This window comes from Carcharhinus amblyrhynchos, chromosome 24 (assembly GCF_965287045.1).
Source record: "Carcharhinus amblyrhynchos chromosome 24, sCarAmb.v2.hapA, whole genome shotgun sequence".
NCBI classification, from domain to species: Eukaryota; Metazoa; Chordata; class Chondrichthyes; order Carcharhiniformes; family Carcharhinidae; genus Carcharhinus; species Carcharhinus amblyrhynchos.
This window is the reverse complement of record NC_137347.1, coordinates 5,450,632-5,594,810: the sequence shown is the minus strand read 5'-3', so window position 1 is coordinate 5,594,810 and position 144,179 is coordinate 5,450,632. Positions and strand designations below refer to the sequence as shown.

Sequence of the window (144,179 nt, the reverse complement as noted above, 5' to 3'; positions counted from 1 at the left end):
AAAAGACTAATGAATAATGTTAGAGAGTGCGGCCAAGTAGCAGTAGAAAGGGTTGCTAGCTCGCTTGAAGATGGGAAACAGTGAGTGGGTATACGGATGAGTTGTTGAATGTGGTTGAAGGTGCAGGGACCACTATGTTCACAGGAGAGTAGTAAGAAGTCTCACAACACCCGGTTAAAGTCCAATAGGTTTATTTGTAACAAATGCCACGAGCTTTTGGAACTGGCTGTTCCCTCGTCAGGTGGGTGGGAGTTCAAGAATGGAACACTCGATACTGAGGAAGACAGCAGCAAATGACAGGAGAACACCAATCAACTTGCAGAATGGGCAAATCATTGGCAAATGACTTTCAACGTTGATGAAGATAAGCGCTGGAACCCAATCACCTTGCTGACCTCAGAGTTGGAGCAGATGAGGGGCAGACAACGGAAATATCTGTTGACCTTAGGTGGAAATTTCTGGTCTCGCTTGAGCAAAGCTGTAAAATCCCACTGCTTTGTATTACATTTCGGCAGCAAAAGTAAAAAAAAATTGCACATTTTTTACAAACTAAAAATCTAAAGGGCGCAGGGGAGCAAAGGGATCTGGCAAGACAAATTATAAAGAATAACAGTACAGGAGAACAAGGCCATTTAAAAAAAAATCAAACCAAACACAAGGATTTATTTCCTGGGGTTTCGAACTGGAAAGTTATAAAGACGTGTTACACTAGTATTGAACTTTCATTACACCTGGAGCATCGCACACAAACCTGGTCATCACTTTTATCAAATCGTGCAGAGATGAAAGATTTATAAGGATGGTGTAAGGGTATAACTATGAGGAAAAGATTGACAAGCAGAGGTTCTGTACTCTTGAAAAACAAAGGTTGAGGAGTGACTGTAAGGATGCCTCTAGAATGATGAGCAGTTTTGATAGGGTGGACACAGAGAGAATGTTTCTTCTTGTGGGGAAGAGCACAATGGGAGGTTGTCAATATAAGATAACCAATAAAAATCCAACAGGGAATTCAGCAGAATCGTCTTTACTCAGACAGCGCTGAGGATGTGAAATTCACTACTGCAGGGAGTGGTTGAAGGAAGTAGCATCGATGCATTTAGTTAGATAAACATATGATGGAGAAGGAAATACAAGGTTGTGATGATAGAGGAAGGTGAGGGAAGGTATATGGAGCTTCGAGTGAAGCAGAGCCATTGGGTTTGGGGTAGCTTGTTTGAATGGCCTGTCTCTGTGTGTATCCAATATCAACTGGCAGAATCATAGAAGCCTACAGTGCAGAAAGAGGCCCTTCGGCCCATCGAGTCTGCACCGAACACAATCCCACCCAGGCCCTACCGCCATATCCCTACATATTATACCCACTAATCCCTCTAACCTACACATCCCTAGATACTAAGGGCACTTCTTTAGCACGGCCAATCAACCTAACCCCGCACATCTTTGGACTGTGGGAGGAAACCGGAGCACCCGGAGGAAACCCAAGCAGACACGAGGAGAATGCGCAAACTCCACACACTCAGTGACCCGAGCCGGGAATCGAACCCAGGACCCGGGAGCTGTGAAGCAGCAGTGCGAACCACTGTGCTACCGAGCCGCCCTACAGAGACCAGATCACATGTAGACCAGACCAGGCAAAGGCAACAGATTTCTTATCCTAAAGGACGTTAATGAACAAGATGAGTTTTTAATTGCTAGAGTTTTAATTACAGATTTTTAATTCAATGTAATCTGCTGTGGTGGGATTTGAACTCAGGGTCTCCGGATTACTCGTCCTGTGACAATACCACTATGCCACTGCTTCCCCTGAAGGTGAGCTGCAGAAAGGATTTGTCAAAGTATTTTGCAGTGATCTTCGGGGCTGGTCAGGAACGCTTGTTACTATATATCAATTTACTGGTTGTACTGAGCCCTCATGTCATCTTACACAATATTAGAAGGCAAGAGAATAAAGATTCTAATCATTTGTCAGATTTATTAAACACTAAATAGGCATTGGACAGAAACAATGCCACACAGTAGATTTTCATTACAACTTATCGATCCGTTCCCAGACACCAGAGAAATAACAAACAGCCCTGTCTACAGGCAATAAACTGCAACGTAAAGTGGACCTGATACAAGGGCCTGGGATTTTTCAGTCCCAAGGCCGCTGGTCTGAGTTGTGAAATCTCTGCGCTTGGCACACCTGGGTGGGGGGTGTGGGGGTACATGCTGTAGTTAGGCTGCAGACCCCAGAAACAGTTTGGAGGCAGCGCAGGGTGGGGCTGGTAAAAAAAAAATCAATTTCAGTGCTCTGGGGTTTTGTCCCAGTTGTGATAAAAGCTATAACTCTCACCCCTCATATCCCCTCATCTTCCCATTCAACCCCCCCCCCGCCCCATGCCCGAAGCATGCCAACCTGTGCCCTTCTTTCTATCCCCATGGTCCTTTGAATCCTTCATGCAAATTCATGACCCCATGACTCACCATGTGGCCCCGTTTGGCCCCTGTGCCAATTCACCCATGTGCAGACCTCAGGAGCCATGCTGGGATGAAATAAAGTTCTATGCATCTATTACAGTTTTCACCACATAACATAAACATTCTCGTTGATAAAATCATATTCAATGCATTTAACTCCTTTCAAGTATATAATCCTTATAAAAACAAACATTTGCATTCATAGCCCCATATCAAAGACTGCTAATCCCTTAAGAATTACTTGGAACTTTCAGTCAAACTGCGAACATACTGCCATCCACGTGACAGATTGTGGAAGCAGTCAAGTGGTAATAATATGATTATGATAGCCCCAGGCTCATATCAATAAACAGCTATTGAAATTGCAAGCCCCATTTTTTTAACTCAGTTTTTTTTTTAGAATGGAGTTTAATATTTTTCCCCAAAATTTAAAGAGCAGAGGATTTAATTAACTTGATAGCTTGTCTGTTCAATGGAACTTATCCACCATTTTTGCATATTCAGGTCTCCTCTTAAGTGACACATTGTGTGAAATGGAGCACACTCCAATGAAAATGGAGTCTTTTTGACCTCTGCATTAAAGGACTTCTGGAATTGGGTCTCCCCGTTTGTGATTCACATTCTGCACCAGTCCCCTTGGTGAAAATCGGATCTGTTGGGAATAGGGGTGGAACTGTTGGATCTATAGTCCTGGCACCATTTTGAATGAAGTGTGGAGCCTCCACATCTTTGGTGAATGTCCCGGCTGACTATTTAATGGGTTGTCTACAAATTCCCTGTGATCTACCTGTATCTATCTAATGCTTTCTTTAAAAAATTACCTCTCTTTGGAAAACATAAGCTGAGAAGTAATTTTCAACATTTTGCTGGGAAAAGTCTGAAAGTACCTCTCTGAACATCAGGATGAGGTACGAATTATGCACAAAACCCGATGTTTGTACCTGAATTTAATTTCTTGGTTCCTCTACAGAAATCTAACCCCACATCATGAAGATGATTTTTTTTTAAACCTTGCAACACTTGCAAACAGTGTGGTAGCGAGACAGAAATTGCAACAAAATAGAACCCCTGAGTTGTATCTAGGAGCCCACGTACAGTGAATTTTGGTTGGACTATGATTTGGGAGGTCAATGCTACTTGCTGAGGACATTTGGGCTCCTGGTGGATAGTTGTGGACAGGGGGAAAATGCACAATTTAGTATCCGATATGGGGTTGCCACAGAGCATGCTGGGAGCAGTCAGGATGTGGCCATGTGTGGTGGGCTCATTAGTTTCAGTCAGGGAAGGCTGGGAGTAGGCCTGGCCATCCCTGCTCTTTGATTCCTTCAGGTGTTTTGAGCCTTAAAGACTTCTTAACAAACCTTTTGCTGCTGAGTATACTCTTGGAACTTCTGAGACCCTACAATAAGACCATAAGACGTAGGAGCAGAAATAGGCCATCCAGCCCATTGAGCCTTCTCCACCATTCGATGAGGTCATGACTGATCTGACAATCCTCAACTCCGCTTTCCTGCCTTATCTCCATAGCCCTGGGTTGCCTCACCAGTTAAAAATCTGTCAGTCACAACCTTGAACATATTGAATGACCCAGTGTCTACAGCTCTTTGTGCTAAACAATTCCACAGACTCATCACTCTCCGAGAGAAATTCCTCCCATCTCCTTCTTACATGGGTAACCCCTTCTCTGAGATTATAGACTCATAGAATCACTACAGTGCAGAAGGAGGCCAATCGGCCCATCGAGTCTGCGCTGACCACAATCCCACCCAGGCCCTCTGGTTTTCTGTTGATCTATTTATAAACCCTAATCCTTCCCAGAAGAGGCTGCTGTAGCCCCATCGATGTCTGTCCACATGGAGGTCCCAAACTCGCTAATGGTGCAGATTTAGTCTGAGGACGAAAGCCTCGCATTGATATCACGTCTAACTCAATATCAGGATGGCCCAAAGTGATTTACAGCCACTTTTACAGTGGAAATGGAACAACCAAACAGTGCACAGTAAGCTCCCACAAACAACAATGTGACAAGGAGCAGATTTTTTTTTAGTGATGTTAAGGGATAGATAATGGTTAGGGTATCAAGGAGAGCTCATTTGTTCTTCTTCGAATAGTGCCTTTGGCTCTTCTGTGTTCACCTGAGAGAGCAGAGCCTTTAAGAGTGCAGCATTCCCTCTCTGCCTTTTCTTCATTTGTGGGACATGGGCATCACAGGCTGGGCCAGCATTTATTGCCCATCCCGAGTTGCCCGAGGGCAGTTGCTGTGGCTCTGGAGTCACAGACTAGGTAAGGAGGGAAGATTTCCTTCCCTAAAGGACATTAGTGAACCAGATGGGTTTTTCCAATAATGGTTTCATGGTCATCAGTAGATTCCTAATTCCAGACTCTTTTTTATTGAATTCAAATTCCACCACCTGCCGTGGCGGAATTTGAACCCAGAACGTTAGCTGAGTTTCTGGGTTAATAGTCTAGTGATAATACCACCAGACCATCGCCTCCCCCTGCAGCGAGAGTGCCAGCCTAGATTTTTATGCTCAGGTTGTGAGAGTAGGTCTCGAACTCATGACCAACTGGCTGAGATGAGATCGCTATCACTGAACTAAGACTGTGCAAAGAAACCAAGAACCAAAAGTGACAGTCAGAGCACCTGAGCAGTGTTCCGAAACAATCCTTCAGATCCTCAATTCCCACCAAAATGATGTCTGCCGGATGTTAAATAAAATTCACTTAATTTGGATTAATTTCAAGTTGGCATTATCTGGAATAAATTGCGTTGTCAGTGCCAGGTTGTACTTCATACAGAACATCAAAACTGCATTCTCCAGCTGAGTAGGACGCACAGCTCACAAACAAAGATAAATGACAATTAACTGAGCAAATGATATCATTTAATATCATGGCAGGAGTCCTTGGCAGTTACATCGGAGGAGCTCTCGAATCCTGATTACAGAGGAAGCCCCTCCAGGGCTTTTATACACGATGATCGTTACATCTCAACTAATTGTTTCGTCAGCTCGTTTGGATCCATTCCTGTCCATTTGTCTTAAAGTGGCACAAAGTGTCGGAATTACAGCTGTCCCTGCTGATCCGAACAGAACGAAGAATGTCACGTATCCTTGTGACAGCGTGGAGTTGGATCCATGGGGTAAGCATGCCTTCACCATCTCTTGATTTAATGGATTGGCATTTATTCTGCCAATGTAGCAATTTCCTGTAGCTGCAGGAACAGAGTAGTGACTGATTGGCTGCGGAGGTGCACCTTAATACTTATTCTCCACTACAGCTCCCAGTGGTTTCACATATATCCCACTGGCTCTGATTGTTAATGCTGTGGCCAGGATTTGGATGAAAGGACTCATCGAGTCTGCAACAACTCTCCGAAAAAGCATCCTGCCCAAGTCCACCGCCCTGCCCTATCTCTGTAACCCTGTGCATTTACCATGGCCAATCCACCTAACCTGCTTAGGGACAATTTTACCATGGCCATTCCACCCAACCCGCATTTCTTTGGGCTGTGGGGGGAAACCGGAGCACCCAGAGGAAACCCACGCAGACATGGGGAGAATGTGCAAACTCCACACAGACAGTCACCCAAGGCTGGAATCGAACCCTGGTCCCTGGTGCTGTGAGGCAGCAGTGCTAACCACTGTGCCACCGTGTCACCTCTACCACATGGCCTGCTCCACCATTTAGTGGCCATTCATGGCAGATCTTCAGTTTCAACCCCATTTTCCTGCTTGCTCCCACATCCCTTGATTCCCTGAGAGACCAAACATCTATCCCAGTCTTAAATATATTCAACGATGGAGCAACCACAACCCTCTGGGGCAGAGGATGATGAGAGTAACCTTAAAGCAAAATATCTTAGAGGTTCATTGATGAATCTGTGCTGTGGAGATGAGGTGCTGGATTGGGGTAAGCAACACCAAGTTAAAGTCCAATAGGTTTATTTGGTAACACGAGTTTTTGGAACACTTTCATTAGGTGAGTGGAGAATTGGGTTCACAAACAAGGCATATAAAGACACAAACTCAATTACAAGATAATGGTTGGAATGTGAGACTTAACAGGTAATCAGGTCTTTACAGGTACAGACAATGCTAGTGGTGAGAAGGTTTAGCACAGGTTAAAGAGGTGTGCATTGTCTCCAGCTAGGACAGTTAGTGAGATTTTGCAAGCTCAGGCAAGTTGTGGGGGTTATAAATAGTGTGACATGAACCCAAGTTCCTGGCTGAGGCTGTCCTCATGTGTACAGAACTTGGTTATCAGTTTCTGCTCAGTGATTCTGCGTTGTCATGTGTCATGAAGGCCACCTTGGAGAACGTTTACCCGAAGATCAGAAACTGAAAGCCCTTGACTGTTGAAATGTTCCCCAAAAGGAAGGGAACACTCTTGCCTGGTGTTTGTCGAGTGGTGTTCATTCATCCATTGTCGTAGAGTCTGCGTGGTCTCGCCGGTGTACCATGCCTCAGGACACCCTTTCCTCCAGCGTATCAGGTAGACAACATTGGCCTAGTTGCAAGAGTATGTACTGTGTACCTGGTTGATGGTGCTCTCGTGTGGGATGATGGCACCTGTGTCGATGATCTGGCATGTCTCGCAGAGGTTGCTGTGGCAGAGTTGTGTCGTGCCATGGTCCTGTTCTCCTGAAGGCTGGGTAGTTTGAGGTTGCACAGTTGTTTGAAGGTAAGTAGTGGGTTGGTGGGGATGGCCTTGGTGAAATGTTCGTCTTCTTCGATGAGGTAGATATTAGCACTGATCTAACTGAATTGTGGAACAGCTTCAAGCTCCTGGATAGTCTGTTCCTGTTTCTAATACTTTTGTCTTCCTTACAAAATAGGTGGCCACTTCCAAGGAAACACTATAGTGTAGAACTGGCCCCAGAATTATCATTTTGTACTTGTTATATATTTAAAAGGGTTGCAGATTGCTTTAAAAGCTGATCGCATGATTTGATTATGATATCATTAGGGTGTTGCCACAGGCTGCTGCTCTGTGCAGAGCAGAGAACATCTCTTCCAATAAAACCTGTTGTGTGGTAGCTTGAATCAACACGTGCAAAGCAAGTCTTTTTTTGTGTGTAAAACCCACAACCCCTAAGACAGTTAGGACATTATGGTTCCTGTCATTGTTCAAGCTCTGTGTCTCTGTCTATCCCGGGTGCCACCACCGTTTCTCTAGAACCTAAAGCAATTTTCCTGCTTATCTCAACCGGTCTTCAAACCTCGGTCTTCAACCTTGGTCAAAACAAGTGGTTAAACTGATTTCAGTGAGTAGATTTCAGGAAACCATTTCCACTGCTGGGGGAATCGGGAACAAAGGGACATGGTGTTAAAATTATTGCTCATGTAATCAGGGTGCTAATCAGAATTCAGTTCCAGCCTCGGGTCACTAACTGTGTGGAGTCAGCATGTTCTCCCCATGTCTGTGTGGGTTTCCTCTGGGTGCTCCTGTTTCCTCCCACAGTCAAAGATGTGCAGATTAGATTGATTGACTGTGCTAAATTGCCCCTTAGCGTCAGGGGGTTTCCCAGGGTAAATATATAGGGGTAAGGGGCTGGGTGGGATGGTTGTCAGTGCAGGCTGGATGGGTGGAATGGCCTCCTTCATACTGTAGAGATTCAATGATTTTGCGATAATCTGGAAATCCAAATGTTGAGACTGGGGGCTAATCGTAAATTTCCAAGCTGAGAGTGTGAGGGTATCAAGGGCTACAGAAACAAGCTGGGGGATAGGTTTACAGGATGGATTAGCAATGATTTAACTGAACAGTGAGACAGGTTTGAGAGGTGAATTGGCTCACTGCTGTTCTGATATGCCTGAATCAAACTATTTGTCATGCCAGAGGAGACTTTGTGAAACTACCAGATGGAGAAACAAGTGAACAGAAGGGAATCTTCTCTACCTGGGGCCTGTCTGAACCTTGAGAGTTTTTGCAAAATTAATGCGATTCTATTTATACTGAGTTCAGAAGATTAATTACTTCTGAAGCTCTGAAGTCCTGGAACATCACCAAATATATATTTAATGAGTCTTAAACTTAACAGGTCAAAGAAACAATGTTTGTTTAAAAAAGTACTATTTGAAAATAGTACACCATTAAATGCATGCATAATCTATCGGCACACAGTATCACTTTCCGGAGAGCAGCTACTCAGATTCATGCCCAGACTTTGATAAGGTGGGACAGTCTGGATGACTGATGCAGCCCAACCTTAAAGCGAAATGGGTGTCAAAACATTCCCTGCAACATTGCCAGTTGATGTTGCTGACACTTGGGCACAGTGACATAATTGTTGGCACTCCTGCCTCACAGCGCCAGGGACCTGGGTTCAATTCCGGTCTTGGGCGGCTGTCTGTGAGGAGCCTGCACCTTCTCCCTGTGTCTGCACATTCTCCCCGTGTCTGCACGTTCTCCCCGTGTCTGCACATTCTCCCCGTGTCTGCACGTTCTCCCCGTGTCTGCACATTCTCCCCATGCCGGCCTAGGTTTCCTCCACGTGCTCTGGTTTCTTCCCATTATCTGAAAATGTGCTGGTTAGGCGCATTGGCCATGCTAAATTCTCTCTCAGTGTACCTGAACAGGCGCTGGAGTGTGGATTTTCACAGTAACTTCATTGCAGTGTTAATGTAAACCTAAGCATAAATAAACTTTAAGTGGCAGCGGACAGGCACAGCCCATGTTCATCTCTCATTTTGTCCACCTTCTGTCACAACCTGATCTCTGAGAACGTCACCAATCAATATTTGGTTCTGTGATGGCAATTGCCCCGAATAATGTGCAAATGAAGCCCTTGTGGGTTTCTTGACTGTGGTTCCAAGGAACTTTGCCTGCACAGTGATTCTCAGACAGTTTATGCTCTGGAATTCTCCAAACACTTTTCCTGGCAGGCTGTGTTTCAGAGATACATTCTTGGGCAGGGTGATATGGAATTCCAAATGGGACTGTCGGCAAAGTGAAGAGATGGAAGAGGAGGCTACACAGGAGATGTATAGAAAGCATTCATTTCCAATGTTTCACAGGGTTTACAGAGCTGTAGCTTTATTCAGATTTCTCTGGCTGTCAGTGCCTCAGGAAGTTTTGTGCCCCCGTAGGCTAATTGGAAGCTCTGATAAAAAGATAGGCAGCTGCTTTCCATCAGGAGTCGAGCACTGAATACCTTCACTGCCATGAACTGATCTTGTATTTGTGCAGCACCACCTGGAGGTTCCCCTCCAAATCACTCACCATCCTGACTTGGAAAGATATTGCTGTTCCTTCACTGTTGTCGGGTCAAAATCCTGGAATTCTCTCTCTAACAGCACTGTGGGTGTACCTAAACTTCAGAGACTGTAGCAGTTCAAGAGGGCAGCTTGCTACTATCTTCTTAGGGGCAATTAGGGGCGGGCAGTGAACTCTGGCCTTGCCAGAGAAGCCCACATCCTGTGAATTAATGTGGAAGTAACACTCAGTGGAAGGATGAGGTGGGTGTCAACCTTCTCCTCAAAACCTATGGAACATCTTTTGGGCTCGGAATGATTCTTCCCAGTTTCCTGTGTCTCAGGGAATGAATTTCCTTTGGGAAAGACAGTCCAGTAATTGAATTTAGTGCACCGTACCCCAGCACTGAGCTTACTGTTAAGGAGTGCAGCCAGTATATCATATTGGACACAGCTAGGGGATTGTGGGTAAGATGTGCCTCAGGGGCTAATGTCACGTGTTGAGAAACTATGCCATCTCCTTCAGGGAGATCCTTTTGGAGGAACAGTCATTAGTAGCAGATCATCAATGACTCTGGTGTCAGCTGCTTCTTCCAGACTGACACTGGGGAAATTTGCATTACCAAGGAGTTTGGTTTCCCACAGATGTGCCAATCAGGGATGTGGATATATTAATCAGCTGGTCCTCCAGGATAGCATCGCACAGTGTGATAGGCCTGCTGTCTATCCCTAAGCCCAAGGAGTCATTGAGTTCAGTACAGCCTGCTGCAACTTTTGGCCTGGGATGCTGGTGGCCCTAGGCCTCCTTGGATTTGTGCAATGTCAAGTCAGCCAGGCCTGGTGCTGTGCAGCCTCTGAAGCTGTTCCAGCTTCCTACCTCCTCAGTTCTCACTTGGCCCAGGGAAAAAAATGGCCTTGATGTGATTTTTGTTTGAGATAAAGACATAATTGGCGTGGCAATGCCATTGGTGCTGAACTCAGCTCGTCCATTGATCCACCTGAGAGAAGAACATAGAATATCTATGAGGAGTGTGAGCCTGGCCTCAGGTTAGCTCTGTATGGTTGCCCCCTGTGTAGTGTTTATAGCCTGCACTATTGGACACTATTGAAGGTTCTGCACCAGTTGCCAGAAAATTGCTCATTAACATTTGAATCCAGACCGGGGTCTCCCCAAATTCCTCCATTCTTCGAGCTTGACCCTTGCCTCCAAGTCAAAATTTCATCTTCATACAAGGGATTGTGTGGCACTATTGCAAGATGGGAAGAATGTTCTCCCAGTGTCCTACCCAATATTAATCACACCACCAATACACTGCTTATGTAGCTACTTATGTCATTGGTGTTTTGGGATCTTGCTGTGCGCAAACTGGTAGTCAGAATTTCCTTGTGACTTACTCTTTGCTGTTGACAGTCTCTGGCTAGAATCCGTTGTGCTGGTGGGTGCCGATGGGTTGCTTTTCGCCTCTACCGCCTGGTGGTAATCTGTTGGAGCAGATCGCCTGATCCTGCCCAACTCTCATATAGTTGAGTCTGATAGGATGAGGGGAGAATGGGTTCAGTAAAGGGTGGCTAATCCACTCTGCCATATTACTGCCGATGCCATAATAACAAGCAATGTAACCCAGTGTTGCAGCAAGCAGTGAGGCCCAGGCAATCCCAGCTGGGGCTCAACCTCCATTGTTGAGTCAAGAAGGAAAATGTTTCCACGCCAATTGGCTCCGTTCACAGCTTCAGGACGCCCCAGAGTGCTTTACAGCCAACGCCTTCAGTGTTTTAATGCAGGAAAATGCAGCAATTCATTTTCACACAGCAAGCTGCCACAGTCCGCAGTGTGGCAATGACAGGTAATCTGTTTCAGTGGTATTGGATACGGGAGCAACACTGGTTGGGAGGTGGGGATGCACTCCCCTGCTACTGTTCGAAATAATGACACAGGATCTTTCACATCCACCTGAGAGAGCAGACGGAGCCTCAGTTTAATCTCTTACCTGAACAACAGTCCATCCAACAGTGTAGCACAGTGCTGCTTTGAAATAGGGTAAATAACCCTGCATGATTCTCATCAGTAATCTGTAAACTGTCTGTGCTGTTATATGCTCTGTCTGAGGCCAGAACTCTCCATTCGCCTGACGAAGGGGCAAACCCCGAAAGCTTGTGAGTTTACTATCAAATAAATTAGTTGGAATTTAACCTGGTGTTGTCAGACTTCTTACTGTAAATAACCCTGCACCAGCGCGGTAATATCTGGGATCAATATTGCCTCCCTATTTTCCTGCCTTGCCTATTTTTGCTGGATACCTCATAACCAAGGATCCAAAACCTGCAGCCCATCAACAAGACTAATTGCATTCCACCACCTTCATCTGCCTTTTATTTCTCCCCTGTCTGATTCTTCCTGCATTGGAGCTATTCTTTATCCTGACATTTGTGTCTCCCAGCTCTCCGTCCACCTTGTTTATCTTTCATCCTACATCATGATCTCCCTCTCACTGCCAAACTAGGTTAACCCTCTCACACAGGCAACTACACTTCCTCTGAGAACATTAGTCTCAGTCTAGCTGAGGTGTAACTATCCATTTTGGGCAGGTCTCTGTTGGCTATCATGGACAGGATGTATACGGTCTCTTACTGTCCATAATCAGTATGCTTCAGATGCGATGAGGTGTGTCTTTTCTTTCTCTTGGAGTGTGTATTCCAATTAAACAATTCTTTCATAGCTTTAAACAATGAAGGTTGTTTATTAGCATAAATCATCCAGTGCAGAAGAGGCCCTTCGGCCCATCGAGTCAGCACTGATACATTTAGAATCATAGAATTCCTACAGTGCAGAAGGAGGCCATTTGGTCCATCAAGTCTGCTCCAACCACAATCCCACCCGTAACCCCTCACATTTACTCTGCTAATCCCCTGACACTAGGGTTAATTTAACACGGCCAGTCAACCTAACCTGCACTGTGGGAGGAAATCGGAGCACCCGGAGGAAACCCACGTGGGAGAATGTGCAAACTCCACACAGACAGTTATCTGAGGCTGGAATTGAACCCGGGTCCCTGGCGCTATGAGGCAGCAGTGCTAACCGCTGTGCCACCCCGAATTCTCATACACTTACCCGGATTAACACAATATCAAACATTTGGTCTTCCTCTATGTTTTAGATATATAAAGGGTAAGAGAGAGGCAAGAGCGGACATTGGACTGCTGGAAAATGATGCTGGAGAAGTAGTAATGGGGAACAAAGAAATGGCAGAGGAAATGAATAGGTATTTTGTGTCAGTCTTCATGGTGGAAGATACCAGTAACAAACCAAAAATTCAAGAGAGTCGGGGGCAGAGATGAGTGTGGTGGCCTTTACTAAGGAGAAGGTTCTGGGGAAACCAAAAGGTCTGATGGTGGATAAATGACCTGGACCAGATGGACTACACCCAGGGTTCTGAAGGAGATAGCTGAGGAGATAGAACATAGAACATAGAACCCTACAGTGCAGAAACAGGCCCTTCAGTCCATCCAGTCTGCACCGACTACAATCCTATCCAGGCCCTAACCCCATATCCCTACACATTTACTGGCTACTCCCTCTAACCTACACATCCTAGGACACTAAGGAGCAATTTTAAGCATGGCCAATCAACCTATTCCACACGTTGTGGAGGCATTGGTGGTGATCTTTCAGGAATTGCTGGAGTCGGGGGGGGGGGGTGGTCCCAGAGGACTGGAAAAACACTAATTTTTGCCTCCCTCCCTTCTTAAACAGTGGTGTTAAATTAGCAATTTTCCAGTCCTCTGGAATGATTTTCCACTCATTGTCCTATTCAGTCCTTGGTAAGAAATAATCGGAAATGTTTGTAGATCCTGCCTCCCAGAATACTTTCTGACAACTTACCCATTACAGACATTAGACTCACCGGCCTGTAATTCCCAGGCTTTTCCCTGCAGCCCTTCTTAAACAAAGATACAACATTTGCCACCCTCCAATCTTCAGACATCTCACCTGTGCCTATCGGTGATTCAAATATCTCTGCAAAGGACCCGCAATTTCCTCCCTAGCTTCCCACAACTTCCTCAGACACACTTCATCAGGTTCTGGTATTTATCTCCCTTGACGCACTTTAAGACTTCCAGCACCTCCTTCTCTGTGATATGTACACAGTCCTCAAGACGTCACTATTTATTTGCCCAAGTTCCCTAACCTCCATGCTTTTCTCAACAGCAAATACTGATGAGAAATGTTCATTTACGATCTCACTCACCTCTTGTGGATTTGCTGCTCTCTCTGCTGTAGTATTTCCCCTGTTTTGAGACTACTATTTCTTCACTCAGGGATATGTGGCACTGGGGTGTGCTTTATAACTTTATAAAGCTTTATAACTTCTGCTCTAGCTCCTGAAACCGTCTGTAGGGTGACCGCAACCGTACTTCCGTCTCAGTCAGTTGTTCTAATATTGATATGGGTGGGATTTTACAGCCTGGTTCATCCCGAAACCATAAAATCCCACCTGAGGTCAACAGACCACTCCACGTTCCGCTCCTCGCCCGCCCCGATTCCCGGTAAAATTCCGGCTTGTGGCTTTTTCCTGTCCGTCTTGCAAAGCAATTGCTGAAGGAAGGAAAATTTACTGGTGCTGCTCAGCGTGAGACACTCTTTGTAAATTCAATAATAACCTTGTCTTTGAACAATCCTTTGGAAGCGTGAAGTGAGAGTGAGAAACAAAGGATCAGGGAATGTCACGTGTTAAGGGCAATTAACGTAGCAAAGATGTGAACTGCTGAGGCAGCAGGACAAGCAGATAAGGAAAATGTGTTGAGGCCAGGAACAGATAACAAGATTAACTGTAAACAAAAGATTGAGATTATCGAAAAACGCTCTAAGCGCCATTGGCTGAGGCTGTGTCATCAAAGGGAACACACACCAGGCGACAGCGTAGGCTTGGCTGAATCTCGGGATAAGAGGACAGTTAACAGAGGAAAGAGTCTTTGCGCAAAGTATGAGGAATCTTTGGAATTCTCCACCCCAGAGGGTTGTGAATGCTCAACATTTAAGGCTACAATTAGAACATAGAACAGTACAGCACAGTACAGGCCCTTCAACCCTCAATGTTGTGCCAAGCTTTGTCCAAATCCAAGATCAAGCTATCCCACTCCCTATCATTCTGGAGTGCTCCATGTGCCTATCCAATAACCGCTTGAAAGTTCCTAAAGTGTCTGACTCCACTATCACAGCAGGCAGTGCATTCCACACCCCAACCACTCTCTGAGTGAAGTGCCTACCTCAGACATCCCTCCTATATCTCCCACCATGAGCCTTAAAGTTATGCCCCCTAGTTACAGCTACATCCACCCGAGGAAATAGTCCCTGCACGTCCACTCTATCAATCCCTCTCATCATCTTATAACCCTCTATTAAGTCGCCTCTCATCCTCTTCCGCTCTAAAGAGAAAAGCCCCAGCTCCCTCAATCTTTCCTCATAAGACCTACCCTCCAAACCAGGCAGCATCCTGGTCAATCTCCTCTGCACTCTCTCCAATGCTTCCACATCCTTCTTATAGTGAGGTAACCAGAACTGCACACAATATTCCAAATGTGGTCTCACCAACATCTGGTATAGTTGCAGCATAACCCCACGGCTCTTAAGCTCAAACATGAACATTGTTGGTCTCTCAGGGAATCAAAGGATATGGGGAGTGATGGGGTTTGGATAGGTAGGTGATATTGGAGCTAAAGATCATCCATGATCGTACTGAATGTGGAGCAGGCTCAAGAAGCTGTACAGTCTACTTCTGCTCCTATTTCTTATGCTCTTATGTACAGCACAGTGGTTAGCACTGTTGCCTCACAATGGCAGGGACCCAGGCTCAATTCCCAGCTTGTCTGTGCAGAGTCTGCACGTTCTCCCCGTGTCTGCGTGGGTTTCCTCTGGGTGCTCCAGTTTCCTCCCACAGTCTGAAAGAATTGCTTGTTAGGTACATTGGTCATGCTAAATTCTCCCTCAGCGTACCCAAACAGGTGCCAGAGTGTGGCGACTAGGGGATTTTCACAGTAACTTCATTGCACTGTTAATTTAAGCCTTACTTGTGACACTAATAAATAAACTTAAATTAAACAAAGGAGCTTGGCAGAGACATTATAAAGTCGAAAGAGCACTGAGTATTAAAGAGAGATGAAGTTAGATGGTCAAAAACTTTGTCAAAAGGATGAGTTAAGGAGCTGCTTGAAGGATGAAAGCAGGGCAGGGAGGTGAGAGGAGTTAAGGGAGGAATTCCAGAGTTGAGCATCTAGATAACTGACAGTACGGCTACCAATGGTGGAGTGATTAAAATTGGGAATGCTGAATAGGTCAGAACTAGAAGAGAACGGATTTCTGGAGGGTTGAGAGACTGTCGGAGATTACAGGGATAGAGAGAATCAAGGCAATGAGGCGATTTGAAAGCAAGGATGAAAATTCTAAAACCAAATTGGAGCTTGATCAGGAGCCAGTGTAGGGAAAGGGTGAGCATCGAGAGAGACTGAATGACAGGAGAGTGAGACTGGGACTGGAAGAATAACTCCATCGTCAGTCAGTCTCTCCTGACTTCCACCCTATCACAAGCTTTCCTTCTGGCCTCGCTCCTCCCAATCCCGTTCTCAATACACGTTTAACCTTACCCAATCCTGACAGATCACTGGCCTGAATCATTAGCTCTGTTTCTCTCTACACAAATGCTCCCATAGCCTCAGAGTATTTTCAGCAGAGATTATTGCACTCGTTTGTTTTTCCCTTGTGTATTCCATCACTAAAAGCTTAAACTGGAAGCAGCGAGGATTTATTTTGTACTTTGGGAGGTCCCTGTCATGTGGAGAGATATTGAGGGAGATTTCCCTGAGATTTTTTTGAGGGCCATTATCTTTCCCATTCTCTTTCTGCTCTGCCCCCATCACAACCCAATCCCTGCCCTTTCTCTTCTCAGATACCGAAGAACTGGAGCCTCCTTAGTCAACAGAGGAAGAGGAAGAAGATGATGAATAGGCTCCTTCCCTCGATCTTATGCTGAGTCAACCGCTCAGGTACTGAAATTTCACTTCTATTCGAGGCGAGATCAGAGGAGGGATCTGCGTGCAGTGGGACATTGGGTACACGTCCAGAGGGGCGAGGGGCAGGCGGGGGGGGTGGGGGGGAGGAGAATAGAGGGCCATGTTTATCGGAGGTTGTGGTTGTACATTCATGCTACTGCATCAATGGGTCCAGAGGATGGCTGTATAGAAGCGAATGCTTTGTGCATTGAAATGTCGGCTAGAAAACTGCATCCGTTGTCAAGAAGCATTGGAGGAGTTCAATGCAACCTTCAACACGCAACTGTGCAGAGATCGGAGCCTATCCTTTCCAAGATGGAGTAACTAACCCCCATTTGTACACCTGTGGAACCCATCATGGTGAAGCATCTGATGATTAATGTAACACCTTCTCATTTATTATTGTCACAAGTAGGTTTACATTAACACTGCAATGAAGTTACTGTGAAAATCCCCTAGTCGCCACACTCAGGTGCCTGTTCGGGCGCACCGAGGGAGCCTTTAGCATGGCCAATGCACCTGAATCAGCACGTTTTTCGGACTGTGGGAGGAAACCGGAGCCCCCGGAGGAAACCCACGCAGACACGGGGAGAATGTGCAAACGTCACACAGACAGTGACCCGAGCCGGGAATTGAACCCGGGTCCCTGTGCTGCGAGGCAGCGGCACTAACCACTGTGCGGGCAGCTTCTTCCATAGATCAGAGTGCCTCCTGTGGAAGCTCAAACTGCTGCCCTATAGCTCTCCGTTCAAGGGGCACTCCGGGGTGTCACAGCCGTCCCTCAGCCTGTTCTCCGATACATCAGTAGGATTGCTGATGCGCCGGCAGTGACTCCGTGAAGGCACAAACCTGCTTTCCTCTCTCAGAGTGACAGCGTTTCTGCTCTGATTGCTGCCACTCTGTCAGTGCCATTACTGTTGCTGTCAGGCAGCCCAGACTGCTGTCGCCAATGTTGAGATAGGGTCAGCGAGGGCCACAGCTGCTCCAGGGCTTTCCTGTGAATCCATCTGCAGTCTCCTCAGCTGGAGACCGGCAGCCACTGGGGCAGCTGTAAACCTGAGACCCAACATGGAGGGTAGGCCCTGAGCGAATGCACACACAGATGATTCGCTGATTTTTGTTTGTATTATGCACTGATTGAATTGATAAATATAATTTAAATTTGATTTATTGGTGTGTTATTGGCAAGAGGAGGGGATGAGGTGATGGGCAGTGTTGGGGGAATGGTAAGGAATGTGAGATTGTTGATGGATGGAGGGGGTGGGTGCGGTGGATGAGCTTACTGGACTGGCCTTATTGTGGCCTCCGTTCGAGTTCCTGTTCCTCCACTTCCTATTGCATTTTCTCCTTCTCCACTTACCCCTCAGCCTGTTCCTCATGCTCCTGCTTCTCAGATTCCCACCCCTTTGTGGATGGCAAAAGTCCTTCCTGGTGAAAGATGTGGAAGCATTGGAAAGGGTGCAGAGGAGGTTTACCAGGATGTTGCCTGGTATGGTGGGAAGGTCTTATGAGGAAAGGCTGAGGGGCTTGAGGTTATTTTTGTTAGAGAGAAGGAGGTTACGAGGTAAACTGATTGAGGCATACAAGATGATCAGAGGGTTAGATAGGGTGGACAGTGAGAGCCTTTTTCCTCAGAAGGTGATGGCTAACACGAGGGGACATAGCTTTAAATTAAGGGGTGGTAATTATAGGACGGATGTCAGAGGTAGGTTCTTTACTCAGAGGGTAGTAAGGGCATCGAATGCCCTGCCTGCAGCAGTTGTGGACTCGCCAACTTTAAGGGTGTTCAAATGGTCAGTGGATAGGCATATGGATAACATTGGAATAATTTAGGTTAGAGGGTCATTAGATTGGTTCCACACAACATCAAGGGCCAAAGGGCCTGTACTGCGCTGTATTGTTCTACATTCCCTTGAATCCATTGATATTCCTGCTGCGTGTGGGTTCTGGACTGGAGCTATGATCCATGTTATCACTGGAGTGTTTTGTTAGCTGTGCTGGATCAAATACAAGTGGAACAGGGGACGGAATGACAGAGCGACAGAATCATAGCCTCTGCCAGAAGGTCAGCAATTCACCCGCGTGGTGTGGCGCCCGTGGTCACACACCAGAAGCACATCCTATGGAATCACTCTTGATTTATGGGAATGGTCGGGGAATGTGCTTGTAATCATTACACCCTAGAGAAAGCTGCCACCCGACCAGAATCATTACCCTCATTCCACCTATTTGTCTCTGGCAAGCGGGAATGAGTTGGAGTGTTCGCTCTGCGTACCAAGATCATTAGTGATTTCCCCGGGGCAAAACTGCTGTAAACTGTGAGATGTTGTTTTTATTTTCAGTCGTAACTTGGAAGCTTCCAGACTCTTCAAGGTTCAGAGCCACCGTAACCTTGACAACCAAAGAATGTAGTCCTTGCCCTGCTTTGACTTTGTCTGCGGCATTTGAGAGACTTCAGTCATGATTTCGAATATTTCAAACTTTAAGTCATTGCCCACATTGAGGTAGGATTATTGCCCATTTAAAAACCCTCAGTGGATACGGCCACTAGCGGAGAACCTTCCCCATCCTTTATCCTCCTCCCTCTTCCAGGAGTCCTTCCTGCCCCGGGCGACCTCTCTTCATTCACATTAAACTCCAAGCGAAAGGCCTACCAGGCCACCTTTGTCTGGAAGCAACTTCTTTCAGCAAAGATCTTAAGTCAACAAAAGAATATTCCAGAACTAGCGAAAACACTCTCTGTGAACATTAAGAGAAAACTCCGGAACTAGCGAAACCACCATTTTTTAAAATTTGTTTGTGAGACACGGGCCGGCCAGCGTTTATTGTCCATCCCGAGTTGCTCTTGAGCAGGTGGTGGTGGGCTGCCATCTTGGATCGCTGCAGTCCATGTGCTGTGGGTTGACCCACAATGCCCTTAGGGAGGGAATTCCAGGATTTTGACCCAGCGACTGTGAAGGAACGGTGATGTATTCCCAAGTCAGGAGTGGCTTGGAGGGGAGCTTGCAGGTGGTGGTGTTCCCATGTATCTGCCACCCTTGTCCTTCTAGATGGTTTGGAAGGTGCTGTCTAAGGATCGTTGGTGCGTTGCTGCAGTGTATCTTGTAGATAGTACACACTGCTGCTACTGAGCGTTGGTGATGGAGGGATCGAATGTTTGTGGATGTGATGCCAATCAAGCGGGGCTGCTTTGTTCTGGATGGTGTTGAGCGGCACCCATCCAGGCAAGTGGGGAGTATTCCATCACACTCCTGACTTGTGCCTTGTGGATGTGGATAGTCTTTGGGGAGTCAGGAAGTGAGTTACTTGCCGCAGGATTCCTAGCCTCTGACATGCTCTTGTAGCCACTGTGTTTATGTGGTGAGTCCATTTGAGCTTCTGGTCAATGGTAACCCCAAGGATGTTGACAGTGGGGGACATGATGTAGTGATGCCGACGTTGGACTGGGGTAAACACAGTAAGAAGTCACACAACACCAGGTTAAAGTCCAACCAGTTTAGAACCATAGAACCCATAGAACCATAGAACCCTACAGTGCAGAAAGAGGCCCTTCGGCCCATTGAGTCTGCACCAACCACAATCCCACCCAGGCCCTATCCCCATATCCCTACACATTTACCCGCTAATCTCTCTAACCTACACGTCCCAGGATAAGGGGTAGTTTTAGCATGGCCAATCAATCTAACCCGCACATCTTTGGACTGTGGGAGGAAACCGGAGTACCCGGAGGAAACCCACGCAGACACGAGGAGAATGTGCAAACTCCACACAGACAGTGACCCGAGCCGGGAATCGAACCCAGGACCCTGGAGCTGTGAAGCAGCAGTGCTAACCACTGTGCTACCGTGCCGCCCTATGTGTGATGAAGGAACAGCGATTCCGAAAGCTTGTGGGATTACTATCAAATAAACTGGTTGGACTGTAACCTGGTGTTGTGTGACTTCTGGCAATGGGGGAGTCAGTGATGGTTACACCATTGAATGTCAAGGAGTGTTGGTTAGAATGTCTCTTATTGGTGATGGTCATTGTCTGGCACTTGTGTAGCGTGGGTGTTACTTGCCACTTGTCAGCCTAAGCCTGGATATTGTCCAGAACTTGTTGCATTTGAACGTGGGCTGTTTCAATATCTGAAGATTCGTGAATGGTGCTGAACATTGTGCAATCATTGGCAAACATCCCCACTTCTGACCTTATGGTGGAGGGAAGGTCATTGATGAAGCAGCTGAAGATTGTTGGGCCTGGGACACTGGACTGAGGGACTTCTATAGAGATGTCCTGGAGCTGAGATGACAGACCCTCCACAACCATAACCATTCTCCTATGTACCAGGTATGACTCCAACCAGCGGAGAGTCTGCCCCCTGATACCCACTGATTCCAGTTTTGCTCAGGTTCCTTGATGCCACACTCAGTTGAATGTAGACTTCATGTCAAAGGCTATCACTTTCACCTCACCCCTGAAATTCAGTTCTTTCGTCCATGAACGAAGGCTGTAATAAGGTCAGGAGCTGAGTGACCCTGGCGAAACCTAAACTGGGCCTCACTGATTAGGTTATTGCTGAGCAGGTTCTGCTTGATAGCACTCTCGATGACCCCTTCCATTGCTTTACTGATGATCGAGAGTAGACTGATTGGGTGGTAATTGGCTGGGTTGGATTTGTATACAGCGTATACCTGAGCAATTTTCCACATCCTTGGTTAGATGCCAATGTTGTATCTGTACTGGAAGAGCTTGGTTAGGGGACCTGCAAGTTTGGGGGCAAAATCTTCAGTACTATTGCCGGAATATTATCGGACCCATTGCCTTTGCAATATCCAGTACCTCCAACCTTTTGATATCACATGGAGTGAATCGAATTGGCTGGAGACTGGATTCTGAGATGCTGGGGACCACTGGAGAAGGCTGAGATGAATCATTCACTCGGCACTTCTGGTTGAAGATTGCTGTGAATGATTCAGCCTTATCTTTTGCACAGATGTTCTGGGCTCCTCCATCATTGAGGATGGAATATTTGTGGAGCCTCCTCCTCCAGTGAGTTGTCTAATTGTCCACCACCATTCGTGACTGGATGTGACAGGGCTGTAGAGTTTGGATTTGACCCATTGGTTGTGGGGTCGCTTAGCTCTATCACTTGCTGTTTTTGCCATTTGGCATGCAAGTCATCCTGTTTGGTAGCTTCACCAGGTTGACGCCTCATTTTTAGGGTGCTGCTCCTGGCATGCCCGCCTGCACTCTCCATTGAACCAGGGTTAATCCCCTGGCTTAATGACGATGGTCGAGTGGGGGATTTGCCGGGACATCAGTTTAGAGGTTGCAGTTGAGTACAATTCCATTGCTGTTCATGGTCCACAGCGCCTCATGGATGCCCAGTCTTGGCATCAGATTTGTTCGAAGTCTGTGCCATGTAGCACGGTGATAGTGCCACACAACACGATGAAGGTTATTCTCAATGTGAAAGTGGGACTTTGTATCCACAACGACTGTGCGGTGGTCACTCTTATCGATACTGTCATGGACAGACGCATCTGCACCTGGCAGGTTGGTAAGGATGAGGTCAAGTATGTTTTTCCCTCATGTTGGTTCCTTTACCGCCCCCTGCAGACTCAGCCTAGCTGTTATATCCTTCAGAACCCGACCAGCTCGATCAATAGTGCTGCTGCCAGTCACTCTTGGTGGTGGACATTGAAATCCCCCAACCTAGAGAACATTTTGCTCCCTTCCCCGTTGTAAAGAATAAGGGCATATTCCGGAACTATCAAAACCACTCTCTGTAAACTAATGAAATCTTATGGCAGATGAGGAAATTTTCAAAAATGTGTGGAATTGCAGTAAACAGAAGAGAGGCAATGGCCTTGTGGTATTATCGCTAGATTATTAACCCAGAAACTCAGCTAAATGCTCGGGGACCCGGGTTCGAATCCCACCATGGCAGGTGATGGTATCTGAATTCAATAAAAAATAACTGGAATTCAAAAGCTACTGATGACCATGAAACAATTGTCGATTGTTGTAAAAATCCATCTGGTTCACTAATGACCTTTAGGGATGGAAATCTGCTGTCCTTACCCGGTCTGGCCTACATGTGACTCCAGAGCCATTGCAATGTGGTTGACTCTCAACTGCCCACAGGCAACTAGGGATGGGCAATAAATGCTGGCCAGCCAGCGATGCCCATGTCCCACGAATGAATGAAAACAATCCAGTAATTAACCTGTAATTGGTTCCTCTTCCCTTTAGGTAGGACTAGTTCAGCTGCCCATCAAAGTTTTTGATGCCATGCTCGGTATGGTATTGTGAAAGTGGCGGTGTTGGCACTGAGTCCGCTTTCTGCACTGATCGGTGTCACAACCTGCATATCCACGGACAAATAACTTTCTAATTCCCCTTTCACAGTGTGTGCACACATTGTTAATTTGTTAAGAGGCCGTGTGGATCTAAACAACCAGAGCGAGCTAACAGGAACTGTGCGCTCCGAAATAGAACATAGAACATAGAACACTACAGCACAAACAGGCCCTTCGGCCCACGAGTTGCGCCGATCACATCAACACCTACCAATCTATAGACCTATCTATAACCCCCAATCCCATTAAACCCCATATACTCATCCAGAAGACTTTTAAAAGACCCCAGCGAGTTCACCTCCACCACCACTGACGGCAGCCGATTCCATTCACTCACCACCCTCTGAGTGAAAAACTTACCCCTAACATCACTTCTGTACTTTCCTCCCCGCACCTTAAATCTGTGTCCTCTCGTAGCGACCATTTCAACCCGGGGAAATAGCCTCTGAGAATCCACCCTATCTATTCCTCTCAACATTTTATAAACCTCTATCAGGTCGCCTCTCAACCTTCGTCTCTCCAGGGAGAAGAGTCCCAGCTCCCTCAACCTATCTTCATAAGGCATGCCTCCCAATCCAGGCAACATCCTTGTAAATCTCCTCTGCACCCTTTCAGCAGCTTCTACATCTGGCAATTAGTTCTGGAAAACACTTCAGGATTCACTCTCCACCCTCTTTGCAGCCTAACATTGTGTCCGTGGTTAATCCTTGCACACACATTAATGCTACACTTCAGAACCTTGTACACAAAATAAACAGGATTGGAAAATTACACCTGGGAAAGATTGTTGGGGTTGCTTTTTGCTTACATTGCCGGTGGGGAAAGCAGCCCAGGAATTGTGGATTGATTTTTTTTCTGAGTGTTTTGTTTCTGCGCACTGAGCATGGTACAAAGCAACCCTTGCAATCAGGCTCCACCTCATCTATTATTCATACTTGTGGGTTCAAATCCTAGTCGAGCACAAGATCTGGACTGGCATTTCAGTGCAATGCTGAGAGATTGTCCAAACTGCTGTCTTTCTGATCAAATGTTAAAGGTTTAGTTATTAGTGTCACAAGTGATAAAGTTACTGTGAAAATCCCCTAGTCCACACACTCCAGCATCTGTTTGGGTACACTGAGGGGGAAATTTAGCATGGCCAATGCACTTTTGGACTGCGTGAGGAAACTGGCGCACCCGTAGGAAACCCATGCGGATACGGGGAGAATGTGCAGACTCCGCACAGACAGTGACCCAAGCCGGGAATCGAACTTGATCCCTGCTGCTGTGAGGCAGCAGTGCTAACCACTGTGTCGCCTCTGATTGACTTCCCAGATTGAGGGAAAAGTTTTGATGGAATTATTCTGGAGGAAATCAGGGGAGTTCTCTTTCGTGCCTTGGCCAATATTTACCCCTTAAGCAGCTTCACTAAAACACATGGTCTGCTCATTGTCACATTGCTGTTTGTGGGAGCTTGCTGTGCACAAGATGGTGGCTGCGTTTTGCAACAGTGATTAAACTTCAAGGAGAAGGTGCTTCATTGGCTGTGAAATTCTCTGAGATGTCCCGAGCTCCTGAAATATGTATATGTTCCTTGTTCCTGGATGTAGGGTTGAGGGAAAATTTTCTAAAAATTAGCTTTTAGATAAAAATTAACTCTGACCCTCGCTGAGATCAGAGTTAGACAGTCTTTTAAACCACTTGGACACGCCAATGTGATCAAGCCCAGCCCCAAAACATCCTCTTGTTAGCTGTGTTTCCCATTAGATGTTTCACTAACAGAAAAGGAGATTTGAGAAGATGGAAACAATCTGTCTTTCCATCAATTCCATTGGACCATAAGACATAGGAGCAGAATGAGGCCACTCAGCCCATCGGGTCTGCTCTGCCATTCAATCATGGCTGATATTTTTCTCATCCCCATTCTCCTGCCTCTTCCCCATGACCCCCTTATTAATCAAGAACCTATCTATCTCTGTCTTAAAGACACTCAATGATCTGGCCTCCACAGCCTTCTGCGGCAAAGAGTTCCACACATTCACCATTCTCCGGCTGAAGAAATTCCTCCTTATCTCTGTTATAAAGGACTGTCCCTTTAGCCTGAGGTTGTGCCCTCTGGTTCTAGTTTTTCCTACTAGTGGAAAAATCCTCAGAACGGAAAAAACAAAAGAACACCTTCTGTCATGTGGAAAGAGAGCTGGAGTTAAACATCCAGTCAGTATGCTTACCATTTATCTCCTGCCTTGCAGCTGCTTTAGACCCCCTGTATTGTTGGAGTGACTGGGATTCCTGCTTAACTAAGATGGAAACCATCAAGATACATCCAAATGGAGATCAGTCAACGATTCAGCTTCTGGGCAGTGAGGGGGTGGGGATAGAGGGAGAGGAGGGTGGAGTGAGCAGACGGCAGTCAGTACAACCTGGCGAACACCCAACAGAATCACTGCCACCCCAGGTCCTCTTCTGCTTCTTTTTTCTTTTTATTTGTGGAAGATGGGTGTTGCTGGCTGGCCAGCATCTATTATCCATTCCCAAGGGAGACCAGATGGGTTTTTCCGATAACTGACAATCTTTTCATGGTCATCAGTAGATTCTCAAGTCCAGATTTTTTTTTATTGAATTCAAATTCCATCATCTGCCAATGACGGGGTCCCCAGACCATGAGCTGAGTTTTTGGCTTAGCAATAATGTCACCTCCCTCTTAAACTCAGCTGTCCTGAACCCTGACTCCCTGTGGATTACTGAACACTGAAGTGGTGAGAATCATAGAATCATCGAACCCTACAGTGCAGAAAGAGGCCCTTCGGCCCATCGAGTCTGCACCGATCACAATCCCACCCAAGCCCCATCCCCCTTATCCCTACATTAATCCCCTACACTAATCCCTCTAACTTACGCATCCCTGGACAATAAGGGGCAATTTCTTAGCATGGCCAATCAACCTGCACATCTTTGGACTGTGGGAGGAAACCGGAGTACCCGGAGGAAACCCACGCAGACACGAGGAGAATGTGCAAACTCCACACAGTACCAAGCTGCCCCGAGATATCAGATCTGGGTGGGTGTTGTGGAATGCCTTTAAGGGTCTATTTAACACAAACTGTGCATCATCACCAGACAGGATGTGATGTGAGCATCAGGAAGAAGATAGGAGCAATCCCTGAGACCAGGCAAATTAACCCAGACATTGTTGTAAACAGTTTCATCACTTGAAATAAAATGATCTACCTCACTGAGTTACCAATTCTTTTTGTATAGTTGATGCATTTCAGCTAGAAAACACAGCATGGTGGCAGATGGTTCTTTCTGATGATTTGAATTGAAGATTTTGCAGAACCAGTCAGCAGAATATTATAATGAAATCCAGCCATTGACATAGCCTTGGAGGGAAAGTGGAGGGGGGGAAGGTGGTATGGGGCAAGTAGGTGATGCACATTTCATTAGCCTTCGTCCAGGAGTGACCTGCACGGTAGCGCAGTGGTTAGCACTGCTGCTCCACAGCTCCAGGGACCAGGGTTCGATTCCCGGCTCGGGTCACTGTCTGTGTGGAGTTTGCACATTCTCCTCGTGTCTGCGTGGGTTTCCTCCGGGTGCTCCAGTTTCCTCCCACAGTCCAAAGATGTGCGGGTTAGGTTGATTGGCCGTGATAAAATTGCCCCTTGGAGTCCTGAGATGCGTCAGTTAGTGGGATTAGATATGTAAGGATATGGGGGTAGGGTCTGGGTGGAATTGTGGTCAGTGCAGACTTGATGGGCCGAATGGCCTCTTTCTGTAATGTAGGCTTTCTATGAATTCTGTGATTCTACAGATCGGAATTCTCTTGCTGTTCACGCTGATGGGATTCTTCGGTCCAGCCCACATCGCACTCCCGCCTGCAGGTTTCCCACCAGTGTGGGGGTGACATCAATGGGAATTCCCATTGACAGCAGCGGGATCGGAGAATCCCATCGCTAGCAAAAAACACACCCCCTCCCCTGGCTGGGTGGGAGGGAGGCTGGAGAATCTCGCCCTCTGTGTTTTACACCTGTATAAAGGTGGTCAAGAAATTTAGCAAGGAAGAAAATGAGCTTATTAAAAGTAAATCATGATAAATAAGAGTAAGGTCGCATTGAGTGGGGGAACAGGTGAATATCATTGACAAGATAACTAACTATCTGTTAGTACTCTCGTTACAGATGTACCCTTAGTTGTAGGAAAAATCAGCAGGGTTGGAACAGCAAGTTCAAAATTCAAAGTTGCTTCAGCTAATCCATTTGAAAATCCAAGTTTTGGGAATGAATTCTGATCTTGCTGCATGTTTTATAATGCTTGACACAAACTAAAGTTTGCTTTTTTGAAGTTTATTTATTTGTGTCACAAACAGGTTTACATTAACACTACAATGAAGTTACTGTGAAAATCCCCCAGTCGCCACACTCCGACGCCTGCTTGGTACATTGAGGGAGAATTTAGCATGGCCAGTGCACCCTAACCAGCATGTCTCTTAGACTATGAGAGGAAAGCAGAGCGTCAGGAGGAAACCCACGGGGAGAATGTGCAAACTCCACACAGACAGTGACCCAAGACAGGTATCAAGTCTGGTCCCCTGCCATTGTGAGCAGCAGTGCTAACCACTGTGCCACCATGCTGCTCCACCTATTGAGTAACCCTGTTTTATATTTAAAAGTGTTGCAGGTTGCTTTAAGAGCTGGTCACATGATTTGATGGTAATGTCATTAAGGTCTTTGCAGGCTGCTGTTTTGCTTGCAGTTTTATATTCTGTACAGAGCAGAGAGCAGCTCCGCTGTTATTATTTTGAATTTACAAACCACATCTTTTTGTGCTAAACCCCACACCCCTAATATAGTTAGGACATTACAAACCTCCAAGTTTTTAGCACAATTGTCAGTTTACTGTAACTGAAATCTAACCATGTCTATAACAAAGAAATGCTTTTAATCCTTCAGTTGCTCCATAAAAATGAAACAATTCCAGTGAAAGTGCTGTCATGGCAATGTTTTATTAAGCATGCATTATGATTGTAATGTGTCTGATAAATTGTAAAAGTTCAGTTAACTTGAAGGGAATGCAAAATTGGATCACTGTCGCCAATATATCATTCCAGTTATAAAGTGCAGCCATGGGATTTAACAACAGAATTGACTGAACTAACTGAACAAAATTTCACACTTCAAAATCATTTACATAATAGTTTTATATCCAGTGGTGTCTGTAGACCATCTGCACCTCAACTCCATTATCTCACCTTGGTCCATATCTGTCAACACTACCTACCAATGATATCTCTAGTTATCTCAATATTGAAATGCCCAATTGTCTTTACAGAGGGATCACACACTCAGGCATCTGATCATTGCCACCCAGGACAAAGCAGTCCTCTTGACTGGAACTCCGTTCACACCCTCCGCCAACAGTGCACAGTGGCAGCAGTGTGTTCCATCCACAAAATGCACGTCTGCAAATCACCAAGGCTCCTTTGAAAGCACCTTCCAAACCGCAAGTTCTACTACCTTGAAGGATAAGAGCAGCAGATGCAGAGATCAGACAGAAGATAGCATTGTTGCCTCATAGTGCCAGGGGCGCAGGTTCAATTCCAACCTTGGGTGACTATCTATGTGGAATTTGCACGTCCTCCCCATGTCTGCGTGGCTTTCCTTGGATGCTCTGTTTTCTTCCCACACTCCAAAGACGTGCAGGTTAAGTGGATTGGCCATGCTAAATTGACCTGAGCGTCAGGGGGTTTAGCAGCGTAAATACTTGGGTTCACTGGGATAGAACCTGTGTTGGATTGTTGCAGGCTTGATGGGCCAAATGGCCTTCTTCTGCATTGTAGGGATTCCATAGTGATTCTATTCTATCGACCTGCAAGTTCCCTCAAGGCTTCACACCATCATGACTTAGAAATACATTTTCATTCCTCAATCCTGGGACTCTCTATCTAACAAAGGTGGGATTGCCATCACGGGGCGGGGGGCTACAACCTTCTTGCTTGACTTGTGGCAGGTGATTCATTTCACTAAAGAATTTTGGCTTTGTAAGATACAAAAGTGAGTAGATAATCTCAGTTGTGCTGCAGCTGGAGAACTGTGTGTAATTTTTCACACACAAGAGCAGGAAGAAAAGCGATGGGAAACAAATCAGAGTAAATTCTCTGGACGTGTTATCTGGTGCGCAGGGTTACAATTCTGAATTGTGTAGTATTAGATAGAAACAATACAGAAATACTGTGCTGGTATTTCTAATCCACACAGGCCACCTCTCTCTATCGCTCTTCATCTCATCTGAAGAGAAGGTTTGAGCACTCGGGGTCTTTCTTTTCCTGCAGTTGAGAATGTTAAAGAGTGACTTCACGGAGGTTCTGGAGCTTAGGAATGATTACAAAAGACACGTCAATCTTAGAATCCCTACAGTACAGAAGGACGCCATTCGGCCCATCGAGTCTATACCAAACACAATCCCGCCTAGGCCCTATTCCCTGTAACCTCACACATTTACTCTGCTAATCCTCCTGACGTGGAGTAGTCCTCTGTAATCTGTAAACTGTCTGTGCTGTTATATGCTCTGTCTGAGGCCAGAACTCTCCATTCACCTGACGAAGGGGCAAACCCTGAAAGCTTGCGAGTTTATTATCAAATAAATTGGTTGGACTTTAACCTGGTGTTGTCCGACTTCTTACAGTGTGAATCCCCCTGACACCAGGGTCAATTTAGCATGGCCAATCAACCTAACCCGCACGTCTTTGCATTGTGGGAAGAAACCGGAGCACCCAGAGTAAACTCCATACAGACAGCGACCCAAGGCCAGAATGAACCTGGGACCCTGGCACTGTGAGGCAGCAATGCTAACCACTGTGGCCTAAAGTCTTGATAATGCACAACTTCAGAAACAGAGGGGAGGAAACTGGTGGGGGGGGGGGGGGGGGGTAACACACCGAAGAAACATCAGCCTGAGTGAAGCAAATGCCTCAAATTTGATTAGATTTGATTTATTATTGTTACATGTATTAGTATACAGTGGAAAGGATTGTTTCTTGCATGCTGTCCAAACAAGGCATACCGTTCACAGAGAAGGAAAGGAGAGAATGCAGAATGTAGTGTTCAGTCATAATGAGGTTGTAGAGAAAGATCAACTTAACGTGAGGTAGATCCGTTCAAAAGTCTGATGGCAGCAGGGAAGAAGCTGTCCTTGAGTCGGGTTACCCGCTAATCCCTCTAAGCTACACATCCCAGGACACTAAGGGGCAATTTTACCATGGCTAATCAACTTAATCTGCGCATCTTTGGACTGTGGGAGCACCTGGAGGAAACCCACGCAGACATGAGGAGAATGTGTAAACTCCACACAGACAGTGACCCGAGCCAGGAATCGAACCCAGGACCCTGGAGCTCTGAAGCAGCAGTGCTAACCACTGTGCCACCGTGCCGCCCACGTGGCCTCAGACTTTTGTATGCAAGTTTGGCACATCAGACAGACTCTGCGGAGAAACAGATAGAAACTCTTCCTCAGAACAGGAAAATATTCCAGATAAACAGCACTTAACAAGGAAAGTAAGATAAGTGCACGCGTAGAAAACTGTAGCAAATGACCTGTGAAGTGATATGGTGTGCAGGGAGGAGAGGATGGAAGAGATATTCATCGGAGACATGATGAGAGCAGAAAAGTAAAGGACGTGTGGGAGACGCAGGGTTTGAGATGAGCTGAAGGACAATCATTAAGTGGAATGGGAAGCAAGAAAACTGTCAAAATGGAGCCTGCTGCAGTGGGCCAGGAGTCTGGTGAAAGGTAAGCTTGAATCTGACGGGTGTGGGCTACACTGCCAGCACAGTGTCCCAGTGAGTGGGTTGCGATAGTGCTCCCATTCCCGGCATTAACCCCCTCAACCTCCTCCTTTCCCAAATGCCGAACCCCTCCTGGGCTACCTGCTCGTGGTGCAGGGCCAAGAGAAGGTCGGAGGCCTTGGCATGTGACAGAGGGATGCAATACTCGCACACCGTCTCGGTGACAGGCCGGTGCTGCTGATGACTTTCCCAGGTATTTGTAAAGGACGCTCCAGGCTGTAACACAGCCAGGGCCTAGCCTGTCACTGGCAGCACGTCAACGGAGAGCTGCATTAGTCAAGGTGTTCAGTCAGGAGGGAATTGCAAAGCATGCTGGTAAACCGGTAGACAAGGCCTGAGAACATCTGCTCGCAGTGGCCTTGGGTTTAATTCTCACTGCAGGTTTTTTTTTTAACTTCGGAAATAAAATCTTCATTAATTATTGTAGGTGGCAATCTCCAGGGCAGGTAAGGGAAAGCCCTCTGGTGTCTGACTGACACCTGGATTGATTGACTAAGGCCTATAAGGCAGAAGTGTTGATTTAAATCAGAAATAATAAAGTGCGGTGATTCTCCTCAGGGCTGCTATCTGCCACTGAGGCAGATGCTATCGCAGCACAGGCCTACCGGCGGTTATTAAAACTTCAAAGTCAGTCGTGCGATGCAGGTCACAAATCATAAAACATCTCCCTGTGGCTCTGACTTCACTGAGCAAAACTCACCTGGAACTGCCGCATAAACAACACAATTAAAAGCTTCTGAAGGAGAGGTGATAGTTGTGGGGAATTTATTCTTCTCGTTTACCCCTGCAGTTTAGTGTGTGTTTCAGTGTCAGCTCCTGACGCGCTGAGTAAAAGGGAAGAGGCACCATTCGCTCTCTGTCAGTGATACAGCGTTGGCCTAATTTTGGCTTCACATTAATTCAGGACAGGCCTGGACTCCAGGCTGCAACGCGGTCAGGGCCTAGCCTGGGCCCCAGGCTTGCCGGGCCTGTCTAGGCCGGATTTCAAATCAGGCTGCGCACTGACGGGTTAGATCAGGCAGTAAAATATTTCAGCTTCATTTTCCTGGGCAGGGCTGCCTGTTAAACTCATCGGTTGCAGCGTCGCGCGTCCTGTCTCCTTCCCAGAGTTCAGGCCGGCCTGGTGATCCGAGAAAGAGCTGATCACCAGAGAAAAGGCTGGCCTCGAATGCGTGGTGGCAGGAAGGTTAACAAGGAGCTGATCCGCAAGGCAGGCCTGTCAGCCCGACTTGGAGCTGCAGCGTGTCGGAAAAACCTTACGATGGGGGGCAAAGTATCTGCATTGCTGCAGCTGCTGGCATCAAAGACCCTTTTAATGGTAATGTTCCGGGGAGAAGGCAGGGAACTGACTGAAGTTTAAAACCCGCTCATTTATATTGCAGATTTGTGCCATTCTAAGGGTGTGTACGGGACACTGAGTGAATGTTCTTGGGATGTTGATAACGCAGCACTTACTATCCAGTCCTGAAAATGTTGGGGTCAATCACGTAGAGATGGGTGTGGAATCATATCAAGTCTGATCTTGGTGGATGTCAGTGGAACGGTTGGGCTTTAAGGACCGTCTGGATATTGCCACGAACATTTCTCTCTGGCTTCAGCTGAGACAAGGCCAAATGTACTGAACTCAATTTCATACCAAGCCCTGGTTGACCTGAGTTCATTCTCACTGATTCACTGGCTCCCATGCCACCACGCCCACTCCTACAGATGGTGTGGAATTGATAGGTGCCAGAGACTAAAAATACAACCCCACTCAGGAGGGCAACTGAGCAAAATGGCCAGAACGTAGAATCACCACATCAAGAGAAGCAAAATCACAAAGCAAAAAGCAAAAAGCTAAATATAAACTGTTTGTTTCTGTCTTGCAACAAAAAGTACTTAAGCCTATTCTCTTTCTGTGTCATTTGTAATGGTGTGTGCGTGTATGTGACATGTGAATGTAGTTGTGATTTTGGCATTTTTTAAAAATTCAGCCAATAATTTCAATAAATTTATCCCATTCTTTGTTTAACCTGAGAAAATGTGTCTGACTAATTATTTTCAATCTGAAAGGGTAAATAGTGGGATTCCTGCAATTTACTAAATACCATAAATCATAGAACCCTACAGTGCAGAAAGAGGCCTTTCAGCCCATCGAGTCTGTACCGAACACAATCCCATCCAGGCCCTACCCCCATATCCCTACATATTATACCACTAATCCCTCTAACCTACACATCCCTGGACACTAAGGGGCAATTTCTTAGCACGGCCAATCAACCTAACCCGCACATCTTTGGACTGTGAGAGGAAACAGGAGCACCCGGAGGAAACCCACGCAGACACGAGGAGAATGTGCAAACTCTACACAGACAGTGACCCGAGCCAGGAATCGAACCCAGGACCCTGGAGCTGTGAAGCAGCAGTGCTAACCCACTGTGCTACCATGCCGCCCCATCTGAAATGTTATGGTCAGACATGGAGTGAAAGGATTGAAGTGGGAGGACCCCTCAGAGGAGCCCTCTGTCATCAGTCCTGGAGGTGGGATCGAGGCAGAGTCAGTGTTGGTGGGTAAGTCCATATCGCCTTGGGACTTGGACCCAGACAGTGACTGCCCAGAGGAGGACAGCTGCTTGATGGTGGGGCATGAAGGGGCAATTTGGAGTCCATTTGCAGTGAGGCAGTGGACCCTCTCATGCCCCCACCAAGGTGTACCCTCATCCCCCCAGACAACTCCGGGACTTTTATATTCCCATCTCAAGAGTCCAGCTAGCCCTTGACTGCTGGTTGGATCTAGTCCTGTTGGTCTAGTCTGCCTGTGCTTATGCCAAAGGGGTACCGGACCTGGACTGAAACGAACGGTGCTGGTTAGATGGTTTCCTGTCTGGGCAAACTGGCAGGAGCTGGAAGCCAAAGTCTCCGCTTGCCTGAGTTGCTGGACAGGACTGCTCCGAGTGCTGTCCCACAGGGCACGAGATCTCAAGATTAACCAGCTGATCACCTCTATACTGTGGTACCAGCTGGTCACTGTAACCCCTCTCCCTGACGGGGGGTGTATTAACAAGCCCTTTAATCACATCTTGATTCAATGTTTTAAGTTTCCTTTATGTTTTTTTTTCATTTTGGGCCGTTTCCTCTTCTCAGGGGCCACCCTCCTTGTTTTATCCCTCAGTTTGTTTACTTCAACAGCTTTCGCTAAACGGAAGGTTGGAATTTTTTGTGCGAACTGTTGTTTCAGTTGGCACTTGTGTGTTCCAGAAGGCGAAACTCTGGAAGGTGAAACTCCAGAAGGTGAGTTTAAGGTTTAAGGTGCTGGGGAGCAGGTACAGAGGAGATGTCAGGGGTAAGTTTTTCACTCAGAGGGCGGTGAGTGAGTGGAATCGGCTGCCGTTGGTGGTGGTGGAGGTGAACTCGCTGGGGTCTTTTAAGAGACTTCTGGATGAGTATATGGGATTTAATGGGATTGAGGGTTATAGATAGGCCTGGTAGGTAGGGATATGATCGGTGCAACTTGTGGGCCGAAGGGCCTGTTTGTGCTGTAGTGTTCTATGTTCTATGTGAATTGCCAGTAACTTAACTTCCAGTGGACTTCATTTTCATTGGAAGGGAGGTTGTTCTCTGCTGTATTAAGGATTAGAAATAGCAAAGCAAAATAGTAAATAGTAACGATTGCCATTGGTATACTTGCTGTTGACTTTGCGATTATATCAGCTTGTTGTTTTAATAATTTATCATTGTGTGGAAACATTCAAGTGATTAATCTTTGTAGTGAAGGGGCTGGTGCTGGCTACCCACCATGTTAATAGGGTTACCATGATTTTCTTGACCGATCTAATCCTAATTCTTGATCGATCGCATTCTAAACTGTAAACTGTCTGTGCTTTATATGTTCTGTCTGAGGCCAGAACTCTCCATTCGCCTGACGAAGGGGAAAACCCCGAAAGCTTGTGAGTTTACTATCAAATAAATCGGTTGGACTTAAACCTGGTGTTGTCCGACTTCTTAGTGTACTTTCTTGACCGTGGCAGCTTGTCGGATACAGGCGATGGTTGACGGGGAATTAGTCACCTTCACAACTTCCTTGATAAGGAGACGGGTCAATTCTGCCACGTTCCAGTAACACCCATTTTGAACAGGGGTAATAAAATGGACTGAAATTAACAAAGAACAACACAGCACGGGAAACAGGCCCTTCGGCCCAACGAGCCCGCGCTGCCATCTTAACGATGTGTCTTTCCTCCTCCACCCTTGACCCATGTCTATGCTGTATGATGTATTTGGAAAGTAATTTAAAATAAAAGAAAGTTGGGACTTGTGTATATATACCGAGGAACAGTGTCTTTATTTTGTTTAAGAATAAATACCATTCCTTCCCAGTCAGGCTTCCTGAGTGGTTACAAATAACCAAAACCCTGGCAGACCTCACCACAATAAAAGCCTTTAGACACTCAGTTACCTTGACTCAAACTCCAACCCTTTGTGGTTTTGAGGGTCCGATTAAGGTCTATAACCTCCTGCAGTGCAAGCTCTCAGCACTTTCACTGAGGCATTTTCACTAATGGTTCAGAATTAAGCGGCAAGAATGCCTTAAATCGGATTTGGGCAGCCAGTTCTGCAATTATCTCAGTGACAGGTCCCATTGTGCTAAAAGCAAATGGTATTATTCCTGAGCTGATTGACGCAGGCTCTCAGTGTGTGTGAGAGTAGACAGCTTCAGTGTTCACACCAACCCACGAAACTGTTTTGTAATCATTTACCTTTTCAATACAGAGAGCTTTCTCAATGGAAAGTGACAGCACAAACTGAGTACAAGGCAGTGTCTCTGTAGCCTCGGGACCCCCTGCTGTTATGTTGCATTTAGATTGTCTACTTTTTTGCCTCCCAATTGTTCTTGACTCCCTCTTCCCCGCAATTGCATTGTGAGTGGATTCCACACAGCAACAATATAGCGCACACACTGCCTGAAAGGGGGAGTGGAAACAGGTTCAGTTTAACTTTCAAATTGAAATAGTCATAAAGAGGCGAAAGGAGAAAGAATCCGGGGCTATGGGGAAAGGCAAGGGTTAGTGGGACGAGTTAAATCGCTGCAGCAAAAAAAATCAACACAGTCGCAATGGGCTGAATGGCCTCCTTTCGCACTCTTGATTCTGGTTCGAACTGGATGGACGCAGCTCCTGAAAAGTCCAAACTCCCACTGGCACCTGCTTGTTGTTTGTTAAAGCGTTTCACATTTTGTGATCTCGTGGAGTGACAGGCAGCAGCTGGGTTGGTTGGATTATCGAAAGGTGCCTTGCCTACCTATCGTTAAGCTGCAACGCAAGGCTACACTGCCTGATAAACAGCAGAAGTACCCAGCTGCAGACAGAGCTAAGCAGTCCCATAACAGATACACGCACCCAAGTCCCTGCAGTCCTGTTACGTTCGGCCATGAATGTTGGTGGACAACTTAAAAAGTAATGGGAGCACGAGGGGCTGCCCTGCACATCAGTACTAAATGTAGGGCTGGAGCATTTGTCACACCATTCAGCCATATCAGTGGATGGTGGGTGACTTGTATCAGAACCTCCAGGTGGTGTTCCCATGTATCTGCTGCCCTTTACCTTCTAGATGGCAGCGCTCATGGGTTTGGAAGGAGCTGCCCAAGGAACCTTGGTGAGTTCCTACACTGAATCTTGTACACAGTGCAGCATTGGCGATGGAGGGTTTGAATGTTTGAAGGGCGACCAGTCAGGTGGGTTGCTTTGTTGTGGACGGTGTCATGTCTTGTTGGAGCGGCACTCATCCAGGCAAATGGAGGGTATTCCTTCACCCTCCTGACTTGTGTCAGGACTTGTGGTCAGTCTTTGGGGAGTCTGGAGGTGAGTTACTCACTGCAGGATCTCTAGCCTCTGACCTGCTCTGGTAGGCACAGTATTTATATAGCTGGTCCAGTTGAGTTTGGGGTCAATGGTGACCTGCAGGTTCTTGATAGCGGGGGAATCAGTGGTGGTAATGCCATTGAACGTCAAGGGTGATGGATATATCATCTTGCTGGATGATCCATCTCAGCCTTCTCTGGGGGTGCTGGCATTACCGATTCACCACAATTCACTCCATGTGCTGTCAAGAGCTGGTTGAGTGCACTGGATACAGCAAAGTCTATGGGCTCTGACAACATCTTGGTGTAGTGTTGAAGATGTGTGTTCTAGAATTAGGTATGACCTTAGTCAAGCTGTTTCGGCTACAACACTGACATCTACCTGCAAGGTGGAAAATTGCTCAGGTACGTCCTGTCCACAAAACACCAGACAAACCCAAACTGGTCCAATCTCATCAGCAAAGAATAGAAAGTACGGTCGATAGTACTTATACAGCAGTAACTTCCTTACTGGCATCTAGTTTGGTAACCCCCAAGGCTACTTGTCTTCTGATTTCAATTCAACCTTGTTCTAAACAGGGTCAAAATAGCAGAATTGCAGAGGTGGGAGGAGAAAGATTGCCCTTAACATCAAGGCAGCATCAAGTATCCTGATTAAAATAGAAGTCATTTGAAATTGGGGCTTGGAAATATATCACTTTTACTTTGTTGTTACTAGACCAAAATAAGGGCTACAGCTACAGAACTAAATTAGGAAATTTAGTACAGAGGGCAGTAACATACACTCTGTAACACAGAGCCAGCAACACTCAATATAACATACTCTGTAACACACAATATAATACACTCTGTGACATACAATATAACACATAATGTAACACACAATATAACATACGATATAACAAACCCTGTAACACACAATATAACAGTCCCTGTAATGCACAATTTAACACACAATATAGCACACAATGTAACACACAATATTACATGCTTTGTAACACATAACACACACTGTAACACACAATAGAATACACTATGTAACACACTATGTAATATACAATGTAACACACAATATAACACGCCCTGTAACACGCAATATACTGCACAATATAACATAAATATATCATAGAAACATAGAACATTACAGCACAGTACAGGCTCTTCAGCCCTCAATGTTGTTCCAAGCTATGTCCAATCCCAAGATCAAGCTATCCCACTCCCTATCATTCTGGAGTGCTCCATGTGCCTGTCCAATAACTGCTTGAAAGTTCCTAAAGTGTCCGACTCCACTATCACAGCAGGCATCGCATTCCACACCCCAAACACTCTCTGAGTAAAGAATCAACCTCAGACATCCCTCCTATATCTCCCACCATGAACCTTATAGTTATGCCCCCTAGTAACAGCTACATCCGCCCGAGGAAATAGTCTCTGCACGTCCACTGTATCAATCCCTCTCATCATCTTATAAACTTCTATTAAGTCGCCTCTCATCCTCCTCCGCTCCAAAGATAAAAGCCCCAGCTCCCTCAACCTTTCCTCATAAGACCTACCCTCCAAACCAGGCAGCATCCTGGTAAATCTCCTCTGCACTCTCTCCAATGCTTCCACATCCTTCTTATAGTGAGGTAACCAGAACTGAACACAATATTCCAAATGTGGTCTCACCAAGGTCCGGTATAGTTGCAGCATAACCCCACGGCTCTTAAACTCAAGCCCCCTGTTAATAAACGCTAACACACTATAAACCTTCTTCACGGCTCTTTCGACTTGAGTAGTAACCTTCAGGGATCTGTGCATATGAACCCCAAGACCTCTCTGTTCCTCCACATTCCTTAGAACCTTGTAGTTGACCCTGTAATCTGCATTCAAGTTTGTCATACCAAAATGAATCACCTCGCACTTATCAGGGTTAAACTCCATCTGCCACTTTTCTGCCCAGCTCTGCATCTTATCAATGTCTCTTTGCAGCCTGCAAGAGCCCTCCTCCTCATCCACTACTCCACCAATCTTGGTGTCATCAGCAAATTTACTGACCCATCCTTTAGCCCCCTCTTCCAAGTCATTGATAAAAATCACAAATAGCAGAAGACCCAGTACTGATCCCTGTGGTACACCGCTGGTAACTGGCCTCCAGTCTGAATACTTTCCTTCCTCCACCACCCTCTGTCTCCTATGATACATGATGTGGAGATGCCGGCATTGGACTGGGGTAAACACAGTAAGAAATCTCACAACACCAGGTTTAAGTCCGTTTCAGTTTCCGAAAGCTTGTGGGATTACTATCAAACAAACTGGTTGGACTTAAACCTGGTGTTGTGAGAATTCTTTCTATGAGACAGCCAGTTACTTATCCAATCGGCCAAATTTCCTTCTATCCCAAACATCCTTATCTTCTTCATGAGCCTACCATGGGGAACCTTATCAAACGCCTTACTAAAATCCATGCAGCATGCGACGGTGCAGAGGGGCCTCGTGGTCCTTGTGCATGAGTCGCAAAAACCCAGCTTGCAGGTGCAGCAGGTGGTCAGGAAGGCGAATGGGATGCTGGCCTTCATAGCGAGGGGGATTGAATATAAAAGTAGGGAGGTCTTGCTGCAGCTGTATAGGGCATTGGTGAGGCCGCAGCTGGAGTACTGTGTGCAGTTTTGGTCGTCGCACTTACGCAAGGATATTTTGGCCTTGGAGGGAGTGCAGAGGAGGTTTACTAGGCTGATACCGGAGTTGAGGGGGTTGAACTATGAGGAGAGGCTGAATAAACTAGGCTTGTACTCGTTAGAGTTTAGAAGAATGAGGGGAGATCTCATTGAGACGTATAAGATGATGAATGGGATGGATAGGATAGAGGTGGAGAGGCGCTTCCCGCTCAGAAAGGACAGTAGGACTAGAGGGCACAGCCTCAAGATAAAGGGGAGGCGGTTTAGAACGGAGTTGAGGAGGAACTTCTTCACTCAAAGGGTGGTGAATCTCTGGAATTCTCTGCCCGTTGAAGTGGTGGAGGCTACCTCGCTAAATATATTTAAGACGCGGGTTGATAGGTTTTTGATAGGCAAGGGGATTAAGGGTTATGAGGAGAGGGCGGGAATGTGGAACTGAGCCACGACAGATCAGCCATGATCTTATTGAATGGCGGGGCAGGCTCGAGGGGCTAGATGGCCTACTCCTGCTCCTATTTCTTATGTTCTTGTGTATGCAACATTAACTGCTCTACCTTCATCCACGCACTTAGTTACCACCTCAAAGAATTCAATCAAATTTGTGAGGCAGGACTTACCCTTCACGAATCCGTGCTGACTATTCCTGGATTAAGCTGCATCTTTCCAAATGGTCATAAATCCTACCCTCAGGACCCTTTCCATTAACTTACCGACCACCGAAGTAAGACTAACTGGTCTGTAACGCACCCTGTAAGACACAATACACAATAAACACATCCCGTAAGACACAATACAACACACAATGTAACACACAGGGCACAATTTTACCAGAAATTTAAGCCCATTTCCTTAGCATGCATTTAAATTGATTTATTGAACCCCGCGCCCAGCTCTATCGCCAAATCCCACTTTACCGTCTTCGGGTCCATTCTGGATCCGTGCTGTTATCAACATGCAGAATAAAAATCCGAAGCGGATTCCTATTCTGCAGGGGAACCTCCGAAGCCCATCCTCCTCGAACACCCTTCGCAGACCCCTCGCTAACCACCCTGGCAGACCCGCACCCACCCCCCCACGATCCGAATCCCCTGGCAGGCAGAACCCCCCCCCACCCCCGGCAGACCCCATCCTGATCAGAAACCCCCTGGGAGGCAGCCCCCCCCCCCCCACCCCGCCCCCGCCAAATCAGACCACCCCTGGGTGGCAGAACCTCCCCCCCTCCCCCCCATTCAGACCACCCTGCCATGGTCAGACCACTCCCCATGCTCCCCCCCCCACCCCACCCCCACAATCAGACATCCCCCCGCCCCTGGGAGGCAGGCACCCCCCTCGGTAGAGCACACCCCTAGCCTACCTGGATTGCTGCTCTTCCTCCACCAACTTTCTGACCTGCTCTCGTTGATGTGGAGATGCCGGCGTTGGACTGGGGTAAACACAGTAAGAAATTTCACAACACCAGGTTAGAGTCCTGTTGGACTGGTGTTGTGAGACTCCTTACTGCACTCGTTGGACAGCCTGCAGCACCTTCCTGGCCTTCCGCTGGCGTCTACCGGAGGAGGGGAAGGCGGGCTCAAATGGATCTCTGGTTGTTGGGGGGGAAAGTGGTGGAGGATGGACTTGAGAATCTCCACCACCCTCTTCCCTGTTCCGACAGCACTAAGCCCTGCCCCACAGTGCAGACCAGACTGGAGCTGGCAAAAAGCGTATGGGTGTGCTGGAGCGAGGATTCCGGGCTTGGATCTGTTTTACGCCCAGATCCAGCACTTAGCCTCCGATCGGTAAAATCTGGTCCACAGTGTAACACACAATATAACACACAATATAACACAACCTGTAACACACAATATAACACACCCTGTAACACACAATATAACACACCCTGTAACACACAATATAACACACCTTGTAACATACACACCCTGCAACAGGCAATGTAACAGACATTTTAACACTAACTGTATACACACAGACTGGAATTCTCCCACCTTGGAGAGTTTGTAGAGAGCAGATGCGGAGAGTCTAGTGAGAACCAAAATATGCAAAATCAAGTTTCAATTCTACCAATGATGGGTTAATGGTGAGTTGATCATCCCATTGGCTGGTGGTGTGAATTCCATTTACATTTATTTGCATCTCATTAATGCTCATTAAACAGCTGCCCATTGGAATCCCATCAGGCCTTTCATTCTTGTGTCTCTCCAGTGTGAAGTGACATTGGTCTGAAACCCGATTGTTAAAGAGTGATGTTCACAAAGCGGTCCTCAGCTCATCAGAGACTTTGAGATGAGGGTAACCCAGTGCTGTGCTGGTCCTGATGCGCTGTTCACCTCTCTGCCCGGGGCAGACCAATTCCTGCCCCCATCTCCATGCTGAGCTGGGCTTCATGGACAGCTCCGTGCTGCTGGATCCATGGACCCTCCTGTGTCAGCAAGTCAGATCAGTACAGTGCCTGGAGTTGGGGTGTACAGGCGTTCCCCCTCCTATACCCCCCGCTCCAGTTCCACATGGACAGCACTGTGTTGTGGGACTCATACAACCACCACAACAAAAGTTCATCTGGGGGTGGAGTGTGAGGTGAGGCTGTGGGGCAGGGGGCGGGGGGGGGGGGGGTCAGATTTATTGGCTGACAAAGACTAATGGGGGCAATGTGGTGGGAGGGCTGTGTAAGGAAGTGGAGAACAAAGAGCAAGGGCTCACAATGGCAGGCAGAGGAGCAAGAAGGTGGCTGATGTGAGGGATCAACTGGAGGGAAACTGGACCTCAACGATGCTGCAGGAAAAACTCACAAACAAGGGGGTCAAATGGATGACACGTGTTACTGGAAGGGGTTGGGTGCAGAATGCAGATGATGGTGTGGCTAACTTAGTGTCGGAAATGAGGGATGGTTCACACAAACACCAGACAGATCCGGGCTGCGGCACTTTGTGAAGGCCACTGTTGTCCTTGGTTCCCGTTGGAAGTGGGAATCAGGTCAAGGCTCCTATTTAAGTTCAGGGGCTGGAATGCAGGAGTCAAAGCGTGCGGACATTCCTGGAAAGGGACACAGACAATCTAGGGGCTAGGTGGACCTCTCAGTCTGAAGTCAGGAAAAGCAGAAGAGCAGCGGAAGCCTCTGGAAAGATATATTGAAGACCAGAACTTATGAATTTCATCATTGAACCAATGTGGCTCGAAACTCCACTCATTGACTGTGTGAGTGACCAAAAGTGAGTATAAACTCCACTCATTGACTTGATGGAAGCATGGTGTACCTGCAGGGAGGGGCAAGAGCTGTGTGACCCACATGGAAAATGCAGAGCTTGGTGTGCAGTCCCTCAGCGTGGCAGGCTCTGTACCCGGGGGATGATGATGGTCATATACAGCCTGTAGAAAGGAAGCACGTAACAGGTGTGGGTGGAGGGGTAGTGAAGGGTGTTATATGTGAACCTCTCATGGGGGTGGGGGAATGTGTCTCTGTGATGGTCCACACAGTCTGCAGATGGGGTGGGTACAGGTCTACCTGAGGCATGGACGTCTCATTGGGGGAGGGTGGGGTGGTGGGGGGTGGGAGTGAGTCTACGTCCACCATCACAATGACAGTGTTAGTGGCTGGAGGTTGGGGATGGCATCTCCATCAAGGGTTGCTGCCAGGAAGCCAGAGTAGCCACATGAGTGCAGTCCATTGCCCCCTGCACTCTCGGAGAATCTGACATAGCTACAAAGCCCGAGAATCTCTGAGGCTGGCTAAACTCATCCAGAGCAAAGGAGTCTCCAGGCAAACTAAAGGCACAGAGGTACAGGAAGGGTGGGTCAAACTCTGTCCTGTAATCCAGGCACAGCACAACCATCGCCACCTTCAGGTAAAATTGAGTGTTGCAGAATCAAAGCTAAGATTGGTACTGTCTGGGACGGATATGATATAATGTAAGAGGACAACTAAACTGAGCTCTGGGATACATACTCACTTTTGGTACTGTTACAGTGGCCCAGGTCGCTTACACAGAACCTAGAGCACGTTTCCCAGGAAGAAACGACAAACCAGATTTCTAGATTTGCACTTTTAAAGGGATTGGCACAACTCAGTGTGCTCAAGCCAAATATGGAAAAACTATACAGTGGGAGACAGGAATGCAGCCTTGGAGAATGAAGGCTACAGTGAAGGGAGCTGCTCCATCAGATCGGCCAGTCCATCAGTGAGGGAGGAATCGCAGGTTAATAATTAGTGCTGTTCACCAGTGTCTAAACAGACTCCACTCATTCATCGTTACATCAAGTCAATGACTGGAGTTCCGAGCCACGTTGGTTCAATGATGTAATTCATGAGTTCTGTTCTTTCCAGAGGCTGTGAGAATGGTTCAGGGAGATTTTATTCAAATCCTCATTTGAGGCAGGAGATGAAGGAGGGAAAGGTGTCTGCAGGAACCGCTCCAGTAGGAGGTACAGCATGTGGGAAAAGGTGAGGAGAAGGAGAGCATGAGCATCAACTGGCGCCTGAGGAGCAGACAATGGAGATAACAAAAGAGAAAATGCTGGAAAATTTCAGCAGGTCTGACAGCCTCAGTAAGGAGAGAAAAGAGTTTTGAATCCAGATGACCCTTTGTCTTGGAGATAACTTGTCACACTGAGGGTCTCCTTTCTACGTGCATGCAGGGCAGCGCAGAAAAGACCTGACACTATGTGGGTTTTTCTCTGCCAGTGGCCCTGAAAGTGATGGCAACACTCAATTTCTTCACCTTTGGGTCTTTCCAAGGAGCAATTGGAGACTGGGTGGCACTGCACAGTCAGCAATGCATTGGTACATTCAGGAGGTGACCAATACCCTTTACAGGAGGACCCATTATGTGCTCTGGAAGAGATTAGCCAGCCTCAGAGATTCTCGGGCTTTGTAGCTACGTCAGACTCTCCGAGAGTGCAGGGGGCAGTGGACTGCACTCATGTGCCTATCCTAGCTCCCCGGCAGCAACCCTTGATGTTCATCGACCACAACAGCTTCCACATGAAGTTGCCACGTGACCATGTATCCTGTACATGGTCCTGTATAAGGGGGAGACCATTTAAAACGGAGATGAGGAGAAATTTCTTCACTCAGAGAGTGGTGACCATTTTCCTACCCCAAAGGGCTGTAAAAGTTCAATCATTAAGTCTGTCTAAGACAGAAATCAATAGATTTCCAGAGACTAAAGACATCAAGAGGGATGGAGATAGCACATGGAAGTGACATTGAAATGGATGATCAACGAAGATCAAATTGAATGGTGGAGCAGGCTCGATGGGCCGAATGGCCTACTCTTGTTCAGATATTTCTGTCAACCCCTCACTTTGGGCACCCCAACAACTCTTTAGCACCTGAAGGATCTGGGGTGAAGTGTCCCATAGGTTACACAGTGAGTTAAATGAAACCTCTAAAGTGCTGGGTGTAACTCGCTCCCTGTGAGATACTTCCTGCAAGCTCATTCCCTCAGTCCATTTGGAACGTTCTCAGTGATTATACACGGGCTCTAACAGGACAATGTTTACGCGTGGAGGGATTCCAAGGGAAGTTTGCTCTTACTAAACAGCCTGTAGCCGGCAGCTGCTGTGTGATTTTTACCAGCTTTACTTTGCATGTTGTTGGCACTTAATTATGGAACAGAGTGAGCTGGAGAGGGGCTGGAATTCTCAATGGAGAATCAAAAGAGCATCGCAAGTCTGTGTGTGTGAAACCCTGGTCAGGGGCGGAGGTATTCCGTGACAATGACAGAGAATTCTTGTTTCTTGGGAAATGCCTTTCCACCTTGGAGAAGCCTAGCGTCATTTGACAATGCTAACGGCGCCATATCAATGCACCTTGTTGCTTTTGTTCTCAAGCAACACAGATGGAGCAATTAAAATTGCAAATGAGGCAGGATTCTTTAGAACCTAAACAAAAATATAGATAAATGGTCGTGTACTTTAATGATAGCTCACATCCCCCACTGATTTCATACATCCCCAACAGTTGCCAAGTCAAATATAAATAATGTTCGCCAGAATGAGATTAATTTTAATAATGCAAAACAACAACATGTTTATTTATGAAACGTTCGTTGGAGCTTTGGAAATGTATATCTTTTCAAAAAAAAAACCTCATAATTGCCAAGTGACTGACAGACCCACATTTCATTTTAATCTTCACAGTAAAATAATGTTCTCATTGAACAATGGAACATTACGCTAAAAACACGTGTCAGATTGTATCTCTGGGTGAGTACACTGAGCAACGCTAGCTCTCGACCTTCTTGTGCCTCAGTGAGAGGAAGAGGGGGGGCCACGGGGAGGGGATGAGGGTAAATGGACCCAAGGGGGAGAAAGGTCTTTAGGGACAAGGGTGGTCAGACCAGTTAATAAGGAATTTGACTCTGGGTCTAAGGCCAATGGCTAAGGAATTCTGGAGTTGTCGCATAGGAATTGGAGATGGCGCAGTAGCACAGTGGTTAGCACTGCTGCTTCACAGCTCCAGGGACCTGGGATTGATTCCCAGCTCGGGTCGCTGTCTGTGTGGAGATTGCACATTCTCCTCGTGTCTGCATGGGTTTCCTCCGGGTGCTCCGGTTTCCTCCCAAAGTCCAAAGATGTACAGGTTAGGTTGATTGACCACACAAAAATTGCCCTTAGTGACCTGAGATGCCTAGGTTAGAGGGATTAGCAGGTAAATATGTAGGGGTATGGGTGTAGGGCCTGGGTAGGATTGTGGTCGGTGCAGACTTGATGGGCTGAATGGCCTCCCTCTGTACTGTAGGGTCTCTATGATAATTCTATGAATTGTCCAGGGGTGGGGAGTGAAACACCTTGTGCTCACCAATGCCAAAATCAAATGTAAACCTTAGGGTCTGGGCTAACTTCATAAAACAGCTTGGAGTTTCTGGACTGGGTCTTAATGTGATCAACCAGTTTTGAATCCTAGTTTGTTTCAAGTTTAGAAGGCAGAGTTTCTTGCCTTCCTGCTCTTCAAACACAGATTTTTAATGTGAAGTGAGCATTGCTTGCTATGCCAGGTAGAGGTAGATAGACTCTTTCCACTTAGAAAGGAAACCAGGACTAGAGGGCACAGCCTCAAAATAAGGAGGGGGTGGGGTGCAATTTAGAACAGAGCTGAGGAGGAACTTCTTCACTCAGAGGATGGTGAATCTCTGGAATTCTCTGCCCATTGGAGTGGTGGAGGCTACCTTGCTGAATATATTTAAGTCACGGGTAGATAGGTTTCTGATAGACAGGGGAATTAGGGGTTATGGGGAGAAAGTGGGAATGTGGAACTGAGCCACGACAGATCAGCCATGATCTTATTGAATGGCGTGGCAGGCTCGAAGGGCTAGATGGCCTACTCCTGCTCCTATTTCTTATGTTCTTAATTTTGCCCATCCCTAATTGCCCTTGCAAAAGTGATGATAAGCTGCTTTTTGGAACTGCTGCAGTTCATGTGTTGTAGGGACACCCAGAGTGCAGTTCAAAGGAAGCTTCAATATTTTGACCAGACCCAATGAAGGCCAAATCAGGAGGGTGCGTGGCTCTGGAGGGGAACCTCTGGTGCTGGGATTCCTACGCATCTGCTGTCCTTGTTTCTCTAGGTGCAGGAATGGAAGGTGCTGTCGAAGGGTCCTTGCTGTGCTGCTGCAGTGCATTTTATAAGTGGTATAAATCAGTACCATTGCGGTGGAGAAAGTGACCGAATGATGGATGGTGTGCCTAGGACATTGGTTGCTTTTCCTTGGATGGTGAACAGCTCCTTGAGCCTTGCTGGAGATGCTTGGATGAGTGTGATGGTCCAGCTCAGGTTTTGGTCAATGGTAACCACCAGAAGGTTGATAATGGGGGATTCAGTGATGGGGATGTCAAGGGGACAAGGTTAGATACACTCTGTTGGAGGTGTTCATTGACATTTGTGTGACGCAAATGTTTCTTGCCACTTTTCAGCCCAAACCTGGGAGTTTTCCAGGTTATATTGCACGGGGGCACCGACAAATGCAGTTACTTAAGGAGCAGTGAATTCAGTAATCATCAGCAAACATCTCCATTTCTGACCTTACGATGGAAGGAAGGTCATTGATGAAGCAGCTGAAGATGGTTGGGCCTTGACACGACCCTGAGGAACTCCTGCAGTGATGTCCTAGAGCTGAGCTGATTGACATCATTTAGGGGAGCTGATGGCATCGTGGTATTGTCACTAGACTCGTAATCCAGAGGTTCAGCCTAATGCTCTGGGGATATGAGTTCAAATCCCAACATGGCATCAGGTGGAATTTAAACTGAATAAAATTTGGATATTATAAAAAGTGCAAGCCTCAGTAAAGGTGTCCATTGTGAATGATCATAAAAAGCCAGGTTCACTAGTGTCCTTTAGGGAAGGAAACCTGCTGTCCTAACCTGAGCTGGGCTATATACGACTCCAGATCTACGGCAATGTGGTTGACTATTAACTGCCCTCTGTAATGGCCTAACAAGCCACTCAGTTCAAGGATAATTCGGGATGGACAAGAAATGTTGACCCAGCCAGTGATGCCTACATCCAGTGAAAGGATAGAGAAAACATACCAGAACCATTCTGTGCTAGGTCTTTCTTCACAGCTTTCCCAGGACATGTGACAGTGTCATTACATTATGGACTTGGGAGTGTTTATGTAACAGTGTAAAAGAATAATTTTCTCTGCATTACAACAGCAGCTAAAAGAATAAAAGAGGAATACTTGCATTTACACAGGAGATTTCATGACCTCAAGACATCCCAAAGTGCTTTAAAGCCTATAAAGTGTATTTGAATTGTTGTCACAGTTGCAATGTAGAAAACACTTCATAAAGCATTCCTTTGGCTTTGGGGAATCCACATGTCTGGAAAAGCAATATATAACTACAGCTTCTTTCATTACCTGATTTCTTTGGCATTTATTGTGAGGGTTTTTTTTATGGTTTATGGATCTGTTACCAGCTCCTCCGCATCATCCCTGCTGCATAAATTTCCCCTGTTGTATTCACGTGAGCTCAGTTGCTTCAGAGAGAGGGGAACATTGTTCTTTCAAGCTTCTGCTTAAGATGCGGGTCCTGTTCGGAGCATTGAGGATAAGGCTTTGATGAAAAGTGACTGACCTGAAGCTTTGACTCTGTTGCCCCACTGACGCCACCAAATAACAAAACAGCCCGGGAAATGCGCCGCCATTTTAACATTATGAGTCTCCCCCTCCACCCATGACCCTTGTCTATGCTTATGGCGTTCCACATTGAGGGAAGACTAATTCAGGGACACTTTGTTACACCGATCAGCCTAATAGCACATCTTTGGGGTGTGGGAGGAATGGTGGGGGTACAATGTTGACTGATAGTTTGGATACTAGAAAGAGAGGTATGAAGGGGGTACTATCCTCTTTGAGGACTCCCCAGAGGAGGTTCTCCACCCTTCCCCCTTCCTTCCTGCCTTTTGGCCCACGCTGTCAGGTGCGTGGGCAAGATGACTTCCTTCTTCTCTCCTCAGCTGTATTCGTCGTGGTGGCGGAGGCAGAATGGAGCCTCGAAGTGGTTGTTAACTGGCAACTTAAGAGTCTGAAACAAGTCTAAGGGCGGGCGGACTGCTTGACACACCACCCCCCCCCCTATAAAATGGGTAGCAGCTGAGGGGAGGGTGGGAAGGTGGTACACAGGGGACAATGGGTGGGCTGTCTGCTATATTTCACATGCCCTCCACTTTCAAATACTCCATTGGTGATCTGTGACATTCACCCCAATGTCTCCACTGACCTCTCAGTGACACACTTGGCATTTTCCTCCACGATTGAATAACGGCTGCTCCACCAACAAAGCATCTGAAGTTCTGAATCTGCCTCTTGCCCGAACATGCTCTGTGACACAGCCGTCACTCGGCTGCTGCCTAACCATTCATCACCAGGTCTGTGTACTCCGCACCTCAACCTTCAATCATTTCAGAGATCACGGGGATGAAACGTGGCATTAAACCACTTTGGATCTCTGCAGAGGCTGCTGCTGCAGGCGCTGTGAGACTGACTCATTGCCACTTGCTGAACAGACACTCCCCAGCTGGGATCAATGTGTTCCTACAATAAGGCTTATGAAGGAAGAATAGGGGATGCTTACTTCAGCAGCACATATAATTAAAATTAGAACATAGAACCTTACAGTGCAGAAAGAGGCCCTTCGGCCCATCGAGTCTGCACCGAACACAATCCCACCCAGGCCCTACCCCCATATCCCTACATATTATACCCACTAATCCCTCTAACCTACACATCCCTGGATAGTAAGGGGCAGTTTCTTAGCACGGCCAATCAACCTAACCCGCACATCTTTGGACTGTGGGAGGAAACCGGAGCACCCGGAGGAAACCCACGCAGACACGAGGAGAATGTGCAAACTCCACACAGACAGTGACCCGAGCTGGGAATCGAACCCAGGTCCCTGGAGCTGTGAAGCAGCAGTGCTGATCACTGTGCTACCGTGCCGCCCCATGGTAAAATTGGAATGATACAGGGAAGATTAGCACGGCCCCTGGGCAAGGATGAAAACCAAATTCATGAGCTGTTCCATATTTTTTAAGGTGGCACAGTGGTTAGCACTGCTGCCCCACAGCGCCAGAGATCCAGGTTCAATTCCGGCCTTGGGTCACTGTCTGTGTGGAGTTTGCACATTCTCCCCGTGTCTGTGTGGGTTTCCTCCGGGTGCTCTGGTTTCATCCCACACTCCAAAGATGTGCAGATTAAAGGCGCAATGATGACCTCATGAAACCATTGTTGATTGTGATGAAAAAAAACCATCTGTTTCAACAATGTCTTTTAGGGGAGGAAATCTGCCGTCCTCACCCAGCTTGGCCTACGTGCGGCTCCAGACCCACAGCAACATGGTTGACTCTGAAACGCCCTCTGAGATGGCCTAGCAAGCCAAGAGGTTTAAGAGTAATTAAGGATAGACAATAAATACTGACCAGCGAGTGACGCCCACATCCCATCAATGTCTTGATTTATTAAACTAACTAAAATTACCAGAGCTAAGCTTAAGATTTGTCACTGACAAAAGGAAACATTCACCAGCTACTCATCAATCACCTTGTACTCACTTATCTCTGGACTCTCCAATTGAAGGCTGCTTTTGATAAAGAAAGCAATTATTTTCTCTTTACTCCCCTCAATTTGTTTACTCTCAGCTCTGCGTCTCTCTGCTTGCTCTTGTGGTCCTATTACACAAGTCCAACAGGTTTATTTGGTAGCACAAACCACTAGCTTTCGGAGCGCTGCCCCTTCATCAGGTGAGTGAGAGTTGTGTTCACAAACAGAGCATATAAAGATACAAACTCAATTTACATAATAATGGTTGGAATGCGAGTCTTTACAGGTAATCAAGTCTTAAAGGTACAGGCAATGTGAGTGGGGAACATTAAGCACAGGTTAAAGAGATGTGTATTGGCTCCTACCAGGACAGTTAGTGAGATTTTGCAAGCCCAGGCAAGTCACGGGGGTTACAGATAGTGTGACATGGACCCAAGATCCCGGTTGAGGCTGTCCTCGTGTGTGCGGAACTTGGCTGAAGTCTATAAAATTACGCGAGGCATAGATGGAGTTGACAGTCAGAATCTTTTTCCCAGAATTGAAATGTCAAATACGAGGGCACTTAATGTGAGAGGGGGGAAAATCAAAGCAGATGTGAGGGGCAATCATTTTGCACAGAATGTGTGAGTGTCTGGAGCTCGCTGCCAGGGTGGTGGTGCAGGCAGATACGATAGGGGCGTTTAAGGGACTTATAGATAAGTACATGACTATGCAAGGAATAGAGGGATATAGACCAAGTTTAATTTGTTGTCAGTTCGACACAACATCGTGAGCTGAAGGCCCTATTCCTGTGCTGTACTGCTAAAGTTTAAGTTTATTAGCCACAAGTAAGGCTTACATTAACACTACAATGAAGTTACTGTGAAATTCCCCCAGTTGCCACATCCCGACACCTCTTCTGGTCACTGCACCTTCAACATCTTTCATGATGTGGGAGGAAACCGGAGCAGCTGGAGGAAACCCACGCAGACACGGGGAGAATGTGCTAACTTCACACAGATAGTGACCCAAGCCGGGAATCGAAGCTGTGGCTCTAGCTTTGTGAGGCAGCAGTGCTAACCACAGTGCCACCGCTCTATGTTCTGTGTTCTACGATGCTGGAATCTGAAACAAAAACAGAATACAAATCTTGTCTGATTTTCCTTGGCTACAGTCCTGGTGAAGGGTCATCCTGACTCCAAACATTGGCTTTGTAACCTGGTGTTGGGAGACTTCTTTACCCCAGTCCAACGCCGGCATCTCCACATCATGACATCTTTTCTCTCTCCACAGATGCTGTCAGACCTGCTGAGATTTTTCTGGCATTTTCCGTTTTTGCCCCTCGATTTAGACCACATCTTACCACCTGTGATTTACAACACATTCAACTCTCCATTTATATATGCCCGACATCTCGGGCACATCCTCTCCATGGCAATCTCATCAGGGGACAGGAGGCCGAAACAACATCTTTACACATTCAAAGGACATAAAGATGCAGGAGTGGGCCCGTCCTGTCGGAAGGGCACATATCACGCACATTCTTTGGTTTACATTGTGCCAAATGGAATTGAATAAAGATCCTTAGACGGCACCTTCCAAACCCACGAGCACTTCCATCCGAGGGCAGCTGATATATGGGAACACCACCACTTGCAAGTTCCCCTCCAGGCCACTCACCGTCCTGGAAATACATCACCGTTCCTTCACAGTCGCTGGATCAAAATCCTGGGATTCCCTCCTTAAGGGCACGGGTCAACCCACAGCACGTGGACTGCAGCGATTCAAGAAGGCAGCTCACCACCACTTTCCCAAGGGCAACTAGGGATGGGCAATAAATGCTGGCCAGCCAGCGACGCCCGTGTCCCCCAAATGAAGAATAAAAAAGAGAAAGGGTGTAAATGAAGCTACCCCTCCCACATTGTTGTTGCACCGTTAGCTTGAACTAGGCTTCATGAAACTATTTGGGGGACAGTTTGCTAATGTTGATCCTTGTTTGATTTGGACAGGTCTCCTACTGAGCAAACCTTTAAACCAAACCCTCGTTTCAACAGGAAGAGGACGGATACTCGGGGGAATTGACTCCATTTTGCAGCTGGTTAATAAATTTCCCGGAAACAGCCTGGGAAAATTGCTCGCTCCCTGATCTGCGTTGACTGTAATTCTATGTAAGATAAAACCTTACCCAATAAAACTGGATTCAATCAACCGCCTCTTTAATTCCACAATCTGTTCTATATGCATCCTGTGAAATCTTACAGCCAGGAGCCACGTTGTATATGCATTCATTAAATTGTAACACAATAATAAAACGGTGACTAATTCACCAAGGCAATGAGATCCCGATAAATCTCTCAGCAGGTAGTCAAAATCATTCTCTGCAGCTTTACTTGACAAATAATAAATTGAGCTACTGATGGATCCTTTAAATCCATAAATCAAGGCTGCAGCAGCACAGCGGGGACACACACTATTATTTTACAGTGTAAGTGGCAGGGGTGATAAAAGCTGCCTTAATTCAGAAAATTTGTGATCATCACTGACTTTAATGGAAGAGGAGCTGTGATTATTAACTCCGCACTGTTTCAGTGGAGGGTAGAGGCAGACGCTGCAGAAATTATGGTGCAGGTAAGTGTGCAGGTTAAATACGCCATAATTTCTGCTTTCTTCTGCACTGTAAAGTGAGCCCCTCTATGTAGACCATCTCATTAACAACTGCACACCCACCTGCAGGAAATTCTGGATCTAAGTATGTGTCAGGCTGCTTGTGTGTTGGTTGTTTGTGTTCAGGGCTGAATGTTGCAAGCCACTTTAGATAGAACAGCAGAGAATGAGCACACTAACACGCATTAATTTGCATGTAATTAAAGGAGAGATTAACTCTGGTTGCAGTAACCGGGAGAGGTGCAGTGGAGTGTTTATAAGGTAGAAAATATCAGGGGCACACAAAGGTGTGAAAGGAATACGTAAATAAATGGGTAGAGTCCACATGTATTTAGAATTGAGAAAGTGGACACATATTCACGGACAGTCACTTTTACCAAGAACACTTGCTGAAAGATTTGGTGGTACCAGGTGTTAAACAGACATCCCGTCGGAATTCTACCACCCCGCCTGTCACTGGAATCGGAGCAGGCGAGGGGTGGGCAATGGGCAGGTCTGTTGACCTCGGGTGGGATTTTCCAGTCTAGGGTTGAGCAAGACTGTGAAATCTCACCCATTGTCCGTGCCACGCATTAAGTAACACCAGGGCCTTTCACTCTTTCAGACTAAGGAGGTTGGCATGATGGTTAGCACTGCTAACCTCACAGTGCCAAGGACACGGGTTTGATTCCCGGCTGGGGTCACTGCCTGTGCAGAGTTTGCACGTTCTCCCTGTGCCTGCGTGCGTTTCCTCCGGGTGCTCCGGTTTCCTCCCACACTCCGAAAGACGTACTGGTTGGGTGCATTAGCCATGCTAAATCCTCCCGCAGTTTACCTGAACAAGCGCTGGAGTGTTGCAACCAGGAGATTTTCACATTAACTTCATTGCAGTGTTAATTAATGTAAGCCTACTTACGACACTAATTAATAAACTTTTAAAAAATAAGGAAAAAGCTCTAAATTATTTTTTCAAACAATCTTTAGAAGCATTTACAATGGCATTGTCTTTCCTTATCCATTCAGAAGACATACTTAGAACTGAGCTCAGCAAATTGCTTTAAGAATTTGTTGTCCTCTGTTAAAAGTTCGAAGTTACTTTTGTTAGAATGGAAACAATTGAAGGTTAGCAGGAAATATTAAGGATACATTTCAGAACAGAAATCAGGCTCACAGTGTGGATAACGAAACCATTTTGACAATTAAATAATAGTGAATAATATGAACACATCTAAAAAGAAGAGATATTTAAAAAGACATGATGTGGAGATGCTGGTGTTGGACTGCAGTGGGCACGATAAGAAGTCTCACAACACCAGGTTAAAGTTCAACAGGTTTATTCGGATTCACAAGCTTTCGGAGCGCTGCTCCTTCCTCATGAGCACTCCGAAAGCTTGTGATTCCAAATGAACCTGGTGTATGTTTATTGATGTCTTTTCGGTCCGCCTTGTTGGCCAACAAGGGGCATACAGGTGGTGGGTCGTGCGAGGGCTGCTCTTGGATGTTGCTTCGAGAGTTGCCTAGTGCTTCACGTCGTTAGTGTACGCTTAAACTGGACCAACTGACGGGCAACACGACAGCTCAGTGACTATCACTGTTTGCTGTGCAGATACAGGGACCTGGGTCGGATCTCCGACTTGGGTCGGTGTCTGTGGGAGTTTGCACATTCTCCCTGTGCTTGCGTGGGTTTTCTCCGGGTGCTCTGGTTTCCTCCCACACCCCAAAAACGTGCTTTTTAAGCTGATTGGTGTTAACAAATTGTCCCTAAATTAGACCTCCCTTAATCTGGCACACATATAATTCTCTAAATTTGCACCCCCTTTATTGTGGAGTCCAAGAGGCGTAGACAGAAGTCGTAGGTAGAAGGAGGATTGGAATGAGGCACTCACTGAGTGTTAAAATGGGCAGCACGGGCTTGTAGGGCCAAAGGGCCTGTTTCCTGTGCTGTGTTGCTCTTTGTGAGACTTTTTATTAAAAAAGAAAACACGGATTGCTACTAAGGAATGATATAATCTGATTTAGAAGGATATAACTGTTCCCGTTTCCTTTCAGAAAATCAGAAAGGGAACTGGGACCCCCCTCAATATTTCTCTGGTTGTTGAAGGGTTGGATATCTTAAGCAAACGCCTTTTGTATCCAACACCTGATTCACTCAGGGATTCAGGTGCAACATTATTTTGAATATTGATAGGTATTCTTAAATTGATATTAGCTGTGGCAATAAAGTTTTACTGGATTCTGTATTGGAACCAAAATCATATATTTTATCTTTTACAGTCATTAATGTTGCAATGTATTTATCCACTTCAAAGTTTATAGTCTATATTTGGGGCTAGAGTTATAATTCACTTCAAAGGAAGAATCTATAAGGCAGTTATGGGACTAGTCCTGCAGAAACTTGGGCAATAAAAGGAGAGAAACAATGGCCATGATGTAGTGTCTGTGTTAGTTGTGGGCGCAGTTCCGGTAATAGCCATTAAGTTTCACAAGAGACCGAAAATTGGATTTTAATAATTGGAGAATGTGCAAACTCCACACAGACAGATCACCTGAGGCTGGAATCAAACCTGGGTTCCTGGCGCTATGAGGTAACAGTGCTAGCCACTGTAATGGAATCATCAAATGGGTAAAGCGCAGGGTGTCATTTGGCCCATTAATTGAGGTTTAGCAGCTCAGCTAATCCCATTCCAAAGCCCTTTTCCCGTAGTCCCATCCCTTTCCCTGCTTATCCAAATCCCCTTGAAAGTCATAACTGAACTTGCCTCCACCACAGCTTCAGGCAGCACATTACAGACCTTAACCACTCGCTGCATAAAACAGTCTTTCCTCATGTAGCCTCCCCTATGCCATTCACCTTTTATTAGTGTTCTCTGGTTCCCAACCTGTCCAGCGATGGGAGAAGTTTCTCTCGATCCAAATCTGCTGATAGCTGTCAGGATTTTGAACACCTGTATCAAGTTTCCTATAGGAAGGATGTGATGGCATTCGCGAGGGTACAGAGGAGGTTCACCGGGATGTTACTTGGGCTGGAGTATTTGAGCTATAAGAAGAGACGGGGTAGGCTTGGATTGTTTTATTTAGAGCGGAGAAGGCTGAGAGGGGACATGATTGAGGTGTATAAGATTACGAGGGGCATGGACAGGGGTGAGTAGGGCGTCCCCCTTGGTTGAGGGGTAAATCATGAGGGAGCATAATTGTAGGGTAAGGGGCAGAAGATTCAGAGAAAGAGAAATTTGAGAAAGAAACTTTTCACTCAGGGAATGATAGGAATCTGGAATGCACTGCCTGGGAAGGTGATGGACGCTGGACAGCTTACAACCTTTAAATAGTGTTTGGAAGACATTCAGTGATAAGGGACAAGTGCAGGAAAATGTGATTAGCAGGACGTTAGTGCCAGCTATTATCAGCGCAGATCCAATGGGCCGAACAGCCTTTTTTACGCTGTGTGACTCTATTCTCTGAGTAGAACAGTTTTCCCAACTGTTTCACTGATCATGATTGAAGGATAAACATTGTGTGGGATGCCTGGGAGAAATCCCTTCTCCGAATCTTGCCCATTTTCATGTTTATCTGAGAGAGCAGAAGATGCCCAGTTATCAAAGCAATTGAGGTTTTAAATTGTGCTGGAAATCGTTACTTAATATATTTGCTGTGGTGAAATATTGAATTATAAGTAACTATGATTAGTTGTTCCCTTTGGTGTAGTGTGTAAAACAAAACTGCATTCACGGAAGACTGAAGACCTCTGAGAGAACTCCACATCCATTCTGATCCGCAAGGAGCTACAGCCAAGACTCTCCGTCAGAAACTGGCTCTGTTATCTCTGAGAATGATGCGGGTATGCCGGCGTTGGACTGGCGTAAACACGTAAAAAGTCTCTGAGAATGGACAGCCAATTATATCTCAGATCGTAAGATCCGACTAGCGAAAAGAATCTCAGCTATTCAGCGAGGCTGCAGGATCTAGGTCAACTTCCTTTCCATTCAAGTTTCTGAGACTAAAAGCTGACCTGATAGAAGTCTGGGGAATAAAGAAAGGGATGTGGTGTTCACTCTGGGGGCCTGGGTTGTCGTGTTCCCCCGGGCAAGATTGGGAGAAGGGATTTCTCCCAGGCATCCCGCACAATGGCCAGGATCGATGAAACAGTTGGGGTTGTTTTCCTCAGAGAGTCGAGTCAGAGAGTCACACAGCGCAGAAAAAAAACCCTTCTGCCCATCGAGTCTGCGCTGATAATAACTAGCACTAAAGGTGCACCAACCCCATTTTCCTGCACTGGTCTCATATCCACCATTTAGATGCCTAATGGGGCCTGAACTTGTGCCAGGGGCAATCTGAGTCAATTGTCACTCTGCTCCGACCTTCAAATTATTTCAATCCTTTCTGAGCCGACCTCTATATTCAGGCCGGGTGAGAACTGTGCAGGACCGGGGCCTACTGCCGAGGGCTTCCGAGTTGACCCATGTAGGGGCCTCGCCTGCTTTTGCACACACTAGCTGCCATAGGTCAGGTGAGTTTAAACGTCCAGCCACTTTGGAATTACGAGGAAGGCAGTTATGTCAGGTGGATGGTTAGAATTTCAGGATATTGGGTCAGGCACTCAAGGGGGCACTTGGAAGGGGGAGGGGTGGTTAGACAGTTGATGGCAGGGGAGACACCAGACAACCAGAGGGTGGTGGGGAAGGGGGTGGAGGAGGTTGGGGGGGTCGAAGAGAATGGTAGTCTGGGAGTGGGGGGTGCTGGTGGTCAGGCAGTTGGCAAGGTGGGTAGGGGGAGGCTGGGCCAAGCCAGGCCTGAGGGTAGGGTTATTGGGATGGTGAGTTCCTGGGGGTTCAAGGAGACCCCTAATGTGGAGGGGCAGGAATTCCCCTTGGGGTGGGGTTGGGGGAGTTTCATGTTGGGGGGAGAGGTAGGCAGTAGCTTGTGGGAGTCCTTTGGGGAATAGTGGCATCTCTTGTGGGATTTGGTTGTGGAAGGAGTCCCCTGGGGATGGGTTGTCGAGGGTTGTGGGAACTCTGCGGGGGGTGGTAGGTAGGTGGGGGCTTGTGGAAGTCCCCTGGGGGCTCAGGGATATGGTGTTGTCCCATGGGGGGATGAGGGGTCAGCACATGTGTGTATAGTAGTCAGTAGTTACCCAGAGGCTAGATGTGGTTTTCATTATTTCCCCGTTCTCAGGGCAACTATTGATGAAGGTAATCCCAAAGTTAATGATTTAAATTACATTTTCAAATGGTTTCCAGTGCAGGGAAATTGCCTATCAGGAAGTTCTGGACTTTGCGGGCTATTGCTTTCTCATTGAGACGTATAAGATGATGAATGGGATGGATAGGATAGAGGTGGAGGGACTCTTCTCACTCAGAAAGGACAGCAGGACTAGAGGGCACAGCCTCAAGATAAAGGGGGGGCGGTTTAGAACGGAGTTGAGGAGGAACTTCTTCACTCAAAGGGTGGTGAATCTCTGGAATTCTCTGCCCGTTGAAGTGGTGGAGGCTGCCTCGCTAAATATTTTTAAGACGCAGGTTGATAGGTTTTTGATAAGAGAGGGGATTAAGGGTTATGGGGAGAGGGCGGGAATGTGGAACTGAGCCACGACAGATCAGCCATGATCTTATTGAATGGCGGGGCAGGCTCGAAGGGCTGGATGGCCTACTCCTGCTCCTATTTCTTATGTTCTTATGCTTTGCAAATCTTACCTTGGAACTTGTGGGCTTTCCAGTAAATATTTGGAATCCTCCCCACTGACCTGGAGCTATGGATGGTAGAGATTCCAACATTCATCCCATCGCATGGCTCACAAGAAATTGATCCCGCTTTTAACAATTTGCATTGTTGTGTTTTGGAATGATTTCCAGGTGGATGTGTAATCTGTTTGACCGTGTTATGAATGCACTTTAGAAGATCATCATATCCTCGGGTGGGACTCAAACTCACAGCTTCTGGCTCTAAAGCGGGGATATTACCCACCGCGCCACCAGGACTCCTGCAAAGGGGGTGTCTCAACTGATAGCTTATTTCAGTCTCAGAACCAGTTTAAATGAGATATTAGTAGCGATTGACTGGATTTTAGGTAGTTACCCTCTTCCCAGAGATTAGTCGGTCAGTTTCTGAGATGTGTTGCCAGTTTGGGTGGCGGGTACAGACTCTCCACCTTAAACAGGGATTTGAGAGGGATTCTGAATGAGACAGGAATCCTCCATATAGGGAGTAATTCTGGGATTTTCCAGCCTTTTTGTGATGGGACCTGACACAGGGAATTCGAGAACTTGGTCAAAAATCCATTGACCTCCTGGTGGCAGGAGGGACTGGAGAACCCCATCCTAAATGTGTTGCTGGAACTCAAAATCTCCTGGTTTTGAACATAAGAACTAGGAGCAGGAGTGGGCCATCTGGCCCCTCGAGCCTGCTCTCCCATTCAATAAGATCATGGCTGATCTTCTCGTGGATTCAGCTCCACTGACCTGCCCGCTCACCATAACCCTTAATTCCTTTACTGTTCAAAAATGTATCTATCCTTATCTTAAAGACATTCAATGAGGTAGCCTCAACTACTTCACTGGGCAGAGAATTCCACAGATTCACAACCCTTTGTGTGAAGAAGTTCCTTCAGTCTTAAATCTGCTCCCCCTTATTTTGAGGCTATGCCCCTAGTTCTAGTTTCACCCACCAGTAGAAACAACCTCCTTGCTTCTATCTTATCTATTCCGTTTATAATCTTATATGTTTGTGTAAGATTTCCCTCTCATTCTTCTGAATCCAATGAGTATCGTCCCAGTCTACTCAGTCTCTGCTGAGAGGATCAGGGAAGAGTTTGCTGGAGTATTTTGAATAGCTTTCCCTGGGCTGACTCTGCAATTTCTTCTTTTTATCAGTCTCCAAGGGTGGTTTGATATCTGCGGAGATGCTGGGAAGGGTGAGGTGTTTCCTCAGGACGACCTGGGGCAAGTTTTCAAGAGGCTGGGATTGTCCGCCCTGCTCGTGCTAGGAATCACCGTGAGGGGGATAGTTGGAGAGCAGCAAAAGGTCCTTTGATTTTGGGCAGGGGTTTGTGTGTCGCTGATGGTCGTCTCTGCTCCATGTCAGTGTCGAATGTTGGCTTGCCAAAGGCTGCAATGTGAACTTCCCAAATAACCCAAATGGAAGTAATCGATTGCCAAGACTTTTTCAGACTCTTGTTCCAACAATCAAACAAAAATAAGAAACATGAACTAACAGGCAAGTTGTATTTGGCAGAAATGATAAATTATACATTGCGGCATCAGTGGATGGAGTCCCTGCCTCTGAAGGGGTTGATGGTCTGTGGAATCCTCTTCCTCAGAAAGAGTGGACACTGGTTCATTGGATTTAATCAAGGCTGAATGAGATAGATTGTTTTTTCAAATTCATTTTAGGCCGTGGGTGTTGCTGGCTGGCCAGCATTTATTGTCCATCTCTAGTTACCCTTGAGAAAGTGGTGGTGAGCCGCCATCCTGGATCACTGCAGACAGACCACCTGCTGTGAGTTGACCCACAGGGGAGGGAATTCCAGGATTTTGACCCAGTGAAGGAACGATGATATGTTTCCAAGTCAGGATGGTGAGTGGCTTGGAGGGGAACTTGCAGGTGCTGGCGTTCCCACTTATCGGTTGCTCTTGTCCTTTTAGATGGAAGTAGTCAAGGGTTTAGAAGATGTTGTCTCAGGATCTTTGGTGAATGTCTGCAGTGCATCTTGTAGATGGTACATGCTGATGTTATGGAGCATTAGTGGAGGGATGTGGATGTGGTGCCAATCAAGTAAATGGCACGGTGGTAGGCACTACTGTCTCACAGTGCCAGGCACCCGGATTCAATTCCCAGCTTGGAATCTGAACGTTCCCAGAGTCTGAATGTTCTCCCCGTATCTGCGTGTTTCCACCCATGGTCTAAAGACATGCTGCACTGTCAGAGGGCCAGTGCTGAGGGAGTGCCGCACTGTCAGAGGGCCAGTGCTGAGGGAGGTCTGTACTGTCAGAGGGTCATTACGGAGAGACTATTGCACTTTCAGATGATCAGCACCAAGGGAGTGCAGCACTCTCGGAGGGGTTGTGCCGCAGAAGTGCTGCACTCTCAGAGAGTCAACACTGAGGCAGTGCCGCACTGTCGGAGGGCCAGTGCTGGGGGAGTGCCGCACTGTCGGAGGGCCAGTGCTGGGGGAGTGCCGCACTGTCGGAGGGCCAGTGCTGGGGGAGTGCCGCACTGTCGGAGGGCCAGTGCTGGGGGAGTGCCGCACTGTCGGAGGGCCAGTGCTGGGGGAGTGCCGCACTGTCGGAGGGCCAGTGCTGGGGGAGTGCCGCACTGTCGGAGGGCCAGTGCTGGGGGAGTGCCGCACTGTCGGAGGGCCAGTGCTGGGGGAGTGCCGCACTGTCGGAGGGCCAGTGCTGGGGGAGTGCCGCACTGTCGGAGGGCCAGTGCTGGGGGAGTGCCGCACTGTCGGAGGGCCAGTGCTGAGGGAGTGCCGCACTGTCAGAGGGTCAGTGCTGAGGGAGTGCCGCACTGTCAGAGGGTCAGTGCTGAGGGAGTGCCGCACTGTCAGAGGGTCAGTGCTGAGGGAGTGCCGCACTGTCAGAGGGTCAGTGCTGAGGGAGTGCCGCACTGTCAGAGGGTCAGTGCTGAGGGAGTGCTGCACTTTTGAATGTTTTGTTGTTTGGGTAGGATGATAATTGAGCCTGTGTTTGTCTCAGAGGTGAATAGAACAGATCCCAAGGCAATATTTTTATGATGTGGCGATGCCGGCTGGGGTAAACTGGGGTAAACACAGTAAGAAGTTTTTTAACAGCTGGTTGGACTTTAACCTGTTGTTGTAAGACTTCTTACAATATTCTTATGGGCTGTGGAGTTTTCCTGAGCATACTGGCCAGTGTTTATTCCCCAAACAACATCAGTAAACTATCCAGTACCCTGTCATTCTCACATTATTTGTGGGAGCTTGCTGTGCACAATTTGTTGTTTTCTCACACTAAAACAATCATGACACCACAAACATACTTTGTATCTCCGAACCCAGGGTGAGCAAGTGACAATTGTTGTATTTTTTCCTAAAAGTAGAAGTTTATTTGTTAGTCACAATTAAAGCATACATTGATACTGCAATGAAGTTACTGTGAAATTCCTCTAGTTGCCACAGTCCGGTACCTGGTCGGGTCAATGTACCATCTTTCAGACTGAGGGGAAACCGGAGCAAACCCACGTAGACACTGGGAGAATGTGCAAACTCCACACCGACAGTGACCCAAGCTGGGAATTGAACCCGGGTCCCTGGCACTGTGAGGCAGCAGTGCTAACCACTGTGCCACCCCACGTTCTTTACCATGTTACACAGTGTTCACCGAAATCTCTGACAGTCCATTCTGAAGAATGACAATACATGGAGCAAAAAATGTCCTTAAAATGCCAGGCACATTCCCCAATCGAAACTCAGATTTGGCTTCAATCCACATCTGCACAAGGAGCTGCTGAGACATCGCAACAATTCCCCTATCACATCATTTGATGTCAGTTCAAAAAATCAATTGCTTTACCAGTAACAGGCAGACAGTCTTAAAGGACAATTCTTCAAACTACACAGAAGTTTCATAAAGGTAGCTGAATGATTGGCAGGTTCTGTTAAGTCAGTGTGGATATCTGTGTACAGTTCGAATCAATTAGCAAATATTGTGAAGGTGAGGATAGAGGATAGAAGTGAATCCGTGACAGTGGGAGCGGTGTATCCGTGACAGTGGGAGCGGTGTATCCGTGACAGTGGGAGCGGTGTATCCGTGACAGTGGGAGCGGTGTATCCGTGACAGTGGGAGCGGTGTATCCGTGACAGTGGGAGCGGTGTATCCGTGACAGTGGGAGCGGTGTATCCGTGACAGTGGGAGCGGTGTATCCGTGACAGTGGGAGCGGTGTATCCGTGACAGTGGGAGCGGTGTATCCGTGACAGTGGGAGCGGTGTATCCGTGACAGTGGGAGCGGCGTATCTGTGACATTGGGAACAGTGTATTGATGAGACTGGGAATATAGTGTATCGGTGACACTGGGAATATAGTGTATCGGTGAGAATGGTAACAGTCTATCGGTAGATTGGGAATATAGTGTATGGGTGAGACTGGGAACAGTGTATCGGTAGATTGGGAACAGTGCATCAGTGAGACTGAGAACAGTATATCAATGAGATTGGGAACAGTGTATCGGTGATAGTGGGAACAATGTATCTGAGACACTGGAAATAGTGCACTCCCACACTGCAGATCCTCTGACAGCACAACACTATCAATACTGACCCTCTGACAGTGCGGCACTCCCTCAGTACTGACCCTCCGACAGTGCGGCACTCCCTCAGCACTGACCCTCCGACAGTGCGGCACTCCCTCAGCACTGACCCTCCGACAGTGCGGCACTCCCTCAGCACTGACCCTCCGACAGTGCGGCACTCCCTCAGCACTGACCCTCCGACAGTGCGGCACTCCCTCAGCACTGACCCTCCGACAGTGCGGCACTCCCTCAGCACTGACCCTCCGACAGTGCGGCACTCCCTCAGCACTGACCCTCCGACAGTGCGGCACTCCCTCAGCACTGACCCTCCGACAGTGCGGCACTCCCTCAGCACTGACCCTCCGACAGTGCGGCACTCCCTCAGCACTGACCCTCCGACAGTGCGGCACTCCCTCAGCACTGACCCTCCGACAGTGCGGCACTCCCTCAGCACTGACCCTCCGACAGTGCGGCACTCCCTCAGCACTGACCCTCCGACAGTGCGGCACTCCCTCAGCACTGACCCTCCGACAGTGCGGCACTCCCTCAGCACTGACCCTCCGACAGTGCGGCACTCCCTCAGCACTGACCCTCCGACAGTGCGGCACTCCCTCAGCACTGACCCTCCGACAGTGCGGCACTCCCTCAGCACTGACCCTCCGACAGTGCGGCACTCCCTCAGCACTGACCCTCCGACAGTGCGGCACTCCCTCAGCACTGACCCTCCGACAGTGCGGCACTCCCTCAGCACTGACCCTCCGACAGTGCGGCACTCCCTCAGCACTGACCCTCCGACAGTGCGGCACTCCCTCAGCACTGACCCTCCGACAGTGCGGCACTCCCTCAGCACTGACCCTCCGACAGTGCGGCACTCCCTCAGCACTGACCCTCCGACAGTGCGGCACTCCCTCAGCACTGACCCTCCGACAGTGCGGCACTCCCTCAGCACTGACCCTCCGACAGTGCCGCTCTCCCTCAGCACTGACCCTCCGACAGTGCCGCTCTCCTTCACAGTTAAGTCCAATATGATTCTTCTTTAGAACGTGACTTTGGCTCTATTCTCTCTCCACAGATGCTGTCAGACACCCTGAGATTGTCCAGCGTTTTCTGTTATTGTATCTGCTCCTCCTGTCCTTCTAGATTGTAGTGATCATGGGCTTGGAAGGTGCTGCCTGAGGAACCTTGGTGAGTTCCTGCAGTCCATCTCGTAGATGGTACACACAGCTTCCAATCGGTGATTGAGGGAGTGAGTGTTGGCAGAAGGGGTAACAAGCAAGCGGACTGTTTTGTCCTCGATGGTGTTGAGTTTCTTGAGTGTTGTTGGAGATAAGTGGGGAATATTCTGTTACATTCCTGACTTGTGCTTTGTAGATGATGGACAGGCTTTGGTGAGTCAGGAGGTGTGTTACTCACCTCAGGATTCTTTGGCATCCACTGTGTTTATGTGGCTAGTTCAGGCTTTGCTCTATTTGAACATGGACTGCTTCAGTATCCGAGGAGTTGTGAATGGTGCTGAACATTGTGCAGTCGTCAGCAAACACCCCCACTTCTGACCTAATGCTGGAAGGAAGATCATTGATGAAGCTGCTGAAGATTGTTGGGCCTAGGACACTACCCTGAGGAACTCCTGCAGTGATGTCCTGGAGCTGAGATGTTTGACCTCCAACCATCTTCCCTTGAGCCAGGTGTGACTCCAAGCAGTGGAGAGCTAGAAACCTTGGAACCAAAGATTTCCTGCAGTGCAGAGGGAGGCCATTCAGCCCATTGAGTTCCACCAACTCTATGAAAGAGCACCTTAGCCCCCCGGCCTACCCATCCACCCCCAACTCCCTCTCTCTGTCACGCTATGCATTCACCATGGCTGATCCACCTAACCTACACATGCTTAGACACCAAGGGACAATCTAGCCTGGCCAATCCTGCACATCTTTGAACTGTGGGAGGGAACTGGAGCTCTTGGAGGAAACCTATACAAGGAGAATGTGTAAACTCCACACAGGCACCTAAGACTGGAATTGAACCCGGGTCTCTGGTGCTGTGAGCAGTAGTGTGCTAAGCACTGTGCTGCCATGCCTCCCCAAAGCTTTCCCCCTGATTCTCACTGTGACGTTAGTGTACCTTCTTTTTAAAAACATGATTTCTGCAGCTCGCAGTTTCAGTGATGTCAATGTTGCTGACTTGATTGGAAATGTCCTTTTATTGCTACTTAATGGGGTTGTTACTCTAGGATTAGTTTTACGATCCTGTTGGGAGGATGGTCATGTGTTTTTGTTTCAGTTTCGGTTTGGAGCTGCAGGTTTGAGCTTCAGTTTTGGAAGGGTTATGGGGATAAGGCGGGAAAACGGAGTTGAGGATTATCATATCAGATCAGTCATGATCTCATTTTCATAGAATCATAGAACCCTACAGTGCAGAAAGAGGCCCTTCGGCCCATCGAGTCTGCACCGAACACAATCCCACCCAGGCCCTACCCCCATATCCCTACATATTATACCCACTAATCCCTCTAACCTACGCATCCCTGGATACTAAGGGACAATTTCTTAGCATGGCCAATCAACTTAACCCGCACATCTTTGGACTGGGGGAGGGAACCGGAGTACCTGGAGTAAACCCATGCAGACACGAGGAGAATGTGCAAACTCCCCATTGAATGGTGGAGCAATCTCGATAGACCGAATGGCCTACTTCTGCTCCCTACGTCTATTGGTCTTATGGTGTGAGAGTTGGGCTGTGAGGGTGAGATATTTGGGGAATCAGACTTTGAGGGGGGATTGGAAAGGCCAGACACTGATTGGGGGGGTGGGGCTTGAACGTCCAGGGTTTGGGGATCTAGTGAGTAGAGGTTGAGTTGGGGGATGGAGTTCTGACTAGTGAGTGAGGGGAGAGGAGTGGTCTGACCCATATCGGCCTAGGAGATTCCATCCCGGTCTGACATTCCAGGCGTGTTGGGTTGTGGTAGAGATGCATAGCCATGTCAAGAGGGAGGGGGTGTGTGGGACGTGTCAGGAATTGGGCGGGGGGGGTTGCGGCGAGGGGCAGGTCCATGTCTTGGGAGGCCAGGGAGGGAACTGTGCAAGTTGGGGATGTCAGGGAATTGGAGGAATCCCATGTTGGGTTGAGAGTGGGTAATAAATACCACTGGGGAGCAGCTGGACAAGGAAGTGCATGTCCTATGGAGGGGTGGTTTGGGAATGTGAGGGGAATCCTGTGTGGGGATTAGTCTGTGTTTAAAATAGTTACGCAGAAAGTTAGAAGAGGTTTTATTATAGATTTTTCTGACCTTTTATTATTAGTGGAACCATCCAAAGTTGCAATTTAAATCACTATTCTGATGGTTCCCAGTGTGGAATTGTCCAGGGGAAGTTAGAGAGTCTGAACAATTGCTGTCTAATTGCTTACGTGGGAATTTCTGAGTGTAATTTCGCTTTGGGGTACCCCCAATCTCGTGCTGGGGAGCCAGCATAAGTTGTTTAATAGGTTTATAAGATGTTGAGCGGTATAGATAGGGTGGATTCTCAGAGGCTATTTCCCAGGGCTGAAATGGTCGCTACGAGAGGACACAGGTTTAAGGTGCTGGGGAGCAGGTACAGAGGAGATGTCAGGGGTAAGTTTTTCACTCAGAGAGTGGTCAGTGAAATCGGCTGCCGTCGGTGGTGGTGGAGGCGAACTCATTGGGGTCTTTTAAGAGACTTCTGGACGAGTACATGGGATTGAGGGTTATAGATAGGCCTGGTAGGTATGGATATGATTGGTGCAACTTGTGGGCTGAAGGGCCTGTTTGTGCTGTAGCGTTCTAGTCTCTATAGGTTGATTCCCGTTATTGGCCATGACGTGCTTTGCTCATATTATTGTCACTCTCAGTTCCTGACCCTACAATGCATGCTTCACTTAATGACGCCTTAGTACAGGGAAGAAAGGATCAAGCAGGCGAGGCGGGCTGTATTATGCAGGTCCCAGCACTTGGAGACACACCGGTGGCTGATGTTTTACGATCTCGCTCAGATAAGGCTCTTAAAATCCAACTTGAGGCCAACTGAGAATTCCATTCAGTGAGGCCTCGTCTGCCCCGGGATCAGTAAAATTCCAGCCACCCAGTCTGTGTGTCGGAAGCAGATGACATTTGAAAATGGTGATTATCCACTTTGATACTCGCTGTGAGAGTCGACCCCCACCTTTCTGAGGGGATTTTTTTGTCAATTTACAAATCGTGATCTCCAGTAAGTTGAAAGGATCAGCTCGATAGGGTGAACCTGCTTGGCTTTAGTTGAGGAATAGAAGGAAAGCTCTGATGTAACGGTGAGTTTATTTTATAGAAGGAGACACATGAACAAATCTGTTGACAAATTTTAAAAGCTTGTAATAAGAAAGTGACGGTAATATTGGAGACTTTAATATTGGTTGGGGAAGCTCAGGTGAGGGATGGAGACAAATTTCTCGTCTGTGCTCGGATAATATTACTGCAGTCCGAGAAGGAAAGGAACAGTATTGGACCTGGCTCTGGGGAATCGAGTATGTTGCAGTGTTGCATCAACGTTACAACATCTTTCAAACTTGTGACAAAGGGCAGCAGATACCTGGGAACACAACGCTTGCACCTTCTCCCCCAAGCCGCTCACCATCCTGACTTGGAAATAAAATGCCTTTCCTTCACTGTTGCTGGGTCAAAATCCCAGAGCTCCCTCCCTAACACCATTGTGGGTGCAGCAGTTCAAGAAGGCCACCACCTTCTCATGGGGCAATTTGGGATGGGCAATAAATGCTAGTTTATCCATTGATCCCATGAAGGAATATAGGATATGTAAAGAAAGCAGCAACCTTGGGAGTTTAACGTTCAACCTTGGCATTTTATTTCTTCCTTTCAAGTGTCTCAATTTGGATTAGATCTCAGCATCTTTAAGATGTGACATTCCCTGTTCTCTTGGGGCCAGGAAGATACCAGACAATATGGAAGAAAAAACACTCTCGAGGATTAAGTGCCAATTTGTGATTTAGAGAGACCTAACTTCAGGTAAATTGGAAAAGGTGATTTCAGGGTACAGCAGTAACAGAAGCAAAGAACCGCAGAAACCCTACAGTGCAGAAGGAGGTCATTCAGCCCATTGAGTCTGCACCAACCACAATCCCATCCAGGCCCTATCCCCATTACCCCATACATTTACCCTAGCTTTTCCCCCTGATGTTAATGGGCAATTTAACATGGCTAATCCACCTAACCCACACATCTTTGGACTGTAGGAGAAAAACCAGAGCACCTGGACGAAACCCATGCAGACACAGGGAGAACGTGCAAACTCCACACCGACAGTGACCTGAACTGGGAATCGAACTCAGGTCCCTGGAGCTGTGAGGCAGCAGTGCTAACCACTGCACCACCATGCTGGGAGAAGCCAGTTCAGGCGCACACCAGGCATATTCCCTTCAAGGGAAAGCTTAGAGCATCCAACGAACGCACCCGGGGTGGTAAAACAAATAATTGTTGAATTAAAAGTTACGACGAATTTCAGGAGCAAGATAAAATATGGGCATTTCAGAAGGGAATTGGAAAAGTTTGTATCAGAGGCCAAGAGAGGGTGTGAGAGAAGATTAGTAGGCCAAAGTAAACCAACCTCCAAGGTATTGCACGCATTTTTAGACCCAGATTTTGCAGATGTGATTACGATGATGTGTTGAATGATGTTGTTACTGTACAAAGGAGACACATCTGGAGTGAAACCAAAAGAGAAAACACTGGAAAATCTCAACAGATCAGGGAGCATCTGTAAGGAGAGAAAAGAGCTGATGTTTACATAAGAACTAAGAACTAGGAGCAGGAGTAGGCCACCTGGCCCCTCAAGCCTGCTCTGCCATTCAATAAGATCATGGCTGGTCTTTTTGTAAACTCAGCTCCACTTACCATAACCCTTAATTCCTTCAAAACATTATCTATCCTTGCCTTAAAAACAATGAGGTAGCCTCAACTGCTTCACTGGGCAGTGAATTTCACAGATTCACAATCCTGTGTGAAAAAGTTCCTCCTCAACTTAGTCCTAAATCTGTATCCCCTTATTTTGAGGCTATGCCCCCTAGTTATTTTTCACCTGCCTGTGGAAACAACTTCCCTGCTTATCTATTCCCTTCATAATCTTGTATGTTTCTCTAAGATCACCCCTCATTCTTCTGAATTCCAATGAGTATAGTCACAGTCTGCTCAGTCTCTCCTCCTAAGCCAACCCTCTCAACTCCAGAATCAACTAGTGAATCTCCTCTGCATCCCCTCCAGTGCCAGTATATCCTTTCTCAAGTAAAGAGGCCAAAACTGTACACAGTACTCCAGGTGTGGCCTCACCAGCACCTTATACAGCTGCAACATAACCTCGCTGTTTTTAAACTCCATCCTTCTAGCAATGAAGGACAAAATTCCATTTGCCTTTTTAATTACCTGCTGCAGCTGCAAACCAACTCCTTGAGATTCCTGCACAAGGACACCCAGATCCCTCTGCACAGCAGCATGCTGCAATTTTTTACCATTTACTTAATAGTCCATTTTGCTGTTATTCCTACAAAAAATGGATGACCTCACATTTACCAACATTGTACTCCATCTGTCAGACCCTTGCCCACTCACTTAGACTCTATATCCCTTTGTAGACTTTCAGCATCCTCTGCACACTTTGCTCTGCCACTCATCTTAGTGAGATTTGCCAATTTTGACACATAACACTTGGCCCTCAACTCCAAATCATCTCTGTAAATCATAAACAATTGCAGTTCCAACACTGATCCTTGAGGCACACCACTGATCACCAACCAGAAAAACACTCATTTACCCCCACTCTTTGCTCTTAGTTAACCAATCCTCTATCCATGCTAATACATTACCCATAACACCATGGACCTTTATCTTATGAAGCAGTCTTTGGTGCAGCACCTTGTCAAATGCCTTCTGGAAATCCAGATACATCATATCCATAGGTTCACCATTGTCTACTGCATGTGTAGTGTTCTCAAAGAATTCCACCAAATTAGTTAAATATAACCTTCCCTTCATGAATCCACGCTGCTTCTTACCAACAGGACAATTTATATTCAGATGTCTCACTATTTCTTCCTTGATGATCGATTCAAGGATTTTCCCTACTACAGAAGTTAAGCTAACCAGCCTGTAGTTACCCGCCTTTTGTCTACCTGCTTTTTTTTTTAAATGGTGGTATCACATTTGCTGTTTTCCAGTTTGTGGGAACCACGCCAGAGTCCAGTGAATTTTGGTAAATTACCACTAGTGCTATTCACTATTTCCCCACCATCTCTTTTACTGCCCTGGGATACATTCCATCAGGGCCAGGAGATAGAACAAAAATCAGCCCAGGAAACAGGCCCTTCGGCCCAACGAGCCCGCGCCACCATCTCAACACCACCAGTCCACCTCTCTACCAACGACCCCTGTCTAATGTTTAATGCAGTAAAAAGTCTGACAACACCAGGTTTTAGTCCAACTGATTTATTTGATAGTAAACTCACAAGCTTTCGAGGGGACTGCCTCTTCGTCAGGTGAAGAGGGAGTCCCCTCGAAAGCTTGTGAGTTTACTATCAAATAAATTGGTTGGACTAAAACCTGGTGTTGTCAGACTTTTTACTGTGTTTACCCCAGTTCAATGCCAGCACATCCACATAATGTTTTATGGCCATCCAGATTGAGGGAAACTGATTTAGGGACAATTTATTCCTGCCAGTCAGCCTAACAGCACATCTTTGGGCTGTGGGAGAAAACCGGAGCACCCGGAGAAAACCCACGCAAGCACGGGGAGAATGCGCACACTCCCACAGACACCGGCCCAAATCCATGTGTCTGCACAGCAATCAGTGATAGTCACTGAGCTGTCATCTTGCCCAGTTTAGGCACACACTAATGACATGAAGCACGAGGCCAATCTCAAACAACCAAGAGCAGCCCCAGTACGACCCATTGTGTGTATGCCCCTCGTTGGACACGAGGTGGACTGACTTAAAACCTGTGAATGAAAAAAGAAAAAACATTATCATACTATACCCATTTACATTACCAGGGACGCCCCAATGCTAATGACCCTTATTTAAAGGGATCTCTTATATCCACCCATCTCTAACTCAGTCATGTGCCTAAGTTACTCTTAAAAGGACTCTAGCGTGTTTGCCTCCACCACCTTACTTGGCAGAGCATTCCATACCCCCACTACCCTCTGTGTGAAAAACCTCCCTCTAATATCCGTGTTGTACCTGTCCCCCGTCACCTTAAGTCCATGTCCCCTTGTCCTATGTGTCTCTATTATAGGAAATAGCTTACCTCTGTCTACTCTATCTATACCCTTCATAATCTTATATACCTCTATTAGATCCCCCCTCAGTCAGCATCTTAAGGGAAAAGAGCCGCAATTTCTTCAATCTTTCCTCATACCCCAGTCCTTCCATACCAGGCAACATCCTGGTGAACCTCCTCTGCACTCTCTCCGGAGTCTCCACGTCCTTCCGGTAGTAAGGTGACCAGAACTGGACGCAGTACTCCAAATGCGGCCTAACCAACGTTCTGTACAACTGCAACATTAGACTCCAGCTCTTATATTCTATACCCCTTCCTATAAAGGCTAACATACCATAGGCTTTCTTCACCACACTCTCCACTTGCACTGCCACATTCAGACTTGTGCACTTGCACCCCCAGGTCTCACTGCGACTCTATACTCCTTACGGTCTTACCCTTTATCATACAACTTCCCCCTACATTATTCCGGCCAAAATGCATCACCTCACATTTATCCAGATTAAACCCCATTTGCCACGTATCTGCCCAATCAACCAGCCTATCAATATCCCACTGTATTGCCAGACACTGCTCCTCACTGCCCAACAATCCAGCCATCTTGGTGTCATCAGCAAATTTGCTGATCACACCACCTACTCCCTCTTCCAAATCATTTATATACACTACAAAGAGAAGAGGTCCCAGTACCGAGCCCTGCGGCACACCACTAGTGACAGACCTCCAGCTAGAAAAAGACCCCTCCACTACTACTCTGACTCCGCTTTGCAGGCCAGTTCTCTACCCATCTAGATACCTGACCATATATCCCATGAGCTTTAATCTTCTGTACCAACCTACCATGAGGGACTTTGTCAAACACCTTACTGAAATCCATATAGATGACATCAACGGCTCGTCCTTCATCAACCGTTTTTGTCACCTCCTCAAAGAATTCTACCAGATTCTTAAGGCAAGACTTCCCCTTGACAAAGCCATGCTGTGTATCCTTAATCAGATCACAACGCTCCAAGTGCGCATACATCCTATCCCTAAGAATCCTCTCCATCAACTTATCTACCACTGACGTTAAGCTCACCAGCCTATAGTTACCTGGACTATCCCTCCTACCCTTTTTAAACAATGGTACAATGTTTGCTATCCTCCAGTCCTCTGGGACCTCACCTGTGTCCAAAGAAGAGACGAAGATTTGCGTCAGAGGCCCAGCAATCTCATCCCTTGCCTCCCTAAGCAGCCTAGGATAAATGCAATCAGGCCCCAGAGATTTATCGGTTTTAATGCCATCTAAAAGCCCTAACACTTCTTCCCTCGTAATCGATAGATCTTTCAATTGGTCTACTGCTCCCTCAATGACTGTACCAGACATCAAGCCCTTCTCCCTTGTGAATACCGACACAAAGTATTCATTCAGGATCTCCCCCATTCCCTCTGCCTCCAAGCACAATTCCCCACGTCTGTCTCTGAGAGGACCGATTTTACCCCTAGCCACCCTTTTGTTCTTAAGATAGGAGTAAAACACCTTTGGGTTCTCCTTAACCCTACCTGCCAAAGCCATCTCATGCCCCCTCTTTGCTCTCCTAACTCCCTGTTTGAGATCCCTCCTACTCTCTCTGTATTCCTCCAACGCTCTCTCCATTCCCAGCTGCTTAGACCTGACATATGCCTCTCGTTTCTTCCTAACCAGGTCTTCTATATCTCTAGTGATCCACGGTTCCCTAATCCTACCTTGCCCATCCTTTCTCCTAACCGGCACATGCCTTTCCTGCACCCATTGCAGTTTTCCCTTGAAAGACTCCCACATGCCTAACGTGGACTTGCCTTCCAACAGCCTATCCCAGTCTGTATCCCTAAGCTCCTGCCTAATCTGGCTGTATCTAGCCTTCCCCCAATTTAGCACCCTCCCCTTAGGACAGCTCATCTTTTTCCACTCGTATCCTAAAGTAGACAGAGTTGTGGTCACTATTAGCCACATGTTCGCCTACTGCAACCTCAACCACCTGACCCGGCTCATTTCCCAGAACTAAATCCAGTATCGCCCCCTCTCTAGTCAGGCTATCTACATACTGTTGCAAGGATCCTTCCAATACACATCTTACAAATTCCTCCCTATCAGACCCCCAGCTCGAGGCAACTTCCAATCCACCCCAGGGAGATTAAAATCTTCTACTACAACAACCCTGTTCTTCCTACACTTATCCAAAATGTCCCTACATATACCCTCCTCCACTGCCCGTGGGCTATCCGGCAGCCTATAGTTCACTCCTAGCGTGGTAATGGCCCCCTTCCTATTCCTCAACTCCACCCAGAGACTCAATTCCCAACCCCTCCATGTTATCCTCCCTCTGCACCACTGTGATCCACTCCCTAAGAGCACCACTCCCCCTCTTCTTTTCAACCCTCCCCTATCACACCTAAAACACTTATACCCAGGAACATTTAGCTGCCAGTCCTGCCCCTCCTTTAACCACATCTCTGTCACTGCCACCACATCTAAACTCCTCACGAACATCAAGGCCCTAAGTTCATCCGACTTTCCCGTCACACTCCTCGCATTAAAACAGATGCGCCTAAGACCCTCAGGCCCTCTCGGATCCTCCTACTCCTGGGGGATTTTCTTATCAACTAGACTTCCCCTGACCTCCAACTCACTCCCAGTGCCTGAGCTGTCTCTCTCCTCCCCACCCCCCATCTCCAGACTAGTTTAAACCCTGCCTAAACACTCCAGCCAACCTCCCAGCTAACATGTGTCCCCTTCCCATTTAAGTGTTCCCTATCCCTCTTATAGAAGTGCCCTTCCTTTGCAAAGACTTCCCAATGGTCAAAACTAAACCCCTCTGTCCTGCACCAATCCCTCAGCCACACATTCAGCTGCAGGATCTCATTATTCTTATCCCTGCTATTACTGGGCACTGGCAGCAGCCCAGAGATCACCACCCTGGAGGCCCTACACTTCAGCCTGGCTCCCAACTCCCTGAACTGCATACATATTCCCCCTACTCTTCCTTCCTATGTCCCTCACTCCATGTATAATTACATCCGTCTGGGTCCCTCTACCCTCTCCGACACATCCTGTACCCCTGCTCCAGGGAGGCAGACCACCATCCTGGAGTCCCACTTTTGCCCACAGAACCACCTATCAATTCCTCTAACCCTCCCATCCCCCACCACTATCTCACATCCAGCCCCCTTCCTTCCCTCTGAGACATTTTCCTCTTCCCCTTTCCACCTCAGTTGGCGCCTTACCCCTGGGGTAGCCTTTGGAACATTACTCCTCTTCATTTTCCCCCCCGCTTCCTAACTGTAACCCACCCAGTCCCCCCTCCTTGACTCTGGGTTCCCCTCTTGAATCTGGTTCCAATTCATTAGTGCCTCATTCTCCCTCACTAAAAATAAATCCTCCAGCCTCAACTCCAGTTGCCTAACCCAGGCCCTCAAACACTGCAACTCCAGACATTTGGTGCGGATGTGGACTCTCCAGAGATGCTGTGTCTCCAGGAACTCCCACATATTGCACCTTACACAGCTGACACATCTCCCCATGGTCCCTGCCATTTATTTGACTACCCTCAGACCTATGGATACACTTTGAAAAATTTGACCAGTAACTCACCTTGCCTAAGCCCTGTGAGCCAAAGCCCTTACAGTACTCACTCTGCTGCCCACTAGCTACTGTGGCCTTGTTTTTATACTCCCTCACTCCCTTCCCAACAGCCCTTGCACCTAGGACCCTCTACGGAAAGCACAAAGGGAAAAAAAACCCCACAACCCAGCAATGCAATTCAAAAAGAAACACAGTACACTCGCAGTTTCCACTCACCAGCCACCAGTACACTGCTCCAGAGAACCTTTCGCCCCATTCACTTGCCCAACACTACCTCTTTCACGATAATGATAGTTTTGAGGTCCTCACCTGCCATAGCCTTCCTGTCATTAATTTCTTGCATGTTATTTGTGTCTTCCGCTGTGAAGACCGACACAAAATACCTGTTCAATGTCTCAGCCAGTGTGTCATTTCCAGTTATTACATCCCCCTTCTCATCCTCTAAAGGACCAAATGTTTAGTTTAGCCACTCTTCTTCGTTTTATATATTTATGAAAATTTTTGCTATCTGATTTTATATTCTGGGCTAGTTTATTCTCATAACCCATCTTACGTTTCTTTTATAGCTTTTCTTGTAGGTTTATTGTTGACCTTTAAAGATTTCCCAATCCTCTAGGTTCCCAATTTTGCCAATTTGTATGCATTTTCTTTCAATTTGATACCTCCTTTATTTCCTTAGATATCCATGGCTCATGATGTCTTTTTGTACAGTCCTTCCTTATCACTGGTAAACATTTTTGTTGAGCATTGTGTAAAATCGCTTTGAAAGTTCCTCAATTGTCCCACCATAAAATTTTTGCTCCCAGTCTACTTTAGCCAACATTTCGAATCCAGATGACCCTTAATCAAAGCTAAAAGGCGTAGGAAGTGGGAGATGTTCATACTGTAGGGTGAATGAATGCAAGACAAGTCATAGCCCCAAAGACAAGTGGAAAGGCTGAGAAGTGCTAATCGCCGCTCGTAGAAAGAATAGAAGGTGCGAATGGAGTGTGTAACACGGTGCCATGTCAATGCTGACACTGCGTTGGGATAAACGACATTGAATCTGAGGCCTCACACCTTCAATTGCTACACAGCAGATACAAATAGGAGCTATGAAGGTGCACAAATTCAGCTAATTGGCCACTACCCACCTCTCCTACTCACAGAAAGAGTTGGGACTGATATTTCAAGGTGTGAATAAGCTTCCTCTCATTTTGCTAATACTTAACCAGAAGGCCAGTTACTTTTTAATGTTCAAATAGATTGAGGGAAATTAATTTGTAAAATTAATCTGTCTTTTTATAGGTCTCATTGAGATTTATCTGACTTTTTCATTGTTTTAATGCGAATGCTTTCTCCAACAAGTCAGAATCATCTTGCTAATCGACTGACACAAAAACTTTTTAAAGATCAGATAAATCTTATTAAAGTCATATTTATCTGACTTTATAACATCATCAAACTCATTAAGTATTTCAATATATGTCACAATGTAAAAAAATGAATCAGACGTCCTTAAACCCTGCACAGAAATGATCCAGGTCAAAATGATCCCCGTTTTCAAAATATGTTTCGATTTTTAGCTTTGAAAAATGATTCAGGTCAAATCAATCTTTCACCTTCCAATGGGCTGGAATTTACAGGGGGATGGGGGGAGTGGGTGAGGGTGGGGGGGAGTGGGTGAGGGTGGGGGGGAGTAGATGGGAGTGGGGGAGTGGACGGGGGGGTGGGATAAGTGGATGGGGTTGGGAAGTGGATGGGGGTGGGGGAATAGATGGAGATGGGGGTGGGGGAATAGATGGAGATGGGGGTGGGGGAGTGGATGGGGGAGTGGGTGGGGGTGGGGATGGAGGTCGGGGAATACGTAGGGGTGGGGGAGTGAGGGGGGTGGGAAAATGGATGGGGGTGGGGGAGTGGGTGGGGGTGGAGGAGTGGATGGGGTTGGGAGAGTGTGTGGGGATGGGGGCAGTAGATGGGGATGGGGGAGTGGGTGGGGGTGGGGGTGGGGGTGGGGGATGGGGAAGTGAATGTGGGTGGAGGAATGGGTGGGGGTGGGGGAGTGGGTGGGGATGGGGGCAATGAATGGGGGTGGGGGGGAGCGGTTGGGGAGGGGGCAGTGGGTGGGAGACAGGACAGTGGAGGGGGGTGGAGGAATGGATGGGGGTGGGGTAAGTGTATGGGGGGTGGGGGAGTGGATGGGGAGGGGGAGAGGGTGTGATGAGGGAGTGGATGGTGGGGGGATGGTGTGTGGGGGGGATATTGTCCTTGAGCTGAGTGGCTTGCTAGACCATTTCAGAGGGGCAACTGAGAGTCCAGCACATCGCTGTGGCTCTGGAGTCACATATAGACCAGGTGAGGTAAGGACGGGAGATTTCCTTCCCAAAAAAATATTAGTGAAGCAGATAGAGTTCATTGACAATCGACAGCGGGTTTTTGTGAGAATTGGTGATAGTTTCATTGTTGCCATCAGTGAGACTAACGTTCAGTTTCAGGGTTTATTAGTTGAATTTAAATTCCACCATGGGTTTTGAACCCATGTCTCTCAGACCATTAGCTTGGGCCTCAGGGTTCCGTGACATTACCACTTCTCCACCACCTCCCTGTCAAGTTCTTTAGGATGTCCTGGGGATGTGCGAGGTGGTATATGAATTCAAGTCTCTCCATCTTTGCAGGCATTGTTTTTTTGCTGTTTGTTTCTCTGCTGCCTTCTCTCATTATTCAGAATCACGTCCCAGGATCAATATTTCAATTGCAGGAAATGCTGGAACTGGGATTCCACACACACCCGAGCTTCTTCTGTTCTCCCAGTGCTCACAAAGATCTAACTCCCATTCAATGGACGCAATTTTCCGATCTTTTGTCAAAGTGTCAGCTTAGGCGAGGTTAGCCCACCCAGCGGTGGGTGATGCCAGGTCTCACTGCCGTAATTTTTAAATCATTGACAAAGGAAAGTGGGAATGTGGCTCCCCTGATGGCACACGGGGATGGGGGGGGAATGGTGGCGGGAGGGAATGTGCGCGCGGGCACACACACACACACACACGCGTACACACCCGTACACACACACACACACACACACACGCATACACACCCGTACACACACACACACACACGCATACACACCCGTACACACACACACACACACGCATACACACCCGTACACACACACACGCATACACACCCGTACACACACACACACACACACACACGCATACACAACCCGTACACACACACACACGCATGCACAAACACACACAAGCACATGCACAAACACACACACACAAACACACACACGCGCATGCACACACACATACACACACACATGTACGCACACACGCATGCACACACACACGTACACACATGTGTGCGCACACACACGCACGCGCGCACACACACACGCACGCACACACACACGCACACACACATACACACACACACGCACACACACGTGCACGCACACACACATGTATACACACACGCACGCACACACATACACACACATGCACACACACACACACACACACACGTGCACATACACACACACACACACATATATTCACCTCTGTGCCTCTGACAGGTTCTGCTCACCAGCTGCACATTGTGGAGGAGCTGTTGTGATTCAGATCGATGGACAATTTAATACTGGGTACCTGTCAGGTATAAAGACCTGATAATGATATTTAAATTGATGCATATTGGGATCCCGACTTTTCAAGTGGGGGATTCCTGTTACAGTATTGGTGAGCTGGGGGCAGCAATCCATCAGGCGAATCTTGTCAGTTTAAAAGCTGTTTTGGGATTCCTGCAGGATTTTCCGCCTCTGCTATTCCCACCAAACCATACATGGGAGTGGACCACAACCCTCCCCACAAATTGCCGTTTGGGACAGTTGCTAAGTCCCATGTAGGAGGATTTTGAGCGATGGGGAACTCAGGGTGGGAGTGAGGGACTAGGCCACACAGGCCCAGGCTCGTGGCCCAGACCACGATGTTAATCGATCTGTGAGGTGGGTGAGGGTGGGATGGAAATGGGGCCGAGGGGTTTGAGACGGAGGATGGTGGAGTTGGGAGGTGAGAATAATGGTGGGTGACAGTTGCCGTGGTTGTAGGGGGATTGGGGTAATTGAGGCCTGCAAGGGGGTGATCAAGGCTGCAGGGTGGGAATGGGGTGGGGGGGGTCTGTGGGGATGTGTAGTTCTGAAGTTGATGTCAGGGTCCAAGGGCGAGAGAGGTTAAAAAAATAAAACTGACCAGGCCCGCCAACGTGACTGGCAGCTATCGACTAGCCCCTTCCCCCAGCCTCACCCCACCCTCATCCCTCACTGGATGATCAAGCACTTCTGTGATTCCTCCCTTAGTTGAACAGCCTGCTGAAACTCATTAGCGCTCATGTGGGTGTGGTGCGTTAATGGCCTCCTTTGGGTATGTGAATAGACTGGTTATAGTACTGAACAAGTAACCCAGAGACAAGTCTTGTGGCACCATGGTGACGTCCCTAGCTCTGGGTTCAAGTCCCACTACTGCCCAGTGGTATCATCACTAGACTATTAATGCAGAAACTCAGCTAATGTTCTGGGGACCCAGGTTCGAATCCCACCACCGCAGATGATGGAATTTGAATTCAATAAAAGAAATCTGGAATTAAGAACCTACTGATGAAACCATTGTTGAATTTCAGGAAAAACCCATCTCGTTCACTAATATCCTTCAGGAAAGGAAATCTGCTGTCCTCAACTGGTCTGGCCTACATGTGACTCCAGAGCCACAGCAATGCAGTTGACCCTCAACTGCCCCACTAGGGATGGGCAATAAATACTCGCCCAGCCAGCGAGGCCCACGAATGATGAAAAGAAACAGGGCCTGATGTCCAAGGAATGTGTGTTTGTAAGGTGATCAATCAGGTTGGTTATCAGCCTGTAAATCTGTCTGATAAACCTGATGGTGGGCAGAGAGTTTTCTTCTCAGCTGCACTGCAGAAGGCTGCAGAAAACCACCGCAGTATTTAACTGACCGTGATCACAGACCAATCCAATGGGCAGTCAATGGTCACCAACACTTTCTCAATGTGGGGTACCCAGAGGTGGAGGAAAACAGAGACATCCCACCATGGGCAGTGGAGGATTTCAATTCAGTTAATCAGTACATTGGAAATAAAAAATAGCAGGTATTCCTGACCTTGTAACTTATGAATTGTCATTTATAAGAAACCTTGAGTGGTGGCACGGTAGCACAGTGGGTTAGCACTGCAGCTTCACAGCTCCAGGGACCTGGGTTCGATTCCCAGCTCGGGTCACTGTCTGTGTGGAGTTTGCACATTCTCCTCGTGTCTGCGTGGGTTTCCTCCAGGTACTCCCGTTTCCTCCCACAGTCCAAAGATGTGCAGGTTGGGTTGATTGGCCATGCTAAGAAATTGCCCCTTAGTGTCCTGAGATGTGTAGGTTAGAGGGATTAGTGGATAAAGTACGTCGGGATATGGGGGTAGGGCCTGGGTGGGATTGTGGTCGGTGCAGACTCGATGGGCCGAATGGCCTCTTTCTGCACTGTAGGGTTTCTATGATTCTTCTGGTATCCTTTTGGAAGGAAATCTGTCGTCCTTATCCAGGCCACAGGTAACGCGGGTGATCTTTCCTTGTTCTCTGAAATGATGTGGCAAGATTGCATTTATGGGCAATAATTACTGGACATGCCATCAACACCCCGTCAATAAGCTAACACATTCTGGAGTTGGGGGGGTGGTGTGTGTGGGTGATGATCAGGGAGACTCCCTGGAGAATCTAACCAAATGCATTAATGCATTTCAGTGGTATTCTGAGTATCTAAACATGGGCTGGAGCAGGTCGTTCGCTGTGGCAGCCACTAACCATTTGCCCTGTTGAATAATGGATCGGATGCACCATTCAGTGCGGTGGGTCTCAGTGATTTAGAAGTGCGTGCTATGAATTATACAGATGTGAGGGTGTGCCGGAGCACCTTCCTGTAGCGAAACGACATTGTGCAGGGGCTGTAAGAAACAAAAGGGAGCCGGGACCAGAGTATATGCTTAGACCTGTGCTGAGTTCTCACACAATGTTTAATAGCTTGCTGCTCCTCAAACTATGAAGTGGGAAGAATTGACTTGGCTGTAATTCATTATGTGATTAGGAAGCAGCAAAGAGTGTCTGCGCTGTGGAATCACAGACTCACCCTTCCCTTCCATCCACACATTACATCTCAGTGAGGGGCGACTGTCTGACAAGTGACAGTGAATTAATTCTGGAAAGCCAGAGGGAAACTGAATCTTAATGCCTACAAACACGCGGGTGGATTTTTCTTGAGTATATTTTAAATAAGAACAGAGGATTCGCTTTTTTGTCGTCGCAAGTTTGGTTTCTGCTGCGGGATTACTCAATAAGGGCACGGTTAGCACCGCTGCCTCCCAGCGCCAGGGACCTGGGTTCAGTTCTAGCCTCGGGTCATTGTCTGGGTGGAGTTTGCACATTCTCCCCGTGTCTGCGTGGGTTTCCTCCGGGTTGCTCCGGTTTCCTCCCACACTCCAAAGATGTGCCGGTTAGGTGGATTGACCATGCTAAATCGCCCCTTAATGTCAGAGGGATTAATATGGTTACAGGGATAGGGCCTGGGTGGGATTGTTGGGGGTACAGGCTGGATGATCTCCTCCTGCACTGTAGGGACTCTATGACGAGTGGAGACGCAGCGGGTTCAGTGCTGAACCTTTTAACTCGTGCGCTGGGCCAGTATGGTGGACTCTGCCCTGTTCACTGACCCTGGGTGTAGCAGCCTGGTGCTCTGGGGGGGGGGGGGGAACCACTATGTCATTCTCCAGCCAGTCTCTCTCAGGAAAACATGAAATGAACCCTGGAGGTGACCTACTGCTGGACCCCTCATTTGATAAGGTTCCCAGTAGGGCACCAGTGCCTTCTTGCTGATGCTGGGCAGATTGACGGGGGTGGGGAGGGGAGTGGGGAGCAGGGGGGTAGTGGAATTTGGGTCCCACGCTGAGAGCATCCTTCCCAGGACACCCTCCTCTCATGCTCCCACCGTCATTCTTAATTATTACTGATCGGTCGAGGTGTGAGGAGCAATACTGTGCTCAGTAAGCCTTATTTTTCATTAAGAAAGCCATCATTAAAAGAATAGCTATTCCCACATAATGTTGACACCCTGAAGCCATATTTGTAATCTCAGCCCACTTACTATCTCGCACGCTGACTAAATTGTACAACACAGCCTGAACTTTTGATTTAATCAGTCTTTGGATAGACCTGAGCGTGATGTGATTTTATGTAATTGACTGGGTAAATGTCAAGTTGCAGTCACAGCACAGCTCAGGCGTGTGGAGAGAATGTGTTCGGAATACCATCCCCAGGGGCTGAGGGTCCGAGGCAGCTCCCTCACTGCAGCAGTGGTTTACAGGCCAGTGTGTACCCATTACTGCAGCAAGGAGCCTATAGCTCCCTCCCCCATCCCAGGACACTTCTTTCAGTTTGCTGTGACCATTTATCTGTCAGCCTCTAGAGCTAGCCAGAGGAGTTCAGAGCTTGTCGAGCTAAGCCTAGAGAGTAGTTATTGTTGTCCAGCCTCGCTGACCGGGTTCATGGCCAGTCCACCCAGACGTGAAGGGAGGTGGCCAATCCATCGAACCTGCGCGTCTTTGGAGGAAACCGGAGCACCCGTACAGACACGGGGACGGAGTGTAAACTCCCCACAATCACCCAAGCCGGGAATCGAACCCAGGTCCCTGGAGCTGCGAGGCAGTAGTGCTAACCACTGTGCCACCCCATGTCCAGCCACTTTCCTCCTTCTCTAATCCCCTCACATTCTAGAAATAGGCGCTCGTGGGCCCCGTGACTCTGATTCCCAGTGCTAGGGTTAAGGTTGCTCAGTAGACCCGCACACCCAGAGTTGGGCATCAAAATGGGCCCAGCACGTCTGCCTCCCGTCCAGATTTTCCGATGTTGTCCTTAGCTATTGAACGTTCCGTTGGAGTGAAGACAACGTTTTTGCACTTCCACGTACTCTGCCCCGTGTCGGCACTTTCTAGAATGTGAGGGGATTAGAGAAGGAGGAAAGTGACTGGACGTGGGGTGGCACAGTGGTTAGCACTACTGCCTCGCAGCTCTGGGGGACCTGGGTTCGATTCCCGGCTTGGGTGATTGTGGGGAGTTTACACTTCCTCCCCGTGTCTGTACGGGTGCTCCGGTTTCCTCCAAAGACGCGCAGGTTCGATGGATTGGCCACCTCCCTCCATGTCTGGGTGGACTGGCCATGAACAATGTGCAGGGTTGTGGGGATAGGGTGGGGGAGTGGGCCTACGTCGAGTGCTCTTCCAGAGGGTCGGTGCAGGCTCAGTGGGCCGAATGGCCTCTTTCTGCGCTGCAGGGATTCTCTGGACCGAGATAGGCCCTTCACCTGTCAGCAGCTTTCCGCTGGTTTTTACACGCGACCCCTCAATGCCCTCAGTTCCTGTGAAACCGCTGATTGGGAGACTGTACTGGAGCAGGAGCCTAAGCAGTACAAAGAAACAGGCTCATCTTTAGTTTATTAACACAGCCGCCTTCACAGCAGCACAGATTTATGCTTTCAAACTGATGACTTTCATTCCCTGGAGAGACTGAGCCAGCAGTATATTAGCCAGCTTTATCTCTCAGTCTGTTCATGTTTTTCTAATCCATTTATAAATGGCCTTCTCTCAGTCTTACAGCGCCTCATGGTTCTTCATTGCTCTATTTATTAACTTAAAATCCTCGCCAATACAAAACATTATCTCTGCACAGACTGTGGGCTCCGACTCCATTTAAAAGACATTAACAAAGGGCTTTCTTTGTGAATTTAATGTTTATGAAGCTGAGGAATGCTATAACTGGACAACAAAACATTTCCAATGCGGACACCCAAAGCCAGCGTCACCGTCCTGTCAAATACCAGGATTTAATAGGCCTGAATTCGCCAACCCCGCCTGCAGCTGGGATTTTCCAGTCCCGCCGTTGCGAAAGGAGATTTGACCGAGCGCCAAATTCCCCGTCCTCGCTGGCGGCGGTAGAAGGGTGGGCGAGACCGGAGAATTCCAGCCGCAAGGTCCCACAAGACGGGTTTTCTTCCCAGGGAAGGAACTGCCCATTCATAACTCCAAACGTGTCCCTGTGGAAGCTTCTGGAACTGTCTTTCATGTTTCAAAATGGACCCCTCCCCCCCCCGCAGGTGGCCATGGCGACTCCCGAGACACGATTCCTTTGCTGATTCAACAAAAATCCTCCCTCAGATTCTGTAAAATGGAGTTACTGTGGGCGGGGACATCCCTGTGAATGAATATATCCAGATAACGTCCTCACTCCACACAGAATCGCTTGACTTTAGACTGTCTGGGCTGTGTTTTTATCCTATTGGGTTGACTTGTGTACACGGGAGCAGAAACTGATAGCCAAGTTCCGCAAACATGAGAATGGCCTCAACCAGGATCTTGGGTTCATGTCACACTATCTGTAACCCCCACGACTTGCCTGGGTTTGCAAGATCTCACTAACTGTCCTGGCTGGAGGCAATACACATCTCTTTAACCTGTGCTTAACGCTTTCTCCACTCACACTGTTTGTACCTTTAAGATGTGATTACCTGTAAAGACTCGCATTCTGACCATTATTTTGTAAATTGAGTTTGTCAGCCAAACCTTATGTGCAGTCTATAGTTTCTGAAACTTCAAAGGGTCTGGATGATTTATTAACTTGCAACTCAGACTTACTTTTCAACTGGGGAAACTTCCCAATAAATGGATTTTTTTCAAAGGTTTTTTTAAGCACCCCACTTTACATTGTAGGGTTCAATGGTCTAGAAAGTGTACATTGGATCAACGGGGATGGAAGTGCCATATCTCAGCATGGATGGGGCATGTGGGCTCATGGGGTGAGTGAAATGGCAGAACTTGGAGTAGGAGGCATGAGGTGGCATGGATGAGGCATGGGGAGTGTTTGGAGAGGGGAGAGGATGTGAGGGAAAAAGAAAGTAGGAGACACTAGCTTTGGGGCTAGTGGCTTGTGCTACCAAATAAACCTGGTGGACTTTAACCTGGTGTTGTGAGACTTCTTATTCTGTCAGGACCCAGAGCCTTTTCAATATTCCATGCCTCCAACTATTTCTCCATATCACCACATTCTTTAGGAAGCAGCAGGGAAGTGTGTTCCGGTGGCTTGCTTTCCAGTCTGCCACCATGCTGGTATACTGATAGTTCGAGACAACATTGTCTGTTGGTTGTGGAACTCAACTAATTCAGACCCCTTTGAAGCCTGAGAGATGAAGATCAGGTGGTTCTGCTGAGGAGTCTGCATTCTTCACCAGACCACCAGAGAGAGTCATAGAAGTTTACACATGGAAACAGGCCCTTTGGCCCAACTTGTCCATGCTGCCCTTTTTTTTAAACCCCTAAGCTAATCCCAATTGCCCACATTTGGCCCATATCTCTCTTTACCCATCGTACCCATGTAACTATCTAGGTGTTTTTAAAAGACAAAATTGTACCCACCTCTACTACTACCTCTGGCAGCTTGTTCCAGACACTCATCACCCTCTGGAAAAACTTACCCCTCTAGACATTTTTATATCTCTCCCCTCTCACCTTAAACCTATGCCCCCTAGTTTTAGGCTCCCCTACCTTCAGGAAAAGATATTGACTGTCTACCTTGTCTATGCCCCTCATTATTTTACAGACCTTTATAAGGTCATCCCTCAGCCTCCTATGCTCCAGTGAAAAAAGTCCCAGTCTATTCAGCCTCTCCTTATAATTCAATCCATCAAGTCCCGGTAGCATCCTAGTAAATATTTTCTGCACTCTCTTCAGTTTAATAATATCCTTTCTATAATAGGGTGACCAGAGCGGCACACAGTATTCCAAATTAGCCTTACCAATGTCTTGTACACCTTCAACAAGACGTCCCAACTCCTGTATTCAGTGTTCTGACCAATGAAACCAAGCATGCTGAATGCCTTCTTCACCACTCTGTCCACCTGTGACTCCACTTTCAAAGACCTATGAACATGTACCCCTAGATCTCTTTGTTATAACTCTTCCCAACGCCCTACCATTAACTGAGTACGCCCTGCCCTGGTTCAATCTGCCAAAATGCATCACCTCGTTTTTGTCTAAATTAAACTCCATTTGCCATTCGTCAGCCCACTGGCCCAATTGATCAAGATTCCGTTGCAATTGGAGATAACTTTCTTCACTCTCCACTATGCCACCAATCTCAGTGTTATCTGCAGACTTACTAACCATGCTTCCTATATTCTCATCCAAATCATTAATATAAATGAGAAATAACAGTGGACCCAGTACTGATCCCTGAGGCACACCACTGGTCACAGGCCTCCGGTTTGAAAACAACTCTCTACAATGACCCTCTGGCTTCTGTCAATAAGCCAGTTTTGTATCCGTTTAGATACACCCTGGATCCCCTGAGATTTAACCTGATGCAACAACCTAAGGGGCAAAGTTGAAGTGACATCGAGAATCACCGCAGACAGACAGAAGGTTTGATTGACCAACCAAAGTTCAGCTAGAAATTTCTGTCCCACAGCGGATAGGATTGGAAAATCTCACACAGCATTGGAAAATCTCACACGTGATTTCTTTGGAATGTTAATGCTGGGAATTCGATGAACACATTTTGCTCTTTAACGCGTTTCATTGAAGATTGTGCTAATTAAAAGCTTCCAGGTGACTGGTTATTCCTGTCTCATCTCAGGGTGGCAATTGGATTTAGCGCTGTGAACATTTTAACAGCTCATTTGCTGAGGCAATGTTGACAATGCATTGCTTCATTGTCTGAATGAAAAGTCTGCCTGCTCGCTGCTTCCTGGGGGTCTCCGAGGGATTCCGCGTCTCCCCTTTCTGGCCTAACTCAGTCTGGTGTCACGTAGGAGTTTTGTTTCGTATCAACTTAAGTTGATTAGCTATGGTAAGTTGCCTCTTAGTGTCGGGGACCAGCAGGGTAAATCTATGGCGTTACAGGGATAGGGGCTGGGTGGGAATGTGGTCCGTGTAGACATGATGGCCTCCTTCTGCACTGTAGGAATTCTATGATTTTACGAAGAGAGACTGAATAGACTGGGTCTGTACTCGTTGGAGTTTAGAAGGCTGAGGGGGGATCTTATACAGATGTATAAGATAATGAAGGGGATGGATAGGGTAGAGGTAGAGAGATTCTTCCCGCTTAGAATGGATAGCAGAACTAGAGCGCACAACCTCAAGATAAGGGGGGGACAGTTTAGATCAGAGTTGAGGAGGAACTTCTTCACTCAAAGGGTGGTGAATCTCTGGAATTCTCTGCCCGTTGAAGTGGTGGAGGCTGCCTCGCTGAATATATTTAAATCACGGGTAGATAGGTTTCTGATAGACAAGGGAATTAAGGGTTATGGGGAGAAAGCGGGAAAGTGGATCCACTTCAGATCAGCCATGATCTTATTGAATGGCGGGGCAGGCTCGAAGGGCTAGATGGCCTACTCCTGCTCCTATTTCTTATGTTCTTAAGAACTTATGGACCTCTGTCTCTGTGATATAATCACCGTTTCTCCCATACTCTATGAACTATATGCACTTGTCTAGACTCAGTGGGAGGAATTTTCCCTTCCTGCCACAGGAACTGGAGTGGTGGTGGTGTTGGTGGTGGGGAGGGTGGGGGGGAGGGTGGTGGGGGGGGGGGGGGGGTGTTGGAGGAGGTGGGGGGGACAGACAAGCAAAGGCCTGTTGACCTTGGGTGGGATTTCCTAGTTCTGGGGCGAGTGCGGCCGTAATATCCCGCCCAGTGTGTGGGGACTCGTAGACCCAAAGTTGCAGTCTGGTCCTTTGTAAAACAGTGCTGCAATTCCACACACTCCTGTGCCACCCTTTATAGCAACGTTCAATCTGGTAGGCCATTCAGCCCCCCAAACCTGCTCCGCCATTCTATACAATCATGGCCGATTGTATCTCAGCCTGAACTCCACTTTCAGCCCCGTCACACCATCTTGCTCCTGTGCATCAAACGAGCCGGGCGCAGCCCATTCCCGGTGCCTGGATTCAATTGGAAAAGGTTCACAAAATCTTCATTCCCATTCACCTTCCTGATCAGATTTGTCTGGAGTGACAGAATGTCATTCCCTGAGCCAGAAAGCGAGGCCCGGAATAGCAGGCTGAGCTGCTGGGTGAGGGATCCAGAGGGAGAGCAGCCAACAGCCAGGGTAAGGAGTGGCTCCCAGTGGCTACCACTTCCCTTCTAGATGCCAGATTCCTCAATCAGGCACTGATTTCCTTTGAACCCAGTAGCCCGGCCTTGCTGCTCCTTCATCAGGTAAGTGGGAGTTCTGTTCACAAACAGGGTATATAAAGACACAAACTCAATTTACAAAATAATGGTTGGAATGTGAGTCTTTACAGGTAATCAAGTCTTAAAGGTACAGACAATCTGGAGAGAGCATTAAGCACAGTTTAAAGAGATGTGTATTGTCTCCAGCCAGGACCGTTACTGAGATTTTGCAAGCCCAGGCAAGTTGTGGGGGTTACAGATAGTTATAGAGGTTTACAGCATGGAAACAGGCCCTTTGGCCCAACTTGTCCATGCCGCCCTTATTTTTTTTTGAAAACCCCTAAGCTAATCCCAATTAAGAACATCAGAAATAGGAGCAGGAGTAGACCATCTAGCCCTTCGAGCCTGCCCCGCCATTCAATAAGATCATGGCTGATCTAAATTAAACTCTATCTGCCATTCGTCAGACCACTGGCCTAACTGATCAAGATCTCGCTGCAATTGGAGATAGCCTTTCTAACAGTCCACTATGCCACCAATGTCATCTACAAACTTACTAATTATGTCCGCTATGATAGTGTGACATGAACCCAAGGTCGTGGTTGAGGCCGTCCTCATATGCAGAACTTGGCTATCAGTTTCTGCTCAGCGATTCTGTGTTGTGAAGGCCGCCTTGGAGAACACTTACCCAAAGATCAGAGGCTGAATGCCCGTGACCGCTGAAGTGTTCCCCGACTGGAAGGGAGCACTCCTGTCTGGTGATTGTCGAGCAGTGTTCATTCATCTGTTATCGTAGTGTCTGCCTGGTCTCCCCAATGTCCCATGCCTCAGGACATCCTTTCCTGCAGCATATCAGGTAGACAACTTAGCTGAGTTGCAAGAATACGTACCGTGTACCTGGTGGATGATGTTCTCATGTGAGATGATGGCATCCGTGTCGATGGTCCGGCACACCTTACAGAGGTTGCTGTGGCAGGGTTGTGTGGTGTTGTGGTCACTGTTCTCCTGAAGGCTGGGTAGTTTGCTGCGGACAATGGTCTGTTTGAGGTTGTGCGGTTGTTTGTTTGAAGGCAAGAAGTGGGGGTGTGGGAATGGCCCTGGCGAGATGTTTGTCTTCATCAAATTTTTTGCTGTGGTGCATCGGAACTGTCGATTGATGAGTTGACACCATATCTTGTTCTTATAAGAGCATCTTTCAGCTTCTGGAGGTGTCTGTTGCGATCCTCCTCATTTGAGCAGATCCTGTGTATACAGAGGGCTTGTCCATAGGGGATGGCTCCTTTAATGTGTTTAGGGTGGAAACTGGAGAAGTGGAGCATCATGAGGTTATCCGTGGGCTTGCGGTACAGTGAGGTGCTGAGGTGACCGTCCTTGATGGAGATGCGTGTGTCCAAGAATGCAATCGATTCTGGAGAGTGGTCCATGGTGAGTCTGATGGTGGGATGGAACTTGTTGATGTCATCATATAGTTGTTTCAGTGATTGTTCACCATGAATCCAAAGGAAGGAAATGTCATCAATGTACCTAGTGTATAACATCAGTTGAAGGTCCTGTGCAGTGAAGAGGCCTTATTCGAACCTGTGCATGAAGATGTTGGCATATTGAGGTGTGAATTTGGTTCCCATGGCTGTTTTGTGTGTCTGGATGAAGAACTGGTTGTTGAAGTTGAAGACATTGTGGTCCAGGATGAAGTGGATGATTGTAAAATTACATCTGGAGATTGGCACTTGTCGATGTTGAGTACTGAGCATTAATTGCTCATTCATCTTTGCCTGAGGGCAGTTGAGAGTTGACCACATTGCTGTGGCTCTGCAGTCACATATAGGCCAGACCCGGTAAAGATGGCAGATTTCCTTCCTTAAAGGACATTAGTGAACCAGATGTATATTTCCGACAATGGTTTGATGGCTATCAGTAGATTCTTAATTCCAGTTATTTTTTATTGAATTTAAGTTCCATCTAAGGTCCTTAGAACATTAGCTGAGTTTCTGGATTATTAGTCTAGTAGTAATACCACTAAGCATCACCTCCCTTCACTTTCTGATGTTGTTACATGAGCACACTCTTTCTACATCACACCGTTTAAAAAATGCTCTGTTTCGCTATTCTAATGACCAAAGTGAAGATCTCCAAACTTCCTCACGTTATACTCCATCTGAAATCCTGTTGCCCCCTCACTTAACTTTTCTATATTCCTGTGTCCTCCCCACAACTCACTTTTTCACATGACTGGTATCATCAGCAAAGCTAGCTACATTGCTCTCTGTCTCTTCAATTAAGTTAGTAACACAGATTGTAAATCGTTGAAACCCCAACACTGATTCTTGCGACTCTCCTCTAGTCACAAGTTGAATCATAGATAGATAAACCATCTAACTATTCTAATGCCCCTTAAAATGCCCCCTTTACCCCCACTTCTTGTTTCCTGCCCATTAATCAATCCTCTGTCCATCCATAGTGATATTTTCGCTGGAGTAGTAATCTAGAGACCCAGGGTAATGGTCAGGGGACCTGGGTTCGAATCCCACCACAGTATATGGTGAAATTTGAATTCAATAAAAAATATCTGGAATTAGAAGTCTAATGATGACCATGAAATCATTGTCGATTGTCATATAAAAATCCATCTGGTTCACTGATGTCTTTTAGGGAAGGAAATCTGTTGCCCTTACCTGGTCTGGCCTACATGTGACTCCAGAGCCACAGCAATGTGGTTGACTCTTAAATGCCCTCTGAGATGGGCAATAAATGCTGGCCCAGCCAGGGATAACCACATCTCATGAATTAATAAAACAAAACTTTTGCATGGTACCTTATGTTGTCGCACCTTGTATGGCATTTTAGAAATCCACATTTACTGGTTAAGTGTGGAGCATGGCACAGAGAAATCTATAACATAGGAAGGAGCAAAACATGAATGGAACCAAATAACAGAGTGATGCCTTCCTGGAGCAAGAGAATGTGAGTCCAAACACTTTGTGGGATTTTGCCAAAGGGTCTGAGAGGGTCACTTGCTGTAAGAAGTCTCACAACAGCAGGTTAAAGTCCAACCAATTTGTTTGCGAGTAAACTCACAAGCTTTCAGAGTTTACACTGTGTGTGCTGTTATATGCTCTGTCTGAGGCCAGAACTCTCTGTTCACCTGACAAAGGGGCAAAGCTTGTGAGTTTACTACCAAATAAATTGGTTGGACTTTAACCTGGTGTTGTGAGACTTCTTAGTGTGTTTACCCCAGTCCAGTGCCGGCATCTCCACCTCAGGGTCACTTGCTTGCATGGATATGTTGGGCACCTGTGCTCCCAGCCTTCTGCCAACTTGATGCAAGGGATTCTTGATAAGACATGAAGTCAAACCTCCCCCTGATGTCCCCTTCTTCGGCTCAGTGCCTTTTTGTGTCTGATTACACTCCTGTGAAGTGCCCTCAGACGTTTTATCAACATTCGAACGTGTTAAAGAAGTGCCAAGTTGCTGCTGATGTTGGAATTAACAACGCCAGTGGTTGATTGCAGATTGTGTCTGCTTGCGATGTAATGCCACACAACAGTCGCTCAGAAGGATTTGCAGATTTGAAGACATTACAGCAAGATTTCCCCATCCAGAAGGTGCAAGCTCCCAACACGTGATGCGATTTACAGCCTGCTGCTGAAGCTGGGTAAATTTACTGCCGGAATGTTCTGTAGAAGCACGAGCAGAGCCTGGGAGTGTTGCAGCACATCATAAATCACCCTGGACATTTTCTCAATGTGATTATACTGACAGCTCTTACTGTGAAGGAAATCATTGGCGACACTGTCTTTGCGGCCACAGTAGCTCCCACGGTCGGGATAACAATGTCTGGGAACTGTACAGACTCCATTCTGATGAACATATCCCCTATAATAAGACAGTCAGGAACACGAGCTGGGGCTGGGATGACACCCATTACCCCAGCAACCCACCTCCCACAGGGGACGGTGTCAGCTGTCAGGTCACATTGTAGTAATACAATCAAGAGTGTCTCTGTGTAAGACTGAGACTGAAGGTACGAGTAGCTGATCATTAAAATATCATGAACAGGTACATAAAATATTCAAAAATACTAATAGAATGGTGGTGGTTAAACCCAGTGGATGGGAATACAAGTGGATTGAAGTCAGATCAAAGCTATACAAAGCTCTGGAGCAATGTGAATATTTCTAGACACCACACCCCCTTCGGAGGATATATTGAACTAAGTACAATGAAGATTTTTCACAAGATTACCCAAACTAAGTGTATTTTACCTCTATGCCACTATCTGCACTTTCTTTAGTCCTTAACATCACCACTCTCTTTACCTTGTGCCCATGACATCTTACTCAAATCTCTCCTAGCTCTCACCTACCCTGACCTCCTACTTTGTCCCAGCTGCTCCACCCCCTCTTTAACAGTGGGCGGCGGCACGGTAGCACAGTGGTTAGCACCGCTGCCTCACAGCTCCAGGGTCCTGGGTTCGATTCCCGGCTCGGGTCACTGTCTGTGTGGAGTTTGTACGTTCTCCTCGTGTCTGCATGGGTTTCCTCCGGGTGCTCCAGTTTCCTCCCACAGTCCAAAGATGTGCGGGTTAGGTAGATTGGCCGTGCTAAGAAATTGCCCCTTAGTGTCCAGGGATGCGTGGGTTAGAGGGATTAGTGCGTGTAATATGTAGGGATATGGGGGTGGGATTGTGTTTGGTGCAGACTTGATGGGCCGAAGGGCCTCTTTCTGCACTGTAGGGTTCTATGGTTTAAAATCATTTCCCTTAGTTCTGAGGATTAGTCAGATTAGACTCAAAACATTGGCAGGAACTCTTATCAGCTCACCCGCCACAGAATCGGAGTGGGCGAGAGTCCTACAATGGAATCCTCCTTTGACCTCAGGCGGGAATATCTGGCCTCAGGCATAAGATCCCACTCATTAACTCTGTTTCTCTCCCCTCAAATGAGCATTTCTGTTTTTATTTCAGATTTCCAGAGTCTTTTGCTTTCAAGCAAACTCGGATTGTATTGCCCAGAATGTACAAGTTCAAGGGGCGAACATTGCAAGATATATGAGGGGAGCAGATAAAGATAAACTGTGTTACGACTGGTCCTCAGGTGAGGTTCCCCGAGTTTGTTATCCTGGATGAGATCCCTCAGTTTGTTACTCTCTGATCCCTCCATAGGAACTATCTCCGCGTGAGTCCACAATCTGTTAAAAGCTCTGATGAGTGTCCCATTTTGTTAATGTCTGGTTGGGATACTGCTAGATTTTTATTGCACGATGAGGAGGGATGAACTGGCTCCCTTTATTCAAACCCTTCCATCGATCTCAGTAAGATTAATCTAAGTGGATCCCTACCTTCATGGTTACCTTTTTCTCAGCCCCAGTGTTTATGTTTTGAAAGGAGCAATTCTTTCTAAGGTCAAAAAAAAAGTGAGTTTATTAGCTACTAAATGCAAGAAGATGATAAGACGCTTGCACACACATTCACACAGATTAGAAATGGGAATTGAGTCCAAAGTAGGTAAGTAAAGAAGATATACGAGCCAGTCTGAGACTCGTCACCCTAGAAACCCAAGGGAAAGCCACTAGGGTTTACCACCACTCCGTAGTGGGCCCTCCCAATGTGGAAAAGATGAGGATCCTTTAGTAGCTAAATTGGTTGCCCAGTGGGCAACTTACCATGGTGGCAGAGAGATGTTGCACTCTCTTTCCAATGCTTTTAGAATATAGAACATTACAGCGCAGTACAGGCCCTTCGACCCTCGATGTTGCACCGACCAGTGGAACCAATCCAATGACCCTCTAACCTAAACTATTCCAATGTCATCCATATGCCTATCCACTGACCATTTGAATGCCCTTAAAGTTGGCGAGTCCACAACTGCTGCAGGCAGGACATTCCACGCCCTTACTACCCTCTGAGTAAAGAACCTACCTCTGACATCTGTCCTATAATTACCACCCCTTAATTTAAAGCTATGTCCCCTCATGTTAGCCGTCACCATCCGAGGAAAAAGGTTCTCACTATCCACCCTATCTAACCCTCTGATCATCTTGTATACCTCAATAAGGTCACCTCTTAACCTTCTTCTTTCTAATGAAAACAACCTCAAGTCCCTCAGCCTTTCCTCATAAGACCTTCCCACCATACCAGGCAACATCCTGGTAAACCTCCTCTGCACCCTTTCCAATGCCTCCACATCTTTCTTATAATGCGGCGACCAGAACTGTACGCACCACCATAATACGAACCTTTTGCCCACCATAATACGAACCCATCCCCAAAGGGCTGGGAGAATCCTGACCACTGAATGATAGATGCGCAGCAATCTAAACGAAAATGATTTTGTTTTCCTCTCTCCTGCAGCTTGATCATTTAAAACTGGGAGGACTGTGATTCCGAGATTCGTCTGTTCTCACTTAACAAAAGGCTTACAGGGATTTGTTCTCTCTGCGAGTGAAATATTAAATGCCAGTGGATATGTTAATTCCGTAGATAAGGGTCTAATCCAACTCAGTGGAATATAAGCGAGGGAATTACTTTCTCCGTCTTGCCACTGATAAGAGGGGGTGAAAGGTTCCACAGAGCGGTGTTAAATCAGCTTTGCTTTCGTGAATTTCACAAGGGATGATCTGGGATTATCCAGGGGCAGCCCTAGTTATTCAGGACAAACATTCGGCTGATACCAGACCTTGTAACTGGGAGATTGAAACTTTGAGATATCATCCCTTAACTGTGAATATTTCAAGGGATAAGGCCACAAATGTACTGGTGGGGGTGGGGGAGGAGAGAGACACTTTTGCTGCTTTCGTGAAAGCTAAAAATATTCCAAATTGAAATTTAAGCTTTTGGAAAGGAAGCATGAAAGAAAGCGGTAATCGGTGGTGCCCAAGGTTATGGTGCAGCAGGGTAGAGGAGCAGTGGTCCAGATATGGGTGATTAACACCAAGTACGGGGCAATCTTTCCGAAGCCTGACAAAGTGCTGTCCCACAAATGAAAGATTTACCTTGGCACGGCACTGTTAATGACCTGAGGGTAGGCCAGAGCGCTTTAAGGCTTTTCGATTTGCAGTCACCATTGTAATGAGGGCCAGCAGGTTCACACACTCTGCACACCCCAAAGCTCTTAGGCTGATTGATGGAACAAATTGTCTCTACATTAGTTTCCCCTCAATCTGGTTTCCAATGTGGAGTGCCATAAGCATAGACAAGGGTCACGGGTGGAAGAGGGAACTCACAATGTTAAAATGGCGGCGCGGGCTCGTTGGGCCTGTTTCCCGTGCTGTGTTGTTCTTTGGGACCTTATTACATGGGAAAATATGGGCCTGATGCTGTGGAGAACCCCCCTCCCCTCTTTCCTGCCTCCCCCGCACCTCCGCTTTATTCTTCAAAATGAGATAAGTCTTTTCAGTTGACCCGAGAAGGCAGATAGGGCCTCAGTTTAAAACCTTACCTGAATGACAGTGCAGCATTCCAACAGCCATCATCATCACCTCTCCTCAATTGGAGGATGATGTTCCTCCCGGATTTCTGCTGTGGGTCTTTGTGTGGCTGAGCAGGAACATCCCGTGAGGCAGTAGGATCTGGAGTTGCTGCTGCCCTGCAGTAAACCATTTGGACTCAAAGCATAATGCAGCTTAATGGACAAAATCATTGCATCTTGATTTGATTTTTTCTTAATTTGATTTATTATTGTTGGTATATAGTGAAAAGTCTTGTTTCTTGCGATACAGACAAAGCATGCCATTCATAGAGTACACAGGTGAGAAGGAAAGGAGAGAGTGCAGAATGTAGTGTTACAGTCATAGCTAGGGTGTAGAGAAAGATCAACTTAATATGAGGTAGGTCCATTCAAAAGTCTGACAGCAGCAGGGAAGAAGCTGTTCTTGAGTCGGTTAGTACATGATCTCAAACTTCTGTATCTTTTTCCCAATGGAAGAAGGTGGAAGAGAGAATGTCCGAGGTGCATGGGGTCCTTGATTATGCTGGCTGCTTTTCCAAGGCAGTGGGAAGTGCAGACAGTAACAATGGTTTGCGTGGTGGATTGGATTACATTCACACCCCTTTGTAGTTTCATGCAGTCTTGGGCAAAGCAGGAGCTGTAGAAGCTGTCATATATCTGGAAAGGATGCTTTCTATGGTGCATCTGTAAAAGTTGGTGAGAGTCATAGCTAACATGCCAAATTTCCTTAGCCTCCTGAGAAAGTAGAGGTATTGGTGGGCTTTCTTAACTATAGTGTTGGCATGGGGGGACCAGGTCAATTTGTTGGTGATCTGGATACCTAAAAACCTGAAGCTCTGGACCATTTCCATTTCATCCCCACTGATGTAGATGAGATCATGTCCTTACTGTACACTTACTGTAGTCAGTGATTATCTCCTTCATTTTACTGACAGTGAGGGAGAGATTATTGCCATTGCACCATTTCATCAGATTCTCTGTCTCTTTCCTGTGCTCCCAATCATCAAAAGTCCAAAGATTGCAGGTTAGGCTGATTGGCCATGCTAAATTGACCATTAGTGTCCTGAAGTGTGTGTGTTAGAGGGATTAGCAGGATAAATATGTGAGATTCAGGGATAGGGCCTGGGTGGGATTGCTATCGGTGCAGACCCGATGGGCCAAATAGCCTTCTGCTGTACTGTAGGGTTTCTTTTTATGATCATTGACGCACTATGGTGGTGTCATCAGCAAACTTGAAGATCAAATTGGAGGGAAATTTGGCCACACGATTGTAGGTGTATAAGGAGTATAGCAATGGGCTGAGGACACAGTCTTGTGGGGCGCCAGTGTTGAGGATGATTGGGGAAGCTGGCGTTGTTGCCTATCTGATTCAGATCTGTGGGTTAGGAAGTCTAGGATCTAGTCGCAGAAGAAGGAGCCAAGGCCTAGCTCTTAAAGGTTTACCCCTTATCCTCAAACTCTAACCCCCTAGTTCCGGACTCCCCCACCATTGGAAACATTCTTTCTGAATCTATCCTGTCTAACTCTGTTAGAATTTTGTAAGTTTCTGTGAGATTCCCAGTCACTCCTTCAAACCCCAAAGAATATAATCCCAACCGATTTGGTCTCCTCATATGACAGACCTTCCATCCCAGCCTGGTAACCTTCACTGTATTCCCGCTACAGCAAGGACATCTTTCCTCAGATAAGGACACCAAATCTGCACACAATACTCCGGGTGTGGCCTCACCAACACCCTATACAATTTCAGCAAAACATCCCTATCCTTATACTCCAATCCTCTCTCTGTGAACGGTAGCACAGTGGTTAGCACTGCTGCTTCACAGCGCCAGGGTCCTGGGTTCGATTCCCAGCTCAGGTCACTGACTGTGTGGAGTTTGCACATTTTCCTTGTGTCTGCGTGGGTTTCCTCCGGGTGCTCAGGTTTCCTCCCACAGTCCAAAGATACGCAGGTTAGGTTGATTGGTCATGCTAAGAAATTGCCCCTTAGTGTCCAGGGATGTGTAGGTTAGAGGGATTAGTGGGTATAATATGTAGGGATATGGAGGTAGGGCCTGCGTGGGATTGTGTTCAGTGCAGACTCGATGGGCCGAAGGGCCTCTTTCTGCACTGTAGGGTTCTATGATCTATGAAGGCCAACGTACCATTTGCCTTCTTCACTGCCTGCTGTACCTTTGCACTTACTTTCAGTGACTGACACAAGAGGACACCCAGGTCTCACTGAGTATCCACCTCTCTCAATTTACACCCCTTCAAGTAATAATCTGCCTTCCTATTTTTGCTACCAAAGTGGATAACCTCACATTTATCCACATTATACTGCATCTGCCAGCGAGGGGGTTTTAATAGTATGGATGTGATTCAGACAGAGGCAGAAATCTACCCCAGCAAAGGACAAAGACCCCAGCTGAGCCACACCAATAGGCAGAGACTTGGGTTGATCTTGAACTCTACACCTGAGGAACTTTACCGGGACATCGCTCCCAAGCTTCAAGTCACACCTTGGCTGGAATGGAATAAGTAGGGTCGCCAAGTGTAATTAAATGTATTTTTGGAGGTTTGACTTGCCCTCATGCTGCGGCCATTTGTCAGTCAATGCATTCATCCTTGTGTTGTACTGTCTCCCTACACCAACTGGGCAGCAAAAAAGATCAAAGAACAACACAGCACGGGAAACAGGCCCTTCGGCCCAACGAGCCCGCACCGCCATTTTAACATTGTGAGTGCCCTCTTCTACCCATGACCTTTGTCTACGCCGATTGAGGGGAGACTAATTTAGGGACAATTTGTTACACCAATCAGCCTAAGAGCACATCTTTGGGGTGTGGGAGGAAACCGGAGCACCCGGAGAAAACCCACGCAAGCACGGGGAGAATGTGCAAACTCCCACAGACACCGGCCCAAATCCATGTGTCTGCACAGCAAACAGTGATAGTCACTGAGCTGTCGTGTTGCCCGTCAGATGGTCCTTGTATGCCCCTTGTTGGACAGCAAGGTGGACCGAATCACTGGTGAAGTAAAAGAAACGACATCAATAAACATGCAAAACTTTGACAGACATTTACGGAATCCCCAGAAGCTCAGAAGTAAGACAAATGAGCCATACAATATGTTGGAAGGTCCATAGGAATCAGTTGATTCCCAGGGACGTCCTAAGGCTGTTGATCTTTATTTAGATCAGTCTCCTGTATCCCTCCATCTCTGGTCTGCTCATGTCCCTATCTAAGTAAGCCTTAAACAACTCGAGTGTGCCTGCCTCCACCATTCATTATCCAATTGGATAAAGCTTGACTGTCAGTTAAATATCCTTTCCTTATACACCATTTGCAATATTTTTACATCTGGCAAAGAGAAATGTTCAAAGAATTCCAATAAAACTTTTTAAATGTCCCAATGATTTTCCCTCCTGGAGACTAATTGTCAGTTCCTGGAGACACCATGTCAAAGGTTTGGCAACGCTAGGAATAAGAGGGATCTGGTCCTGCGAGAAGAAATCACCACCCTTTTAAACTGCCAGAGTATTTTTGGAACTAAAAACGTTTGCAGGTTTGCATCATTTCAAGGCTTTACCCCAGGGAAAAGCAAACAACTCGTGAAATTCTGAAAGCTAAATGCGATGCTACCTTTGTGATCCCAATCGCTTTCTGAGAGTGTGTATGTCTGTAGGAATGTGAGCGTGGGTGCAGCCATACATATTCAGGTGTTGAGCGATAAACATTTCTCTTTCTTCTAAAACTTGGAAAGCCTGTCGTCTGTTTGTTACTTCATTCAGGGTTTAGAGCACATTTTTAAAAAAAATCACGGGCAAACAGAAGATTGAGAAAGAAACTGAGGCAATCACACAACAACATAAATACATAACGTTGAAAATTATAGGATCCCGACAGTGCAGGAGGAGGCTATTCGGCCCATTGAGTCTGCACCGACCACAATCCCACCCAGGCCCTATCCCCATAACCCTACTTATTCACCCTGCTAATCCCCCTGACATTAAAGGTCAATTTATCATGGCCAATCTACCTAACCTGCGCATCCTTGGAGTGTGGGAGGAAGCTGGAGCACCCGGAGGAAACCCACACAGACATGGGGAGAACGTGCAAACTCGTCACAGACAGTGGCCCGAGCCAGGAATCGAATCCGAGTCCCTGGCACTGTGAGGCAGCAATGCTAACCCACTGTGTCACCATGCCACAGAAAGGTACAGAAAATAATCAAAAACATTTATTGACTGCTAACTTTGGGGGTATTACACCTTATGAAGGACATATTGGCCTTGGATGGAGTGCAGTGAGATTTAGCAAAAGAATACTTGGACTCCAAGTGTTAAATTATGAGGAGAGATTACCCAAACTAGGGTTATTTTCCTTGGAATGTTGAAGGTTAAAGGGAAACCTGATCAAAAATTTCAAGATTTATAAGGTACAAATGGATTAGATAGAGCGAAATAATTTTTGTTGATGTGGAAACTGGGACCAGGATAATTAAAATTTAGAGTCAGGACTGGCAGGGGGCAGAATTAGAGAAACTTCTCTACGCTAAAGGTGTAAGAAGTCTGGAACTCACTTCTTCAGATGGCAATGATGCAACTTCAGATGTTGACCTGTAATCTTAGATTGATAAATACTTCTTAATCAAAAGTGTACGTGCACATGCACATGTCTATGTGTGTGTCTATGTGTATATGTGTGTGTGTGTGCATGTGTATGCGTGTGTATTTGTGTGTGCATGTATGTGTGTGTGGATGTGTGCATGTGTATGTCCATGGATGTGTGTGCATGTACGTGTGTGCGTGTATGTGTGTTTGTATGTATATGTGTGTGTGTATATATATATACATATACGCACATGTGTGTGTGTGTACATATATGTGTGTGTGAAAATATATGTGTGTGTGAGTCTGTGTATATAGACATATACATGTGTGAACGTTTGTGCGTGCGTGTGTTGTGTGCATGTATGCATATGTGTTGTGTATGTGTGTGTGTGCATGTGCGCATGTGTGCGTGTGTGTATGTGTGTGCATGTGTTTGTATGTGTGTGTGTGAATGTGGGTGGGTGGGGGTGTGTGTGAGTGGGGGTGTGTGTGAATGTGGGTGTGTGTGTGTGTGTGTGTGAATGTGTGTGTGTGTGTGTGTGTGTGAGTGTGTGTGAATGTGGGTGTGTGTATGTGTGTGTGTGTGTGTGAATGTGTGTGTGTGTGTGTGAATGTGTGTGTGTGTATGTGTGTGCGTGAATGTGTGTGTGTGAATGTGTGTATGTGTGTGTGTGTGTGAATGTGTGTGTGTGTGTGTGTATGTGTGTGTGTGTGTGTGAATGTGTGTGTGTGTATGTGTGTGTGTGAGTGTGTGTGTGTGAATGTGTGTGTGTGTATGTGTGTGTGTGAATGTGGGTGTGTGTGTGTGTATGTGTGTGTGTGTGTGTGTGAATGTGTGTGTGTGTGTGTATATGTGTGTGTGTGTGTGAATGTGTGTGTGTGTGTGTGTGTGAATGTGTGTGTGTGTGTATGTGTGTGTGTGAATGTGGGTGTGTGTGTGTGCGTGTGTGAATGTGGGTGTGTGTATGTATGTGTGTGTGTGTGAATGTGTGTGTGTGTGTGTGTGTATGTGTGTGTGTATGTGTGTGTGTGTGTATTGGGCAGGGGGTTAGTTAATAATCTCATTGAATGGTGGAACAGACTCGAGGTGCTGACTGGCCCATTCCTGTGTCCGCTGAAAATATTTCCCCTTCAAACTTCATCCAATTCCCTTTTGTAAGTTTCCAGTTGCTACTAATCTGCTTCTGTCGACCTCCCAGTGTTTTTATTCAATGTCACCGCGACTAACTGTGTGGTTTTGTTTTCCTGTGTCTGGCTCTAGTCTACATTTGTGTCCTTTGGTTACTGAGTCTTCTGAAACTGCAAACAAGAAACAGGTTTTTAACACGTCCTATCAAATCTCCTCCTCACCTTCTTTGCTCCAAGGAGAACAATCTGAGTCCCTCACATTTCTCTAAGCCCTGATAACATTCTAGCAAACTAATGCAATCTCTTGAAAGCATTGGAAGTGTGGTGCCCAGAACTAGGCAATATAGTCCCCTCCGGGTTTCCTCTGGGTGCTCCGGTTTCCTCCCACACCTCAAAGATGTGCTCTTAGGCTGACTGGTGTAACAAATTGTCCCGAAATTATTCTCCCCTTAATCTGGTTTCCAATGGGGGTACCATACGCATAGACACGGGTCAAGGGTGGAGGAGGAAAAACACATTGTTAAGATGGCGGCGCGGGCTCGTTGGGCCGAAGGGCCTGTTTCCCGTGCTGTGTTGTTCTTTGTTCTTTATACTCCAGGTGGGGACTAACCAATGTTGACACATCTTCCTCGCCTAGATAGTCAATATTTCTTATAAAGCCAAGAGTCTTAAATGTTTAAGCTCTGTTTGTGGATAGCAGGAGGGATTAAGTTTAAGAACACTAATTCTTCCTCTCACCATCGTCTACAAACAGCAAGTTTTTTTGATTTGTTTTTTTCTTCACAAACAGTGCCATGGTTTCCAATATCTTGGTTTTGACATGATCCAACTTTCTATGAATAACACCACAACAAACTCAGGATAGTATGAACTCAATGAGTTAGCTTATTTTCACATAGTGAAAATGCACAGTATCTCCCCCCTCCCTGCCCCCCCCACCTCTCTATGTTCATTCATTAAAAAGAGGAATAAAGGAAAGATCTTATAGGGCTGAGAAAATAAGTATTGTTTCGCGTGGGCTTGGAGTCCAGAATCAAAGTCCAATCCCATAGTATGTCTACAGTGTAGAAGGAAGCCATTCAGCCCATCATGTCTACACCGATAACAACCCCACCCAAGTCCCATCACCATAACCCCACATACTTATCCTGCTAATCCCTGTAACCTACGGATCCCGGGACACTACGAGGCAATTTAGCATGGCCAATCCGCCTAACATGCACATCTTTGGACTGTGGGAGGAAACCGGAGCACCCGGGGGAAACCCTCGCAGGCACATGTGCAAACCCCACACAGGCAGTGATCCAAGGCGGGAATCGAACCCAGGTCCCAGGAGCTGTGAGGCAGCAGTGCTAACCACTGTGGAGTTTGGTGGGTTGAAAACCGATGCTGTGTAATTTACTTTTGCACAATGGGATTGATAGGCAAGGGAGAAACTGTCCCTTGGGTAATGGTACACAGTTACCGGCAGAAGTGGTGTAACTGAGGTCAGGTGTTCAACCTGGGCCGAGCTCCTTGTCTGTCAGGCTGCGAGCAAGATGGTAAGTAGCAGACTGAGCTTTTCACTCCGGCAAGGCAGGTTTACTGGTTCCACAAGCCAGAGGCCCATGCCACATGATCCTCAGCATCTTTGACAAAGAATGTGTATCCAGGGTCTGGAATTCAGGCCTGGTCTTCAGGATTTCCATTACGGGCTAAGAGGAGTGTTCGAGGGGCCATTCTGTCTCCTCTTGCATTATCAAATACAAAAGAAATAACCAAAATAAAAGTGGGGTGATACTTATAATCGTCAAAATTGGATACGTGGCAGCATTGGGTTATAAGAAGGTTCTCCATGCTGATACCGGAGATGAGGGGGTTAGTCTATGAAGAGAGATTGAATAGACTGAGTCTGTACTTGTTAGAGTTTAGGGGGCTGAGGGGGGATCTTATAGAGACGTATAAGATAATGAAGGGGATGGATAGGGTAGAGGTAGAGAGATTCTTCCCGCTTAGAAAGGATAGCAGGACTAGAGGGCACAGCCTCAAGATAAGGGGAGGGGGACAGTTTAGATCAGAGTTGAGGAGGAACTTCTTCACTCAAAGGGTGGTGAATCTCTGGAATTCTCTGCCCGTTGAAGTGGTGGAGGCTGCCTCACTCAATATATCCAAGTCACGGGTAGATAGGTTTCTGATAGACAGGGGAATTAAGGGTTATGGGGAGAAAGCGGGAAAGTGGAACTGATCCACTTCAGATCAGCCATGATCTTATTGAATGGCGGGGCAGGCTCGAGGGGCTAGATGGCCTACTCCTGCTCCTATTTCTTATGTTCTTACAACACAGGTACATGACAGGGTTTAGGTGACGATACAGGCAGGTGGATTGTACAGTTGGATTTATGACAGGGATACAGGTGTGTGGCAGTTTTTTTCTATTCATTTATGGGACATGGACGTCACTGGCTGGCCAGAATTTATTGTCCTTGAACTGAATGGCTTGCTGAGTCCATTTCAGAGGGCAGTTGAGAGTGAAGCACATTGGCTGTGGTTCTGGAGTCACATGTAAGAACACAATAAGAACATAAGAAATAGGAGCAGGAGTAGGCCATCTAGCCCTTCGAGCCTGCCCTGCCATTCAATAAGATCATGGCTGATCTGAAGTGGATCAGTTCCACTTTCCCGCTTTCTCCCCATAACCCTTAATTCCCTTGTCTATCACAAACCTATCTACCCGTGACTTAAATATATTCAGTGAGGTAGCCTCCACCACTTCAATGGGCAGAGAATTCCAGAGATTCACCACCCTTTGAGTGAAGAAGTTCCTCCTCAACTCTGATCTGAACTGTCCCCCCCTTTATCTTGAGGCTGTGCCCTCTCGTTCTGCCTGTATGACAGACCAGGTAAGGATGGCAGATTTCCTTCCCTAAAGAACATTAGTGAACCAGATGGGTTTTTCCAATAGTCAACAATGAGTTCAAGGTCATCAGTATGTTCTTAATTCCAGATTTTGTTTTAGTTGAATTCAAATTCCACCATCTGCCACAGCAGGATTCGAACCCAGGTCCCCACAACATTTTTGCATTGATAGGCTAGCAATAATATCATGAGACCATTGCCTCTCTGTACTAGAATCATGGAATCATAGAACCCTACAGTGCAGAAAGAGGCCCTTTGGCCCATCGAGTCTGCACCAAACACAATCCCACCCAGGCCCTACCCCCCATATCCCTACATATTACACCCACTAATCCCTCTAACCTACACATCCCTGGACACAGAGGGGCAATTTATTAGCACGGCCAATCAACCTAAACTGCACATCTTTGGACTGTGGGAGGAAACCGGAATAGCCGGAGGAAACCCACGCAGACACGAGGTGAATGTGCAAACTCCGCACACACAGTGACCCGAGGCCGGGAATCGAACCCAGAACCCTGGAGCTGTGAAGCAGCAGTGCTAATCACTGTGGTACCGTGCCGCCCCCACTGTGCTACCGTGCCGCCCCCACTGTGCTACCGTGCCGCACTAATATAATATTCGTGTTCATATAAAACACCAAATGAAATGAAATCCTGACTTGTGGTGAGGGTGAATGACAAAGGAAAGAAATCCTGTATCCAATGGGTGTCCGGAATGTTCCATAGACACAGGCGGGCTGACAAACTGTAATAAGATCCACAACTAATGATCATTTTATTTGGTATGTTGCCTGGGAAAGGAATGTTGACCCTGGACATTTTTCAGATGTGACCGCAGGTCTTTTACATCGACTCAAACTGTAGGACAAGGCCCTGGTTTAATATTTAATGCATTCATTGGCACCTCAGTCAGTGCTAAATTGTCAACATTGATTATGCGCTTAAATTGCGATGTGTCATTTGAAATATTTATTCAGGGGACGTGGGCATCACTGGCAGGCTTACATTTATTCCCCATTCCTATTGCCTTCGATACTGAGGGTAGGACACCTTCATCAACTGCTGCAGTCCCTGTGGATTATTGATTTTCATAAGAGTTAATTGAGTCGCTTGTTAACCCATTTCATCAGCAGTGAGATTCAACCACACCTGGGGCTGGGACCACAAACTGGATAAGGATGAAAGATTTCCTGTTCTAAAGGGCTTCAATGAATCAGCTGTCTTTTTATAAATAATCTGACAACTTCATGCCCACTATTAACGATACTTGTTCTTTTTGTTTAATATTTATCAGGTTTATTCCTGATTTACTCTGTATCTAACCCCATGCTGTACCTGTCCTGGGAGTATCTGATGCGGACAGTGTAGAGGGAGCTTTACTCTGTATCTAACCCCGTGCTGTACCTGTCCTGGGAGTGTTTGATGGGGACAGTGTAGAGGGAGCTTTACTCTGTATCTAACCCCGTGCTGTACCTGTCCTGGGAGTGTTTGATGGGGACAGTGTAGAGGGAGCTTTACTCTGTATCTAACCCCATGCTGTACCTGTCCTGGGAGTGTTTGATGGGGACAGTGTAGAGGGAGCTTTACTCTGTATCTAACCCCGTGCTGTACCTGTCCTGGGAGTGTTTGATGGGGACAGTGTAGAGGGAGCTTTACTCTGTATCTAACCCCGTGCTGGGCCTGTCCTGGGAGTATCTGATGCGGACAGTGTAGAGCGAGCTTTACTGTGCTCTGTATCTAAGCTATCAGGTGGCTCCCCTGAAAGTGATTGATGCCGACAGTGAGTGACTGAAATACAAAGTGTAACATGGTTGAGTGCTGACATTCCTCAATTTGATAACTATAGAAATTGACAGTGGATGTAAAACAGGAGCCGCCAGCCACATACCGTCAAAGCACAAAATGGACTGTGGAGAAAGCAGTCATTTATTTTGTAACTGAGTGTATGGAGACAGGCTGGCAGGAAGACTCGATTCAGAGAGATCTTCACCTTGGCTGGTATCCAGACACTGTTGTGGCTTCTGCTTCCACCTCAGTGCACCCCTTCGTGCCACACAAATGCCAGGCAATGGCTATCATCACCGTCCCTTGACATTCATTAGTGTTACCATCACTGAATCCTCCCCACTGTCAATATCCTTCGGGTGACCATTAACCAGAAACTCAGCTGGACTCACCACATAAACACAGTGGCTACAAGACCAGGTTAGAGGCTGGGAATACTACGGCGAGTCACTCACCTCCTGCCTCCCCAAAGCCTGTCCACCATCTACAAGATACAAGCCAGGGGTATAAATGCCCCCCCCTTGCCTGGGTGGGTGCAGCTCCAACAACACTCAAGAAGCTCAACACCATCCAGGACAAAGCAGCCCGCATGATTGGCACCACATCTACAAACATTCAATCCCTCCACCACCGATGCTCAGTAGCAGCAGTGTGTACTATCTATAAGATGCACTGCAGCAATGCACCAAAGATCCTTAGACAGCACCTTCCAAACCCAGGACTACTTCCATGCAGAAGGACAAGGGAACGCCACCACCTGCAAGTTCCCCTCCAAGCCACTCACCATCCTGACTTGGAAATACATCACCGTTCCTTCACAGTCACTGGGTCAAAATCCTGGGATACCCTTCCTAAAGACATTGTGGGTCAACCCACAACACATGGACTGCAGCGATTCAGGAAGGCAGCTCACCACCACCTTCTCAGGGGCAATTAGGGATGGGCAATAAATACTGGCCAGCCTGAGACACCCATGTCCCATGAATGAATAAAAAAGAATCCAGGTGCAGAGGGAGTGTGCACTGGCGAATGTGCCAAGCTATCGGGCAAGATGTTAAACCCAGCTGCAGTCTGGTGAGCAGGAAAGATCTCACAGCAGCTTCCAAAGGAGAGTGGAGAATTTCCTCCTGTACAGCTCATCACCAGATCTGGGCTTTATCACGTTTCTCTTTGTGGGATCTTGCTGTGCTGAAATTGCCTGCCCTGCCTCCTACACTGCAGCAGTGACTGCGTTTGAAAAGTGCTCCATTGACCGTCAAGTGCTTCCGGGTGACCTGAAGGCGTGAGCGCGATGGCTGGAATCTTACCACCGTTCACGCTGGGGGGATTTTCCCATCCCACTGCAGTACGGAGATTTGGCTGGCTGCCAAATTCTCCCTCTTCGCTGCAACGGGAGTGTGGTGTGAAGGGCCAGGAAGATCACACCCAATGTAGTTAAACATCTTCCCTTCATTACCCGAACTCTGCCTGTTTGTGTGGACAGATAATTTAAATTGACTGCTCCTGATTAAATCCAGAACACGGGACAGGCTTGAAACAAGCCACTCACAAGGTGCTGCTTTGAGAGGCTTGTGTCCAGCGGTTAAGTTGATAACTTTGATTGATACACAGAAACATAGGATCATAGAACCCTACAGTGCAGAAAAAGGCCATTCGGCCCATCGAGTCTGCACCGAACACAATCCCACCCAGGCCCTACCCCCATATCCCTACATATTATACCCACTAATCCCTCTAACCTACACATCCCTGGACACTAAGGGGCAATTTCTTAGCATGGCCAATCAACCTAACCCGCACATCTTTGGACTGTGGGAGGAAACCGGAGTACTCGGAGGAAACCCACGCAGACATGAGGAGAATGTGCAAACTCCACACAGACAGTGACCCAAGCCGAGAATCGAACCCAGGACCCTGCAGCTGTGAAGCAGCAGTGCTGACCACTGTGCTACCGTGCCACCCAAGGTGTTAATACACCAGGAAGCAGTATTGTTCCGGAGCCTTGCAATCAGAATGATTTCCCGTGCGTTCAGCCCACCTGCCGAAAACTTCCCAGCCTTCTGCGGGAGTCATTAAAATGGAAAATAACAGCGTTGCAGCAGACGGGTGTTTGATATGATAAGGTTCTGTGCCGTGCGGGCTAATATGACCATGTTCTTCTCAGCAAGGGGAAGGATGTTCTCGCAGTTAATTATTCACCCTCCTGGGATTTGTGGCAGTGTTCAATGCTTCAAACACCAACAGAATAATTGGAAAGTCAGGATTGTACTGGTTGAAAGTCAGGTTGAGCAGAGAATACATAAAACCTATCAATGAACGGAAAGGTTTGAAGACCCCCCCCAGGGTAAGAGTTGAAGGAATGGCAATAACGCTTATGGTCCTGCATATAATCTCAGAGGGTATTGTTGCAGTGTCTTTGCAGAATAAACACCGATTGTATTATCAATGGGGGAAACAATATTAAATGGCGATATTCAAGAGAGAATGGGGGAGTTCTGGGGTCCTGGACAACATTCCTTCCCCAATAGGACTCACCAATAATTAATTTGGTTCATGATTTGTCTGCTCTTAGAAAGACTGTACTCCCTTTGAGTTACTTGCTGTGTTGCTTTGAAACATTTTGGAGTGATTTACTATGTTAATGGGTGTTATATAAATACAGATTGTTCTACTGTTTGCCTACCAAATGATAATGATTGCACCTTGATTATAAAGTGCTTTGAGATCCAGAATTAAATATTTTGCATCCAGTGGTGCATGCAGTGTCACAGCTCATATAGGGATATAGGGACATCGGGCAGAGGTGGTGACCACTCAACTCCTCAAACCTGCTCCAGCATTCAGTTAGATGATGCTTGATCTACACCTCAACTCCATTTGTTCTACATTGGCCCATATCCCATGGCATCCTGATCTAACACACTGCTGACAACAATGTATATTTTTGAACTGGGTTTCTATATCAGGAGAGGCATAGTTAGGGTAGATACTCAGGGGCTTTTTCCCAGGGTGGAAACGTCAACTACAGGAGGGCACAGGTTCAAGGTGAGAGGGAAGAAGTTTAAGGCAAATATGTGGGGAAAGTTTTTCACACAGAGAGTGGAGGGTGCTTTGAATGCACTGCCAGTGGAGGTAGTGGAAGCAGACACATTAGCAACATTCAAGGTGTATCTTGATTGACACATGAACAGGAGACAAACTGAGGGGTAGAAACTTCATATCGGCGCAAGCTTGGTGGGCCGAAGGGCCTGTTCCTGTGCTGTATTGTTCTTTGTTAGAACATAAGAAATAGGAGCAGGAGTAGGCCATCTAGCCCTTCGAGCCTGCCCCGCCATTCAATAAGATCATGGCTGATCTGAAGTGGATCAGTTCCACTTACCAGCCTGCTCCCCATAACCCTTAACTCTCTTATCTATCAGAAATCTATCTACCCGTGACTTAAACATACTCAACGAGGTTCTTTTGTTCTTTTATATATATTTGTAATGAAAAAGGTAAAAATTGTTTCACTTGCATTTATGTTTTGTTTGTTTATTGATTAGTTAGGCTTACATTAACACTGCAATGAAGTTACTGTGAAAATCCCCTAGTTGCCACACTCCAGTGCCAGTTTGGGTACACTGAGGGAGAATTTTGCATGGCCAATGCACCTAAGCAGCACATCTTTTGGACTGTGGGAGGAAATTGGACTACCCATGCAGGCATGGGGAAAACATGCAGACGGTGACCCAAGGAGAGAATTGAACCCAGGACCCTAGAGCTGAAAGGTAGCTGTGCCAACCACTGTGCCACCATGCCAGGTTTCTATACCTGGATGCCTGGGAGTCTGGATAGACTTATAACTAAAAGTTTCTGGTCTTTTGGATTTCTATATATATATATTAAATGCATTTTTAATGAGGTCTTACAATGCATGAAGTTAAAGAAATGGGCTAAAAGGGATCAGAAGTTCAATGATTCTGGGATAAAAAATACAAATAGAAAAGCTTTATTGTTGCCTAGCAACAATGATCCAGTGACATGGGCAGAGAAAAGACAGGACTTGAGAGAGGGAAGGGGGGGTGCGTTCAGTGTTTGTGTTATAGAGAGGAGACAGGTATTTTAAGTGCTTGTGGGAGAAAAGTCTCAGACTAATGGGGGCAGTACTGAACCAAATAATCAGTTAGAGGACTCAATAAAGTGATCAATGTACCAGAGGTGCTACTGGAAGACTGAGTTTAGGGAATTCCTGTGTTTGTTCTACAGTTGAAGACACAGTGAGTTACCAACACAATTTGTTGGGGAGAATATGAGTTGGATGAGGAGTTCCAAGTGAATGCTCAGAAATTTTTTGGAAGGAGACCATTTGCAACTGTACCTGTGTCAAGCTAAGTGGTACTCTTTACTAGTTTGTGTGTCTGTAAGTATATTTATTCATTCAGGAGATGATGTGGGCATTTATTACTCATCCCTAATTGCCCTTGAATTGAATATGTTTCAAAGGGCAGTGTAAGAGGCAATCACATTGCTGTAGGTCTGGACTCACATGTAGATCAGATCGAGTAATGACGGCAGATTTCCTCTACTAAAGGACATTAGTGAACCAGATGGAACATTATAACAATTGGCAATGGTCTCATGGTCATCATTAGACTTCTAATTCCAAACTTTTACCATCTCATCTGCCATGGTGGGATTTGAACCTGGGTTCCTGGAGCTTGGGTGGCACGGTAGCACAGTGGTTAGCGCTGCTGCTTCACAGCTCCAGGGTCCTGGGTTTGATTCCCGGCTCGGGTCACTGTCTGTGTGGAGTTTGCACATTCTCCTCGTGTCTGCGTGGGTTTCCTCCAGGTACTCTGGTTTCCTCCCACAGTCCAAAGATGTGCGGGTTAGGTTGATTGGCCATGCTAAGAAATTGCCTCTTAGTGTCCAGGGATGCGTAGGTTAGAGGGATTAGTGGGTATAATATGTAGGGATATGGGGGTAGGGTCTGGGTGGGATTGTGTTCAGTGCAGACTCGATGGGCCGAAGGGCCTCTTGCTGTACTGTAGGGTTCTATGATTCTTTAGCCTGGATCTCTGGATTACTGACCTAGTGACAATGTCCCCATGCCGCTGCCATCCCTGTATTGCTGGGATAAAAGAATAGTGGGAATTTGAATCATCTTCCTGTGTTTGTATTGAAATCTTTACTTTTTTTTTGCCTGGTGTAATATAGTTTATTTGAATAAATACCTTATGTTTTTGTATTAAAAGTTCATCAGCTTCCTGAATGCATAAATTATGCATAAACATCATCTGGATACATAAATAGCTAAACATAAAATGTCATGAATAAATATTTATTTCTGAAAATCAGCTCATTTCAATGGGTAGATTGTAGGAATATCACACACTGGTGACTGCCACTTCTTAGCTGACAATTCTATATGAAGTGATTTTTAAAAATTCATTTGTGGGACATGGGCATCGCTGGCTGGCCAACATTTCTTGCCCATTCCTAGTTGCCCTTGGGAAGGTGGTGGTGAGCTGCCTTCTTGAATTGCTGCAGTCCATGTGCTGTGGGTTGACCCACATTGCCGTTAGGGAGGATTTTGACCCAGCGATTGCGAAGGAACGGCGATATATTTCCAAGCCAAGATGGCGAGTGGCTTGGAGGGGAACTTGCAGGTAGTGGTGTTCCCACATATCTGCTGCCCTTCTAGATGGAAGTAGTCATGGGTTTGGAAAGTGCAGCTAAAGACCTTTTGGGAATTGCTGCAGTGCATCTTGTAGGTAGTACACACTGCTGCTATCGAGGTGGAGGGATTGAATGTTTGTAGATGTGGTGCCCATTAAGCGGGGCTGCTGTGTCCTGGATGGTGTCAAGCTTCTTGAGTGTTGTTGGAACTGCACCCATCCAGGCAAGTGGGGAGTATTCCATCACACTCCTGACTTGTAGATGGTGGATAGGCTTTGGGGAGTCAGGAGGCGAGTTACTCGCTGCAGCATTCCTAGCTTCTGTGTTAATGTGCTGGTCAGTGGTAACACAAAAGATATTGCACAGTCTGGATCTAGCTTCTATTTATTCACATGTGAGAGATGGGCATCGTGGCTGGGCCAACATTTGATGCCTATCCCTAGTCACTTTTGAACTGAGTGCCTTGTTATTGTACCATTTCAGAGGGCAGTTGAGAGTCAACCACATTGTTGTTGCTCTGGAGTCACATGTAGACCGCTCCAGGTAAGGAGGACAGATTTCTTTTCCTAAAGGGGATGAGTGAATCAGATAGGTTTTCCGACAATCGACAATGGTTTCATGGTCATTAGTAAATTGTTAATTCCAGATTTTTTTTTATTTAATTCAAATTCCACCATCTGTCGTGATGGGATTCGAACCTGGGTCCCCAGAACATTGGCTGAGTATCTGGAGTAATACCACTAGGCCATCGCCTCCCCTAGTGAACATGGGTCTAGCACATGGGCATATTCATTGCTTTTAGAGGCCATCCTATTCAGTTTGGTCAGTCACTTCAGAGGGGGTTGAGACATCCAGCTTGATATGACTGGCCCTGGGTGAGGTTCCCTAAAGTTTGTTGATCCAGGTGGGAACTTGTCATCATCTGGCTGGGATACCCCTAATCCCAGCAACCTGGGTGAGGGGGAGTGATTGACTCAGTGTCTCTATTCAACCTACCCTCTGCTTGTAGCAACATGGCTTTCCTTTGGATATCTTTTCCAGACACAACAGCTATGTTTAACAATGAGCCAATTTAACAGGCTCAGGATCCATCAAATGCAGTCTTCAGGCGAGAACGTAAATGGCTGAGGTGCCAATGAACCTGTTTCTCCTGGAAATGAAAAAAAAGGGGTTCTTTGTCAATCAGGACACTGATTGCAGATGTGTTTAAGGGGAATCTGGATCTGTAAATGAAAGTTAAAGGAAGAGGGGATACAATGATGGAAGAGGTGGATTACTGTAGGTGTATAAGCACCTGGTGTTGAAGGCCAGTTTCTGTGCTGTACACCCTGTGAGATGTGATTACAATATCCAGGTTTCAGTTAGGTGGGTATGCGTCTCACACACACTCGGCTTGTTTGTACGAAGCAGACTTGAACTGAGCCTGCCTCCAAAAGAAAACAGCCCGGGAGACTCATTATTCGGATAGGAGTCAGGAGAAAGAGGAATGGGCAGACAGAAACTTCCATTCCAGTCCTGACCTCAGACAAGTCCAAATGCCCTCCTCCCCTGCCTCCTACAATTGATGAGTTGGAGGGATGTGGGTGAGGCTGGAGACTGGAGCAGTGTCCTGAATGGACCTGCAGACATAGCATGTGGCTGCCATCATGAAGAAATACTTTACTTTCTGCTAGTCTCGCTTCTAACCTGCTCTGAAACTGGCCTTTAACATTTAGAATCATAGAACCCTACAGCGCAGAAAGAGACTCTTTGGCCCATCGAGTCTGTTCCGAACACAATCCCACCCAGGCCCTAACCCTATATAATGGTAAATGCTACAATGCACACATTCAGGCAGTCAATCCTGATAATGGACCATTTGTTGTCTACATAGAACAACTAGGAGAAAAACACAGTGTCCCTCTTCAGAACCTTAGGCCACTTACACAGGTCTCTCGGGGCACAAGCTGGAACAGAGTTCAAGGAAAAAGAACTAAGAAGCTAACGAATGTTAACTCTGAAGCTGACTTCAAGGGAGTGAAGAATTCAAGCAGTTTTGTAAATAAACCAAGCCGATTGCAGTCAAGCTTACCACCCCGTCTGCAGCAAACAATGGGAACTAGGCAGCAGAGTTCGACACAGCAGACCCCAGGTCACCTACCCAAAAAATCATCAGCTGAGTATGTAGGACGAGATGAAGACTTTCCACAACTCTCAAAAAAATATGACCGAGGCTTGGAATCTGATTACACAGATGTAGAATGTAAACATTTCGCTTCTTCAGTGAAGGCTGCACCAGAGACTGATGAAGTTCAAGCACCAACTAAAATGCATTCGAGAGTTGAGCAATCTTTTCCGGCACTCCATAATCCATTGGAGATGCCCCCGTACACTACAACCCAAAGAATGGATCCCGTCCTTCACTCAGATCCGAGAACGTCACATCTTCCTTCCTCAGCAGCATCTTTGACTCCACCGGTGCTTTCAGTTCATCCACCTGAGTTAATCACTTGTCAGTCAGCAGAGAATTTACCACAGACTATTATTACATCTGTATCACTATCATCTACAGTGATGACCAGTCCAACAATGTCACAGGCTCAAATGACCTCAGCATTCATTACCCCACTTTGTACTCCTATGCATGGCACTAATCTGCCACCAGTGCCTGCACCTCAAATTCCATGTTCTTATGATGACCTGTTGTATCCTGGGTTTGCTATGAATGAAAAGGGAGAGTACCTCATCAGTGCACCTGTGTATTCGTACAACAAAAGTGGAGCTGATCTTCCAACTGGTAAATAGAATGAACTTTTTAAAACAGCATGCTGAATTTGTTTTTACTTCTAATATTACTGAGAATTCCTGTTTTCCTATATCCTATGATATTTGTACTTTGGAATAGAAATAACAGCAAATGCTGTAAAGTGAAAACCAGTCTGTGTGGAGTTTGCACGTTCTCCTCATGTCTGCGTGGGTTTCCTCCCACAGTCCAAAGATGTGCGGGTTAGGTTGACTGGCCATGCTAAAATTGCCCCTTAGCATCCTGAGATGCGTAGGTTAGAGGGATTAGTGGGTAATAATATATGGGGGTAGGGCCTGGTTTGGATTGTGGTCAGTGCAGACTTGATGGGCTGAAGGGCCTCTTTCTGCACTGTAGGGTTCTATGATTCTATGATTTTATATCCCTACATATTATACCCACTAATCCCACTAACCTACGCATCCCTGGACACTAAGAGGCAATTTCTTAGCATGGCCAATCAACCTAACCCGCACATCTTTGGACTGTGGGAGGAAACCGGAGCACCCGGAGGAAACCCACGCAGACATGAGGAGAATGTGCAAACTCCACACAGACAGTGACCCGAGCCGGGAATTGAACCCAGGACCCTGGAGCTGTGAAGTAGCAGTGCTAACCCACTGTGCTACCATGGTGCCCGGGCCTAACCACGATGAATGTTAATGACCCAGCATGGACAATGATGGGAAATTTAAGTTTAAAGTTTATTAATTAGCATCACAGGTATGCTTACATTGACACTGCAATGAAGTTACTACGAAAATCCTCTAGTCGCCACACTCTAGCGCAGGTACACTGAGGGAGAACTTAGCATGGTCAATGCACCTAACCAGCACATCTTTCCGACTATGGGAGGAAAGCAGAGCACCCCCAGAAAACTCACACAGAGAACATGCAGACTCTGCATAGACAGTGACCCAAGCCAGGAATTGAACCCAGGTCCCTGGGGCTGTGAGGCTGCAGTGCTAACCACTGTGGCACCGTGCCCTCTTAATAAAATGTCATTCAAGACAGAGAACCCAAAGGGAACCGTCGTCGGGTTACACTTAGTTTCCATAGGATTGCTGGATCCTTAGTCTCTTCTCCCACTCTTGGCCTCAGAGTTTCACTCTTTCCTGTTTGTATTATAACTGTGGGGCACACAGGCAATCCACAGGGGTTTTCGCCTTTATACACCGACAATGAGGTACAAATTTCTTCGATACTGCCCGATTAACTCCTATTGGTCGAAGATCGCAGCCAGACATAGCTTCAGTCATTTTGAACAGTCATTGTACAGTTCTAAAATTTTAGGAATTAGCCATGATGACAAATATATATAAAATACATTTCATAAAAATATAGTGTGATGTCAGAGCACCATTACATTATTATTATGCAACCTTTCCCTCCTGCGCTGCTACTCTTTGTTAGACTCTAGTCTCCATGGAACACAGTTCAATTCTAATTTTTGCCCTTAAAGTCAGTGATAAATGTTTCAGCTTCTCTCTGTGATATATTGCCTCTCATTTTCTCTTTCAGGCTGCTCTGGTTTTTACCTGAGTCTTTCTAGCACTTTCCTTTATGGTGTTTTATCCACACAGTTATGACCTGGGTCAGTCTTGTCCTGTCCTCTTGTCTGATGTGATCGTTTGTCTTTTGAATGGCCTCCTCTCCCCCAGTTTCTGATCCCTGTCAACACTCACTCTCTTTCTGTCTTATTCTTTCCTTAGATGTCTCACCCTTACCTCCACGACCCTTCTCTCCCTTCACTCCACCCTCCCTGGTGTAACGGAGACGTTGAGTATAAAGAAATGGGCTATTGGGAGGGAAGCACTGATTGACTAAAATCATAAAATCCCCACAGTGCAGAAGGAGGCCATTTAGCCCATTGAGTCTGCACTGACTCCCCAACAGGACATCACACCCAGGCCCAAACCCCATGTTCTAATTACTCTTCTAGTTCCCCTACTTGCACATCTTTTGGACACTAAGGGGCAAGTTAGCATGACTAATCCATCTAACTCACACATCTCTGGACTGTGGGAGGAAACTGGATCACCTGGAGGAAACTTGTGCAGACACAAAGAGAATGTGCAAACTCTACACAGACAATGACCCAAGGCTGGTATCAAACCAGCGTTGCTGGTGCTGTGAGGCAGCAGTACTAACCGCTGCCACTATGCCACCTGTAGGATTAGGGTGCTATTTTTATTGGGGAGGGTGGGGGTGAGTTAAGGTGTTCAGATTTCCTGTCTGTGTGCTGTTTAAGCATTGAGGTTGACACACTGCCAACACTCTCAAACTATGTTCCAAGAATTCAGATATGAAAAATCTCAGCTTTACATCCATATGTATCTCCATCCAGTCACTATGCTTTAGAGTGATTTACAAGTCAAAATATTTTAATCTTACCAATATCAGTAATGGTTAAATCAATAACTGTGAGATTAAAGCGTCAGCCTTCATTCAGTGGGCTGCACTCTCCCCCAGGTCAGGAAGTCATGGGGTGCAGGTCTTATTCCAGAGATCTCAGCACAGAAAACTGAGTGGCTGTCCACAGCGCAGAACTGACGGAGTGCGGTCTTTTGGGAACGACTTTGGGTGGAGTTCTCCAGCCCTTTCTGCCAATAATATCTCCCAGTCCCACCAAATCCAATCCCCGCTGTGGCTATCCCAACAGTTTCATGAGCGAGGAATGTCGACTTTAGTGGGACCTAACGATCGCTCTGGCAGTCGATAGTGAACTGCCTCCACCGCAGGAAAACTGACCGTGGTGAGGTGTGGCACGGTGGTTAGCACTGCTGCCTCACAGTGCCAGGGTCCCCGGTTCAATTCCCAGCTCGGGTCACTGTCTGTGCGGAGTTTGCACATTCTCCCCATGTCTGCATGGGTTTCCTTTGGATGCCCTGGTTTTCTCCCACAATCCAAAGATGTGTGGATAAGGTTGGTTGGCCGTGCTTCTTAGTGTTGGGGGGGATGTTGGGGGATTAGCAGGGTAAACATGTGGGGTTACGGGGATAGGGCCTGTGTGGAATTGTTGTTGGTGTAGGCTCGATGGCCCGAATGGCCCCCTTCTGCACTGTAGGGATTCTATTCCATGAGGGGCTGGACAGTTGACCCACTAAACCAAGGAGCTGAATCCTCTCTGGGGAAGGTCAGGAAGACCCAGTGATATATTTCAAAGAGGAGGAGGGCAATTCTCTTGGGTGCTCTTCACCTAAAAACAATCATGGAGTTTGCGTGTCAGCTGGTAACTGTCTGTGGGATCTTGCTGTGCACAAATTGGCCGCCATGCTTGCGACGACAGTGACCACACTTCGCCGAAACGGGCTGTTCCATCAGACTTACGCAAGATGCCAGCGCAACGCAAGTTCTTTCCTGGGCTGCCTGGAGATGCCAATGAAACCGAGAGTGTGGGGAGTGCAGGCGAGTGTGTGGGCTGTTTGTGCACAGCCTGAGCTCCTTCTAACGGACCGGGGATTGCGGGCTTTCTTCAAAGATTAATGTGAGAGCCGGCACTGATCTGAGGCTTGGGAAATGAATCTGATTGAACCCATGGAATCCTGATAGCACCCCGCTGCTTTTCACAGCAGATATCAAAGAAGCCAGATAGCAGAGCCAAGCAGAAGGCTGCAAATCTGGCAGCTTTGTTTTTTTGCGTGAAATGTTGGCACCTGAAGTGTTCACAGTGGGTGCATTATCTTCAAGGGTGTATCTGCACTGATGCATTTAATGTTTTCCGTTCACACATTCAGCGGTGATGATCAATCTGTCATGGTGTTGTGCAGCCACAATACAGGACTGCTGTACCCCACGCCTCTCCTGCTGAGCTGGCCTTTGTTTTCGGGAGGGGGGTGGGGAGAGAGGGTTGGCAGGAAGGGTGGGGGCATGTCTACAATCTCACCACTGGGCCTCTTAATTATAAGATGGCGCTGGAGTGAAGTGACTTCTTGTGAGCTGTGTGGAGCCTACCTTCAAACTCTTATCTTTTACTCTCATTCCATGCTTCGAAAACTCTATGCTAACTCTTTTAAACTCTCCAACAGTTCTCTATTACACTCTCTTACACCCTAGCTGTGACACTACATCTTGCACTCTCTCCTTTCCTATATGCTGTCTGTAAAGCGCACCAGAAATAATACTTATCACCGTATCGCCATACACGTGGACGGTAACAAATTAAATCTAATCACAGTGCAGAGAAGGAAGGATGACCACAACTGCTTGTTCACCCGGTGCGGGGGAGGGGAGGGTGACCCCCTCGTGAACCTGCTCCTGGGCCTGGCGAAACGCGCCATTTGCAAGTCCAGGCAGCGGGCAATCGAGGGGGCCTTCCATCCTGACCGTCTGCCCCTCTACTGCAGCTACATTCACAGCCAGGCATCCCTGGAGAGGGAGCGTGCGGTGTCCGCGGGCACAGTTGACGCCTTTCGCGCTCGCTGGGCACCGCAGGGGCTGGGGTGCATTATTGACCTGAATAATCACATTTTAATTTGATGTGTCTTAAGTTTCCTTTGTACTAAATGTGCACAAAAACGTGCTTTTAGACTGATTGGTGTTAACAAATTGTCCCTAAATTAGACCTCCCTTAATCTGGTGCACATATAATTCCCTAAATTTGCACCCCTTTATTGTGGAGTCCAAGAGGAGTAGACAAAGGTCGTGGGTAGAAGGAGGATTGTAACAAGGCACTCACTGAGTGTTAAAATGGGTGGCACGGGCTTGTTGGGCCAAAGGGCCTGTTCCCTGTGGTGCTGTTCTTCGTTCTACTTTTGTTTTTGTTCGGGATGTTCCCCTTCCTTTTGGGGAGCTGCCCCTTTTACTTTGTTCTAATTTAATTTAAATTTTTTTTTTGGTTTGACTTCAAAAGAGGATCACAACTGGTTGTTGGACCAAACCCACCCTTTGAGTTTAAACACTGCTGTGAATCAATCTCCTTTCCCAGTTGGTGGAATATGGATGCTACCCTGTGCTGCCATGTCCACCACGACAGAGGTGAGATTGACAATAATGATATTGACACGCTTACTCATCTATTCCACAGCCCTGGTTAGTTTCAATAAACTTTTCTGGTATTTCTCAGCTGAGGGGCCAACACGCCTGTCACTTTAAAGATTCAAACACAGTCACGGTCTCCCTCCTCTCTTTCAGAAAGGCAACTTTGAATAATAACATTAATCCACTCATTTGACCGTTGGCGGCACCTCATTATTCAACTGTCTGGTTTATCCGTAGTGATTCCCAAGGCACCGATCCACAGACACCAGTGATAGTCCTGGCACCAGAGGCTACTATTTTAATACAATGTCACAGCCATGTGGTGATTTGTGGTGAATGGCCCTTTAAGAGCAACAAGAGAGTCATCTATCTTGAGAGAGCAGTTGGAATTAAGAGTGAGTAATCACCCCAGGGAGTGGAGCCCTCTTTTAGACAGAAGATATCTGGAAGACATATAGGAACTGGGGCAGCCAGAGGGCTGGCAGTCTCTGTACAGCTTTTATTATTTGTATTTCTCATGAAGTTGTGAGTGTGCATCATTGCGAAAGCATTTCAGTGGTTCCTGAGCTAGGAATTTGTCTGTGTACGTTTGTAGCTCCCTCCTCCCCACTTTTGATGTATAAATGTTTCAATTTAAAAAGAACCCATCAGACAAACTTTAATCTCCAGCAACTTAACTCATTTTATTACAAAATTATTGGTGCAAGTTATTTAGGTAAAACTTGATAAGCTTATTACCTAACATATTTAAAAATTTATTTTTGCAAGTAGTCTTACATTAACACTGCAATGACGTTACTGTGAGAATCCCCTATAGATATAAAGAGTAAAATTCAGATAAAGAAGAAAGATACTTGAAGATGAGATTTCAGATCAATCTGTGTTTGATATTGTGCGGGAAATATGAAGGTGAAGTAAGAGGCGAAAAATTGAGTTTGCGCCCAATTTTCGCCTCTCGTGATATTGCCAGCCCCATTCTCCTGGCAAAATTAGCCTCATGCCCGGGAAGGGCATGAGGCTGATTTAAATATTAATGACACGTTTTACCTCCTGTTTTCTAGGCCATTCTGCCCATTGTGTGGCCCCCTTCCTTGAGTTCCTTCTTCCCAAAGTGAAGCAGTTGAAATCTAAGGTTCAGTTCAACAATTGGCTGAGTGAGTGGTTGAGGACCTGGCAGATGCAGTATAATGTTAGCAAACGTGAGGTTATCCACTTTGCTAGAAATAATAGGAGGAGGGATTATTATTTAAAGGGCGAAAAGCTGCAGCATGCTACAGTGCAGAGGGACCTGGGAGTCCTTGTGCATGAGTCGCAAAAACCCAGTCTGCAGACGCAGCAGGTGATCAAGAAGGCAACTGGGATGCTGGCTTTTATAGCGAGGGGGATAGAATATAAAAGCAGGGAGGTCTTGCTGCAACTGTACAGGGCACTGGTGAGGCCGCAGCTGGAGTACTGTGTGCAGTTTTGGTCCCCTTATTTACAAAAGGATACATCGGCCTTGGAGGGAGTGCAGAGAAGGATCACCAGGCTGATACCAGAGATGAGGGGTTTAGCTTATGAGGAGAGATTGAACAGACTGGGTCTGTACTCGTTAGAGTTTAGAAGGCTGAGGGGGGATCTTATAGAGGCTTACAAGATAATGAATGGGCTAGATAGGGTAGAGGGAGAGAGATTCTTCCTGCTTAGAAAGGATAGCAGAACTAGAGGACACAGCCTCAAAATAAAGGTGGGGGGGGGGGCAGTTTAGATCAGAGTTGAGGAGGAACGTCTTCACTCAAAGGGTGGTGAATCTCTGGAATTCTCTGCCCGTTGAAGTGGTGGAGGCTACCTCGTTGATTATATTTAAGTCACAGGTAGATAGGTTTTTGATAGACAAGAGAATTAAGGGTTATGGGGAGAGGGCGGGAATGTGGAACTGAGCCACGACAGATCAGCCATGATCTTATTGAATGGTGGGGCAGGCTCGAAGGGCTAGATGGCCTACTCCTGCTCCTATTTCGTATGTTCTTATGGCTTCTGTAGTCGACCAGTTCACATTATTGGGTGAACTCAATGGATTTCTGGGAGAGGGAAAAGATTTCCTATTCCTCACTAATTTTGCAGTTATGCCAATTGCAGTTTGCCTGCACTCTTTAGATAGAATGGGTAAGAAGTCTCACCACACCAGGTTAATGTCCAACCTGATACCCCTTCATCAGGTGAGTGATTTAGGCAGATCAGCAGTTGATAACCTTAAAACCTTCTCTTTATATCCTCCCTTGGCAAGAACCTTCTCTGATATTGTTTCTCAGAGTTCTTTCTGGAATTCTGCACACTGTCACCAAAGATGATTGTTTACAGCCTCCTGTAGACAGTTCAAGAAACACAGAAAAAGCTGCAGTATTAATTTTCAGAGAGTGTATTGTTTCAGCAGGCAAGGAAGTTAATTAAGTTGATGTTTGAAGTCCCTCCTCAGAAGTAAAAGTGTTTCTTCACACTTTATATAATTTATAAAGACATCCCCAGAAGGATCTTTGCATTTTTAATGACTTTTTGTAGCCTGCTGTAGAAATATGGATCTGCCAAGGTTTGAATAAACACTGGAGGGTGTCATGTGGTTTGTTCATACTTTAGTTTTGAAAAATATGTTCAAACTCGGTATAAATGTTTGAAAACAGAAATGTATTTTTGAAATGTTCCCGTTACAATCTGTAATATCATAATTATGCCTTTGTGACCGTAGAACATATGGAATTTATTTGAAGGCACATGCCTTATTATTCGACACATTATTTGCTTATATCCATTCACTTATCTCAGGAAGTTGCTGGTTTAATGACATCAGTGTTAAAACCTTTAAATGTTAACAGCGATACAGTGGTTAGCACTGCTGCCTCACAGCAACAGGGACCCGGGCTCGATTCCCAACCTGAGTCACCATCGGAGCTTAGTCTACACATTCTCCCCATGTCTGCGTGGGTTTCCTCCGGGTTCTTCGGTTTCCCCCGCACAGTCCGAAATATGTGCTGGTTAGGTGCGTTGACCATGCTAAATTCTTCCTCAGTGCGCCTGAACAGGCGCCAGAGTTTGACAACTAGGGGATTTTCACAATAACTTAATTAGGCTTACATTAACACTGCAATTAAGACTAGTAAATTCTCTCCTTGTTATCTTTCTAATGTGCTAGCTTACTGTTTAGAACATAGAACATAGAAAAACTACAGCACAAACAGGCCCTTCGGCCCACAAGTTGCGCCAAACATATCTCTACCTTCTAGGCTTACCCATAACCCTCAATCCTACTAAGTCCCATGTGCTCATCCAGAAGTCTCTTAAAAGACCCTATCGAATCCGCCTCCACCACCACCGCCAGCAGCCGATTCCACTCACCCACCACCCTCTGAGTGAAAATCTTACCCCTGACATCTCCTCTACCTACTCCCCAGCACCTTAAACCTGTATCCTCTTGTGGCAGCCATTCCATCCCTGGGAAAAAGCCTCAGAATCCACTGGATCTATACCTCTCAACATCTTATACACCTCTATCAGGTCACCTCTCATCCTTTGTCTCTGAGCTCTCTCAACCTATCCTCATAAAGACATGCCACCCAATCCAGGCAACATCCTTGTAAATCTCCTCTGCACCCTCTCAATAGCTTCCACATCCTTCCTGTAGTGAGGCGACCAGAACTGCGCACAGGACTCCAAGTGGGGTCTGACAAGGGTCTTATAAAGTTGCAGCATTACCTCCCAACTCCTAAACTCAATCCCTCGATTAATGAAGGCCAGTACACCATACGCCTTCTTAACCACATCCTCTACCTGCAAAGCCGATTTGAGAGTCCTGTGGACCTGGAACCCAAGGTCCTTCTGACATTCCACACTGCTAAGAGTCTTACCTTTAATATTATACTCCTTCATCCCATTTGACCTGCCAAAATGAGCCACCACACACTTATCTGGGTTGAAGTCCATCTGCCACCTCTCCGCCCAGCCTTGCATCCTATCTGTGTCTCGCTGCAACTCCTGACATCCCTCCAAACTATTCAGAACACCACCAACCTTCGTGTCGTCGGCACACGATGCCATTTCTGTAACAAAATTTCCCCATTTCCGTTCTTGAATGGTAGGGGATTTTCACAGTAACTTCATTGCAGTGTTAATGGAAACCTACTTAGGAAATTAGTAAAACTTTTTTCTCTTCGCTCAGTTGCTTTCCCGTCACGAACTCCTATTCTTTATTACACATCATCCTTCCTGCTGGATATGAAAATAAAAAGTACTGGATACCCTCGGCAGCCCAGGCAGCATCTGTTCCACTCTTACGTGTCTCAGTCTCAGGTTTTGCCTGATGTTGCTCCTATGAAGTAACTGGGGAGCTTTTATATGCTATATAAAAGCAAGTTGTTGTTGAGTTAAGGCCAGCTGGGAGAGGTGGAACCTTCCACAGGGATGGCCGAGATGAAGAAACAAAGCAGAATTTCTTCGCCGCATTTCATCTTGCTCCTACTGCTTATCGAAGCCGAATAACACAACTGCTTGTGAGATCTTGCTGTGTGCAAATTGGTCGCTGCAATGTGTTTCAAACAACCTGTGAAAAGGCGATGAAGGTAAAGTGGCCATAGTCCCAGATGACCAGGGGCTGTCCTTTGATGGAGGGAGCTGGCTGCTGGTGCGTTAACCTGAGGATCACCACCCCTCAGGCAAGGTTGAGAAGGTGGGCCCTTCACGGAGAACCGCAGCCAATATTGAACCTCAGTGTCACTCTCTATCATTAACCACCTGTCCAGTTGTAGGATCCATTTATTCCTCAGAATAGACAAAGTCAGCACTGGTATAATAAATTTCTTTTGTTGAACAGAACTTAAAATTGCAGAAACAAAAAGAAGTTGGAGAAAGGGAGAAAGAGACTGGCTTTTTCTGCTGGTCCTATACTGATCAAAACAGAACTCCAAACACAACTAAAACACATCTGCATCTAGAATATATGTGATTTGTTATCTTGTTATCAAAATTGTTTGGCACGTGCTGTCTCTGACTGGCCTCGCAGGTGTTTGTGAAAAACTTTGTTTTGCTTACGAAAAGTCTATTTTTGCTTGCCATGTACTTTTCAAAACTGCATTCAAGCTAACCCAGCATGCCTTCTGACTTTTAAAATGTAGTCAAGTTATGCTTAGCATTTAAATGTAATTGTGCAGGCAGGAATAACTTAAAATGAAATCTTTGTACAAATGAAGCAAACCATACACAGACTCAACACCAGCCAACTGAGCTAAACCAACTCCCCTGGGAAAAGGCACTGTACAAACACAAGTCTTTCTTTTTTGTCTCAATGAACTAAGCCTCAGTGTAATGCTATTAAATGCTTGTAGAACCATGAGTAGGACTGATCACTAACACCGCCAGTCTTATGTCCTTGAATGTCTTTGCCAAAACATTGAATGTATTCAAGAGACGGCTGGAGAGCACTTGGGGCAAACGGGATCAAAGGTTATTAGGTTATTGAGTTGGACAATCAGCCATGATCGTAATGAATAGCAGAACAGGCTCGAAGGGCCAAATGGCTTCCTCCTGCTCCTATCTTCTATACGAATGCAAATTGTGCTCAGAGAAAGGAATAGAATCAAAAGTGTCATTGTCTTTATAATTTGTGTTAACCCAGGGAAATAGAAGTGTCCCTTATATAGAAGGTGCCCAATATTAACTCTGAGTGAATGGGAAAAGCACTTAGGCATGTTTCAGAAAGAAGAGTGTTACAAGGATGGTTTTTTTTTTAAACAATTCCTAATTCTTCTCTTTCTGGATCAATTTAAAAAGAAACACCAAACTGAAGTCTTATTAAGGCGATGGAGCCAACCACAGAAAGAAGCTTGCATCCCATCATACTGGATGAAGAGGGTCAGGTACACAAGCCGCTACGGGGGTGTGAATCTCCTGTTGGCCTTTACACAATCCTGCAACTTTTCAAAAGTTACAAATCAGATATCAATGTTGAGACTTGTCCTAAAAATAGTCATGGCATTAAACATGAATTAATCAAAATCCCCTGAATATGGACATTAAGAACTGATTTGATTTGACTTATTATAGTCGCATGTACTAGTATACATTGAAAAGTATTGTTTCTTGCACGCTATACAGACAAACCATACCGTTCATGGAGAAAGAAAGGAGAGGGTGCAGAATGTAGTGTTACAGTCTTAACTAGGGTGCAGAGAAAGATCAACTTAGTGCGAGATAGGTCCATTCAAAAGTCTGATGGCTGCAGAGAAGAAGCTGCCCTTCAGTCAGTTGGTACATTACCTTGGACTTGTGTATCTTTTTCCCGACGGAGAAAGGTGGAAGAGAGAATGTTCGGGGTGCAAGGAGTCCTTGATTGTGCTGGCTGCTTTTCCGAGGCAGCGGGAAATGTAGACAGAGTCAATGGGTGGGAGGCTGGTTTGATGGACTGGGCTTCGTTCGCGACTCTTTGGAGTTTCTTGCCGTCTTGGACTTGTGATACAACCAGAAAGGATGCTTTCTATGGTGCATCTGTGAAAATTGGTGAGAATTGTAGCGGACATGCCGAATTTCCTTAGCCTCCTGAGAAAGTAAAAGGTGGGTTCTCTTAACCATAGCGTTGGTGTCTCTAGCCAAAGAGACCAGAAACCCGAATGCTGTATTGAAAAGTTACAAAGACACTTTATCCTCTCTGTCTCTCAGAAATGTCAGGCCTAGATTTGCAAAGTAACCATCCTGGAAAGAGAGACCAACTGCAAACTGTGATTTTTTTGGGGGGATAAAATGTAGAAACTAGTTGTATTCAAATAGGAGGATAACTAAACACAAATGGCCACAATGTGGAATCACCACATTCAGACCAGCCAAAGCTAATCATAGACTGCTTTGTTTCTCTTCAATATAAACAGCAAAACACCTTGGACCCCATTCTCTTATCCCACCATTTGTTCTAGGGTTTGTGTGGACCCAGGGAATGTATACCACTTATGAATGAATGAATGGTGGTCACGATTTGCCTAGTTTTATTTTATTTCAAAGTAGTTTTAATAAAGTTATCCTATTCCTTGTCTAAACTCAGAAAAACTGTCTGACTAATTCTTACAATCAGAAAGCATAAATAATAAAACTCCTGTGATATTGGCAAAGTGCATCTACTTTCAATTCACAAATAAAACCCCTTTTATAGTCAGGCCTGGTGTGGTAGAATGGTTCTACCCTGTCCTCACATTGCCGGGACCCACACACACACACGCACATCATTTGGCAAATTGGAACCTCTCCAACCCCATTCACAAATCTTCCGCTGATCACTGTGTCAATGTTTGGTCCTTTCTATTTCTCTGTAATCTGTCACAGACAAGCCCTCTCCTGGGACAGCTCCAGGTTGATTTTGGCCTGGGAAAACATCCACAGCAGTTGTGTACATTTGCTTCGAAACCAGATGGAATAAAGTGAAGAAATTCAGTCTTGTTGTTTGCCCTGGGTGAATTTTCCACCTCCCTTAGCTAGCCTTAGTTCAACAACAACTCATTTTTATGTAGCACCTTTAGTGTTGTTAAACCTGATGAGGTCGATATCAAGTAAATTTTGACATTGAGGCACATAAGCGGAAGGCTTATGAGTTGCTGACTGTATCCGAGAGTGGCCTGGTGGCACAGTGGTCAGCACTGCTGCCTCACAGCACCAGGGACCCGGGTTCGGTTCCAGGCTTGGATCACCGTCTGTGTGGAGTCTGTGCGTTCTTCCTGTGTCTGCGAGGGTTTCCTCTTACAGTCCGAAAGACATTCTGGTTAGATGCATTGGCCGTGCTAAATCCTCCCTCAGTGAATCCGAACAGGCGCCAGAGTGTGATGACCAGGGGATAACTTCATTGTGGTGTTAATGTAAACCTACTTGTGACACTAATAAATAACCAGCATTTAGCAAATATCTAGCATTTTCAGTTTTATATTTTTTGGTTGGTGCAGGTTTGGAGGGCTGAAGGGCCTGTTCCAGTGCTGGAATATTCTTTGTTCAATCTGTGGAGATGTTACAACAGCTGACAGTAAGCCTGGCCAAAGAGGGACCTTTGATCGAACATCTTAAAGAAAAACGAGAGGGTGAGCCGAGATAGAGAGGCCTCAAAATCGAGGGAGGAAATTCTAAAACTAGGCAGCCGGAGATACGAACATGACCAGTTGGGCAATAATATTCAAGGATAAATAGTAGAAGTAAAGAGGACTCCGAGGGCGGGAGGTTCTCGAGATCACTCAGGTCTGAAGTACCCATTTCGACCAGAACAAACGAACAAACGAACAAACGATCTTACTCGCTCAAGTCCACTTAAACAATAAAAACCTGCCCCAAGAGTAGTCAATCATTCAAGCATTCTCGTTTGTCTTAATAGTGAGGACGTGAAATATGTGAAGGAGAGAAGTGACGGGGATTATTAACTACTTTGTTGTACTTGATTAAGCCTTGGCAGGGAACATAAATAAGATGATGTTATATGATGCATTAGTGAACTTTGAATAGGAGAATGGATGAAGGTTTGCAAAGGAGAAAGGGACTCCCCGCTGATCGCCAAAGCTGGCAAAGTTTAAGCTCAGCAGGCACAGCTCGGAAGATGAATGGAACATTTTCAAGCACAAGATGTAATGCGATCATTTTGGAGATGGAGAGTAATGAGCTGTTGCGCATAACAGTGTTCCATCAATAATTTAATGGAAAACATTTGGTTAAACAGTGCAGCAAATAGAGATTTGCTCCCGGACTACACAGATTAACAGTGAGAAAGAGAATTCCCAGAACAGTCCAATCAAATTAACGGCTGGATGGCTGGTGGAATCTGACATTGCGAATTACAGCCCAAAGACTCACTCAGTCCCACACATCCCCTCAACCACCCCCCTCATTCACCACCCCCCACACATCCCCTCAACCACCCCCCTCATTCACCACCCCCCACACATCCCCTCAACCACCCCCCACCACCCCCCTCATTCACCACCCCCCACACATCCCCTCAACCACCCCCCTCATTCACCACCCCCACACATCCCCTCAACCACCCCCCTCATTCACCACCCCCACATCCCCCCATTCACCACCCCCACCCCCCTCACTCACCACACCCCCACACACACTTCCAAACTCACACTCCCCTCATTCACCACCCCCACACACACACCCTGCTCATTCACACCCCCCCACCTCACACCCCCTATTCACCCCCAAACTCAAACCACCCCACACTCACACCCCCCTCATGCCACCCCTACAATCACATCCCCCTTGTTCACCCATCCCACACTCGCATCCCCAAACTCACACCTCCCATACACACCCTCAAACTCACACCCCTTCATTCATACCCCCTACACTCACAGCCCCCCAACACACCCTCAGCACACTCCCTCCCACCCACACTACATGCACACACTCCCACATCCCTCACACCCCCACACAGTCACACCACACCCCCCCCCCCACCCCCCACAAAACACACACACCATACCCCTCACACCCCAATACATTCAGACTTCTGCCTCACTGTCCTAAACTCTACCACCTCGCCCGCCATGTAATCCAATCGGGTGAGGATCAGACACTGGAAATCTCATTGACATTGGGTGGGAATTTCCAATCCCGCCTATTCTCTCTCTAGTCCAGAGAAACTCACACTCGCATTCTTGATGCACACACCTTCATCTGTTTCTCATTGACCCACAAATGTTCACCCACCCCACAGAGTGGCCATGCCACACACACTTATTAGGAACACTCACCCCCCATACGTCCCACAGAGCACTGACCTTTCCCCACAGGGCGCTGACCTTTCTGACAGAGTGCTGACCGTTCCCATGCAGAATAACTGGCACATAGTGTGTCGTATATCAGCTGCCGCACTCATTCATCCCAAGCACAGGAGAAACCAACTCACTGCATACTTACACCCAGCACTCACAACTCATCAACACAATGCCCCCAAAACACACTTACTCACTGTACGCAACACTGCAGACACCGTACACACATTCAACTGCTCCATCAAACACTCCCAGGACAGGTACAGCACGGGGTTAGATACAGAGTAAAGCTCCCTGTACACCGTCCCCCATCAAACACTCCCAGGACAGGCCCAGCACGGGGTTAGATACAGAGTAAAGCTCTCTCTACCTAACTTGAAAACTGACTTGTCCAAGAGAACTCAGGACTGAGCACTGGAAGGGAAACCTTTGTGCTCCACAAGCTCAGCAGGGATCTTTTTGTGAAGATGTGTGCACTTCAGCAGGAATTGGTGAGAAGGGAGCCTAACTCAGACCCAGATGTGTTGGTGCACCTTGCCCTCTGCATGGATAGGGATTCGATGGCCAATCGATTTGCTATTTCACTTCCCTCTCAGCTTAGATGGAGCAACTGAGCAGAGATCTGAGTTTTTAAATTTGATTTGATTTATTATTGTCACATGTATTAATGGAAATGAGTGTTTGTTACACACTACACAGAAAAAGCATACCACATATAGACAAGGAAAGGAGAGGGTGCAGAACGTTGTGCCACAGTTGTAGTTAAGGTGTAGAGAAAGATCAGCTTTTGAAGTAGGTCCATTCAAAAGTCTGATGGTAGCAGGGAAGGGACTGGTTTGTGTGATGGATTGGGCTTCATTCACGACCCTTTGTAGTTCCTTGCGGTCTTGGGCAGAGCAGGAGCCCATACCAAGCTGTGATATAACCAGAAAGAATGCTTTCTATGGTGCATCTGTAGAAGTTGGTGAGAGTTGTAGCTGACATGTCAAATTTCCTTAGTCTCCTGAGAAAGTAGAGGTGGGGGTGGGCTTTCTTACCTATAGCGGAGGCTGCAATTGATTCATGCCATGACTAACCTTTTGAAGCACTTCATAAATGATGGATGTCAGAGCCAGTTGACAATAGTCATTAAGGCACACTGCCTGGCTTTTCTTTGTACCAGGATGTGGTGATCTATCATGGAGTTTAAACTCTCACTGTATGGACTGCAGTGAAACACAGAGTGAATGGTACATTAGGGGATGAAACATCCAACACTTAATGCAGCTCATTTCTAGGTAAATGCCTTTGCCAAGCTGCCTGATCAGGGTTAAATTGAACTTAACATAAGAACTAGGAGCAGGAGTGGGCCATCTGGCCCCTCGAGCCTGCTCTCCCATTCAATAAGATCATGGCTGATCTTTTCGTGGACTCAGCTCCACTTACCCACCCGCTCACCATAACACTTAATTTCTTTACTGTTCAAAAACGTATCTATCCTTGCCTTAAAAACACTCAATGAGGGAGCCTCAACTGCTTCACTGAGCAGGGAGTTCCACAGATTCACAACCCTTTGTGTGAAGAAGTTCCTCCTCAACTCAGTCCTAAATCTCCTTGTTTTGAGGCCATGTCCCCTAGTTCTAGTTTCACCCGCCAGTGGAAACAATTTCCCTGCTTCTATCTTATCCATTCCCTTCATAATCTTATGTTTCTATAAGATCTCTCCTCATTCTTCTGAATTCCAATGAGTACAGCCCCAATCTACTCAGTCTCTCCTCATAAGCCAACCCCCTCAACTCTGGAATCAACCTAGTGAATCTCCTCAGCACCCCCTCCAGTGCCAGTATATCCCTTCTCAAGTAAGGAGACCAAAACTGTACACAATACTCCAGGTGTGGCCTCACCAGCACCTTATACAGCTGCAACATAACCTCGCTGTTTTTAAATCCCATCCCTCCAGCAACGAAGGACAAAATTCCATTTGCCTTCTTAATTACCTGCTGCATCTGCAAACCAACTCCTTGTGATTGAACAAAGAACAGTACAGCACAGGAAACAGGCCCTTCGGCCCTCCAAGCCTGTGCCGCTCAATGGTCCAACTGGACCATTCATTTGTATCCCTCCATTCCCAGTCTGCTCATGTGACGATCCAGGTAATTCTTAAACAATGCCAGCGCGTCTGCCTTCACCACCCTACTTGGCAGTGCATTCCAGGCCCCCACCACCTTTTGTGTAAAAAACGTCCCTCTGATATTGGAGTTATACCTCTCACCTTGAGCCTCGTGATCGTCACCTTCCCACTATTCACCCTATCTATACCCTTCATAAATTGGTCTCAGATGGGGCAGAAACTGCCTGAGAGTGAATCGCTATCTCTAACCAGGCACGGTGCGAAAGTAGTAGGACTTAATATTGTTCTTTTTGCTCCATTTCAGTGTCCAGTTTCACCAACAACATAGCTCCCAGCACTGGTCACTCAAAGTTGCATGTGTCATGCTGGCTTTAAGACAAGTGAGGCTGGTTGGCTAGTATGGACCCCCCTGACCTTGGCGTTATTAGGGTAAGTGGCGTTGCTGGCAATCCGATTAGAAGTAGCATTGATTTGTTTCATGTTGTTAACTGGTTCATGCACCCATTTACAATATCCTCCTTTATCCCAAGAAATCATCCGCAAACAGTCATTATCAATGGGGAAGTGTTCATAGAAATCACAGAAACCCTACAGTGCAGAAAGAGGCCATTCAGCCCATCGAGCCTGCACCGACCACAATCCCACCCAGGCCCTACCCCGCTAATCCCGCTAACCTGCGCATCTCAGGGCACTAAGGATCAATTAATCTAACCTGCACAACTTTGGACTGTGGGAGGAAACCCACTCAGACACGAGGAGAATGTGCAAACTCCACACAGACACTGACTCGAGCCAGGAATTGAACCCAGATCCCTGGAGCTGTGAAGCAGCAGTGCTAACCCCTGTGCTACCGTGCCGCTAGAGTCCTTATTCAAAGTCCTTTCAAGATAATTCCCCCTATAGGGACAAGGAAGGAGTTCTCAAAATCATCCTTTTAAGTACGATGGCACAGTGGTTAGTACTTTGCCTCACGGCACCAGGGACTCCTGGTTTGGGTTGCTGTGCGAGTCTGCACAGTTCTCCCCATGTCTGTGTGGATTTCTTCCAGGTGCTCCGGTTTCTTCCCATAGCCCAAAAGGCTTGCTGGTTAGGTGCATTGGCCATGTTAAATTCTACCTCAGCGTACCTGAGCAGGCACCGGAATGCAGCGATGAGGGGATTTTCTCAGTAACTTCATTACACAGTGTTAATGTAAGCCTACTTGTGACACTAATAAAAAGAGAAGAAACCTGGGAGTTGTCTTTTGGAATTATTCCTGTCGCAAGTGGCTATAGTTAGAAAAATCTCTCTGCACCAATCTTGCATCCTGTCTCAAGAGATCTTCAGCCTGTAATTTAAATAACTCTCTCCATTTCTACTTAAACGCAAGAGGAGATTCTCTCACTGTTGTCTTTTACCCTGTTACACCGTGTCAGCAGTTCTACTCCAGTCCCCTGCTCCGGCTGATCTTCTCCATTGGAAATCTCATTTTCCTTCCATTGTGCCGCATCCAATCTCGCACCATTCATGACCAAAGCAAACCCTTTATCCAGGCTCAGCGCCAGGCTTCATTGTGATCTTATCAACAATTCATTCTGTCATTCCTGAGCTTTTAAGCCCAGCTGCACTTGTTCCCTTCCTCTGCCGATGACAGCTTTACGTCAGGCTGATTATTTTCCTCTCCCATTCCACGGGTAATCCACAGGCCCCAGAAACATGCCTCTCCTGCCCACATTGAGCTAAAGGCTCTCCTGCGTTAAATGGCTCTGGCCCAGGCCCACGGGACTGGAGATGGAACAAGGACCCACTATGGCTTAATCTGCAGATAGCAATCTAGATTAAAAACATGACAAATCATACTGACAACCAAGCAGCAGGAACTGGTACAGTTCCCCATCCATCACCACCCAGAAAACTAACCTTCCTTTTACCAGTTTTGTAATTTGCAATATTGATGTCTCCTTTTTTTTTAAAACATCCACAGGTGATTCGGTCCGCCTTGTTGGCCAACAAGGGGCATACACACGGTGGGTCGTGCGAGGGCTGCTCTTGGATGTTGCTTCGAGAGTTGCCTAGTGCTTCACGTCCGTTAGTGTACGCTTAAACTGGACCAACTGACGGGCAACACGACAGCTCAGTGACTATCACTGTTTGCTGTGCAGTTACAGGGACCCGGGTCGGATCCCCGACTTGGGTCGGTGTCTGTGGGAGTTTGCACATTCTCCCCGTGCTTGCGTGGGGTTTTCTCCGGGTGCTCCGGTTTCCTCCCACACCCCAAAAACGTGCTCTTAGGCTGATTGGTGTTAACAAATTGTCCCTAAATTAGACCTCCCTTAATCTGGCGCACATATAATTCTCTAAGTTTGCACCCCTTTATTGTGGAGTCCATGAGATGTAGGCAAAAGTCATGGGTAGGAGGAGGATTGGAGTGAGGCACTCAGTGTTAAAATGGACAGCGTGGGCTTGTGGGGCCGAAGGGCCTGTTTCCTGTGCTGTGTTGTTCTTTGTTTTTATACCTGTCTTTTAGGATGCAGGTTGAACTCAAAACTAAATTGCCTAGATGATAATTGAAATGCTCAGATCAGCTTTGTCACAGAATCCAATCAGGTGGATTGACCATGCTAAGTTGCCCCTTAGTGTCAGGGGTCTAGCTAGGGTAAGTACATGGACTTACAGCCTCTTTTAAGGAAGAAATGGAAGTGACACAGTAACAACCACAACATAGCCAAATTAACCACTTCTCATGCATTGGCCGGGGAAATCGAACCTGGGCCTCCCGTGTGGCAGGTGAGAATTTTACCACTGAACCACCAATGCTGCACATGGATTTATGGAGATAGGGCCTGAGTGGGATTGTTGCAGACTCGATGGGCTGAATGGCCTCCTTCTGCACTGTAGGATTCTATGATTCTAATCCCGACTGTGCAGAATGAGACCAAATGGCCCATAGAATTGGCGCAGACTCTTCGACAGAGCATCTAACGCTGGCCCTGCCCCCCTAAATCCGCGTATTTACCCCATTTATCTCCCTAACCCACACATCCTGACACGCAAAAGAAGCAATTTAGCATAGCAATGCACACAGCCCCACACATCTTTGGAGTGTGGGAGGAAACCCACACAGACATGGGGAGAATATGCAAGCTCCACATAGACAGTGACCCCAGGCCAGAATTGAACCCAGGTCCCTGTGAGGAAGCAGTGCTAACCACTTAACCCAGTCTCCAGGACACCAACAGGGGATTAACACATTTAATATCAATCACACTGCTCGCATTCACAAGCTCCATCTCTTCAGAACCTTCTGAATATGAGACTCAATCACACAAGTCTCTCTGGAGCTCTGCGAATACTTTCAATGATGCTGTCTTGGCAAAAAGAATGAATAGCGCACCCTCTGGGCTGACACTGGACATCTGGAAATTAGTGGAGCGTCCACGGTTTGGCCTCCTCAGAAACAGTAGAATACAGTCACTGGAATCTGCATACTCCACATCAGAGCATCCCACCTTCTCCACAAATAGTATTTCAAGGGCAGCCCCACATGCGACCATGGTCACTTGAATCAAATGTCCACCACATTTTCAATGAACATGTCCTCTGAAAATTTACTGTATGTGTTATAATATGTCTTTAAGGAATAGCAGTGTGACATCAATAGAAGGGAAATGTGTCATGTGATCCAGTTGCAGTTTCACTTTTGCTTTGAGCAGAGCACACACACAACATCTCTGCTGCCTTTGTGCTTTATAGCTGTGTGGAACACCTCTCACATGCCTAGTCTGAATAAGTGAATGCACAATGTGTTTACCCAGTCTCTCATGAGTGATTGGTGTACAGTGAATAATCCCTAGGTTTTATTTCATTAAAATAACAGAACGTGGTGATCGGCAGTGGTAAGGCAACAAGATTGGTGGCAGGTATGTCACGGTGAACAGACTTAGATCTTGCTGCATTGCACAAGGAGTCAGTGACGTGCGGTCAGACTACAAAGTCACATTCTCAGAGTTTTAAAATCACAGCCTCATGGTGTCAAAAGCAGCTTTGGAGACACAGTGCTCGTTCGCAAGGATGGAGCTAGTAAGCAGACAGACCACCCGTGGTAAGACTGCAGCACATTGTCCCACTCACTGAACCAATGCATTGAGAGATTCAGCACTGGGTTAATCAGTCAGGAAAGGTAAGTGACCTGGATTGGTAGTGAGTGAGGGAGAGTCAAAATACGCTAACATAGACATAAAAACTGTGCCAGAGAAGACTGCAAATCTAAATCAGCGTGTTTGGGAGTTGCTGGACAGTAAATTGAGTAAAAAGTAAAGACATCATTACTCAGTGGTGCTCAGCTTGTCTTCATGGGCAGAGCTGTGGGAAAATGACCAATAGATGGCACAGTGGTTAGTATTGCTGTCTTGCAGCATCAGGCACCTTTCCTGGCTTGGGTCACTGTCTGTGTTGAGCTTGCACATTCTCCCCGTGTCAGCGTGGGTTTCTTCCGGGTGCTCTGGTCTGCTCCCACAGTCCGAAAGACGTACTGGTTAGGTGGATTGGCTGTGCTAAATTGACCCTAGTGTCAGGTGGGTTAGCAGGGTAAATATGAAGGGTTACAGGGATAGGGCCTAGGTAGGATTGTGGTCATTGCAGATTTGATGGGCTGAATGGTCTCGTACTGCACTATTAGGGACTCTATGATTCGATGAAAAGTAGATGCAGCAACTCTCATCCCAGGTACGACAGAAGAAAGATGGCCAAAGGGATATCGTCAAAATGTCCGTAAAATTGAGTTGGGCTCTAGCTGAACCCATATCCAAATTTAAAATCTTTAAAGAGTACATACAGCTGTAGTTCCTTGATTCAAGTATGTTTGAACCAGACACACAAAACATAGAAATTTATAATTGACACAATTCACCTTGTACACACGCTAAATGTGTTAGGATTAAACAGAAGAATTAAAAGATGTGGGCTACATTGGAAGGCCAGTTCAGAAACAGGTTACGATTCTGTATTCATCAGCTATCGTTCATGTCATTTTGACAAGAGTCTACAGAATCCACAAAGCACTTTGTCAGCAGATGTACTGTGATTTTTTTTTCCCCAAGTGCAGAGCTAGCTGACAGAATTGTTGAGTTGGTGATCCATCCAGTGGACGTTCCAGCATGATACAAGAACATGAGGACTAGGAGCAGGAGTAGCCCCTCGAGTTCAGCCCCTCCAGTCAGCCTCGCCATTCAATATGATCATGGCTGATGTCATCTCATCTGGGCCTCAACTCCAACTTCCTGCCCCTTCTCTTTATCCCTTCAAATCTTTATTAATTAATAATCTGTCTATGGCCTCCTCAGTTTTTCTCAATACCCTGGTACCCACTGTACTCTGGGGTAGTGAATGTCCACAGATTCACCACCTTTGTGCGAAGTTATTCCTCCTTCTCTGAGAAATGATCTGCTAGACAAGTCCATAATGTACAGAATTTAAGAGCTACTCAGTGATGCCATGGTCCATGCAGATTGACAAAGCTTACAGAACCTAAGTACAACCCCAGTTATTGATGCACTCCCTGGAACACTCAAACCCAGTAAGAGATGGGGAAGGGTGTGGCTGTCTGTGCATGCAGCAAGGGAATACACAGCTTTCTAACAAGGCCTGTGGCAGCACACTAGGGCAATGGGTGATACAGTTACAAGGAGTTGTGCAGACAGAAAGTAAGTATCTGGTACTTACAAGCAGTACAAATCCCATCTCCCATGAGATGATGGACGACTCCTGCTCCTATCTTCTACGATTGATAAAATCAGAACATGATAATGACGTACATGATAAGGTGAAGGACAGTGAACACATGTTTTACACAGTCACAGAAATGCTGAGACACTGTTCAAAGCTACATCAACATTTGAATAATCTTCCCCAAAAATTTGGTGACTACTTTATTGACAAAGAGTCTGGGGTTCATCTGCAAATTCTAAAAGACTTGCATCCACAGACATGGAAGCCCACGGCAAAACCTACTACTGTGAAACCTTTGGTGTACAATGGTTTGCTAACTCCATGTGCAGGATCCATAGTCCTGAAGCAGAAGTACAATCAATCCTGCTGGGTGCTCTACATCATGGAAACTGAGGCCCAGTGATTGTTGGCCTATTGGTAATGTTGTTACCTCACACTAGTAATAATCCATGGAATCAGTCAGACACCACAGCTGGAATTTAACCACCGTGCCCGCCAGGGGAATCAGAGCAGGCAAGGAACAAACAAGGTCCATTGACTTCAGGTTGGATTTTATGGTTTTGGGATAAACGAGGCCATAAAATTCCACCCCACGAGTCAGATCAGCTTCAGAAACAACCCCTTGTCAGCACTGTTCATGACCCAATGACAACATATCCAGAATGTTTCAACAAAATTTGTAGTTTCAAGGGAGCTGCAATATTACACTTGCAGTAGATTGCAAGTGTATCAATTGATCCACCTTGTAAATGCAGCATTCACTTATCAGACAGACAATGTGAAGATTGATTTGATGCAGATTGTGGAATGCAAATGTCAATAGCTAAAGGACAAACAGTAAAACTTTCCACACCACAGAAATTGCAGAAAACAATCATTGAAGGATGGCTTAGTTCTTCTTATCATGTCCACAGACATGAGACCATTTTGGCCTTACTGGAAATAAACCTGGGAAATCATTGTTAAAGGCAACCAGGTAATCATCAGACTTGATGGGCCAAAGGGCCTCTTTCTGCATTGTAAGGTTCTATCATCTTTGCAACTTGACATTCAACAACTTTACCACACTTACATGAGCAGAGATTGGACAGGAAGACAGTCTATTGGTTGGGTTAAGCAAGTACATTGAAGGCATTGTCAAGAGCAAGGCAAGAACATGTATGAAGTCAGCAGAAAAAAAAACCACTGATTCCACATGAAATTCCTACCCACCCTTGGTCTGAAATCTCATCCTGCCTCTTTCATTTTTATGGCACTAATTTCATCTTCATAGTTGACTACTTTACCAAGTACCCCATTATTCAACTATTACTACACAATACATCAAACATAATTGTTGCACACACTCCAGGTACTATTTTCAGTTTATTTGGTGTGCCTAGAGAGATCTTTGCAGATAGCGGTCTGCGATTTTTTGATAAGCCATTTTAGGATATATGTGAGAAGTGGTACATCAATCACACTACTTCTTCCTCTCTTTACCCTGGCTGAATTGGTGATTTGCATGGTGAAATCCCTCATTCTCAAATGGACAAGGAAACCTCCTGCTGATATCACATACCGTCCCCCTTCAGCTGATGAAAACCACTTACAGGAAGCACTGAGGGTGGCAAGAGCGCTACAATGTATTCTGGGTGGAGGATTTCAATGTTGATCACCCAGAGTGGCTCAGTAATATCACAAACTGAGCTGGTCAGCCCCTCAAGGACATAGATATTCATCTGGGACTGGGGAAGGTGGTGAGGGAACGAAGAAGGACAAACATACTTGGACCTCATCCTCACCAATCTTCCTGCATAGATATATCCATCCATGACAGTATGGGTAAGAGTGACCATTGTGCAGTCCATGTGGAGACAAAGACCTGTTTTCACATTGAAGATACCCCAGATCGTGTTGTGTGGCAACACCACCTTGCTAAATGGGATAGATTTTGTACAGATCTCTCAACTCAAGATTGGGCATCCATGAGGTGCAGACCCATGCAGACATGGGGGGAATGTGCAACCATGAGGTGCTGTGGGCCGTCACTGGCAGCAGAACTGTACTCACCCACGATCTATAACCTCACGGCCTAACAATCCCTCACTCAAGCATTACCATCAAACTGGGAGATCAATCCTGGTTTAATGAAGAATGCAGGAGTGCAATCCAGGAGCAACAACAGGTATTCCTAAAAGTGAGATGGAGCTACATAACAGGACTACTTTCATGAGCAGCAAGTAATAGGCAGAGCTAAGCAATCCTACAACCAGCAGATCAGGTCACTAAGCTCTGTAGGCCTGCCACACCCAGTTGAGAATGATGGTGGACGTTTAAATAACCTACTGGAGGAAGGGGTTCCATAAATATCCCCATCCCAATGATAGAGGAGCCCAGCACATCAACGCAAAAGGAAAGGCTGAAGCGTTTGCAACAACCTTTAGCCAGAATTGCCGAGTGGATGGTCCATCCACAGATGCCAGTTTTCAGGCTATTCTATTCATTCCAGATGATGTCAAGAAACAACTAAAGGCCCTGGATGATGCAAAGGCTCTGGGGCCCGATAACATTCTGGCAACAGTACTGAGGACTTGTGCTCCAGAGCTTGCTGGCTGCTTTAACTGAGCCACAAGAAGGACGCCATCGACTGCAACCTCAGTGAGCCTCCTTCCATCAAAAAGGTCAAAAGTGGGAGGTTTGCTGATGTTTGCACAATATTCAGCACCATTCATGACTCTGCAGATACTGGAGCAGCCTGTATGCAGCAAGACCTGGACTATATCCAGGCTTAGGCTGATAAGTGACAACTAATATTCATGCCTCACACATGCTGGGGTGACAGTGGTTAGCACTACTGCCTCTCAATGCTAGGACCTTGGGTTCAATTCCCAGCTTGGGTCACTGTGGAGTTTGCACATTCCCCCCGTGTCTGCATGGGTTTCCTCCACGTGCTCTGGTTTCCTCCCACACTCCAAAGATAGGTGGATTGGCCGTGCTAAATTGCTCCTTAGTGTCAGGGGAACTAAGCTGGGGTAAATGTATGGGGTTGTGCGGATAGGGTGGGATTGTGGTCGGTGCAGACTCGATGGGCCGAATGGCTTCCTTCTGCACTGTAGGGATTCTATGAAATCAGCACTCTGATCAGGGAGAATTTAACCATTTCCCCTCGATATTCAATGGCATCACTATCACTGAACCCCACCCCCAGTCATCGACACCCAATACCAACCAGGGACATGCATTCACATTTTCTGCACCATTCTACACTGTCTCCCAAATCAGGCCCCACTCACAAAACTGGCCACAGCCTCAGATCAAAACTGAAAGATTTGACCGATCATAGTTTGGGGAAAGCTCGTGCTCAGTCACATGGGCACTAACAGGAACAGATTTTTCACTTCTATCTGGAAGTGAATGTGATTTGCAGAGAAGCGGAATAGTCTTACACTAATTAAACAATTCAATGCTTCAGCAATGGGGTTTAAAGTGATTTTATATCAGCTTACTCAGAGGATATTAATGAAAATGCTGATTTTTGTTGCTGGTGAATCTATTTCCTACAGCCTCAATCAAACTGCACCAATTTACCACAAAAAAAAACACCACCTCCTCGTACCCAGTAACCTTCCTGCTACACTTGCCTTCAGACGGTGCCCAATCTCTGGCTTCAAGCTGTCAGGAGCTTTATCTAATTGGATCTTTGTTGTGTGTTAACCATCCCCATGTCATTATAATTGGTGTAAAATCGAGCACCCTGCTTGATATTTACTCCTGCGCCAAATCACATCAACAGATTATCAGATCATTATCGCATTACTGTTTGTGGGAGCTTGCTGTGCACAAATTGACTGCTGTGTTTCACACATTACCAGAGCATCTAAGCCGCAAAAGCATTTAATTAGCTGCAAAGTATTTTTAAACGCCACGAGTCCATGCAGTTTGCTGTGTCGATGCACCTTCTTTCTCTTACCCAGCCATTGTAGCATTTCAGAGCTGTTGGTTTGATTTTTCAAATTCCATTAATTTTTATTCATTCGCAGGACATGGGCATCGCTGGCTGGGCCAGCATTTATTGCCCATTCCCTTGGAGGGGCAGTTGACAGTCAACCACATTGCTGTAGCTCTGGAGTCACATGCCCTTATGAGTAAGGAGCTCTGGAGAACCTTTTTCCTCGGATGGTGATGGCTAACACGAGGGGACGTAGCTTTAAATTGAGGGGTGATAATTATAGGACGGATGTCAGAGGTAGGTTCTTTACTCAGAGGGTAGTAAGGGCGTGGAATGCCCAGCCTGCAGCAGTTGTGGACTCGCCAACTTTAAGGGCGTTCGAATGGTCAGTGGATAGGCATATGGATAACATTGGAATAGTTTAGGTTAGAGGGTCATTAGATCGGCCCTCGATGTTGCGTGGAACCAAAGGGCCTGTACTGCGCTGTAATGTTCTATGTAAGCCAGACAAGGTAAGGACAGCAGATTTCCTTCCCTAAAGAATATTAATGAACCAGATGGGTTTTCCTGAATCATTTCCTGATCATCAGTAGATTCTGAATTTTTTTTTTTTAAAATTGTGTTGAAATTCCACCAGCTGCTGTGGTGGGATTCAAACCAGGGTCCCCAGAACATTGGCTGAGTTTCTGGATTAATAGTCTAGTGATAGCCACTAGGCCATTTCCTCCCCATTTGGAGTTTCATTTTCTGTTTATTGATGATATTGTAACATGCGTGGTTTGTTTCAGAAAGGATATCACCCTGAATCACTGATCTGGTGATGGAAGAGGTCATCGACAGCCCGATCAGGCAACACTCACTCAGCAATAACCTGCTTCCAATGCTCAGGGTGGGTTCCACCAGGGCTAGTCAACTTCAGATTTCATTACAGCCCTTGTCCAAGTATGATCAGAAGAGATGAATTAAGAGTAACTCCTTGACATTAATGCAGCATTCAACTGAGTGTGGCATCGAGGGAGTCCGAGCGAAACTGGACTCAGTGGGAATTAGGGAGAAAACTCGTCACTGGTTGGGGTCAAACCCAGCACAAAGGTTGTGGTGGTTTGAGGTCAATCAGCTCAGCTCCAGAACATTACTACAGGGGTTCCTTAGGGCAGTGTCCGAGGCCCAATCATCTTCATCAATGACCTTCCCTCCATCATAAGGTCAGAAATGGGGATGTTCGCACAATGTTCATCACCATTTGCATCTCCTCAGATACTGAAGCAGCCCATGTCCAAATACAGCAAGACCTGAGCTAATAAGTGGCAAGTAACGTTCGCTCTACACACGTGCCAGGAAAACACTACTCTAAAAAAGGGAGAATCTAGCTACCTCTCTATGACATTAATGGTAATACCATCACTGAATCCCCTATTATCAATATCCTATGGGTTACCTTTAACCCTGAAACTGAACTGGGTTAGCCATGTTGTGGCTATAAGACCACAGAGACTAAGAATCCTGCAGTGAGTAATTCACCTTCTGACTCCCCAAAGACCGTCCACCATCTACAAGGCACTAGTCAGGAGTGTGATGGAATAGTCTCTCCTTGCCTAGATGGGTGCAGCTCCAACAACACTCGAAGCTTGACACCATCCAAGACAAAAACAGACCGCTTTACTTACTCCCTATCAACATCCACCCCCTTCAACACCTATGCAGTAGTGCATACTACAGCAGCATGGCAAATGCACATTAGCAACTCACTAAGGTTCCTTTGACAGCTCTTTCCAAACCTGTGACCTCTCCCATCTAGCAGGGAGGGGGCGGCAGATGCATGAAAACACCACCACCTGCAAGTCCCCCGCCCCCCTCCAAGTCACCCATTTTCCGGACCTGGAACTACATCACCGTTCCTTCACTGTCACTGGGTCAAAATCCTGGAACTTCCTCCCTAACAGCACTGTGGGTGTACCTACACCACACGGACTGAAGGTGGTCCAGGAAAACAGCTCATCAGCACCCTTTGTACGGACAATTAGGGATGGGCAATGAATGCAGGACTTGACAGTGACACCTACATCCAAGAACAAAAAAAGACTAAGAACATAATAAGAACATAAGAAATAGGAGCAGGAGTAGGCCATCTAGCCCTTCGAGCCTGCCCCACCATTCAATAAGATCATGGCTGATCTGAACTGGATCAGTTCCACTTTCCCACTTTCTCCCCATAACCCTTAATCCCATTGCCAACCAAAAACCCATCTACCCGTGACTTAAATATATTTAGCGAGGCAGCCTCCACCACTTCAACGGGCAGAGAATTCCAGAGATTCACCACCCTTTGAGTGAAGAAGTTCCTCCTCAACTCCGATCTAAACTGCAACCCCCACCCTCTTGAGGCTGTGCCCTCTAGTCCTGCTATCCTTTGAGCAGGAAGAATCTCTCTACCTCTACCCTATCCATCCCTGCTATAAAATTACTCAACAAAACCCCTGCCTCAGCTGATCTGCTGCTGAAGCCCTCGTTCGTGCCTGTGTTACTTTTGGATTTGACTGTTGCATTGTACTCATGATTGCTTTCTCAAATTCTAGTCTTTGTAAAATTGGGGTCTAGATAGGGTCTTGGGTTGAACTCTCATTGGAGTGAAAGGGATTGGCTGCCAATCACTCATTCAGCCCATACACAGTAAGGCTGATTCACCTACAGACCTTTGCCAATGGCAGTTTTGAGCATTGCCGCTGGTTACCCTCGCAATGAAGATTTGGTCCTGATTCCATGGCGCTCGGATCTGTGAGAAGGGGAGCTGTAGACAGGGTCTCAGGGAGGTGGTTGGGGGGGGGGGGGGGGGGGGCTGAGCTGACGTGTGATCTTCTGTACTTGCTCCTGGCCACAAGCCTAAACTCGGAATCATGGCACTCAGAAAATTGCACCCATTTCTGAGATCCACGGTTGAATGGAGGGGGGAGTGTTAGGGGCACAAAGTTTACTATTAGAGGTGGGTGATGAATGCCAGCCTAGTCAGCGA

At 46.7% G+C, this 144,179-nt stretch overlaps 1 protein-coding gene and 1 non-coding gene across 2 annotated transcripts; both read left to right on the top strand.

The window, feature by feature from the left end:
* Positions 1–30,767: 30,767 nt before the first annotated feature.
* Positions 30,768–114,677, top strand: LOC145357704 (OTU domain-containing protein 4-like). The gene is made up of 4 exons (XM_080211130.1): positions 30,768–30,805; positions 31,969–32,179; positions 34,099–34,131; positions 113,682–114,677. Exons 1-4 carry the CDS (start codon positions 30,768–30,770, stop codon positions 114,675–114,677), a joined length of 1,278 nt encoding a protein of 425 aa, XP_080067256.1.
* On the top strand, positions 49,780–49,884 carry LOC145358061 (U6 spliceosomal RNA). The gene has a single exon (XR_013889430.1). It is a non-coding gene; the product is annotated as a U6 spliceosomal RNA (small nuclear RNA).
* Positions 114,678–144,179: the final 29,502 nt, after the last annotated feature.

Coding starts and splice junctions, on each gene's coding strand:
- LOC145357704 (XM_080211130.1), top strand. CDS start 30,768: ATGGAGCCTGCTGCAGTGGGCCAGGAGTCTGGTGAAAG. Junction 32,180..34,098: donor CATCAAAGACCCTTTTAATG/GTAATGTTCCGG, acceptor TGTGTGTTCCAG/AAGGCGAAACTCTGGAAGGT. Junction 34,132..113,681: donor GGAAGGTGAAACTCCAGAAG/GTGAGTTTAAGG, acceptor AATCCCACCCAG/GCCCTAACCCTATATAATGG.